This window comes from Furipterus horrens, unplaced genomic scaffold (genome assembly GCF_987537825.1).
Source record: "Furipterus horrens unplaced genomic scaffold, mFurHor1.1.pri manual_scaffold_1, whole genome shotgun sequence".
Lineage (NCBI taxonomy): Eukaryota > Metazoa > Chordata > Mammalia > Chiroptera > Furipteridae > Furipterus > Furipterus horrens.
The window spans coordinates 160,340,449-160,484,627 of NW_028327171.1; the positions used below are offsets into that span (position 1 = coordinate 160,340,449).

Here is a 144,179-nt window from a genome sequence, read left to right on the forward strand (position 1 = left end):
GAAAAGAAACATTGTTTTGATTATAAAACATATACCCATTTATTATAAGGTATAAAGAAAAATTATAAAGCCAAATATAAAGTCACTCCAAAGTCCCCTGGTTTTATAGGGAGGACAAGGTCAACTGCTTCCACTGTCATTTTTATGACCATCTTTCTAACACTGCTTGCGAGTGTGAACATGCGCATGTGCGCGCACACACTTTTGCTCCAAAACTGTGGATATTTTTCCATATCAGTAAATATAGACATATACTTTCCACTATGATGATTATGATCAATTCCCTAGGTATTTTCTGCTTTTATTGGTCATTATTATAATGCTGCAGCAAACATGTGCTCTTGCCCACTTCCAATCCATTATCCCCAAGGCTTCAAGAGTGATCTCGTTCAGATATAAATTCTATTCTATCACTTTGTGTGTTAAGAGGCCATCAGTGGCTTCCTATTACCCTTCAAATAAAACCACACTATTTTTCATGGCCTAAAAGGCCCTGTATGACGTGGATGTTGCCTGTCTCCCCACGATCATCTATCCTGTTCCGTCCTTACACACCATACCCAACCACTGCGTTTCTCAAACATGTAACATTATATTTTCCCTTGAGGTTTTACACATGTTCTTTTTACTGGCTGGGAAGCTTTTCATCCATATGGCTCTTACCTAGCTATCTTTTAATTGTTTTCCTCCCCCTAAATGATATTTGCTAGAAAGAGTTTCATAATAAAAGGGAATTCACATTTTCTATTTTATATAAATATTGCCAAATATTATCTAGCTATAAAAAATAAAGAAATCCTGCTTTCTTTGACAACATGAATGGAACTTGAAGTTGTTATGCTAAGTGAAATAAATCAGAGAGAGACAAATACTGTATGATCTCACTTATATGTGGAATTAAAAAAAAAAAAAAAAAGGACCTGAACTCATAGATGCAGAGAACAGATTGGCAGTCGACAGAAGTGGAGGTGAAATAAGTAAAGGTGGTCAAGAGGTACAAACTTCCAGTTACAAGATAAGTCCTTGGGTGTAATATGCAGTATGGTGACTATAATTAGCAGTACTGTAGTGTATATCTGAGCCCTGCTAAAAGAAGTGTTAGAAGTTCACATCACAGAAAAAAATTGTAACTGTGTGATGGTGATGTTTGTTAACTAAACTTATTGTGGTAATCATCTTGAAATATAAACACATATTAAATCACAATGTCATACACCTAAAACATGTTATATGTTAATTATATATCAACTTTTTAATGGAAAATAATGTATTGCCCAACTGTTCTATCAAAAGTATGTAGCACTTGAAATTCCCACCTATAACACTGTGGACATGTTTGATTTTCTCCCCACATTCTTGAAAATACTTGATACCAATCCATTAGAAAAATTATGACTAAAATTTAAATTTTAATTATACTAATGAGGCTGAACATCTTTTTATGGGGTGTTTTTTTTGGGGGGGGGGCTATTATTTTAATTACCAGTTCATTTCTTTGCCTTTTTCTGTTGGAATGCATATGTTGCTTTTAGATATATAATATGAAGGCATTTTGCATATCAAACTTATTTCTTATTAATGTTATATTTTATTCAATTTTTTTTGTTATTAAGCCTTATTTATAGTGATAATCTTTTTGTATAATTTTAATTCTGTATGTTTCAAATCTTTTAATTATGACTTTAAGATCATGATTAAATGATTAAATACAACTGCAATTTTACATAAATATTCCCTCTTAATTATACCAGTATTTTATGACTTCATATTTTATGTTAGATTTTATAACTATCTGAAATTTCATATGGCATAGAGTGATGTAGAGAGCTACGGAATAGTAGTTGTCCCATCAAACCTAAAAAATACAATGGCTCTCTTATTGATTTCTAAATCTGCATATTCTCGATTCTTCTACTGGTTTCTATTTTTCCCATTTTAAGGCAATATCAATTTGCTCAATGACACTTGAGTGCAACAAATCTCGTCTTTATGGAAATCCAAGGCATGGTCCCAGGTAACGTGGGCAACGGCTTGATCTTTCTCTTGGGCCATCAGCATCATTTGGTCCTTTTGCTGTTGTTGTAGATGTTCTGCCACCAAGTCACCCTTGCTTACTTCTGACTACAGGTTCTGCCACAGAAGACCTTGTCTCTCCTCTCAAAGATAAAAAAAATACTTGAATCTATTCTCCTGGACATTATCTAATCATTCACCTATCCGCACAGCTGTGGATAAGAGGGACACAGATTTGTGCTCCTCAAGGAAAATCCCAAACAATCACGTGCTTCTCAATTTTGGCTGAACTATGTTTCTCTCTCTTCTGATTAGGCATTTCCACTTCATGCACAATAAAAATCCCTTTTCTCCTCTTTGGGTAATCTAGCTTTTACTCCCCTTCAATAGTCCTAAAACAGGAGGTTTTACCACCTCTTTTCAGATGCGTAGCATACAGATGTGTAAGGCTAGCTCAGATGTTTACAATCATAATGTTGGTCTCTGCTTCCCCAAGTAAGGTAAGGAAAAGGAGTAGCTTTCTTCTTCTCTGGTGAGTCCGCAGAACAAAAATAATTTTAAAATTACTTTAACCACTCTTATTTATGCTTTAATATCTGTGGTAGTAACACCACCATTTTCTAAGTGGTCTTGGCTATTCTTACATGTTTATTTTTCTGGTCAATGTTAGAATTATTACATCAAGGGGAAAAAAATCCAGTAGGATCTCAATGACGGTTGTATTGAATTTATAGGTTTGGTGAGTATTGAGACTCAGCAACTTTACAAGTGAAATGGGAATGATATCGTACCATTGGCTGAGAAAATCAGATTGGAATTCTTGGACATTTTCAACTGAATTAAATATGAAACCAATTTTTAAAGGAGTATAAATTTCCAATGAAGTAAAATAAAATAAGGATGGATTAAAACCAAAATGATTATTAAGCTCAGGTAAATTACCTTATTTTTATCTTATGTCTGAAACCTGAGAGATAGGCAGATGAATAGAAGATAGAGAAATAGATGGATAGATTGAAATAAATTGACTTATATTTCCAAAGACCTAGAATGATTTCCTCATGTATATCCCACAGGCACTCCATAATTAGGAGTTCTAAAACTGACCTCATATTCTGTTCCTTCTCATCATTGTATTGATTCATTTAACAAATCTGTACTGAACACTTAATATCAGTTTTAGACACTTTGCTAAGTTCTGAGGCTACAACCATGAACAAGACACTCATTCCTTGCCAGGACCTTACATTAAGTAGAGAAAACAAAACTGATGTTATGTCAGGTTTGGGAAGATGAAAAGTTGTTAAGTTGTTGAACCACAGAGTAAACATCCTAAAAGAATATGTACTCAATATTCAGTTCTTAAGGGTCTTTTTGCCACCTGGCCTCTAGACTTTCTCAAAGGCCATCTTTATTCTGTTTCCAGCCTTCCACTGTCTTAATAGGCCTGTTGATTCATTCTCTCGCTGCCTCCTCTCTTCACTTCCATGCCCAGACATTTCACTTCCTATGCAAACAAAATCCTCTGTATTTATTTATTTCAGCATCAAGGTTTCAGGACTCACCTTCCTAATATAAAGTCTTATATAAAGCCAATTCTTTCTGTAAAAATTCTGATTTGTTTAAAATCATAACTTTTTCACCCTCTTTAATTATCACTATCTTCCTAGTCTCTTTGGTCCTAACCTACTAATTATTTATGACTCTTCCCTCATCACTTTCATTCAGTCACTCATTATTCTTCCTCCACAAAATCCTTCTTTTTATGCCCATGGCTCTAGAGCAGATTCTCCTGATTGTTGCCAAAATTATTGCAATGGCTTCTTGATCAGTTGTCCTTCTTTTGTTCCCTTCCCCATCCTTCATTTTATACACAATTGTCCTTCTAATCCAGACACCATCAGAGTACTTCTACTCTCTAATTTCACTCATCATTCAATAAATAGGTCTGGGAATTTTCAATATTCAAGGCAGAGATGAGTAAAACCCATTCCTGATTTCAAACAGGTAAAAATTTAATGGGGTAACATACTGAGGAACCTGTGGCTTTCCTTTATTAAAATGTAAACCACTGTGCCAAGCAATGAAGTTCTCCCTAATGCAGGAAGAGAGTCCCTTTCTAGTGCTATTTTCCATGACTTCCAACTCTGTCACAATGCCCTACTTCACTTACAGTGAAACTATCATTTGCTGAAAAACTCTTAACTTTAATCTATGCCCTTTCCATGCTGCCTAGCATTACCACTGTCCTTTTGATGACACTGCACAGTCCTTTCTGCAAAGCTTTTTTAGTGTAACACCTACAGGTCTTTCAGGATCCACCTTATTCCTCCCATCTTTCAGCAAGTGTTGCCAATGTCTCTCTCCCATTGGACTTATAGGAAACACCCACCCTGGCTTGAGGACAGGTACTTACATATCTATGCTCCGTTATGCAGTATTGCATCTCTAAAAGCTCCTTTCAAATAGGCACTCAATACATGCTGAAGTGAACTTAACAAACATAAGGTAAGAACATCATTTTTAGCTCCTAATCTGATCATTAACATGATAAGTGCTTTTGAGGGGAGAATTCAGGGACACACTCATTCTGTGAAAAGTTTATTAATTTCTCAGACACACACCAATCACCTAGTAGCCTTATAAGTTTTCTCCACTCAGCCACACATTAGCCCATGTCCTGTGTTGTACAGGTGTGAGTCTCTAAAGCAGGTTTTGTCTTCTACATTTTGGACACATCATGAGAAGACAGGTTTCTTTGGAAAAGATCATAATGCTGGGGAAAATGGAAGGCAGCAGGAAAAGCGGAAGAGCAAATACGAGATGGTTTCGCTCCATAGAAGAAGCCTCAGGCGTGAGTCCACGGGAGCGGAGCAGGGCTGCTGAGGGCAGGACACTGCAGACACCACTCATTCAGTCCACCAGGAGTGGGAGCCAACTCAACAACACGTATTACACATGTATTTCCTAATTCTGTCAATCACTGTTATTTCAGGAAGGGAAATGGAGAGTGTGAGAATCCCACATAATCAAAAGAAGAAAAAAGCAGATGAGTCTGTAGGGCCTAGTGCAGGTGAGCAGTTATCCACATAGTGTCTACACATGGGCTGGGCACTCTCCCCCACTGTACCGTAACTATGGCTACTTCCATAAAAGCAGTCCTATAGGAAGGACTGAAGCCAGGGCAGAGGCACAACGTATAATGATTATATACTGTATCATTCTTGGCAGGAAGGGTACACAAGTGGTCGCAGAGCAAAGGCACTCAGTGGTGGAAGGTGCAATGTCTCAGGAAGGTGGGGTTCCTAAATGTATAATCACTAAAAGTAATAAAAAACATATCAATTAAGATTCTAGACCATGTGCTTCTTTACAGGCATGGTTTTATTGAATCACCACAACTTAAGGAGTGAAGAGTGATGATGGTGCTCTCCCCTCTACAAAAATGAAGACACTGGTTTGACCAAGTCTACAAAGCCACTATATAATGAGCTGGAATCAGGTCTGAAAAGCACACTTCAGAGTCACAATCTTAATTCCAGTTTCTAATGTTTTGTGTGTTATGTGGGGTTAAATTAGGAAGTGGTAATTTTTTTTAATAATTATAACGGAACTGGCATAAAAAAAGAACTAGTCACCTGATACCCCAACTGCAGGAACAATTATTTATGCTGGTTAGAAATTTACTTGGGTATCTTTATTAATTAATTTGGAGGATCGCTGCAATGAACTTTAGGGAGAGTATAGTTTTATGCTCAGCCAAGTGGTCGGCTGGCCTTTATCTTGTTCGTATCTATAATTTGTGGCATGAGGTGTATGCAGTTAGAGACATTACAAGCGGTGCCCCAGTTACCAGCCTACCTAAGTCACAGAAGTTAAAACTCTGGGAGCCAGGGCTGGCAGGAGGTGATACATTCCCACAAGAAGCAAGTATGAAGGTTGAGAGTTCAGTAAGTGTTATGAGGACTCTACATCTCAACTACTAGTCTTTATCTAACTAGTGTGGGTGGAAGTGACTGAGAATCACTCATTGTATTCTCCAGAGAACACAAAACCACACTAGAGGCCTTAGACAGGCAATAGTCAACACAACCAGGAAACACAGCAGGCCATACTACAGCAGGGTTTCCACCTGAGGTCCACCTGCACATACAATTATAGTTATGTTACTATAATTGGCTTGCTTTGGAATTCTAATTGTTTTATTTCATGCATTTAAAGATATTTTGATAGGGTCCATAAATTCCATCAGGGTGCTAGATAGACCCATGGCACAAAAAAGCTTAAAGTACCTGACAATAGAGAGAAGAGTTTTCTAAATAGTGGAGCCAACTTGAAACACCAACTTGAAACCATTACCAATGACACGTTTTCCTCTTCATAAAAGTCATAATCCATAGTCTGATATCATTACCATAACACAAATACCATATATACACTCAGGGCTTACACCATTATACATGTGAAATTAGTAATTATTCTGATTGAAACATTCCTAACAATTTTTATCTTTTTTGATTAGGTTTATTGAATGTTTCAAAATAATTACCTAATTTTTCCATATAAGAATATTTTACAAAACAACGTAGACCAAATGGTCTGCTGGGTTTGCTTCTTTCTAGGAGACTGAAGCATGCGAACTCCAACATATGAAAAGAAAAAGGAAGTAAGCAGAGCTGATTTATCCTAATTTCTATCCAAAATGGTGCAAGATAGCAGAATATGGTTGAATCAAAACAAACAAAAAAATAATTCAAAGGTAATTCACATTTTCCTTGGAAATCCATTTTAATATTGTATGAATATGTCTGACAGTCTCAGACATATTTTTGACTCATGCTTTAAGATCAAAGTAAGCAATTACATTCAAAATCTGGCTTCACAATAACTTTAGATCATGAATGAAGCTAGAGACCCAAATAACAAAAATAAGCTCAAATTGGTCAATTTCTAGTCTAGTGTTTAAAATATTACATTTTCTTATACTGTCAGTTTGAACTGGGTACAAAATGAGAAAATGCATTTCAATTCAAAACACAAAATATTTTTATAAATTGGAAATAAATAAGAAATACTCAGGGTTATTCTTAAAGCTCCACCATTTGGAGGTCCTATGTGTCTTTCAAGCCCTTATAGACACCAGATCGATATTTTATAACATCAAAATTATGTTCTAAGTTTCAGTGTTTACAGAAATAGGTTTGCATCAGCTAAATAGGAAATATTTTTTAAATTTCACCAATAAGTATTTTTCAGCAATAACTGAGTTTATCAGCATTTTATGGATGTTTTCAGATGCTATTATCAAAAAATGTATAGTTATTTAAAACTAAAGCATGCAGTTTTAAAATATCATTTGAAAAAAATCTAAATATCACATTGTTGTTATAAGGATCAATTAGAGGAAATGGGCAATATTTTGTGTGATTTTAATGCTTATTTTATATTTTGTTTCCCTTACCTTTAAAAAACAATAAATATCCTGTCCATAGAAAGTAGAATAAGCAGAACTATGGAATCCCAACAAAACCTTCCCAGATGATCTCTGAGAGGAAGTAAGAGGTTAGTAGTGTCTCATGTTCCCACAGTCTTTGGCATCTATATTGACGTTGCCTGGGTAAAAACTGAAAAGGATGTAAGCAAAAGAATAACACAAATTCACTTACTACAATCTTAATAGATTTTTGAATCTTTGATTTTACTAATCTTAATCAGATCATTAATCAGGTTAATGATCTAGTAGAATAGTAAGGATCTAAGTACCTCTCATAAAGTTACAGCATGAGGGCAAATATGAAATATTAAGGCAACAGTGTAACACTGTCATAGATTATATGCCACAAAAAAAGCCTATGGAATTGATATAAAAAGTCCCTCTACATTTTGATCATTTTATTAAAAACAAATAGAATCATGCACTGAATACAGTCAGTAATGGTCTGCATGTGTGACAATGGTCCCATAAAATTATAATGGAGCTGGAAAATTCATATTGCCTAAAGACATTGTAGCTGTTATTAATATCACAGTGCATTGCATTCCACAAATACTTACCACTGTGTTACAACTGCCTACAGTATTCAGTACAGTAACATGCTGTATAGGCCTGTAGCCTAGGAGCAGCGGGCTACACCATATAGCCTAGGTGTGTAGTGGATTGTACCATCTAGATTTGTGTAAGTACATTCTAAGGTGTTTGCACAATGACGATAGAATTGCCTGATACATTTCTCAGAATGTATCCTGGCCATTAAGAGACTCATTACTGTAGATAATTCCAGTCAATCATTAAATGAATGGATGAATAATGTGTCACTAAGAGGGGCAATACCGGTGAAAATATTATAGTACAATTAATAATTCAATAATGTAATAAAAGTTATCCTGAAAAAAAATCAATATATTTCAAAATAATTTGAAGCTGCTACCTCAAAATATCATTTAATTTTAAGGTTATAGTAAACTAAAAATATATATAAATCAAAAAAGTTTTTAGTTTTATTAACAGGTCATGGGAAGCTACTTTTAATTAGTAACAAGTTTTTAATCATACTTCTTAAGTTATAAGGAAATGTAGTATAATTTAAATTCAGTCCTCAAATAATTCATTCTGAATCTAATTTTTTTTCGTATTTTGAGTTGATAATTCTAATGCTTCTATAGTAAGGACAGAAAAATGTTCAAAATATGCATATTTGAAGAAAATAATATAGTAATGTAAAAATCACACAAGGACACACCAAATCATTCTTTTTCTGAGGTTTAATTTTAACGAATGATGAATATAATAGCAATCCAAATCTTTGCTTATTTTCAATGCACAAACTATTTTTTGTAACTTGGAGGTGAAAGAGATTCTTTTCACCGGGGCAATGTTTTCACCATTTTTATGGTCTTTCTTTTTCCTTGAATCCTTTTTCTTTCAGCTTAACAAGTTACTTCTGGTTTGTTAAAGTGCAATTTTAGCACAATAATGTTTCAACTTGCAGGGAAGAACACCCTTATTGAGTTGATAAAATTCCACCAGTTGGATTAGATCCGTAAACCTTGTGTGGCCATCATCCAGGGTGTGGAACATCTCACCATCATCTTCCACCTGCAGGACGAAAGATAACAAACTGGTAAGAAGGGCAAACAACCCGGAAGGACAAACATGTTCTATCGCATACTGTGTCTTTATATGCCAAATTGACAAGTTTATATAACTAGAGGACAATGAAAAGAATGGCATGCCTACTTCTTTTTGTAACCTCACTTGAATTGAAAAGAAATATGATCTCATCCTAGGCTACGCAATGTTGCCGTACTTTCTTTACCTCTAGTTCTTGCAATGTTCTGTGATTAGAATAGTATGACTTCTGAATCAATATACAGTGAGAAATCTGCACTACTCAGTATATTAATGACCTCAATTACATACATTAATTTCCATTTCTAAAAGTTGTCTACCTACAGGCTCACTAAGTATATTAAAAATGAATATTCACATAATTTGTATGAGTTAATTGCTTCTGAAGCAATAAAATATTATGTTAATGGACTGACAGAGTTGTTGTTGTTTGTTTTTTTGTCTTGTCAGTGAGCTCTTCTGGCATTAAACAATTCATTCTTGCCAGGGACATCATTCACAAAATCAATGAAGTAGGGAAGAAACTTCATATAGACTTAGGATAATTCCAAAGAGTCCATTCAAAAGGAAACACCAGTAATTTAGAAATCTCATGTTAACACTTTCCTGAAAGTAGTATTATAAATTCTCTATCCATTCCACACTACCTGGTTCCAGTATACAGATCACATGCATACACACATATACATATGTACACATACACACACACACGCACGCACACCAACAGAAGCAACAAAAATCCCAAAGCTAGTTCTGCCACTCAGATGCAGAACCACAAAAAAATTTAAATGTACTCGGAACAGTTTAAACAATCTCCTGTTCTGCAGCACCTGTGCATCCATCCACAATGATTAAAAACCAAACCACAAAAGCAAAAACAAAACAAACAAACAAAAAAACACTTTGGGAAAACAGAGGAGAAAGCGCTCTAAAATAATGGTTTTTAAGAATTGCTAGTAGGATTCAGGAGAAAGAATCTTTAGTGGCCTTTTAACAATAAGTGGCATGGGGTCTATACAATATTGCTAAATCAAATCTCATAGGAAAAGAAAATTTAATTTTTATAATTCCTGTATTTCTTATATTAATTCAGACTCATAAAACCATTTATGCCAAACTTAACTCTAGTGAAAAAAGCTCCCAAGTTATATTTAATAAAAGAACCAAAGAAAATCAAAGCTTCCAAAAGCTTATACATTAAGATCATCTATAATATTCAAATGTAAAATCACAAATTACTTACTGGTATAATTTGAAAGTGCTTTATTTTTTGTGCATGACTCATTGACAGTACGAAAGTTTTGGGGTTACTCTGACTATCGCGTACCAAGAAAACTCTAAAAAAAGAGAAAGAATTTCAGTGTGTTTCTGCATTTACTTGCAGTTTTCAGAGAAATACAGCATATAACAAACACAGAAAGTATATACATAAGTGCAGTCAAAGTTTTCTCCCACTGTGCATCCAATGATGAGATTATCCAACATGGTAAACAATATGGTATAACATTACCTTCTACTATAAAACTGTCATTTGTGCTAATTTTAATAGCCCATTTGAAAGATTGTTTTCTCACAATAACCCATATAATGCTATGATGGCATCAATAATTAGTGCTGTCTTCTTTTTACTATTGCGAAATTGGGTATTTATATGTAACTGTTTTGTACGGAGAATGGGATGTTAGCATATAGTTATTTTAACTTCTGTATCATATTATGCCCTGAAAAAAATATATATATATATTTAAAGTGAAATCATTTTTAACCACCTCTTCTGGATCCCCTTTTTATTTTGTTTCTGGTTCCTACTGTTACATACACAACAGAAAGTGAGAAATAAATATGTTCTTTAAAAAAATCAGTGCTGAAATTATTTATTAAATGTTGGAGCAAAATATTTTAAGATAAAGAAGCACCCAAACAACATGTACTTTAACCTTGAAAAATGCAGCAGAAAAGCCTCTATAATGTCAGGCTAGAAAAACAAGACGTGGCCTAATGGCCTAAGAGGAAAGTGCTGCCAGGCGTGGATTCTTACTTACTGGCAATAGAATGAAAAACCAGCTTTGTATTAATTGTTGGCACACAAACTGCCCAGAGTCCCCAGTGGTGACTCCAGTACTAATCTTAGTGTTCCTGGGCACAGAGGCAGCCAGATTTGAGCCAGCACAGATGTCTGATGAGATTATCCATTTCATTTATGCTGTGTGAGATCCCGACATTACATCACTGGGAGATGGGACAAAAGGGAGTTTCAGTGGTAAATGGAGCTGTAATCGTCTCCAATTCCCGAGTAAATCACCACCGCCACCTAGTGGCCTGCCTCGCATCATCACATCTTTCCAAAGTAACACCAAAGGGAAAAAAATTTTAATTAAAAAAGTAAAGATACTATCATTCTTCATGCAATTATTTCATTCAATTTACAAAAACTGGGTTCAGAAAGAAGGGAAATTCTAATCCTCCAAAACATTTATCTATTCTTTGTGGTTTATTTCTTTTCTTGGTCTCATCAGATTGTGATTCTGCTGAATGTCCAAATTTATATCTAAAAAGACTGTGCTCCATGCAGGGAAGCATAGTAAAATCTTTTCTGATTTAGTGTCTAGTGAAATTCTGACTTTCTATTAATAATCTCCCAAGTGAAGATGCATTTTTATCCAAATGTCAATATTAAGTCCCCTTGAAACCTTGTCATCATCTTAAGCCAACCCTTGAAAGATGTAAGAGCCCATCATCCCTTATTTAAATTTCTCATCAAACCTCGAAACAACCTCGGTTATTGTATTGCATTTGGGAAGAGAATGTAGTCAGTATTATAGGAAGTGTCTGAAATACTTTGACAAAAAATTCTTTAGCTTATATATTGTTCAAAACACATTTTATAGTTCTCCTGTATCTTCCATGGTACCCAACTAAAAGACACCATGAGAAGCAGTCAGGAAGTACCCTTTGTATAGGTTTACACTACTTGAAGCTTTTAAAATCCAGAGAAAATAAAATTGGAATATAAACAGAAAGAAAAAAAGGGAACTATAAATATATAAGCAACATTTTACTCAACACAACCTGCATCAAACTTTAATACTAAAGATTAGTTAGGAGCAGAGCATCTTATTTAGTTTATCTGTTCATTTATGCACAAATACTAACCACACACAATAGAACAGGTATTATATAGATATTTCTAGGATACATTGGCAGCCATCCTTACACAACAAAATCACTTTAGTTTTAATAAGCCAAAGTCAAAACCCCTTGTGTTGTTGAATAAGTAATTACTGACGACAGCAGAAATCAAAACCACCACTATTCAAATTCAAACTTACCCATCCACAAGTCCTTGCTGAATAATCAATCGCTGAGCTTCATCTCTAGAAACTTTGTGGTGAAACCAAGGCTGAGAGCGGTGGATAGCTAAAGAAATAGAGTGAAGGAATACAAAGCTTTGCATAAAATGATTGCAGCTTACTCACGCGAACTTTCTACCATAAGCCCTCGGGGAACACAGCTAAATGCACATCCACTCAGCCCCGTGCAGACGCGGACATACCCATGCTGGCGGCAGAGCTCTGTGAAGAGGCAGTGGGGCTCCCATGAGTGGCCAGACGTAAACATCCTTTTTTCTGCACAAAGAAGGGAGAAACAGAGTTCAGTTTTCTGAGTCAAACAAATTCAAATTATAAATATTTTTAAAGAGCATGAACCGATTTGTACCCTCCATGCGAGTCCCTCTTCAACTGCAACTGAAAGGGCTTCCGTAGGATTGTCTATAACTCTGCTTCTCTGGCCTGAGAAGTCCATTGCTACCAGGGAATTCTCTGATATGCTTCTCTGCGAAAAAAAAAAAAAACAACCAAAAAGATAACAACACACTTTTTGTTTGTTTGTTTTTAACCATGAAAATAATTTGCAGTGTTCTTACAGTGCTTTGCTGGGAATACGTTTCCATTCTAGGATATGGCTAGCAGGAAATAAAAATGTTACAATACATATCCAATATAAAATGGTGCTATAAAATAGTCTGGTTAAATAAGTTACATGGTTATTAGTTAAGGTCACTGAATTAAGTGTCGAATAAAGGGATTAAAATCTTTCAAGGTAAGCATGCCTTTCTCCTAAAACAACCTTCCTGTTCTTATTTTCTAGTAAAACAGGAAAACATCAATTTAGAAAGGAATTTTTATCCTTTCCTATGGATAAAAAGATCTATTCCTTCTGAATTCAGCTCTCTATTATGCTTTGAGAATCATCAATTATCATTTAAATATCAAATCTAATTATGAAGCAGCTACTTATTAACATTCAAGATACACTAAAGCTGTAACAAATTGACTTACATCACTTCTTTTGAAAAAAATAGTACTCATTTTAGAACAGAACTGCAGTATATATTTTAAGTGTTGATCACCTCAACTTTCATCTAACTTAGAAAATCAAATTTAGTGAAATAATTCATATAACTGCACATTATTAAATTTTTCTTTGATTTAATATATGAATATTTTTTCATCTTGTGAGAATAAACATGGAAAAATGAGGGCTGCAAAAATGTCAATGACAAAGAAGAACTGATATAAAAGACATCTTTAAACATAATTTTAAATTAATAATTTTTGTCAATTACTTTTTTTGTTTGTATTTTCTGAACGTGAAAATAAAATATCCAAAACCTGGACTTAATTTGACTTTTTATTTGTTTAGAGCTCTACTTCACACAATGTTTTACAAAGTATGCCACCCCAAGTCATGCATCTTAAAAAAGTCAATTGTCAAAATCTCCAGTCAAGACTGCCACTCAGTTTTTTAAAATTAAAACTCTCCAAAAGAAAAGAATTTTCAAAAACATATGGACAATGTTTAAGTTATTCTCCAATCATTAATAGAGGAGCAAAACAAAAAATGGAAGTCTAATAGTAAATCAGGAGCCAATGCGTATCAGGAGACTCACAGCTTAAAATCATTTTGCTTCTCTCCACGAGAACTCAGCCATTTCTAGCTTGGCCTTCGAGACTGTGATCACATGTGTGTTTGAAACCTTGTCCACACACAAAGAATCGGGCGGCTCATTTATCACTACATCCCACACTGTGGACTTTATTAACATTTGTTACTTCTTCTTCAACTCATGGCTTCAGTAGACTACAATCTTATTTACTTCTAGATATTTGGCGTGAAATCTTTCATTTGTTACAGGAGACTTTATAACTGACAGCTGCTCTTTCCAGACAGACACTGTCTATGTAATCTCTATTTGCTGTCACACCTTACTTTGCCCTTCTCACCTGTGATCTTCGGTGCTGGGCTGGGGACCAGTTGGATATACTTTTGCTTTGCCAGCTTTAAGGAAGAGCCTCTACCTGCCCAGACTACAGAGTAACTAATCTCAATCATAATGATAGCCTTATTATAATATCTCTACTCACATGCCAAGATGGACTCTGTAATCTTAAGTTCCTAATAACATTAAAATACTGTTAGGAAATAAAATAATAAATGTAACCAGGTTTTTTCTTTTCTTGCCTACAATATGACAGGCCAGAATGTAAAACAAGATCTCATGCTCCATATTTACTTTACATAAGTAAGGAATCTACAATACAAATAAGTATTTTCACTTGCTACATTAACTGCACTACAAAGGAACACAGGAATATAGCAAATATTTTCTAATGAATGGCAGGTGGTGAATAAAAAATTAATAGTTTACCTTTGGTGGAAAAGAAACGAAAGTGAAGCAAAATCGGACTTGAACTCAAAAGGTCATTTTCAGTTCAATTTCTTTCACGTAGAAAAGCAACGCTGATAACATTCAGATTCAGTGTATTTTTCAAAGTATTTGTCCCTATTTCTAGTTCTTTCTTCTAGTGGGATAGACAGAGCAAGCCCTAAAAAAGAGTCTATGATATTGTTTTAAAGATTTTATTTATTTAATTTTAGAGAAAGGGGGAGGGAGGGAGAAAGAGAGGGAGAGGAACGTCATGTGTGGTTGCCTCTCTCGAGCCCAACTGGAGACCTGGCCCACAAGCCAGGCACATACATGCCTTGACCAGGAATTGAACTTGCAACCCTTTGGCTTGCAGGCTGGCGCTCAATACACTGAGCCACACCAGCCAGGGTAGGAGTCCATAATTGTAGGAGTCCATGATTTTAAAGGAATGTCTCTTTTTTAAGAAAAAAAGGCCTGGGAATAGTCTAGATTATCCAAGCCAAACATTGAGATCAGATCCAGCCACTCTTAGTGGACATAAAATGTTTTTCAGGCAGTTTAGCTGGGTGGCAACTAGCAGCCATTCACTGTATTTCTTAGCAAGAGCGTACAAAATTTCCTCAGATGTTGTTCTCTTAGGGGCTTCATACAAGGCAACCAGACATCAGAGATAATGCAAGTGCCCCTATATTTTACACTGTAGGACATCAGTTACTCCATCAAGGTCACACAGGCAGTGTGTGGTAAAAGCAGTGACAAACAGGCTCTATCTAGGGTTCTCTTATGTACCACAGAGTGGGGGTACAGGGAAGAAACACAGTATGAAAATGTCAAACTCAGGGTCAAAAGTGAGGAAGAATACAAATTTATGTAGACATGTTTTTCCCATCCCCTCACTCCATCCAGGACCACATTAACAGATCCTCCTTTAAATGAATCTACTATTTGTCTTAAAAAGGACCAACTATATTTGGCTTCCTAAAATATCTGTTGATGATTTTCATTTCAAGGCTGATAGAAGTGGATGTTATGTGCTATATATAACTATGATGTTTATTATGGCATGAAAATATATTTTTCTAATTTCTTCCTTAAATTGTATTTCTGAAGAAGATAATAATATTGTTCCTTTATACTAACTTTTCTATGTTGCTCTGAAAATAGTGCTTGGATGAAAACCAGCAGAGGCAGGTGAGGGGCATTGGTATCCATTATATAGGTCAATGATTCTTCCATGATAATCTAGAAAAGTAGGATTCGGTACAGACACCAAAGTAAATACAAATACTTCCCCAAACTTCAGTTTTCTTCACATAAATCAAGAAGGATGGGGCTAAAATCTTAAATGCTCTTTGATCATAACAACTGCCATATAGAACAGACAGGTTCTCACCACACAGACAACTAAAGCCCATCTCCTTGAACCCTTATTTTCAACCAGATTCACCCAAGGAGTGTCTTTTCCTTGGTGTTGAACAAGAAAAACCACACTAACCAAATGGTCACACACATATTGATCAACAACAGTTGGCTCACTTTCAATGGAAAACAGGCGAGAATAATATCACGCTTGTATGCTAGTGACAGTGATGAGACTACGAAGTTCTTTGTTTATGACAATTATTTCCTATGACTGAGAGGGCACTAAACAATAATTGCCTTCAAATGCATGGCTGCTATTAATATGCTCATCCTAATAACTTAGACTCTAAAAGAAATGTAGAAGGATTTAGTAAAGGATTAAGATAATAAAATTCATTACTCTTTCTATATATATAGATTGAAAGATAAAGATAAGCTGACAAATTATAAAAATACCTTAAAGTGATTGCTTTTATAAAAATTCATTACATTCCTGTTTCTTATTTTAGGTCTTAAAAGTAATATGATACAAAGATGAAAAGTTACTATTCCATAATTTACAGTTAAAGCAACATAACTACAGAATTGGAGTTCTTTTTCCATAATCAACACTATTGGAGATCAGGCTTCATAATCAACACTATTTCATGCCTCATTCCTAGAACCGAGCATCTCATCTGCTACATTACATGTGGAAAAATGCACCTTCCTTGGTCACAGGCGTGAGGAGTATATTTTTAACCTATGTGGAAGTGCGGCGTGTTCGCTCATTTGTAACACAGGCACATACATCTGAATTCCTAATGCATTCAATATTAAAGAGCACAAGCAGAATTAGCAGAATATAAAGTTTAATTTAAAAAATAAATTTCTTGTGTTAATGTACAAAAAATTAAAATTAGGTCCTAAAGAATAAAAAAAGATGTGTCTGCTAATAATTACCCGAGTTGTACTTGGTATAATCTGAGAAGTGGTGCTAGACTCAATATAATACATGACCTATATTTTAGCTGGCAGTTTTGGGGTTTCCTGGAGAGCAGTTTGCTTGTCAAAGAACTGGAAGTTTAAAATTTTTATTGTTAGATAGCCAGAATGCAAAAGCGCTTACCTGTGTATAATTCAGCTTTTAAAATTCCAAATCTTTAGAGTAGGCTATGACAATTCCAGAATTAATATTAAATTAAATAAACAAACCCACAATCAAAACCAGTAATTAAGAAAACATCTATAACCCCATGGAAAATATTCTACATATTATCTTATTAAGATTTAACCCTTAAGTGTTCTACTGAGACAGACTCATGTCATTCTTTCAAATATTTAAAGATTTTCTTTAACATATAGTTATCTATTTTAATTGAATATTTTATGTATACTCTACTGCTGTGATTTTATTACATAGGCTGCAATCATACAAACTCCAAGAATAAATAATTCAATATAACATTAAGGTAAGATGACGCCAAAGAGTCACTTTATTTGACCAAAAGGAAAGAATTTAAATGTATTATAATGTAATGCAATTGCAAATTAATATAATATAAATGTAAAATAAATATATAGGTTCCAAATTTGGTCCTTACCATAGGTGATACACTCTGAGAACTGCAGCCGCTTCTACCTTGATATGGATGCATGTAATTCTGGTACAGCTGCATGCCATACTGCAAAATAAAGGAATAAAAACAGTCTCGCCACTTTTACTACACAGATAATTTACAAAAATCAACACTTTCATTAATTATAATTATAGAAAATAAAAATTATAAGCATTCCTTAAAACTAGTAAGTTAAAGCAACAAAGTTTTTGAAAGATAAACTTTTAATGCCTTAAAATGACACATTTAAAAACAGAATTTTTTCATCTGGCCCCACTATTTAAGTTCTAACTCATCAGTACAAAGATCTGGAACTGAAATTTCTATACATTATTTTTAGCACCAAAAGCAATAAAATTGTTTGGATGAGTATATCACCTACTGATAAGAAAGCTCACTTTGGAAGAAGTGCCAGACTTTATGGTACAAAGACTCTGCAAACACATCCTAAGCAAAACCAGGTAAAATTTACCACAACTCTTCAAGGGCTGGTTGATGAATTACATTTTCTCTTTGGCTCTAAATTCAAGGAAATCAAAATGGCGGGGAATTAGGCTGAGTTTAGACAAAGGGCCACAAAATACAATGTAAATGGCAGTAGATAAGAATTGCAGCATATTTACTTTCAGGGGGTAGCATTATAAAACTTGGGCTTCCAGGCTATAAAGGCAAAATGGGTCTTCTAGACTGTAATACCAGATTATAAGTTTGAGAAACATTAAGAATGTCAACTGTCATGACCAAACTTATCTTGCAGGTTTCCCCATATGAAACTGGAAGATAACCCCCTTAGATTTAAGTTACTTTGGTTGGAAGGAAGAAATGAAGGAAGAAAGGAAGGAAGGAAGGAAGGAAGGAAGGAAGGAAGGAAGGAAGGAAGGAAAGAGAAAATAAAACAAAACATAACAAAAGAAACCTCAACATAATAAAGGCTATATATGAGAAACCTGTAGCCAACATCATACTCAATGGGCAAAAACTAGAAGCTTTCCCCTTAAGATCAAGAACAAGACAAGGATGTGTACTCTTTCCACTTCTATTCAACATAGTTTTGGAAGTTCTAGCCACTGCAATGAGACAAGAAAAAGAAATAAAAGGCATCCAAATTGAAAAGGAGGAAGTAAAACTGTCATTATTTGCAGACGACATGATAGTGTACATAGAAAACCCTATGGACCCCAGCAAAAAACTACTCAACCTAATAAGTGAATTTGGCAAAATAGCAGGGTACAAAGTCAATATTCAGAAATTGAAGGCATTTCTGTACACCATCAATGAAATATCAGAGATAGAAACTAGAAAAAGAATCCCATTTACTATAGCAACAATAAAAATAAAGTACCTAGGAACAAACTTAACCAAGGAAGTAAAAGACCTGTACTCAGAAAACTACATCGTCGGCAGCCGTCCGTCTCGAGAGACGATGGTGTAGCTTCTCAAGAGTCTATCTGCACCGCCGAGAATGGCTGTGCAGTCCGACTCGGGAGTGACATGGTATCTGTCTCCTCCCGTGTTGAATCGACATCATGCGATGACGCTGAAGCTACAGAGCCTGGGCAGGGTGATATGGAGGGTCTGCTGTTGCCCATGCAGCAGACCCCCCCTCTCTTCGCAGCTGAAGGGTCCAAGGGAAAGACGGAGTCGATACAGCTTGGCTTCAGGTGCGCCGCAGGAGTTGCCGGTGTTGACTACAACGTCAAACCGCCTTAGGGACTCCGGCTCCGGATTTTCTGTCGGGGTTTATGTAGAAAACTACATAACGCTGAAGAAAGAAATTAAGGAAGATACAAATAAATGGAAGCATAGACCATTTTCATGGATGGGAAGAATCAACATCATTAAAAGGTCCATACTACCCAAAGCAATTTACAGATTCAATGCAATCCTTATTAAAATACCAATGACATATTTCACAGACCTAGAACAAATACTTCAAAAATTTATATGGAACCAAAAGTGACCCCAAATAGCTTCAGTAATCTTGAGAAGGAAGAACAAAGTCAGAGGAATCACAATGCCTGATATCAAACTATACTACAAGGCCATGGTAATTAAAACAGTCTGGTACTGGCATAAGAACAGACATATAGATCAAAGGAACAGAATAGAGAGCCCAGAAATAAATCCAGGACTACACAGTTAATTAATATTTGACAAAAGGGGAAGGAGCATAAAATGGAGTGAAAAAAGCCTCTTCAACAAATGGCACTGGGAGAACTGGACAGGGACGTGCAAAAAAATGAAACTAGACCAACTTACACCACACACCAGAATAAACTCAAGATAGATCAAAGACTTAAATGTAAGCTGTGACACCATAAAAGTCCTAGAGGAAAACATAGGCAGGAAAATTTCAGATATCCCACGCAGCAATATTTTTGCCGATGTATCTCCTAAGGCAAGGGAAATAAAGGAAAGGATAAACAAGTGGGACTACATTAATGCGGAAAAAATGGGACAACTATAATAAAACAATAGCAACAACAAAAAGAAACAAATAGGACAGACGAGGTTTTTTGTTCAATTGTTTGTTTTGTTTTGTTAATACTATACAATTCTCTCCATTTCACGGAGCTATAGTGAACTTGTTAAAAGTAGGTCCTATATATAAAAAAGACACACCATGGAATCCAATCTTACCCTTAGGGTGAATACCACTTAAACATTCCAACAGAGCCGTTTCTCTACTGGAGACTATTTCCTTAAAAACAATTTCAGCAAAGTGGATATATTTGATAATTAGGCAGGAAATCAGAGTGGGGAGAGGAAAGTCACGATGATCAAGATTTTGCTTTCAACCTGAATATAAACTCACACTCATTTAAAATTCTGTGTTGACTTTTTTTATCCAATTATTTCCCAACTTCTAAAAATTATTTTTTAATTTAAGGTTTGACTGACATTAATGAGATGTAATAAAATTTATTATAAATCAACTCTAAGCCTACAATAATTTTAAAAAGACAGAGGAGCTTAATTCCCGGTCAACTTCATTTTGGAGAATATACAATAACCTCCAACCAATACTTTCACAAGATACATGCTGCTTGGCCACCTTTTATTTACCTACAGTGAAAAGCCTACTACCAACTAACAAGACTGTTTTCTTCAGAGATGCATTATTGTTCCTGGTACCTTCGGTGTTAGCTAATTGCTTCTGTGCTGTTGGAGACCTTGGGTGGGCATTTAACTCTGGCAGAAGGATAGAGCATGGGTCACTTTAACATCTCCCTGTCCCTATGGAGGGGCAAATAAGGGACCAAAATATGTTAGAGTGAAGCTAGCAGTTTTAATTGAAGGAAAGGAAAGCAGATATGTAACCAGGACACTGTACATGAGCAAATTCCTTTTCTATGTCTCAGATTTTCTGATTCTGTATGTAACTGGGATTTCTCCAAAGGGAACAGGAGTATCTCCATCTCATGTTACATGAAAATGAAAGGGAAATGAAAATAAAAGAGGCCAAGTTCTTGGCACAGGCTATCTCTAATAAGTAGTATACAATGAAAACTAGAGGGATATTTCCGGTCCAGCCAACATAACAGACTAGTTTCTCTCTGTTCCTTCCCACTAATGATGTTATTTCATTAAAACACTGATGAGAGAAAAAAAATGACTCCTAGCTGGGACCACTGTCTGTGTGGAGTTAGCACGTTTTCCCCATGTGTGTGTTGGTTTTCTCTGAGGACTCTGGTTTCCTCCCACATCCCGAACATGTGCACAAGGTGAGCTGGCGTGTCTCCACTGTCCCAATCAGAGTGAGCAGGTGTGCGCACGCCTGCAATGGAAGGGCGCCTTGTCCAGGAGCGGTCCTGCCTTGTGCCCTGGGCTGCCAGGTGGGCTCTGCCCCCTTCAACCCTGAACAGATTGGAAAATCATCATCTCATTTGTTTTTATACATCTTGCTTAAATATTTAAAACTCACATTTACTTCAATGTTTAATATTGAAAGTGTTTGGGTCTGTATTTATAAGTTTCGTGATATTTATGTGACCAGAAATACGCCATAGAAACTTAACGCTTGTTTTTATCAATCAGCTTATGGTACACAGGTTTCATCATGCATCGTTTCTAACGTCACAGTTTCCAAGAACCTATCAAGGACATTAAGTGAGGACTTACTGTGCGATGATAAACTCTGGAAATAACATGATAAACAACCGAAGGAGAGGATCTAAAGATGCCTCTAACACCAGGTGACGCCAGCGGCACCAGCCACAGGGATCGAACAGGAGCCCCGCTGACAACCTGCCAGGGAAGCCAGCTCAGTCCCCTGTTAGCATGTCTCAAATGTGTCTGCGCGGACAAGCCCAGAGTCCTGTAGCTGGATGTTCTAAAGTGTAAAACAGATCATAACACTTCCCTGTTTGAAACTCTTCACAGGTTTCTCACTGGCCCCAGAACAAAGGTCCTCACTGGTGCAGGCCTCCCTCTCTAGCCTCATCAGGAAAAGTTTTACCAGAATGAAAACAAACAGGGAACAGTAATGTCATAGCAGAATAATGGCCCCTTAGATGCCCACATTCTAGTCTCCAGAACCTATGACTATGTTAGGCTACATGGAAAAAGGGGAAATAGGTTGTATGTGGAATTATGAGTGCTAATCAGGTGACCTTTAAATAAGGTGATTATCCTGGACTATCCAAGTGGATCCAGTATAATCACAGGGGTCCTTATAAGTGGAAGGGAAACCCAGAAGAAAAAGAAACAGAGATACAGCAGTGTGAAAAGGACTAAGTACACATTGCTGGCAGTGAGGGTGGATGAAGGGGCCATGAGCCAGGGAATCTAGGTAGCTGCTAAGGCTGGAGACAGCAAGGAAATAGATTTCCCCCTAGACCCTCCAAAAGAAAATGCAGCCCTGCTGATGCCTTATTTTCAGGCCAATTAAGACCCATTTCAGACTTCTGAATGACAGAAGTGTAAGATAAATAACTATGTACTGTTTTAAGCCATGACTTTGTTGGTAACATGTTATAGCAGCTATAGAAAACTAATGTAATAGAGCATGTTTAAACTGGAAGTTTATGACATGAAAGGGGCTTTGAGAAAAGTTAGATGAAATAAAAAAGTAAGAAGGGGAGAATCTTTCAGAAAGTAAGCACTGTGTATATGAAAGGATCATAAAGTCTTAGACACACATTTGTTTTTAGATTTTAACATCTTTAAATTTGACTTAAAAATCTATGGCATCTTTTATTCACTGTGGACTAACCAACCTGTCATTCCCTGAAATGGGTGGGATCAAGAAATCATTAGCATCAACCTTGCAAAAGAGATGTCAGTGGCTAGAAAGACAACCCCACAGACCACAGCAGGGCACTCATCTGAGAGGTTCAGCCTTCCCACAGGTTTTGATAGCATACAACTGGATAGTCTGTGGGAAATGTTAATATCCTTGACTCTGAGTTAAAAATGATTTAGAAAAGCCAGAGTTAGGATATAAAAAAGCTTAAGGATAGCTCAACTGATTTATTTCACAGATATTTTCATATATTGTATATATGCATATACCTCTGTGTGCATATACACAATTGCTAAATGGTGAAGATGTAGGTCTACATAAATCTAAACTAAGTGAATATAAAAATTATTAATATGAAAGCATCGTATCATAATTTTATTGGCATAAGTCTTTTTTTTCTAGTTACATACAAAATAATGGAGTATCCTAGAGAAGTCAGTGATGTGTTAGATTTGCTGAAAAACTGATCTAAGGAAGTGAGCTTGCCACCTGCTACTGTGTTGGGTCATAAGTTTGAGCCAAGTTAGAAGGGAGGAAGACTTGGCTAACAAAGTTGGAAAGCATGTTCTCTACCAGTTTTCCAGAATTCTGATGGAAGGGGAGAGAAAATCAGAGACCTCAAGGTATTTTCTCTACCATATTCACAATAGTCAAAAGGTAGAAACAACACAAATATCCATCAACAGAAAAACAAACAAACTGTTTATTTAACACACATAGGTATACAGTAGAATATTATTCAGCCGTAACAAGAAACGAAGTACTACTGATGTATGCTACAATGTGAAAGGACCATAAAACATTATGCTAAGTGAAAGAAGTCAGACACAAAAAGTCACCTATTGTATGATTCTGCTTGTATGAAATAGATAAATTCACAGAGATAGAACAAAGATTAAAGATTGGTGGTTGCCAGGGGCTGAGGGAACTGCTTAATGGGTACAGTTTCCTTTAGAGGTGAAGAAAAAGTTTTTTTTTTCTTTTCATTTATTGATTTTGTGAGACAGAGAAACATGGACTTGTTGTTCCATTTATTTATGCATCCATTGGGTGCTTCTCATATGTGCCCTGACCAGAGATCGATTGCACAGATCTGGCATACTGCTCTAACCAACTGAGCTCCCGGGCCGGGGCAGGAAAATGTTTTAAAGCTAGACAGAGTTGGTGTTTACACAACATTTTGAATATACACAATGCCATTGAGTTGTTTACATTAATCTGGTTAATTTTATGTTGTGTAAATTTCACCTCAATTTAAAAATATTTAAAGAATAAAAACAAAACTATCTTCCAAACCTGGGATGACAACTAATCTGATTCTGACTAGTCTGCCCTTCCTCAAAAGGAGAAGGTTAATAATTTTCTAATTTTAAATTAGAAAAGTTGTGTTAAATTTACTAGCACATAGGTTTCAAATATAAATATTTTCTATACATTCTGGAAGAAATCAATTCTGAGTCTCTCTTCCCTATCTACTTACCTTTAGAACAGCATTATTCCTTTCAAAATGCTTACCCACAAATTATACTTATAAAAGTTGTAATTTCTATTTAACACAAAGGTAGATGATTTAATATTATATCTATAGTAAACTTTATATAATAATTTGAATTATATTTAAAATAGAAGCATTTCTACAACACTTAAATGAAATATAAAACAACTACACTAAAGATATATCTAGGAGGGCACATTTTAAAATATACTTCATAATGACTGGATTGATGGCAATATTTTTAAAACACACACTAAGTCATGTACAAAAGAAGTTTCAATCATTATAGTGGCTATATATGTAATATTCTAAGGCAAAATTAAAATCAGGACATTTCTAAAAACAGAATACTTACTTCACACAAAAATGACAAATGTATTAGCTTAGTCTACTCTGCAAATGTTTATCTTTTAGATAAAAATAAAATAAAATACACACATTGAGTGGTGGTGATTTTTCTTCTTACTCACATGCCCAGACTCATAGCAAATCCTTGCATTTTGAAATGCAGCTATTTTCAAACCTTGACGGTACTCTCAGCATTTAATAGAAACGCAAGACTGCAGTGAGATTACCTTAAGCAATCTAATCGCCGTCACCCAGCACGTCCTACTCTGCTCTTCTTCTGCACAGAGCATTTTCAGGTCTCGGGGCCCTCGCGCTTTGTTAGGCTAGAAGGCCACAGCACATTGTTTATCGTTAATGCATATCTTGAAGGTAACACCTGTTGAAATAAAAGCCACTAAAATTCTCCCATATATGTAAGAGAAAGCTGTCTCTTTTTAAATGAAACTAAAAGAAACTCAAGCTTACCTAAAAGGCTGAGGCTTGCTTTACTCATCTATCAAAATATTAAGCCTGTACCTTAAAGCAGAATCCATAGTTAGTTGGTGCTCCATGTTTTTTTTTGCCGGCCAGTGACACATAAATATCACTACTGCCAAATTCGCTGAAAAACTGCAAATGCCGGGGTTCCTTTAAAAAAAAAAAATGCGAGTGTTGACATAGGTACATATTTTGCAGTATCTACTTTGTACTTCTATTATATTACATAATTTATATCTTGGCAAAAATTATCCCAAATAATGTCACAGAAGCAAAAGGGAAGAAAAGCTAAGACACTATATCCTTAAATAACCAGGAGCTTGAAATGACATCATTTAATTTAAGAAGTGGCAACTTGTCTATAATTTAACTTCCAATATACAAAAAAAGTACACTTTCCTATTTTAAAATTATCCCCTTTAACCACCATTTCAAGGATTTTGAAGGAGAGAAGACAGAAAGAACGGCTTTTGAAAATGTTTTCCTTTCTGGGTTTCAAACAATGGTAGTTCTCTAAAGGGAAAAAAGGTTGGTTTAAGCTTCCACAGCAGTTAGAGAAGAAAAAGGAGGCAGAGACAATGATCCCTGCTTCATTCGGACATAACCATCCCTCACATCTGTGTGTTGCCTAACACACCACGGCAAGCAATGAGATAGGAGACATGACTAACTTCCGTTACTGAAAGGAGGAAGCCTGTTAGGATGAGTTTAGGGAAATTATTTGGCAGTGGGATGGGTCTGATTTTTAAGGCAAAGTGAAATCAAGAACAGTTATATATTCTCTAGGAAATCCATGAGATTTAGAACTGGTCATAGAAAATCACTGGGCCATATTAATCTGTGATAGGTTAATAACTTGGAGAAGTGTTCAGTTCTGGGGTTGAATATATAATCAGAACCAACCAAAATAAATTTTTTCTTTAAAACCTTGCTGCTAGTAGCATGGTCCCCAACCACACCAGCATTACCTGGGAGTTTATTAGAAATGCAAAATCTCAGGACCCACCCGAGACCCACTGAATCAAAATCTGCATTTTGCCAAGCTTTCAGGTGATTCACAGGCAATGAAATTTAGAAATGCTTTAAACAAAAAGAAAGCAAGCAAGAGAAAGGAAGGAAGGAGGGAAGGAAGGAAGGAAGGAAGGAAGGAAGGAAGGAAGGAAGGAAGGAAGGAAGGAAGGAGGGAAGGAAAAAAGAAAAGAGGGGAAAAAATAGAGCATTCAGTAATTTGATCAACCTATTCACATCCAAATACAAAGAAGTTTCAGTGATTTACCAGCAGGCTATGCTGTCCCTGGTGATTGGTACAGTGAGAATTTCTATGTATGTCACTTTCTCTGAGTGTCAGTGTTCTTAAGCATTCTGATCTAATGAATGACTATAGTTCCCAATCCCATGAAAATAACACAGAAAAGAAAATTGCTAAAATAGACCCAGCCTAGAGCCTGTGGAATGAGGGAGGATAAAGGAGAAAGATATTCTTACTGACATAGCCTTTAAAGCTGAATTCCTAGATAGAAACTGATTTGTTATTAAAAAAAAAGTCTGATTTCTATGAAGATGAAACAAGACCATCCTTGCCCACTGATACTATACAAGTCAATGTCAGTGAGTCATTCAAATGTGAGAAAAAGGCAGCTCAAGAAACACTGGAAGGCCATAGGGGCATATGAGTTTCCTCTTTTGGTTAATTTTTTTCCCATTCCTTTAGGCACATCAAGACTTATGGCATTATACAACTACAAGGCCGAGCTGGCATGGCTGGCAAAAGCTAAGCGTGCACATATATAACATCAGAGGGGCTGGAAGGAGGGCAATTAGATGTTTCTCTATAATACAAGCCACAGTCACATCGTCAAGGCTTAAAGTAGTGGTTGTCTAATTCTTACACAGCCTACATCTTTAGAAAGTAAAATACATTGAGACCCTTCTCACAGAAAAAGGACAAGATATGGTCTCCTTGCCAAGTAGAAATGTCAGTATTAGATACCAGATAATCTACATAATTTGTATCAGTCATCATTCTTGCAGTTATCTAATACCTCATATTTCTTTATTTAGGGGAACTTAAAATCATTTTCATGCATAGACTATGAAAGATGAGCTTATTAGGCAAAGGTTAAAGAGAATATTATGAACTGATGCACAGCATAGTCAGACACCATTGAAAAGGGCTAAGGTCCCGACTGCAAACAGAGATTTGATGCTTAGGATTTTGCCTAGCCAAGAGGAAGACCGTTGCAAGGATAAAAGCATGGATCCAGAAGAAGGAACAAGAGCTATGTTGTATAATGGGTGGGGAGAAAAGAAGGTGAAGGGCGAAGTTGAATTTAATGAGAAACCTGTTGCAGAAATAAGAATTCAGGTACTCAAGAGACAGTATCATATTCTCCAGTGGAAAAAAAAAAACCACTGTGAGATAAGCAAGATTACTAGATTTAAAAGCTACTTTTCTCTGATTTTAAAAGCAAAAAGATGATCCATTGCACATTGGTTCAAAAGATGCCTTCATGTGTAATTTCATACATTAGGAACATCAGGAAAAGAGCAAGTTCATTAAAGTGGTAAAAAAAAAAGAAAGTCTAAAGCCTTAATTACAGAAATGGGTAATTATTCATCCTAATGTTATTCATGATAAAAAATGTTAAAACTAATTTAAATGGTCACAAAAATTAGTTAAATGCATCTGTATGATAAAATACAAGCAGTCAAACAATATATATATTTCAAAATAAAAGATTTCTTAAGGGGATGAGTTCTAAATTAGTAAAGCCCCATTCCATGTACCACTTACTTACACATGTGGGCGTGTACACACACACACACATGCACATGAAGAGAAACAAAGAAAACTGTATGTGAACAAAAGGAAGAAGCTATGTAAAAAAAGTTGGATAAAATATGGAAAAGAGTCAAGTATCACTCCTTTCCAGCTCCTGTGAGGTCTTGTGAGGACCACTACCCAAATAATTGGTCCCCATCATCATTATTAACTATGTTCTGGGATGCTTCGCCCTCAGCACAGTATATCTAGACCTAAGATCATTAGTATCTTACATCTAAGACAATGACTTTTTAGCTAATCTCTTATTCCTGTCTGTTCTATTAAAACATTTTCTAATTCTTTCTTTCTCTAAGAACATTTTAAATATTTCCTCTTCTTTTATATCTATCAGTCACATAAACCCAGCCATTTGCCATTTAATCTGGCATCTATCCCTTTCTTCTTCATCTACTGCTCATCACAGGTTGGATCCCATAGCCTCCACTCTGAATTACCAAATTACCATCTAATTAGCATCTGTGCTGCTCACCCCTCTCTCCCTATCCTCTCTCTCTCTCTCTCCCTCCCTCCTGTTCTCTTTTTTTTTTCCTCTTAATTTTTTTAAGCTCAGTGTGGCCACACTAATACATATTTTAAAAATCCTCACCTCAGGACATTTCGTTTTTGTTTTTTATAATTGATTTTAGAGAGCAAAGGGGAGAGAGAGAGAAAGAGAGAGGGAGAGAAAGAAAAACGTCAATCAGCTGCCTCCCTCACATGCCCTCACTGGGATCTAACCCACAACCCTTTCTTGTGTATAGGATGATGCTCCAATCAACTGAGCTACCCATACTAATTTTACAACCTGATCATTTCTCTCTGTTGTAGAAAAATTTTCACTGCCTTCCTGTAGAGTTAAGTAATAGTTCTTCCAAATATATGTCCATGTCCTAACCCTTAATAAACCGTGACTATGACATAATTTGGAAAAAGGGTCTTTGCAGGTGTAATTAAATTAAGAGTCTCAAGATGAGATCATTTTAAATTATGTGGCTGGGACCTAAATCCAATGACAAGTATCCCTATAAGAGACACAGGAAGGCAGACACAGAGACTGAAGTTCGGCAGCAACAAGCAAAGGGGCACATGGAACCATGACTAGCCAAGGTAGCTAATCCTATTGAAAATTTAAAGGATCAAATAATGAGAATGTGAATTAAATGACAGATAAATATCTCTAGCATAAAATAAAAATAGGAGTTTGAAGACTGAATGTATATGTTGAGAATCAATCAAGTGTTATCAGAATATATTTCAATGTACCTAGAAATATGGCAGGAAAATTACTGAACACCAATGATTATAATAATATTGGGAAACAGCCAGAGAAAAATGACTGGTTACCCATAAAGAATCAAAAACACTGTCACTGACAATAGATGCATGAAAATACAGTTAAAACAACCTCTCATGAAAACTCTCAAACGTAGTTTTACTTGAAAGATATCACTGCATTGCATAAAATGTGAACACTTATAAAACATAGACCATATGGCATAGTCTACATCTACTAGACTGTATAAAAACACAGACTGCATAGTGCTGAGCACTGTGGGAATTACATGTATGAGTGATTATGTATGTGAGTATGGGCATCTGCTGAAGAGTTAGTTTTTAAACAGATTATAATAAATGCTTGAATCCAAAAGATTATTCAAGTCTTAAGATCAAATAATAAATTAATAAAAAAGTAAAACCCATTTTAATTTACATCTTATATATGATTTATAACACATCATTGATATTTTCAATAACCTTTGATGTCCCTTTAGTAGAAAAATATAAACCAGATCTTCTTAGAAGGAAGTAAATCTTTTTCCAGGACTTTTTTCCCTGTTCTTTTGCATGTAAGAAGCCATGGATTTCAGGATATGTGCTTGAACTCAGAAACATCTGGGAAAAAAAAAAATCAGACACTCCCATATGGTTTTTGAATCAATGATATTATAATTTTATATTAATCATGCTAAGATTTCAAATATGAATATGCAATATCGAACAGTATCAATACCACTTATATATTATTACAGAGATGACAATATATACAGAAGAAATCAGCCTTTCATTTCAAGTTCCAAATGAAAATATGTTCACAAAATATTCTACATTATAATTGTATACTTAGCCAAATACCAATTATAAGCTATCCGAATATGCATTTGAAAAGTTGGACTTCTATGGAGTTAAGTCCTGATATTTTTTATCTTTTTCTATGATTTTCCCTAAGAACTTATCAATTTCATCTTCATTATGGTATAGGACCACAATTATGACTTCAATTATTCAATTATTAAGGAAGTTAAGCCAAGCTCACTTCTGTGATGAGGGGAAAGCAAACAATGTCTTCATTGTCTCTAGGGTTCTCAGTTGTGAGTACATAAACCAGGTTGTGTCTTCCAAAGAGAACTACAACATTATCTTCCATTCCGCACGTTCTTCTGCAAAGTGATCTAGCCACTGAACCAGTGGAGTCTATTTCTTCACCTCCCTTGAATCTCAGCAAGGCTTATGACTACTTTGACCAACAGAATTGGCAGAAGTGACAGCCCATTCTAACTACAGTTGTTAACTAGCTTGATGGCTTCTACCACTGAACTCTCGGAAGCCAGCTGTCACATAAGAAATGTGACTACGTTGGGACAGCTATGCGGTGGATAGCCCTGGAGGATGAGACACCGTGTGGAGAGAGACGGAGAGCCCAAGCACTACCAGGCACATGGAGTGAAAGGTCAACTTAAAAGGGGATCTTCAACCCTCTGTGAATTAACGTGTCTCCAGTAAAATCTTTCAAATTCCTGACCCACAAATGTGTTGGCAAAATGTGAGTGGGTACTTAAGCCATTAAGATTTGGAAAAGTATGTTACACAGTAATAATTAACTGTCACGTGTTTGTCAGGAAAAAGAGAATGAAAAGAAATAGCGCTACCTGAGTGGCTCTGCCAAGCACCTTTAATAAGACAATGAAAGTGCACTGGCATCTCATTAAAAGAAGAAAATAAAGATGCCTATGAATAAACAAATGCAAAAAGGTAAAACTGAGAATGAGAGAAATTATTAGCTAAAACAATAACATTATAAAAGGCTACTCAGCGAAATGCTGCTAGTAGATATTTATGTTTTTTTAAGTAAATTACTACAAACAATTTCAGTTTAATGAGCCACAGATATCAGTTAATTGACATGCAAAACAGACAACTACATTTTTTAGTTTGAGTGCTTTCCAAGTTATTAAAGCAAACCAATTAAATTTTAAAAAGGGAGTCATAGAGGTCACACTAGAAAAAGAAAAAACGTTTAAAAAACTGGAAACATTGCCTCAGTGGAGAGAAGAGGTCAGGGCCACATGTGCGACTGTCTTGATTCCAAAGCTATGATTCTCTAGTTTTTATAATTTAGCATTAAAGTAATATAACTACAATATCAGGGAGTTTGGGGAAGGAGGCGGAAGGAAAACTCCAACCCGCCATCCTGTCACATCCCAGTGGTAAGACGCTGGGCTGCTGGGGGCTGCCGCCGCTGTCATTCACTCTAATAGTCTGATAGGGTGTCCTTGAAAACCAGGTCCCATATAAGTAGCTTTGAAAAAAAATCTCTTGAGACTAATATTTTTACTATATTTTGAAGAGTGAAAAATGAAATAACCTATTGAAAAGTTCACAGAAAACAAATCTGTCATACCCAATATCTGTATTAATATATTTACCAGTATATTTAAATATCAATATATTTAAAGTAGTATCTATATTAAAAATAGTAAATAAAGAACATTAAAAGTTTTCTACATTTAAGATCAGAGAATACTGAGTGTATTTGGGGATTTCCAGGGCTTAGATCAAACAGCAACCATTATAAAGATATTGCTCAGTATAAACCTGGTGACAACTCTAGAGCTTCTGGTTGGTATAAAATCTACTGATCTATCAAAAATAAAATAAAATAACTGAAGTCATTCTTTTACTGTAATGAAAATAACTTGGAAAATGATCACCTAAACTCACTGAGACTTTGGAAGAAATGAGCCCAATAAATGTAAAACCAAGGAGATTTTTAATTAAATAACCAGAACTCTTAATTCAGCCATGATATTTCACAATTCTACTCAAGTATTTCCATCTTAGATATTACAAATGTTAAAGTATGGAACAGATATATTTTACACCTTTTATCTCCTTTCATTTAATTGCTAAATATTTTATTACAGATAAGATTGAGGGCATTTCTTATAAAACTTAATACTAAATACCAATTAATAAAATATCTATTATTTACTGGAAATTTTAATTTTTCAAAAGGCTAACATAATCTTGAAACACATCAGAAAGCAAAACTGCAAGTTTCCTTTCATGATACACATTTCTAAACATTTATAATACTTTGACAATTGGCTGAAACTGGAAAGAATAATATTGTTAGGGGGCCCTTTTGATTTAAGGAATTCTCTATCCAGATTACGCTCTTTTCTTTTTGATCCTATTCTTTTCTATTCAGTTTTAACCCAAGCAAAAATTAACCATTCAAGGCATAACAATTTAAATTTGGGGCATTTATAAATATGGACCTTAATGTTTCCCTTTATTATTACTTACATATTTTAATGAAAGAATGTTTTACCTGCAAAATCTGTGTGGGGGATATTTCACCATTGGTTTCAGTTGCAAAAGACACCATATGCTCTGGAAAAAAATACTGACGAAAAGATACAGGTTACATTATCCCAAAAGCTGTGCTAGAAAAGATTCGATTATGATGATTGAAATCTAAAGCAAAAGTTCTTTCAATCAGCGTGTTGAAAATTCACTCGAAGTGCTTTTAAAAATGACAGTCCCTGGACTTTACCTTCAGGTATCTTAATGGAAAAGAAAGGTCTGAGCAGGACCCAGAGTAGCAAACATCCTCAGAGGATGCCCATGGAGAGATTCACTGACCTCACCTTACACAAAACTCTGCCCTCAGGTCAACAGTGTGCTTGCTCCTATTTCTCCTCCCTGAGTCTTGACACCCCTGTAGCAGGTGCTAAGAACTAGCAATTCCATTTTAGAAAGGCAGAGCTCATAGAAGTAAAGGGTATACTCAAGGGCACAGCCCACACTGTAGAGGAACCAGGACTTTGGGACTTAACTAGGGCCAGGGAGTGAAAAGACCAGTCTTTTCCACTCACTGTTTTTCCAAACTTGTTTAATCATAAAATTCACCCAGCAGTTGCTTGACATAGGAACTCCTAGGACTCATTCCTGAATGACTCTGTAGTTCTGGGTAGCTCTTGGATCCTGTATTTTTAACAAGCACTCTCCCCTTCCCCGGGTAATTTTTATGACCAGACAAGTTTTGGAAAATAGATCCTACGCTACTTCCTCCAGGACAGGTTTTTCCACAGTAGTTCTATCAACATTTGGTCTAATAATAACACTGCGTTGTGGGGGCATTGTCGGATGTTTAGCAGCATTCCCAGCCTCTCGTCACTAGCAGCCCTCCCACCCCCACTTATGACAACCACAAACATCACCAGACATTGTCAAATCACCACCCCAGTTGAGAAGCACCGTTCTAGGTCTACAAAATCAATGTACAGACTGCTTAAATTTTTAAAAAATAGATAAAACCCAAAATGAACACTAAACCATATGTCTATAACTATGACTTTTTAAATTCTTGCTTTTATAAAGATTCATAAAAAAAGTTTCCCTTCAAATTCTAATTCTATTTAATTTTTATTAGAACTCTTATTTTCTTTGGCAAAGATCATCTATTATGTTTCTATTAATAGGTTCAAATAAAAGAGAACATAAGAGGTGTTTTGGGCTTTGAAAATATTCTATTATGGTAACTATCATATATTTTCCATAAAGGATCATTTCAATCCAATTATCTAAAACTTAGTATCAAAAAATGCTACAGCTGCAGAAACAAAAACAATTTAAAATAATTATCTCAAAGGCTATTCTAAAGATCTAAAGATCTCTAGTCTTCATTAGAATGTGACATATGTTTATTTTCTTTTAAAGAGACTACAATGAAAGTAGTACTTATAAGATAATAAACTGGTCTTTACCTAATTTCTACCTTGGTCAGTATTGCTGCACTGGAAAGAAATAACTGGCCACAGCAAGACTCATGTCAATCTTAAATTTCTAGATTCAGTTACAACACCCCAAACAATCATCAATCTGTTTTTACTTTAGACATTTTCTATTTTGAATATCCTAAATTTTCTGAGAAGTGTTAAACTATAATATTTTGGAACCTGCTTGAGGATCTCTAATAATTCATTTCCTAAATCAAATGTATAGTTTTTTTTCTTTTCTTAAAAGCAAAAAGAAGCAAGAGTTCTTGAAAACTGTGTAACTGAACTCCAGTGACAATGCTGAGTAATCAATGCTAGGGTAACAAGATATGTGACTAATTATAAAGGATCAGAATTCTTACCCACAAGTTAACAAATAAGGAATTATATTTTATTTATATGGACACCTCACATGAGCTAAAATAAAATTTAATTCATTTATTTTTCATAACTATTAATGGGGATTTCACTTACCATTGGATTCTTAAAGAATTCATATTTGGCATAATTTTTTCTAAAGTACAGCTTATTTTCTTCTTCCATTCCCCAGTCAGATAGCACTTCAACCACCAGCTCGTGGTCTTCTATTATTCTTTCTGTAAAGAATGTTTCAGTAAGCATGTCAATGGATGAATGAATGGATGTATGGATGGGATAAAAAGGTAGGTAGACAACTATATATGAATATATATATATATAGTGATTATATATCCATGCAAATATATAAAATATGTATGTATATTCATTCAAGATAGAAAGTTTCAACTCAGTCTGAAACAGCGAGATTGATAACACTTCCTTCAATTTTGAATTAGTAATAACTGATTTTTATACCAAAGCAGACTGTAACCTGAAGAGAAAAATGACAAAATATCACAATGCACTTTTTTGCTAATTCCAAATCTCCTTTTATTGATATGTAAATTAAAGTTTGATAACAAATCTGTATTAAGAATATGGGAGTTATTCTTTTTCTCCAACTCATCATGGTGCCAACATTAAAGTATTTGCTTAAAGTTGAGCAATTTAGCCCATGAAGAGAAAAAATTTTTGACAGATTCAATATGTATTTAAGACCCATAATCCAGATAGTATTAAAAAATTAAAATAAATGATTTAAAAGGGAAATATTAATGCAAGTACATAAAATTTTTTAAGAAACCTAATTTCTTGTGGCACTTTATGCTTTCAAACCAACATTCAGGGAAATACATTTTGTATTAACAATAAAGATAATTAGGGTGGGAAGGCACTAAGGAGGCAAGTCACTTAAATGAAATAAGCAGACAGCTTCAAAGGGGTGAACATAACATGCAAAATATCTATTTAATAAGAAACTAATATTCTTAGCAGCAACATTCATAATAGCCCCAAACTAGAAACTACCCAAATGCTTATCAACATGAGAACAAATAAATAAATCTTATAAAAGCACACAGTGGAATATATATTCCACCAAGAAGCAGTTTTACAAATGAATTTCACTAACATAATATTAACTAAAAGAAGCCAAACACAGAGAGTACATACTACATGATTCCACTTATAGAAGGTTCAACACAGATAAAATAAACCCATGGCATTAGAAATCAAGGTAATGAGGATAGTGGGTAAGTGGGGGTATGCAGAAACCACTGAATATGGAAAATATCCTGTTGACCTGGTTATTGAATACTCAGACATATGCAATATCTGAAAATTCATCAAATTGTCCAATATGGTTTGTTCACATTTTTTAAGGTATGTCATACTGCAAAGAAAAGTTGAGCTAGCTGTGAAATTACTAATGCAAAACAAGAATACAGAAATCCTCAGCTTTTTCTAGGACCTTTTTGAAAAGTACCTGTGTCTCAGAAATTCAACACTCAGTAGTGATCTGTGACATGTAACACCCACACCCTTGAAAGTAATGTGATACTTAAATAGAAGCTTATTCTCTGAAAGAAAGTTCTTGTAGGAGTGCTCGATGAATGGGATGAGTTTGAGCTAAGTGTGCAACACCACTCTGGGTTCTGTTCCTAACTCTGACTGCTCTTTTTCTGTCTCATTGACTAGCTCCTTAGCTCAACTCTCTTCTTTCCCTTTCTCTAAACTAATGTATGCTCCCCTCTTTAGCCATCACATCTGTCAAGTTCCTTAAAGTGAAATCTGTGACTACAGCTGCTTTCAAAAATCAAAGTCAGTAAAGAGGCTCCTAAAAATATTAAACAATTTCAACAATTCCCCATCTGAGTATATAAACAAAAGAAGTGGCAGCAGGGACTGGAACATATATCTGTACACCAATGTTCATAGTACCATCATTCACAATAGCCAAAAGTTGGAACTATCCTAATGTCCATCAGCAAATGAATAGACAAATGAAAGCAATACAGACATACAATGGAAAAATCAGCCTTAAAAAGAATAAAGTTTTAATACATGCTACAACATGGATGAGTCTTAAAGACATTATGCTATGCAAAGTAAGAAAGATACAAAATAACAGATACTGTATGATTCCATTTACAAGAGGTACCTAGAATTAATAGAGACAAAATGTACAATGGCGGTTGTCAAGGACTGGGGGAAGGAAGCAATGAGGAGTTATTGTTTAATGAGTTGAGTACAGAGAGATAAAAATGTTTCTAGAGATGAATGTTGGTGGTTGCAAAACATTATGAATATTCATAATTCCAATGAACTGTACCCTTAAAATGGTAAATTTTATGTTATGCATATTTTACCAAAGTTAAAAAAAAAAAGAAACAAAGTCCTCTTCCTTTTACCCTCTCAGACTGCTTTGTCCTAAATTATCCTATCTCCATTACATCTCCTCCATATCTAACCAATATCCTCTACTCTTGTTATCCCCAGATTACTAGGGATTCTTCCTCTGAGCAGCTCTCATACAGTCAATAACCCCCTACCGTTCCTACTATAACAATTCCATTTTAAACTTTCACCTTTTCTTAACTAATCTCTAAACTTCTACTTTCTTTTTCTTTCAGTCCAAACTGAACACTAATATCACAACAAACCTCATAAGACATTTGTATCAATGTGATCCTTGCTCAAAAAGCTTGTTCACTTCCCAACTTGTTATGAGACAAATCCATCTACTCTGGCAGTTAAAACTCACTAATTTACCCATCCATTAAACAAATATTTATTAAAGGACTACCAAGTGTCAGACAATTATCTTGGTACTTAAAATTTTGTAGTAAAAAACAGTCAAAATTCACTGCCTCGTGGAGCTTTCATTCTAATGGAAAGATCTGGACAATAAATAAAATGTAGATCTTGAAGTGTGGCTATAAATATTACACAGAAAAATAGAATGGGGAAGAGGGAGAGAGGACGGCACAAGGGAATGAAGTCCATTTTCAATAGCTTGCCAAGGAAAGTCTCTTAGAGAAAGTAATATCTTTTCCCAGAGGAAAAGAGGACATGAGCCAAGCTGATATCCAGAGGAAGGACAAGAACAAAGCTCTTGAGGCAAGAGCAAGGATGATGTGTTTGAAATACAGCATGAGGTTAATGTGGCTAATGCTGAGTGAGCAAAAAGGAGAGTGCCAGAAGAGGTTAGAGAAGTAAGGTACTGCGGGGACTCGGGAAAGCCCTGCAGTTCATACCATGGATCTGGCTTTTCCTCTGAGTTAGATAAGAAGTCATTTTAAAGAGAAAGAATATCATGAACTGACATATTTTCATGGGATTACATGGGCTGGTGAGTGTAGAACTGATCTTAAGAGGCTTAAAGATGGAAGCAGAAAATTGTAATTAGCAAGGGGCTAGATGATGTGGCTTGGATTAGAGTATTATCAGTCCACATGTAAGAAGTAGGCAGAATCTAGGTATGTTCTGAAGATAGAGCCAACAGGATTTGCTGACAAGTTGGACATGGAATGAAAGAGAGAGGCTAGTTAAGGAAGACACTAAGAGTCTTTGTCTAAGTTCTTGGAAGAACTGTGTTGCCATTAATGAGTACGGAAGACCGTAAGAGAAGAAGGTGGGGGAGGTGGGTAGAACCAGGAATCACTAAGATATTGAGTGGGAAGTTGCATCCCTAACAATCTTTCTATCCTTACATCAGCCTACTTCTCACACAAACCCAGCTGGTATTTCAAGCTTAAGAAACATAGGTCCACATTAAACACAGCATATGCTAAGTACTATATCTATACTCTTTGCAAGTGTAGTGAGAAAAAATTTCAAGGTATTAAGAAAGACAGTTGTTTGTTTCTTTGTACCCATTACCACTCTCTACCACTAAGAAAACAGCATCGGTTCTACTCTCAAGATATGCTATACAGAGAGGAAAATAATGGCAGAGATGCATGTTCTTTCCTTTTGAGCTTCAAAGTAGACTTTATCAATCAGATATAACTTCTTGGGGAGAATCATGCTTCACCAATCCTCCATTACCTCATACAGGGATCCACCCTTGGTTGTCTATGAAAGGAGCTGGAATTAAGGGGTTAGTGGAGGAGAGGGTGGCATGAAGACTGAGATGGACCTTGATATAAGCAGATGATGTAGGTCCCAAGCAACCCTGTATCTTACACCCTTCCAGAACTAGAATGCCAGGGTGAGGAGTTGATGAAGATATAATGCCAGATAAGTTTCTGTGTGGCTCAAACCAGACTGTAGCCTTAGGAGACCTCTAGTCTTAAGTAGATGCTCTGAGTCTAGTATGGTAGAAAAGCAATAACTGAGTCTAACATTGAGGCAGGTGAGTCCATAGCATCCCAGCTCAGGGAAAGATCACTGCAGTGGTACCACGTGCCCCAGGAGAAGCGTAGAAGGGCCAAGAGAAAACCATTAACTTAAGAGACTTGATGGTATAATCAATAGCTTGAAAGGAACAAGAGTTTTCAGAACATGAAGAGTTGGACAAGAGTTAGACAAATACCTCTTCTGGAACTTAAATGCCCCACCAGAGTGTTTGAGGAGTGAGAGTTGGCCTGATCCTTCAACTGAGAATATTTTATACTTGTATGTAATTCCTTTATAGAACATGAATTTATTATTTACCACAACAAGACTGAGAACAATCCAAGAAGCAAACAAATAAAGTTTAAACTGCCATTGAGAAGGCAGGAGACTGATGGTCAAAAATTAATTCAGTTATAGAAATAAAGAAAGTTATATCTCTCTAAGTCTCAGTCTGAGACTTTTCTCATTACTGTATTTAATTCTTGTAATATCGGCGTCAGGCTGAATAATGGCCCTAATGATGGTTCCTAATTTCTTGAACCTGAAAATGTTACCTTATATAGCAAAGCCTTTGAAGATGTCATTAACTTAAAGATACTGAGATGAGGAAATTACCCTGAATTATCCAAGTAGGCCCTAAACCCAAACATAAGTATCCTTATAAGAGATAAACAGAGATATGACACAGAAAGAAGAGGAAAGAGCAATGTGACCACAGAGGCAGAGTCTTTGGTTATGTGGCCACAAGCCAAGGAATGATGACAACCACCAGCAGCTGAAAGAGATAAGGAATAGATTACCCTAATGCCCTCGGAAAGAGAGTGGCCCTGCCGACATCTTGATTTCAGCCCAATAAAATTAATTTTGGACTTCACCTCCAGAACTCTTAAAGATTACATTTATTTTTGTTTTTTTTTTAAGCCACCATGTTTTTTGGTGATTTGTTACAGAAGCCTTAGGAAACTAATATAATAATCTAATGAGCAAGTTATAGCTCTACTTTATAAAAATTAAACTGAAGTTTAGAATAGCAAATTCATAGGATTTAAATGGCAGTCACATGTCTGGCCTCAAGTCGATTCTCCTTGCACAGAATTGCCTCTGTCTTCACTACAGTTCCCACCAGGGAGGCATCCCCTGCTGCCTCTGCTGACCTATTTATCCTGCTCATTCTTTCTGTTAATTAGCTAAAATATGTCTCATTTTCCTGCAGTTTTCATGTTTCAATCACCTCAATTTTTTTGAAGTGTAGTCAATAAACATTTGCTAATTAGGTGCAAATAACCACATTTTGAGGGGAAGAGGAAATAAAATAATGGACAATATTTCCAATTATATCAATCTCAACCTTACATTAAAGTAATATAAATCATTTCAATCTGGATAGCATCAAAAAAGAAATAAGTCCTGGCCAATGTGGTTCAGCTGGTTGGAGCATTGTCCTGTAACCCAAAAGGTCACAGGTTTGTTCTCAGTCAGAGTACGTGCCTAGGTTGTGGGTTCAGTCCCTGGTTGGGATGCATGCAAGAAGCAACTAATCGATGTTTCTCTGCCACATCAATGTTTCTCTCCATCTCTTCTTCCTCCCTTTCCCTCTCTCTAAAACCAATAAGTATGTCCTCGTGTAAGAATTAAAAAAATAAATAAAAAGGGTAGAAAAACCAGGCATACTTGAACAGCTATGACAAATGTGTAACAAAAGAACTAGCAACATATATATGATCACCAAAGAAGCAGCACTCTAGTCAGGGCTTTGTTGACTATGTGCAAATAAAACCCAGCATATGAATCTAGAAAGAAAAAATAAAGGATATAATGTCTACAAAAAATTTCACATAACTATAATACCAGATGTTTAAATAATGCATGTACTAGCATCAGGAAAACATGCTGGTAATCTTAAGAAAAATTTCTTCAAAAAAAGCTAGCAAAAACTGGTATATGTGAGAAAGTAAAAAACATAGTTTTCATTCCTTCAAAGAAAATTTCTGATACTACTCTACTAAAAATTCAGATAATGTATAGAAAAGCAAATAAAGTCCAGAGGATCAAATAAATGCAGCTACTGATCCTTATCTCATACTCATCTGGTAATGGAGATAAAACTTTCTTATTACAGAATTGGTTTTTTAAATATCATATCATATTATATTAAAATAATCTTTTTAAGTTTATCCTCATTGCAATTTGGATGTACTGTCATATACCATCCTACTACCAAGTCTTATTATGTTAAAGGATTAATACTACAATAATCCAAATAACCCCAAGAGGCATAACTGGTGATCGGGTAAACGCACCTTACAGGAAACCAGTGGGTTTTTTATTATAAAAGGCAGATATCTAACTAAATACAGGCCTTAATAGGGAGAAAATTCACCATGAAGATGCAGGATGCCTAAATGGATTACTTTCAGAGGAAAGAAAAATGCTTAATGGGGAGACAAAAAGTTACCGAAGACCAGCTTCGTTTTCCCTAGGCCTAGGCACAATACATCATTACCAAGACCTAACAAAGGGAAGGAAAAAACAAAACAAAATACTACTCTAGATTCTTACAATACACTTTCTCTTTACTCTGCTTTAGCCCCATTCTAAAACGAAGCAGATTTTAACCAACTAAGTAATTCTAAGTAATTTGTTACACTTTTAAAATATGTAAACAAAACAAATAATCCTATTATCAGGGGTTCTTTGCTGCAATATCAGAAATCAATGATATTAGAAACTATCACCCAGAATGAACTCAGATACTTTTTGAGCTGCCATTTGAAAAGTGACCCCAGGTAGCTTTCACATAAATTCATCATGACATATATTCATCGTGATTATTTTAAAGATCTTATTTTTAAAGCTTCATAAATCCATCTAAAATACTATATTAAAATATATTATTATAACTTCAAAGATATATCCATCTTTTTAACTTTTTTAATTAAAAAAATAAAGTGTTTTTTAGGCATTGGAAAGTGAATTACAAAGATCAAAGACCACTCCAATGGAGGTAGAAAAATAGGAGAAAGGCCATCTTAAATCACTTCAGTACAGCAACCAAAAAGGAGGAAAAAGGAAAGAAAGTCTCCAAAAGAGTAAAAAAAAAAAAAAAAAACGTTTTTTAAAACAAAAACAAAAGCTTCATATTGCTTTCAATTTTATTTTTAATTTTTGTTTCTAACAGATCAGTGAAGTATTATGGTAAAAAGGTAAAATATTAACAAATAATGATAACTACATATAATTGTTTTCTATTTAATTTTCAGAAACTTTTCCATCAAAAGAAAAAAAGAAGAAGAAGGCAAGAAAAACGTTCCTTCTGAAACTGTTGATTTAACTTGAAAGTCCTTTAAAGAAACTCAATCCTCCCAGTATGGAAAGTGTTCACCTGTGACCTTCTGCCTGGATTTCTTCGCTGAATCTTCTGAAAGTACAGCGCAGGGCTCAAATAGAAACCTGAGTCCCTACTCTTCTTATCACTTGATAAGAGAAGAAACAAGAGTGGCTTTTACCTCTAATTCACCAAGAAAACAATTCTCTGTATACCTTTGTTACAGGAAACTCCAGGAGACAAACGGTCCTTGTGCTTCTCTGTGCTAGGCAGAAACTACGCACATTTTGTCAATCTTATTTTCAGATAAAAATGAACAGCCTCTGACCAAGCAAAACACAAACTGGAGAAGCAAAGAATAAAACAGGGCTCAATTTCTAAAAGGTTCCTAAACCTAAGAAAACTACTTAATACCAACAAGATCCCCCAGAAAATTGCCACCACTAAATTCAGCTTCCCAAGTGCAATAAGAGGAAAATCTTGATACTTCAGCTGATGGGTAGAAAGGCCTTGTGGATCATTCCTCAGCAAATCTAAACAGTCCTCATATTAACTCACACTCAATGATCACAACCTGTTTTCATAGAAAGCCTTATTTTTCCACAGTGTTTACATACATATTATCTCAACCTGACTGGTAAATAACTGAAGAGCTAAGGCTTCCACAAATTCTAAGTGACCTAATGCATGCTTTAAGGACTCATAAATTTCCATGTGGGCATGAGGTGTGATTGCTTTGGTTTCTTTTCCAAGTCTCTGCCTTCTATGCACAATACACTGTAATCCATCCTTTGAACTGTCTGATATAAATACCTTACAGCTTAGTACAGCTTAGTTCAAAAACCATTTATTTGTCCTAAATCCTGGGTTACAAAGATGCATGTGTACACAGAGCTCTAGCTCTCATGGAATTACTGTCTAGTTACAATAATATGATCACTATTAAGATAGCTGCAAAAGTGTGACAGTAGCACAGAAGATGGGTACTTGACCCAACTTGGGACTTCAGGAAGATATCTGAGTTTAGTCTCTAAAAATCTCACCAAAGTTTGTAAAATTGTGTTTATTCCTTTTTCTTGATTACAAAAAATTTGAAAAACACAGCTGATAATCCCAATCCATCTTTAAACATGTCCATCAGGAATAAGCACTTAAAATTTCAGTATATTCCCTTCTTGTCTTTTTTTTCTAGCAAATATATTTATAATATATAAATAGCTGTGTATATATTTTCTACAAAATTTAGAAAACATTTTTTACATGTAAACACATATATAAAATATATATACAGTTTCTAAATTTGGTTAAATATATGTACTTTTTTCCAATCATCATTAAATTCTTACATCAGCCCAAGCCCACATCAGTCATCAAAGGAAGAACTCCAAAAACATAAGCAAAAGCTGCGTAACTTACATCCTATGGGTATACAGTAATTTATAACATTCCATTATAGCACTAGGTTTTATCGTTCTAATTAATGTCATAACTAATTTTGCTTAAACAGCCTTATGATACCTATTTCTTGTCTAAAGTCACTTGTTTCCCACACCCACCTATAGCATGTACTTGTGGAAGTGTCACCTCCCAGGACACAATTCATCATTATCGCTCCTAGTGCTTCCCGCACCCCTCTGCTACTTTGGGAATTTGTAATTTCCTAGCGGATGTATGAGAAGGAGTGGTGCCAGCACGTACCCTGCCTGTCTCACCAGAGCAGCTTTGGATCAGCAAATGCATGTGCCCTGGGGCTGGGCACCTGGAGGAGGCAGATGTGTCCCTACCCGATCTCAGATGGAAAGGGCAACTGTGCTTCGGAAATCGGAGCAAGGGATGCCTCCAGCTGCTCTTCTCCCTCTCCTCTCTCTAGATGGTGGCACTAGGTTAGCTGACAGTAAGGCTAGACTACTGAGAGTTTTCATCTTACCTTGTCTTCATACAAATTTTTAGGACACACCTAATGATTACACTTTACTACCATTTTAACTAAAATTCCAAGTAAGCCTTGGAAGATATATAGTAATTAGCTAGGTAAAGATAGGCAAGAAAGGACTTCTTGAGAATCTCGACAGCATGAGCAAACGAACCAAGGAGTAGAAACCGTAGTGTATGCAGGTGACTACAGGCAGTTCTCTAATAAACAAACTAGAGGAGGGAGGGGCCGGACACAGGCTGGAGATAGAGGGGCTAGTCAGGGCACAGGTGCTACAATTCCTGCAAAGGACCTTGGGCTCTAATGCAAGGAGAACCAAACCTGCAGGAGATGAATAACTGGAAAAAACCAAGGGCAGGAGGAACACTTGTAAATGGAATAACAGGAGAGAGATGATGAGATCTCAGTTCAGGCTATAGGATAAGGATATTGAGAAGGAAAAACCGTCTGGACCAGGAGGCAGGCTTGGTTACGAGCATTCTTTGCTGGCTTCATATTTACTGCCTCCAAGCTGAGTGCACTATCAGGACACCACATCTCCATAAAGCTCAGGCCAGGACTCCAGCAGCCTCCACAGGGAAGGAACAGTGTCCCATGTCCCAAAGGCTTCACAGTTACTTCTGCTGGTGATGAGGGTAGTCACAATGCCGATGGCTCATAGATTCCAAACAGCACAGAAAGAACATATCAACTCCAGAAAACAGAAAACAGGGAGAATAAAAACCACCTGAGCTGCTTTTGTAAAAAATAAAAATAAAGACTGAAGGAGCAGCTTCAAAGCAGGTGCCTGTGAAGCCTTCCCTCACTGCTTCTGTCTTACAGAGATCACGTGGGGATAGCCATACACATAAAAGTGGTATCATTAAAAGCCTCCAGTCATTCATTGTGCTTATTAAAGCCACTCCACAATGAAATTCATAATGGAAATCTCAGCTGTCCCTAGCAGTGACACGAAAATACAATTAATTCCTCTTCCCGAGGAGTCTAGAGGTATGCGCTTGAGGTATTGTGTTAATTGCCACTGCTTCGTATCATGGCTTCAATCAGGAAATCAGGAATCAGAATGGGAGCAAGACAAGCATGGATCCCATTAAGTTCCTAAGGACTGAAAACTGGAGTTTTCCTCCCCACCACCTCTCAACAATGATTATAAAAGTAGAAAACTCCATCTGGGGAACTACAGTGACATCCAGTGGCTGTGAAGTATTAAAAGACACCAATTACAAAACTTCAGTTTATTATATGATAAGAATGGAAATACGTATTCATTGGTACACTGATATTAAACTCAATGCCTAAACAAATGTACATACAACTAGAAACTCATCACAACATGATCCCAAATCAGGCAAATCAGTGATTCACAACAAAATCAGCATGTTTAGCTGCCTTCAATAATTTACTTTACCTATTAAAATTCTCAGCAGTGCTTATTAATAATTATGGGCAGAGGATAAGATTGAGTGCCAGCCTGCAAACCAAAGGGTTGCCAGTTCAATTCCCAGTCAGGGCACATGTCTGGGTTGCAGCCCAGGTCCCCAGTTGGGGGTGTGCAAGAGGCAACCACACATTGATGTTTCTCTCTCTCTCTTTCTCCTTCCCTTCCTCTTGCCCTAAAAATAAATAAAATCTTTAAAAAATATATTGATATTGTATTCAAAGTTCCAAATAGCATATCACCATTCATGCTGTGTATAAATTCAAGAACAAGTCATTCCTAACGTGATCCTCTTACTCAGTCAAATAAAAGTAGCTGGTAAGACAGTGAACGAGGCTTGAGCACTTTGCTCCCAATAGTTTCAACACTACCTCTGTAAGAAAGACTTATCTGAAAATGTTCTGGAGGGTTCAAAATTTCAATTTATATTTATAGCATGCATGAGAGACACAGATGGAGAGTGTGACAGAGACAAATCACAGCAGAATGCCAGGAATATTTGCCTGACCTATTGGGAGAGGAGAAACCAACCTGCTTCCATGGAAAACACATACACTGTAGAATCTGATAGACCTTAGGTTTATGCAATGTTTGACCCTAGGCAAGGTGTTTCATCACTAGTCTTTGTATTCCTACATATAAAATGGAGATTTAAAACCGTATCTTGCAGAGTTGGTATGAAGCGAAGTACTAAGACCATCTGTCAAGATTAATGTAAAACCTTTCACTCCATACCTTGTGCATATAAGATGCACAATAGTAGCTATCACACATATACATTCATATTAAAAATACTAAGAAGACTGAAGTTTCCTTTGCCACAGAAAATACTTTGAAAATAGACTTCAGATTCCATAAACATACCATATTTTGAATGTCAAGTGCACCTCTTTCTGACTTTAGTAATTGGAGTGTGCTTTAATGGATCATAAGCAATATCTATTAACAATACAGAATGTCTCTGAAACTTCCCTAAGCTCATCTCAGACATTAAAGTGAACTAAAGTGCAGGACACCCTCAACTCTCATCTATCCCATAAGTCAAAATGTTCTTGCCTAAAAGGCTTCAGCACCTCACAAACACTAAACCTCAAATGTGCAGATCATAATGTGCAGATAGTACAATCGGGCACACATAACTAGCAGGAATGAGAAATGGGCAAAGACCAATCCAGGAAGCCACCTGTAGTTTGATGTAAAAGCAAAACAAAGTTGTTCAGCTTCCAAAACGTCAAAACTTGCATTCTGGCCTTCTGAGCAGCACCCTTGGAAAACTAAATCAGATCATACTGCTCTCTAACTCAAAAAAAAAAGACCTCCAATTCTTTTCCTCTCACTCAGTGTACAAGTCAAGTCCCCTACATGGCCTGTGAGACCTTTCATGAACTTGCTCCACAGCAGTCCCATGAAGTCCTCTCCCATTACTTCCCACCTTACACACCAGCCTCTTAGCTGCTTCCTGAACACAGTACATTGCCTTGTCCAGGCCTTTGCACATGCTGTTAACTCTGTCAAGAATAGTCTTCTTCCATTTATAACTGCAAGGGTTGCTGCTGTTGGCTTCACATCTCTACTCAAATGTCTCACTGTCAGAGAGGCTTTCTCTGGTCCCTCTATTTAAAGTGCAGCCGCCTCCCCCAGCACTCTGTCCCTCTTCTCTGTCATCCTTTCCTCTCCGGCACTTACATCACCTAAGGGACTACAGATTTTCATCATTTGTCTTTCTTTCCCTGCTAGAATGCAAACTCACAAGGGCAGAGCTTTTTGTCTATTTTGTTCATATGAGACCCCTAGGATCCACACACAGAATGGGCTTGGTACAAAACAGTCAATGAGTATTTGCTAAATTGTTGGAGGAAGACAATAGGGGAACCAAAGTTAGGTATAGTTCCTAGTTCTTGTGGAATCTGTAAAGTAAAAAACTATACAAAAACACTCAGGATGCTTTTTTAGTGCAAGATATACAAAAAGAAGTATAATTAGAGGTTATGTTAAAACAGATATATTAATCAACATCATTTCAGTGCTGTAAAATTATGAATACTATTGCTTCTTTCTTGATATCTTTGTTTCTCAGTTACTTACAATAACCTGAATTATTTTTGTATTGAAAATATTTTTTAAATAACAGATACTACTGCCTCTCTTTCAGGATCCTACTCATTGAAAATTCTTTATGACTAAAAGCAGGCAAGAGTATCTCCTGAACAATATACAGATCTGACTAGCTAGTCACCAAAGTTTCAAAAATCATTTATCCTTTGCTTCTTTATATCAACAGCACTCACGAAAGACTTACAGATGAAGATGTCAGCAGTCCATTCTGTTGACAAAGAGCATCTGCAGCTTCATATCATATTTAACGGGGGAAAAACCTACTCTAATTTATTCATTTGTTTTAATAAGCAAATAGAGAAAAAGTTACTTAATATCACTATTAGATTGAATTAATATTGCAAGAGTATTTATAACCTACACACACAAATTAAACATGTGTAAATAACACATCAGTTTTATATTTCATGCTGAAGAAGGCCAACAGTGGTTATTTGTTATACTGTTAGATAAAGAAATGGAAGCTCTAAACCAGTTACACATTAGAGTCTACAAGTTTTCTACTGTTTTAAAGTAAAACCAGAGTAAAAAACAAAGAGTACAAGGAAGCTCTAGAACTAAATGTCTTTCTTTTTTTTGAGAAAATACTATTTTCTTTTTATTTTGGTTTTTCAGTTACAGTTGTCCCCTTTTCCCCTAATTTCTCTCCCCCACCCATCCCACCCCTCTCCCGCAATCATATCCCTCCCCGTTGTCCATGTCCATGAGTCTTTTATGCAGGTTCTTTGACTAAACTAAATGTCTTTCTCATAAGCTTTGTTCTAAGGCATGGTTGATGAAGCCATGAGACACTATTCTCATACCTTTGGTTTTATTTCAGTAGTTTCCAGAAAATATAGTAATGAAAAAACTTATTTCTACATGAAGTCTAAAAGTTTAATTTAGTATGTAGTTCAAATTAATTCTCAATGTTCCATCTTAAGCCTCCACATTATATAGACTTGTGCATTTTATTCCTTAATATAACTTGCAGTGGTCTCAGCAAAAACTGCTGTTTGATTTACAGAGTAGATTTTTATTACCTCAAGCTGCTTCTTAAGGATATGTATATGTAAAAATAAGAAAGAGGAGATAAAATTGTTGCCAATCCTGTCTCACTCTAGCAGAAGAATGAAAATTCTTTATCTTATTAAAAGATTTAGAAAAAATAAAAACCTCTATAACTCACAATATAACAATGTATTTTCAATATAAAAAATTTTAAAAGGTCATTCCTTATGTTTATGACTTTAAAATGTGAAGGAGTTACTCATTTCTTCAAGAGAAATTTAGAGTACCCTGAAGAGAACCACTTTGGATATTCCCTATGTCTGCCCTATAATCAGCTCAAAAAACTAATCCAAATAACAGCTTATTTTAACTTCTCAAAAAATTTTAATTGTGTTACTAAACACCATTTTGAAATTTATCTTTCCATCACTGTGGACTCTGTGCTCTAGCTCTAAAATTCCCATAAATCATTATTTAAACAAAGAAGGTGGCAAATGTGTAATATGTTTATCCTTATTTCCATTTTGCTCTACTATTTTTTATCCTTACCTGGGGACATTTTTTCATTACTTTTAAAGAGAAAAGAAGAAAGATGGAAAAAGAGAGACATCCATGAAGAGAGAGACATCAATTGGTTGCCTTCTTGTACACACCCCAACTGGGGATCAAACCTGTAACCTGGGTATGTGCCCTGACTGGGAATCTAACCCACGACCTTTTGGTCTATGAGACCATGCTCCAACCAACTGAGCCACACTGGCCAAGGTTTGTTCTACTATTTTAATCTCTCAACCTCCAATACCAAAGATAAAAGAATAAAGAATTATTCACTATTTTCTTATATCTGAAGAAAAATTTTGCCATATAATCAAAACTGTAAGGGACAATAAAGCAATGATATGACTGTGATTCTGTATCCTTACCTAGACCTATGTGAGACAGGTGTTCAAAAAGGGTCCAGCTGTGGTCATCAATATAATGATTCTTCAGGATCAATAGCTGGCAAACATCTCGGGCAGTTATATCACTGGGTACCTCTAGAGCCCTGCTGGTTTCATCTTCACTGTGTATTTTAATTACCTGTGTACACAGAAATAAGAAAATGAGCCAAAATATTCTATTAAGAACATTATATTATAGTAAGTCATCAAACTTATTGGTTGAACTGATTACAAATTGCTTATAGAGTTTCCTCTATAACTAATTTACATATACATTAAGTGAATGTTACTTATCCCAAGATTTGTTCATAACATGTGTCAAAGTCACTTTGTCCAACAACTTCCACTCTCTTCCTCATCTAGAGTCCAATGACCATTTAATGTCATTGGCCACTATTAATAATGTAACATTATATATTAATTACATTAATTTTAAGAAGATGTTCTTTCCCTACCACTGTGATCTACTCAAAAGCTCTGTATCTCTTATCAATAGTTTAAATTTTCCATGCCATATTTAAATCCTGGAACTAATCCAAGTAACACAGGTGATTTATTCCCAGATATATTCAAAACAGGAAAACCAGTAAAGAGAACCAGACTTTTTGAAAGATTTCTCCATTTCAGATATGAAAGTTTTGCCAAAGCCTTGCTAGATGTTCACCAAATCCCTTTCCTTTCCCTCTAGCAATTAATTGTGGCCATGAGATTGTGCTGTAGTCAATAGAATGTAAGTCCATGCAATGTTTACACTTCCAAGCCCAGCCCATAAAAATCTCCCACAAACTGTCCTCTATTCCCTTTCGCCACCTCCCACTGAATGGAAGTAACTACAAGGACCTAGAAAAGAGGAAAGGCATGAAACAGAAAAAGACTTTGTCCCGGAATGACCACACCAAAGGTGCCCAACTAGGAAGACCCATATGATACTTTGACATGAACAAGAAATAAACTTATTATGTTAACTCACTGTGCACTTGTCCTCACCTATTAGAGCAGTTGTGTTTCCCTAAATTACATAGAATTTGAGGTTTATATACAACATTCCCCTCAACACTTACCAAGCTATGCTCAGTGCTAGAATTTCCAGTATTAAGATGTTATATTATATATTAAGTTAATTATAAGAAGATAAATAGCCATGACATTAGTACAGTAAACACACATACCCAAAAGTGGGAAATGGTAAGAAAATTCAATATAATACACTTGTTACAAAACAGAGACACATGAATATTTTTAGTAATTTAAACAAATGCAAATTAAAATGTATCAATTCTGTCCTATCCTTTTTTAAAATTACACTTAATCACAGTGCAATGAAATAGTTGCTGTCTTACAATGATAGCAGTAATATAAATTGGGAAACTATTGTGCACACCTATGAGAAATTATTTATCAAAAGCATCAAAGGTTCATTCCTTTGGCCCAGTAATTTCAATTAGATAAACTATTTCAATGAGTCTGTCCTAAATGTGGAAAATGGCTTAAGGTTTGATGTGGCCAGCAAAGTGCTGTATATAATTCTGTCAACCTAAATATTCAGAGAAAGAATGGCAAATGTGTTACTTTCACAGAATGGAGTTATTATATGGTCCTTACAAAGGTTATTCAAGAAAATGATACAAGAACTTAAAAATTTCTTAAGTAAAATAAAATTAGGACACCAAAGTATATGTTGCATAATACAGTGCAAACTTACTTGTTGGATTTGGCTATGCAGCACCTAACCCTCTTGTAACAGTATTCTGATTTTCTTTTAGAGCACCCTCCCACCCTCGCCATCAGTCTTTATGATTCCAGCAGCTCCAGCTTCTGCCAGCGATGGTGTGCTGGAGCTGCTGGAACTGGCTTGTAAGAACTGACTGTTCCACATTCAAGAACTTTGCAGGCCAGGCATCTTGAAAACAACCATGGTAGGAGTACATATATCAAACAAATTGACAAATGCTATAAAAAAGGCCTTTCTTTCTTTCTTTCTTTTTTATGAGCCAGTTTACTAGTGTACCACTGCCTTAGCTCCAGATGGAAGGCATTATACAGATTGACCCATCAGCACCCAGTTTCATCTTAGCAACAATGATTACTTCAGAAAGGGGCACATGCCTTAGAGCCAGTCATAGTCAATGTAGTATTTGTTCACATAATCATACAGGGGACTCTCTTTTCCAGGACAGATATAGGGTGAAGATGCTACTATTTGTGAAGAGAAGAATGTGGGAAAATGGAGTTAGTCATGGCAAGAAATAAAGAATATTGCTGAGCTCCTGGATGAAGGAGCATCTCAATTCTTTGTGTTTTTAGCATACGTAGGCCAGGAGGCTATAAGCTTCTAGTGGTAACACCCACTTATTTGTCTCCCTTATCCTTGCTATGAACCCCTCCAATTCATTCTCTACACTGCTAGCAGAATAAAATTTCTAATAGCCAAGCCAATCATGTCATTCTGCTACTAAAACTCTTCAATGGCTCCTCATTCCCATAACCCAAGCAGTTCATCTGTTAAGATCCCATGTAAGATACACATCTTTTGCTAAGTGTTTCACTATAAAGCTGTCACAGAAAGAGGTGGCTGTTACACTCAGCAGTACTGAAAACAATAATTATAGCCCTGGCCAGGTGGCTCAGTTGGTTGAGTATCATCCCATATACCAATAGGTTGTGAGTTTGATCCCTGGTTGGGGGCATGTACAGGAGACAACCAATCAATGTCTCTCTTACATCAATGCTTTCCTCTTTCCTTTCTCTTTCTCCACCCCCCCCACCTCACCCTCCTCTCTAAGAGTGATAAACATATTCTTGGGTGAGGATTTTTAAAAAAGAACAAGAATTACAAAGTAGGGCATACAGTACAGCATGCTACTAAATTATAAAATGAGGGTTAGAATAGCCCCAAAATATATCTGTGAAAAGTAATATTTAAGCCAAGACCTGTAGGAGGAGTGGGCAGTAGCTAGCTAGGCAAAGAGATGGTAAGAATATTTCAAGCTAAGGGAACAGAACCTGTGCAAAGTCCCTGGGGCAAGAAGAAAATTGGCAGATTCTAAATATTTAGAGCAGTCAGGGATGGCAGGAGCAGCACACAGGGAGGATGGCCCTAAGGAAACCGAGGGGTAGGTAGGATGGTGGTGAAGGGACGTAAAGGTCTAAGTTCAGAATTGACCTGAGAATCACAAAGCGTTAGAGATGCTAAACAAACACATCTATGCCAATGTGTTAGTTTGGCAAGGCAGGAAAAAAAAAAAGAACAAAGGAAGAAAACCCTAAGAAATTCTAAAATTCAACAGTGAATTAGAGGCGAGAAAGCCTGAAAGATAAAGTGAGATAGAAACAGAACCAGGGAAGTATGGCCTCATAGAAGAAAGTCTAAACTCCTCTGCGTGCACACTTCCCAGGATACCAGCCTATGGGACAGTTTGCTCTGGGATCCTAGTCAAATACGACAAAATACTGCAACCCGTTCTTTTTTAATTGCATGCGAGGTATCCTCTACTTGAAATCAATGCTCCAACCACCAACACACATGCTTTATTCGGCAAACTCCTATCTATCATTTGGCCCCAGTTTCCATGGCACTTCCTCTGGAAAGTCTTTCCTGAATGCCCATGGCTTTGCAATGTGCCTTGTAATGTGCTGTCATTTTGCATTTTCTATATGATGTCTTTCTCCTGAACTGTACTAGTAAGTCCTTATAAGAAAAACTACTGTTTGTCTACTATTTGTCATCACATCCTAGGGACGTAGCCCAAGGCAGGATATGGCTTAATTAGGATCTTAGGAACAAAATATTTTTGTACCCCTTGCAAAGCTTAGCAAGGGTTTTATACACAGTAGGTTCTCAATGCATATTTGTAAATTTTAATTTAAAAATATTTTGTCACAAAGTATATGACTGATTAAATTTTATGCTCAAGAAATTAAAATTCCTCTCAATGAGGAACAACTATACAATTCTTCATATTAATAATCCTAGGTAAGAACTGACTCAATATTGCTGGTTAGTGGGCAATTCTAAGTTTTAGTCCTTGAGGCAGCCATGAAGTTATATGAAAATACAGTCAAAATCAGATGTGATTGTTTGAACTTTCATTTCAGTTTATTTATTTTGTGGTTAATATATATGGTTCACTAGGACCCCAAGATCTGTTTGGAATCTCAGCGTCCCCCAGGGTAAGCTATTGTTAAGTGTGTGCCTTTGGTATTTGTCTCTGTGTCAGACAACTCTAAAGGACTCTCAGGGATGCTGTCCACTGAATATCCGTGCTGCTGTGATTACTGAGTGGATCGAGCACTGGAGGGTGCTCCTGCCAAAAGCAGTGTGAAGATGACCACTCCTGAGAGAACAGGAAGATCCAACCCTGAGGCTGCTCCATCGTGGAGGCAACGATGAGCTGCTGTTTCAGTTTCCTCAGAGACCAGCTGCACATCCCACACCAGGTAAAGGGGGGACTGGGAATGACCTGGTGGCAGCTACAAAGGTTCCCTGTACTTCCTGACTACCCCGTGTTTTCTTACAGTGAACTCCCATCACATGGGGTAACAGAAGCATGCCTCTTAGTTTTCATGCTCTATCTTTTATATCGGAGGGGCTAAGAAAATGCAAAATTGGAACCACTTTGAAGCTTAAGCCAAATTCATGAAGAGGGCAGGAACAGAGCAAGAGGTAAAGATGGGGGAAATGAAAAAAATACCTAACCAATCAGGAAAGTCATTTTCTTCAAACTATGTTGCTGTAATTTTGAAAGAAATAAGTTGCCAAGAATCAAGACATAAATTTAGAAGAGCTGGCCAACGTAAATTTCTGGAATAGCTACATGTATTCATTTTTTAAATAAAGAACACCTGCTGAGAGAAAAACGTAATACTTTTGTTGGAGCTCCATTTCAAACCCTTATTTTATTAATTCTATTTACTTGTGACATTTGTCCAAAATACACATTCACCTATGAATAATAAAATTATATTTTGGTTGAAATTCCATGACAGAAAATCCTTGTCATCTCTTTGATCTATTTAGTAATTATGAAAAATCCCTTACACTACCAATGGAATGCTTTATTAAAAGTCTCATTTTACATCTATATATTTCTCCTTAAAATGCGATTTCTGCCAAAAGTATTACTACACTAAAACTTCCTATGTAAGAAAAATAGTCAAGTCATCAGAAAAGCTACATGACTAGTATGGATTAAATCTAAGTTAACCCCGGCCAGTGTGGCTCAATTGGTTGCGCATCATCCCACAAACTGGAAGGTTACCAGTTCAATTCCCAGTCAGGGCACATGCCTGGGTTGCAGGTTCAGTCCCCAACTGGGGTGTGTAGCCCATCAATGGCAGCCGATCAATGTTTCTCACCCTCTCATTCTCCCTCCCTTTCTCTCTAGAATCAAAAACAAAAATAAATAAATAAATAAATAAATAAATAAATATATATATATATATATATATATTTAAAAACTAAGTTAAAAACCTTTGTGATCATGTAAAAACCAAATAGTAGAGATGTTCTTAAGAATCATTAATGTAAACAAGGAATAAACTAACAGTAACAAAGGGGGAGATGGGAGGAAGAGAAGGGGGTAAGAAGAGGAAGGGTCTAGTCAAAGAACATGTATAAATGACCCACGGACATGGACAACTGGGTGGGGACTGAATGTGGGAGAAAGGGGGCAGGGTGCAGGGAAGCAAGAGGGGGGAAAAAGTGGGAAAACTGTAATGGAAAAAAAAAATTTTACTGGGGGAAAAAATGAAAGTATAAAGAATAGAAATGCAAGTTCAGTGAATATTAGAAGGACAAGGATTTTCCTTCACACTGTATATTTTTCTCCCTATCTAATCCCTCCAGAGTTTGTCATTCTAGAGAAGTAAGTAATGACATAGGTTTTTTGCATAAAACTAGTAAGACCAGTTGTTAATAAGAGTTTTGTTTTTTTTTAACTAAGACTTTGACTGGAATGTCATGCCTGAAGGAGACATGCTTGGGCTTTGGTTGTTACCAAAAAGCCCTGAGGAACTGGGATTGACTTTCGAAGGTAATAAAAATCCACGAGATAAAAGGCCTGGTACCTTGGATGGATGTGCGGTCCACAGCAATCTTTCCAGGGAAGGAATGAAGGTTGTTTTCCTGAAAGATGGCTAGAAGGGACCTTAAGGCACAATGGAAAACCAGAAGGACTTGGAAAAGACAGGTGTTTACAGGCAAGGTGGAATGCCAGGTATGTGGTTCTGCTTCTGGGCCTTGAAGGGCGGACTGAAGGTCACCCTAAATGTTCCTTGCGTAAGTTCCAGCAAAGCAGAACTAAAGATCATAAGTGATCATTTTCTGCTCTTGTTGTGTTTATGCAAATGAACAGGATAAATTAAAAATAGACTTAATGCAGTCCCTTTAATGACAAGGAGGGTAATTGTAGGGAGAAAAATCGTGATTCAAGGAAAATCACAATGCTCAGTGGTGGACTGTAAAGTAGTGCAGCTAACCATCTTTAAGGTTTCTTTTCATTTAAAATTTGTTTTCATTTGAAAGTTAAACTATGTCTGTGGCATTATCAAGGATGTTTAATTTACAGGCAAGAAGAATGTCAAGTGCCTTGCAACTGGATGTCTTTACGATAAGACAGTCCTACAGATTTAGAGACTTGTATGTGGTTATGTTACATAAATTAACATGTGTTTTCTGTTTTCAAAGGGCATAAGCCTAGGATCTCATTGCCTGAGTGATTGTATGTATGTATAGGCCTCACTTAATCCTGTCTGCATCACTGCCTCCTGAGACTCAATGGTTTGGCTGAACTAAGTGGCTGGGTTGGTGAAGAATGGAGTGGTCTGTGGGCTTCACTTTAAAACTGGTTTCTCTTTTCTGTGCTAAAGGCTTGGACAGAAAGAGCCCAGAGGCCTGAGAGGGGGGAAACCTAAAATATTTCCCTCAGTCAAAACTAAGTATAATGGGCAAAAGGGTTTTGGACAGGTGAGATGTACCTGGCACACCTTCCTCCAAAGAAGTCCTTCTTTTCCCTAATGTGGGACATTGAATAATTAGTAACTGCCTTTTGTCATCTAGTGGTTATGGATTGAATGATGTCCTTTAACTCTGTTGCCAACTCTATTGCCTCCAGAATACAACAAGGATGCCAGCCTGTTAGACCAAGCACACCGTTGTCCGGGGACAGCCAACCGACATGGAGTCTGCACGATCCTTCCCCATGTGGGAAGGCTACCCTCCCCTCCACACCCCCACTCTTATTAGGGATTTCTGGACCCATGGGTAGGTAGGATGACGACCATGTCCAGCTTGAAGCAGCTAGAGGAGCTCGAGACCTTCGCCCATTGTCCTTTATAGGATTATAAAGGGTCTTAAGTCTGAGAGGGAGGGATTGTTATTTTTTATTGTTAAAATAATTAATTATTTTCTAAAAAAGAAGAAGAAGAATATATTAAAGGGTGAGGCAGGAGAGCTTGTATGTACAACCCATGGGCATGGACTAGGGGAGGGATTGTTGGGGGAGGGGGGGTGCTGGGTGGAGGGGAGCAAAGGGGAAAAAACTGGAACTATTGTAACAGTATAATCAATAAAATATACTTAAAAAAAAAGAATCATTAAAATATTGGCTTCCTGTTTCCTTTACATACTGAGAGGTAAAACATAGAGACTGGAAGATCATATCATCATGCTATTTAATAAAGAGATAACACATATTTCCAGTTCAGTGGCCAAAATTCCTAGCTTACTTTATAAAGTAAAAAATAGGATGAGAAAAATATTAATCAGATCAATGTATCTACAAAATCATTTGAAATTGTACACCAGCAGAAGAAGTCCTGCCTGGACCCTAAAGAAGAACCAGAACTCCTTTGTTTCACCAGGGGACGAACACTTGACTAGCAAGAGAGACACGCTGATAAGGTCTGTCTATCACATCCCACCAGCGTAAACAGAGAGCACCCAAGGACAGCCAGCAGTGTAGACACATCCTGTGTTCAGAAAGTCCTTCCATGTCACTGCAATTCTGACAATCAGAGCAACCTTGGCCTTTGGAGTGGTTTACAGATTCAAAAACTGCTCTGGGAGCTGGCATGGAGCAATAAAAATGTAACACAGAGACAGAGTAATCCCTGCAGGGGTTATGCAGAGCTCTGTTTTGGCTGACAGCCTCATCGAGGCAGTTTATACACTTTATACCTCAACTCTCCTAGACTACCCTCCATAAAAAGTAAGTGGAGGCAAGAGATTTAAAAAAATTAACATAACCCATTTTTAAAACAGTAGACACAACAATGTTCAAATATAGAGACAGCAAGACATGGTTAACTTTTCAGGAAAAGGCATAAGGCCTCTAAAGTATTGAGACTAAAAGACACAAAAGAATATTTAAAGAATAAGGCAAAGGCTATTTCTGAAAGAAGAAAAAAAAAACCAATATAAAGAGATCAAGTTTGAAAGTCAATTCAGTATGTATTGCTTTGCTCCCAAAGCACACCAAGGGTTTATCTCTGCAGTCACCAGGAATTCTGACTCTCGGAACAGATTATATGGAATGCCTTAGGGAAGCACTGGCGAGGGCTAAAGAGTCAGCCTGTCCCCTCCTCCCTGCAGACCCAGGAATGTGGTGGCAAGGGACAGCCCCGTTCTTTTCTAACCTGGTTCACACAAGAGCGTTTGAAAGAAACTCAGGGTTGTGATCTGGTCATTTGGCAATGCCATCAAGCAGAAAGGGGCATTGAAACCCTTGGTAAGGAATTAGCTACCGAAGAGCTTTCCCTCATTTATCCCTTTGTTTCTCCAAGGGAGGGAGGAGAGAAGAGGGATAATCATTAACTAGGCTGAAAAAAATAACGAAACAAAAACTTATAGACAGACCACTGTATAGTCTCATTACGAGGGAAGGAGAGGGTAGTAAAGGGCAAAAGGGGTCAAATATATGGTGACAGAAGAATATTTGACTTTGGGTGGTGAGCACACAATGCTATACAGACGATGCATGACAGAATTAATCATACACTTGAAACCTATATAATTTTGTTAATCAATGTCACCCTCAATAAATTTAATTTTAAAAGAACAATGATTAAACATAAATTTATGAGCAAGAAACCATATGATAAAAAGGGAAGCAAAAGAAAGAAGGAAGGAAGGAAGGAAGGAAGAGAAAGAAAGAAAGAGAAAAATGAAAAAGAAGAATGAAAGGAAGAAAGAGAAAGAAAGAGGTAGAGAGAGAGAGAGAAGGCAGGCAGGCAGGCAGGAAGGAAGGGAAGGGAAGGAAAGAAGGAGGAAAGGTGTTTTGCAGCATGGAGTATGGTTATCTTTTAGCTAATATGGTTATATTTTAGGATCACAAATTTAGCTTTTAAATTAGCTACATTTAAAGACCATGTTTAATTCTTACTAATATTTAATTTAGACACCATATTTAATACCAAGCTCTTGTGATGAACAGTACATAACTTTTAAACAGAAAAATTCATTTATTATATTTATTGTTATTTATTATATTGGATATTGCTTATATATAATAGAAGGTAAAAAACAAGGCCCATAGACATTTGCTCTCAACTATGTCCCAAAGTAAAGTTTATTTCTACAACTTTTTAAAAGTTTACCATTGAAGTACAGTAGAATTATAAAGTTATCTTTTAATGTTTAAGGTTTTTTTCTCTATCATTTTTAACAGATATGTGATGTACCTAAGTAATGTGAAATATTTTTATATCAAGGTCAGAGTAGCCCTGGGTTTTTACATTTTTCTAAATAAGGAACACAGTGTCCTAAGATAAGAGGAGTCATCTCAGATATTTTGAATTAAGCAAGTAATATGTTGTCTTGAAGAGAATGGAAAATAATACATTCATTATTACTTATTCCAAATCTCTAACAAAATGTTATATATTTTTAAAGAGATTCTTCCAAAAGACACTAATAGCTCAAAAAAAGCTGTTGCTTTCTACTACCATCCTGTATTATTTTGTTAGCTGTCAAATACTTACCTAGAGCATAGTTTAGAGAAATCAGGTAATAGGAAATCTTAAAATTCTATCAAAAGAGATATTCAACAGTACATTTTACTTGAATGAGAACAGTAAATGCTCAATTAGTTATGACATTAACTCAAAACAGATATTATTATCAATATAAATACTACAGGAATTAATTGACACAAACAGGTCCATTCCATACTCCTGTGACCCCTTCCAACTGTATTCCCTGGGATCTCTTTGTTATTCTCAATCTCTGACCATACTTTTTTCCATAAGTTTCTTGAAATAGACATGCCCTTTCCTTTCACAGGACATTTGCACATATTGTTTCTGCTGCCTAGAATACTATCTCTCCACATTCTACATTCACCCCCTCCCATTAACCATTGTTTCTGATGGGAAGCTTTCAGTGATTCTCCCATTTAGGTCCAGGCCCTTTGTTCCATGTATATAATTACTACACACCAGCCTTCACGACTCAGAGGGCTGCATGTGCAGAGACGATGTCAACATTTGTTTCCTGTTATGTCCCCAGCAGTTAGCACAGCACCAGGCACACAATGAACAAACTCTTTTAGTGATGAGTGAAAGCATTATGGACAGACCTGTAGGAGACAATATTAGCAATTCCCAGAATAGCAGCTTTGAAACCTCACAGGGTCTGAAAACCTCTAAAGAAGAAGAGAAACACATGGGCCAAAAACAAAAAACACAGGCCAGGTTTCATGAAATACATGAATTAAACAAAGGTGGATCAGGTAACTTCCACAGTCCATTTCAAGTCTAGGATTCCGTAGAAATTTGAAAAAAAGAAGGAAGGAGGGTATCTGAGTGGGACAAACATTATGAGAAAAGATACTGAGAACTGAAGAAGCAAAAATATGTATAGAACAGTGGACAGAATATTTTGCCGAGATCAGAGGAACAAAGTTATGAGGACCAGGTGAGGAATCACAGGTGCCTGTGGAAGGAAAATCTTCGCCCAGCAAAGCTGAACACAGCTTTCCATCACTGCAGACGAGAGGAGCCACTACAATAAGGGGTTATTTTTAAGATACATAAATAACAGGGTAGGTACCTTTTTCAATGGATGAAAACATAGAATTAAGTTTTAAAAACAGTTTTACAAGAATGTGATTACAAAGAGGTAAAAAAAAAAGGGATAAACAATCACATGATGATTTAGTCATTTAGGAACAGGTTCAGCTACAAGTAAGAGCAAAGATACCCTTCAAAATGGAGGGGTTTTTGTTTGTTTGTTTGTTTGTTTTTTTCTCCTCACATTAAATCAGAGACACACAACTCGGGGTTTTTGGCCAGGCAATTTCATCAAGTCACCACTAACCCAGGCTCTTTCCATTAGTCTACAATCGTCAAGGTCACAGGATGGATCACCCCCATCCCTCTTCTATAAAAATGGAATTGTGTACATTTGCACATTACTACATTTCAACAGGAAAATCATAAGGCATGACTGGATGAAGAGATGAACTAATTCAGAGTTAAAGGACCTGTGTTACTGGGTTCCCCATAGATCTTCCAGGAGCTCTGGATATGAACTCAAAGGCGAGGATGATATGAACTGGTTTCCCAGCCAGCATCACGCCAGGCCAAAGAGGCCCAGCACGGCTCACTACTGGGAACGCCCCACACTTGGCAGGGCCGAGGATTTAGCTCTGCCACACCTGGCAGCCTGGATCACTGACACTGCCGAATCATGCCACATCTAGGCTTCCAACCCAGAGAAGAGAGACAGTCTGTAGGCAAAGGGAGGCCCAGAAAGTCTCCTTAAAGCCCCTCTGCCCTACTCTATCCCCTCTGCTCTGTTCTTTACCTTTCTGCTCCCCTTGCCTCAGGCCAAGAGCCTTGCACACTCCCCTTCCTTGGGCTTCCTTTTCCCTTAAAGGGCAGAAAGACCCTAACTCAAGTCGGGGAGCAATGTTACAAAGAGAAACTGGAAGCTCTTTCAGTCTGCTCTGTTGGAGTTTTTAAAAAGGCAAAAAAAAAAAGCTCCAATTTCATTATAAAAGAAGGCAAACTTTAAAAGTATCCTAACCCATGAATGCACAAATACACACACATATACACATGTATATTTAAATGTTGTTCTAGGACCTAAATCCAATATGAATAATAAACGGGATCAAATCACAAATCCCACACTAGTGTTTCCAATGACTTCAGCAAAGGGGCGTTCTCTGAAACCTCAGTACTTTTAACACTCATGCCATTCCTGCAAAGATGCCAGTGCTAATTCATCTTTGGAGTAAAAAAAAAAAAAAAAAAAAAAAAACCTTCACAAGTGCTAATGCTTATTCGTATTTAAAGCAAAAAAAAAGGCCATTGGTCAAGTTTATGTTGGATACAGTGATTACTCCAGTATCTCATTTCAGTTTTTAAGCAATAACTTATTCCCAGAATAACCACCAGACATGTCTAAGCAAAAAAGTTAAAAACCGTTTCACACAGTGAGAAAGAAGGACAAGTTGAGGAGGGAGGAAGAAGTGTTTAGAGGCAGAAAGGGAAAACACGAGGTAAGGAGGGAGAGTTATTAGAACCCAGGACATATCAGACTTTATTCCATTTCTTGAGCTGCTGGCATCAGCTGAAGCACATTTAGGAACTACCTTATTTCACTGATTCTTAAAAGCATCTTTTCTCACATTTAACTTCACTGAAACTTGGATGTAATGTACCATCAATGGTATGTCATAGTTTAATGGGAAGCATATAAAATAATGGTGCATCTTATCATTTAAGGTGCCCCAGAATTAATGAAATAAGCTGTGTTCAGTCTTCCTGGGACATTTGAGGTAAACTTATAATAGCCAACAAAATACCACTTTCTAGACCTAACATTCCCATGATGTGACAGCACTAGAAACAAATGATTTATATCCATCTTTGTGATTTTACCTTTGCTTCATTTTTCTAAATATTTATTTTATATCACTGAAAACACATGTAGACCATATTCCTACAAAAGAAATGGAATCAATACTGTTAGAATCATAAAATACTAAGGGCTAGAAGAGGTCCTGGAGAATATTCACTAAAATCCTTCCACTTTACAAATGAAGAAGCTGAGGCTGGAGAGGTTGTGACTAGCCTGGGGATCGCTGGCTGGTTGCCGGCAGAGCCAGCCCTGGAACCCTGTCCCTGGGCTCCTACCTGATCCTGGTCCTTCCACTCTGCGTCCCCAACTTCCACGCTGCTTTAAGCTGACGTTTCTACATAACTTCTTGGAGACAAGTATTGCATAACTAGATACCTGGACATAAAAATGCGTTTATGTCCCAAAGACCTACCTTTCTGAATGTCAAAAAAAAAGTTGTTTTCCTTTGTGTTTTCACTTTTCTTAGCATAATTTGCCAGAAAAATTGCATATACTGAAAGAGCCAGTAGAGGGAGCCTAGATTTGTCAGTGGAAGCAAGGAGAAAAAGAAATACAGAGTTTTACAACTTATAACATTATTGACCCTATGGGGTTCATGCTTAATATAATTACAAGCTTTGTAGTAAAGTTTAAATATATTTTAAATATTCTTAATTCTTTGATTCTTAAGATGAATCATGTCTAGATCTTAAACTTCAAGAAGGGGAATTTTTGGTATCTACTCTGTTGTGTCCGTGGGGGGGGGGGGGGGGGTGTATAGTCACTCACCAGGAATCTAAAGTGGAGGGTGGAGGTTCTCTCTGGCAGTTAGAATGGTAACATCAAATTTTTTCTTTAAATCTTGACAGAACTACCCACACTAATTTGACTTCTGAAACTAAGAATTAGTATTCCTGACATTTTCACAAGCACAAATAGATGTACGTGTCCAAATATGCACATCCGATAGGAAGCTATAGGAACTTACTGACAATGCCATTTTCTCAAAATGATTTTTTAATTTCTCTTTGGAACTGTCTTAAGAGCATTTTTAATATCCTACAGGGGTAGAAAATATTTATCCTCTCAGAGGGTTTAATATCTGAAATTACCAAAGGTCTCGCTTTCCTTTTCTGCCAAAGAGAGATTCTTATTTCCTCAATTTGGCTTAGGGTGCTGGGACACGGCCAGGAGAGCCAGCCCAAAGGCCGGCCCAAGCCAAGAGTCCGAGACTGTTAATCAGCCAGCTATTTTTAAATTGCCTTCATTCCCAGACGTGGACCAGACACTGTAGTTTACACAATGATATGGGGCATGGACCCTGTTCTCAGGCAGGTGCAGTCCAGGTGCTCACAGCAATGATGCACACTGGAGTCTGCCCTATGAGCAGATCCTAGACCACCAGCTTATCAGTTATGAGCCTTAGATTCTTCATATTGTAAAATAGACCAAATGCTAGCACTCAGTTGATATTAGAGATCATTAGTATAAATTTTTGAAAGCAAATGAGGCATTTCTAAGGAAGTTTCAAGACACTCTTACAGTCCTATCTCTGACATACAGTTTAGTCACTATGTCTCTGAGGCAAAATTGAGTGCACAGCAAATGAAAATCACTAGAAAAGCAAAAGGAGATTGGCAGAAAGGCGAGACTTGTCCGATGAGTAGGTATGGATGAGAGGAGAGAGCTCCGCAGCACGCGTGTGCCCACGGGATTCTGAGAGGCTGCTGCCCATGCCAGTGCTGGAGGAACCGGCCCGCTGCTGAGCCCTGCCTCGGGTACTTATTAATGGTGAGCTTTGGGTAAGACAACTGACTTCTCTAAGCCTCACTTTCGTCCTCCCAAACTGGATTTATCTGTCCACCATGCAGGGTTCTTATGAGGACTAGGAGAACATGTCAACAGTGCTGAACACATGATAGCCATTGTTATATTTATTAGTGTGCATGGAAGGCAGTGAGTACACCTAACTGTCTCCAGCAGCAAGATGGGGCTGGGTAAGAGTGACAAAAAGGCTGGGTGCACCATCTGAGTGGGCCTTAAGTGCAAGGATTTTCACCATAAAACATGAAACCCAAAAATGATATGAATGCAACAGAGAGACAAATGTAGAGAAGAAGGTGTCAGTAGCAGGTGAGTACCAAAAGAAACCAATTTTGTTTTGTCAAAAATTGTGTTTATTGAAGTAAGTGTAATCTATACCAACACTATACCTTCCCTGTGCTGGGCACTTGCGTCCAGTGATGCTGAAAAGCGGCCCAGCCTGCCGTCCTGTCGCTCATGTTGCAGGACCATCACCTTCATCTCCTGAAACAATGTCCAAACACTAGGCACAACTTGACTTCTTTCAAATATACGGCCCATGAGGCCCTGCCACATACTCCCTAGGACAGTGGAAGGAGAAATACTCTAACCACCTATTTATTATCACCTAACCAGCACTTATCAGCATATAGGAGTTGGATTAATTTTCTTAATTCAAGTTAGAGTCCATCTGAAGTTATAAGAAGGAAACAAAGGGAACAAGTATTTGAAAGACAATCATCTTTCTCTGCTTGACTAAATTATATCAAGGACAAATACATTTTGTTTAAGTCATCTGCTGCATGGAAATTTTTGGATAACCACCTTAAAAGGACAGGGCACAAAAAATTTTAATTCACAGAAATAGAGATATTTTTTAAGTGTTTATGAAATTAGTAATACATGCCATTTTACAGGTGTGGGGGCAAGGAATTCACATTTGTTAAGCTTCTATGTGGCAAGTATTCAATACTTCTAAATATTTACCCTATTTATCCTCACAATTGTTCTATATGGAAGCCTCATTATCTCCGAGAAAGAAAAACTGATTCTCAGAAAGGTTTAAAAGAGACACTTAAAGTCATACCACTGGTCAGTGACAGAGCTGAGCTCACACTCATGACCTCCTGCCTCAAAAACACATGATATCTACTACACTTCTCAGAAAAAGAAACATTTTGTGAAAACACAAAAACCATTCATCTATGTGCCACCCTTCTTGGGTAAATATGAAAGTCAGTTACCCTGAATAAAAACTTAAAAGGGCAACAGAAAGGTCAAGGTTTGGCAAGAACAGGAACTCAGGGTAAACAGCAATAACAATACTCACTACCACATCACGGCGACCCTGCAAGCAAGCCACCCATCTGAACTCAGGGCGCCGTCTGTGAACTTCCATTTACCTCCCCTACAAGGGAAACCTGCTCTCTCCCCATTCAGCACATCTTCTACTATCAGCATATGAGGAATAGAAACAGACTTGTTCAAAAATCATAACCATATTTTGTACCTGGCATGACAATAATAAAAATCCAAGGGACACATATTATATATCCTGAATGTCTAATATGTCTAAGGCACTTGTAGTGGAGATGGCTAGTTTCCCCCCTGGAGCCATCCTGCCCCTCTCCCTTCCTAATGAATCTTGACTCTGAGGAGCACAGTGTGTGGAGCTCAAGGTCTACATTTCCTGGCCTCCCTTGTGTCCAGGGATGACCATGTGAAACAATCCTGGCCAGTAAGATGTAAGCAGAAGCTCCTGGTTATTTCAGAGTGGCTCATTAACATCTGACAGAACTGGCCGGCATGCCCTGGGTCCTTCCCATTTTATATGCCAGTAATGTGAACAGGATGACTGCAGATGTGCATTTATCTTTCCATAAAAGGAAAGGGGACCCTCACTCAGGAAGATATAATAGAAAGCAAGAAGGCACTTAGTTGCCTGAGGACATTGTGAGGCTGCTCCATTACTTCAGACTGATTCTTCTTGTACATGTAAAATAAAAGAAAATTAAATCTCTCCCCTCTTTAATATTCTTCTTTTGATATTTATGATGACATGAAATTAAATTCAGCCTGTAACTGACAAAGCACTTTGTTTAAAGAACCTTTCCCTTAAATCTTAAAAATCTAGTTGTAAGACAAAAAGAGACAAATTTTTTAAATGGAATAGCATAAGATATGCAAAAAATACACAAGATACACAGAGAAGACTTAAAGTCAAATTTGAAAAGCCAGAAAGCATAAGATACACACCCACGGATAGCTAATAAGACTCAAATATCATACAAGGTAAGAATAAAATTGAAGTCATATGGCAGTAATTACTGAATTGAGAAATGAGTAACAAAGCTATATCCACTGATACTGAATCAAGAGACCATTAAGACAGACGAGAAAGAGTATTAGGAGACTTCAAGATGGTACTACAGCCTGAGCTGGGACACAGGCAATAAACAACCTTTGGAAAAGCAAACAGGAGCCTGGAGTTATCTATAGGTCTCTGAGCACAAGACTGGAAGCAGAAGAATAGAGGGACAAACAGTGAATGGTGTTATGAGCACAAGGAAAAAAAACAATGTGCTGGAGTAGAGGCTTCACATGAAGCTGGGAAACCGCGGTGTGTCCAGGCCCTGAAGCACAGTGAACGCTACATACATTTGGACTGATTCTGTATGTATTTTAAAGGTTCTGGACAAAATAGTGATATGATCTGTTTCACTCTTTACAAAATCAATATTTTTTAAAAATCATAGCAATGACTTTTATTGTATGAAGAAGGAAATGAATATAATATAAACTATTCTCTTGTATAGATGTGGAATTGAATCTTCTGATAAGTGACATTATTTCATATTATACTCAGGAATTTCATATTTTTAAAAGGCTATAAATCTTAAGAAAAATATATTCTAAACATTACTCCTTTAGTTCTGAGATTTCCAAAGACTTCAAAATCATGTTTGTTTATCAACATCTCTGTAACTATAGTATAAATAAAGAAATAAAGAATGCAGAAGTGCTTGTAAGCATAATTGGTGAAACAACATTAGTCTGACAGAGGCATGAAATCACAGAATCAGAATATGAACACCTGGCCTTATGACCTTACAGCCTTTCTTTTAAAAAATGTGGATTTTTATATTGCACTTAATTTATATGTTACAATGCTAGAGTCTTTTGTTAACTCCTTGGGACCTTAAAATGTTCTCCTGATGCAATGTGCAATCTAGAGCTCGGGGTATAAATTGCCCTCTTCTCTTCTCTTCTCTTCTCTTCTCTTCTCTTCTCTTCTCTTCTCTGTCTCCCTCTCCACCCCCACAATCACTTACATTACTTCATTGCTTACAATTGCTTTATGAATAAAATGTTTTCTATACTACAACATATGGGAGTTAGTGGAGGTACAAAGAAAGACGAAAGAATTTGGCTAAGCTAATTCTGGACTAGAAGTTGAACATACCATAAGGCAATCTCATTAACATATTAACTTCAGGAAGTAACACGTATCTAGGAGAAACACACTGAAAGTCACAAGACCTAGATTCTATTTCTAGCTTTGCCATTGACCTTGTGGCTGACCTTGCATAAGTCACTCAACACCCATGAAATTCAGTCTTCTCATCTTAAAAAAAAAAAAAAAAAAAAAGCATAACCTAGTAGTTATCTAAGAAAAATGCTATAAGGTAAAGGATTTATTTAAAACCATTGGTGAGGAAGTGATAATTTATGAGGGATATAATAAAAAAACATCTTCACTAGAATCAAGGAAATTAGTTCTGAATTCAACTACAGGGGGCCAAAAATCTATGTTCAATTTGAATCTACCAAAATACTCTGTTCCTCAAAGATCAAAGTGTACTTGAACTGCTACAAAAAGACCCATACAATGTTAAGGGCCATATTGAAAAATCAAGTTCCTAGCTCCTCTCTGGAGACTCTTTTGCCACATACAAGAGCTGATTAGAAATTTACTCCCTATTGCTGCTAAGCATTTTCAGAAATGCCCTCAGCTTTTCAAATGATTAGAATTCCAGTTAGCAAATAATTTTGCTAGAACTACTCATTAAGGATGAGCAAACTTTATGCCAAACCTGTGGGAAAAGTACCTGCCTTTTTTTGCGAAAATAAGATGCTCCCCTCAGAATACTGAGAAATGCTTGTACTGATTTGTAAGAGCATCATATTATGGTGCATACAGAAAATGACAAGTTAATTACAAGTGTGGAATAATTTTCTATGTTGGAAAAAAAAAGTAATGGTGTAACTAGAGCAGATGGATGTTCTTTAGTCAGAAAAATATCCAATTCTTAAAATCAGAGACACTAACATTTTCCATTTTCATAACAGTTTTATAGACATTGGGTCCTTTGGGGGTTAAAATGTCAGATGAAAGAAATAGCATTACGTACTTTCTGCAAATGATAATGTGCTAAATTACATGAACATTTAATGCATGTACTCAATGGAAGGCATTAACATAGATTTGGACTTAGGGAATTTTGACTTACATAATTATTATAAGAGAACTCTAGCAAGAAGCTTATTATATATAAACAGATCAAGAGAAATCACAATGATGTGTCCAGTGGCAGCTTAGAACTAACATCAATTATAATCACAGCTTTCCAGAATACCCTTGGTTTGCTACCTACTAGTCAGAGTCAAGTTGTACTCATACCGATTTCCACTAGACTAACTGCTCAAAGTCCTTAAAAATGATAGCATCTTTTTTTAATGTTTTATATCTAAGAAAATAAAAAATGGTTTAAATATTTTACTCTATGAAAATATAAAATATATTATTTGATTCACAGAATTAGATGCAAATAAGACTTAACAGAGCAGTTACTGAAAATCTCTAAGATATTATCTTAAAAGTGAGGAAAGAATGTCTCTCAGAGCTTAAGTGACTTGCCCAAGGTCACACAGCTAATAAAGTCCAGGTGGTCCGCTTGCCACCACACCAACACAGTGTCCAAAAAGATCATGTGATGAATATTTCATGGTCAATCTAAACTGCAGTATTAACTAGGTAAAGAAGAAAAACATAATAACAGATTTGATACATGTTAATATGACTCTTCACATTCCCATTGCTTCAGGGAACCTACATGGTCAATATCAATGCTCTGCTAAGTCATAATGAAAATAAAGATTCAAGCTCAAGAAAAATGTTTTTAATTAAATTTGCTTAAAATGAGAGAAAGGAATCAAGAAAGGTTAAGAACAAATGCTGGCAAAATTACCATATACTATTCCAGTTCCAAGTAAAATGTCCCTAGTGAATAAATGGTAGATAAGAAAATAAGTTGAAAAGCTAAAAATTAAAAACAATAAAGAAGAGACACTTCTGTTTTTAAAATCCACCTTAACTGTTAGCATTGTCATTTTCAAATAAGTTAAGCCATGGCCTTTAACTTAATGGAATACACTAATAGTTAACTGTTAGTTAACTATTAAAAGTCAAGTATGAAAAGAAACATTGCAGTTTCTAGTGGCACTAAAATCATTCAGAGAGAATGTTGCCAAAAATGTGTTTTGGTGCTTTCTTTTTCTATGCAAGAGATTTGATTCTTTAAAGAATTTGATAAAATATTCTTATTTGGTATATTTTCAAGAGAAGTTTAATATATTCAGTTTTACTTAAATAATATATTACACAGTGTATTTATTACCTTATAAAATACACTGCTACAAGTAAGACATGAAGATATTCTTTACAAAAAAGCTGACAGATAAACTATTTTCATTGCATTAATAATTAACAGAAAGCGCTCTCATTGGGAAATCTAATTGAAAGTTTTTCTTAAACAAATAGGGAGAAACTCAACAGAAATTGGTAGAAACGAGAGAATAATAAACTGGTGCCACATGTGTAAACAGTGAAACAATGGAGATGGATGTGCTATCAATTATAGTAAAACAAATAAACTGCTCCTCAGTAAACAAATATGAAACACAACAGCTAGCCGATTTCCTAGTGCACTAAAGGCAAAGAGGCCTAAAGTTACAGTAAAAGGGGAAAAAGGAGCAAAAGCTTCAATAGAGTCCCTAAACCACAATGCCCTGAAATTGAGACCACGCTGCTTTTACATGGAGCTTTTACTACAGAGATGTTCTAGTGCAGCACGTTTTCCCCTTTAGTTTAATTTCAATAATATATTATTTAACTACCTGCACCCTCAATGAAACATAGTTTCTCTCAACATGTAGCTAAAGTTTCCACCATATTAATAAACACAAAGTAACAGGGGGCAAAAACAGCAAGAAAAAAAAAGACTAAAGCAGCCACATACCCTATTCTGTAGAACTATTGGTGTTATTGCAGGCAGAGTGACTCTTCTCGCACTCAAATTCATGCCTGCTCTTCTTAGAATGATCCCCTCTCCTCGATCAGGGACAAAATAAAAGAAATCTTTTACAGTTACTCCTTAGGAATCTCAGGGCTCGGTGCAAAGAAACAACTCGGAAAGCGATAAATGTCACCCTGCTTATGTGATTCCAGTCTACCCAAAGCCAATTAAGGATGGCTGTGGGACAGGACAAGGCAGCAACCAATCAAAGCCCAGAAAACTCTGCTTTGTCCTTGGAAACACATTCTGATACTTTTGTTTATGATATTTAAAGAACCAGATTAACAGGCATCTAGTTCACTTAACTTTTTTTTCCAAAACAGTGGAATTCAATGCCATCTTTGTTGACTAAGCACTTTTGTCTTTACTTTACTAAAACATTCCAACATATGGCAGATAAGAACTGTTTACATTGGTCTATTTAAAGTATCTAAACAGGCAGATGAACTAAATTTACTTATGCTACTCATAAAATTGATAAATGAGTCAATTGGAATGTATTATAGAGGCACAAAAAATAATCCTAAAGTTAGAATTGTTCCAGAAGTGTTAATTTATATGGTATAATAAAAGATTCTTAACATACAGATATGCAATTTCATCTCTTAAATGGCTAAAATTTTGTACTTTTGTATTTCATCTCTCACAGTTAAAATTTTTATATTTTGCATTTCATCTCCTAAACAACTAAAATTTTTGTATTGATGTTACATATTTAAACATTCCTATTTATTACTTAAACAATCAACCTAAAAAAAATGTAATATAAAAGGGGCATTAAACTATATGAATCTAAAATGCTTACATTTTTAAAAAGCACAGATCTTTGTAACCTAGCATATTTCATTCAATTTAAAGCACTTAAACAATAATCACTACTCAAAGCAATATCAAAATTTTAATGACAATTTTGATTTTTTTTTTTTTACAAGAACTAAAAATTGTATTCTAAGTTTAGGGAGTTGGAGGAGGGTCACAATTGAAACAATGCTCACTAACAAACAACATTTCCATGAAGTCTAAATAAAAGGTAAAAGAAACACTAAAAAATGATAAAAAGATATTGCAATATTAAAGCTAGTCTGACTTTCATAATTAAAAAATCTCTCTTGAAGCCCTGGCTGCTGTGACTCAGTGGACTGAGCGTCGGCCTGTGAGCCAAGTGTCGCTGGTTCGATTCCCAGTCAGGGCACATGACTAGGGCACGAGTGAGAGGCAACCACACAGTGATGATTCTCGCCCTCTCTTCCTCCTTTCCCCTCTCTCTAAAAATAAATAAATAAACAAAGAATCTCTCTTGAACTGACAAATAAGCACCTACTAAGTGCTCTTCAACCATGACACATGGAAGGACTCACTGATTTCAGCATAAGGGGAACTTCTCGTAATTTTCACGTTACAACATGACTGTTGTAGTCACACAGTAAAATGGAAGATTCTCAATAACTCAGAAACAAACCTTCCACTTTATAATCTAGACAGCTATTAGGTAGGATTCACTATAGTGCTTTACACCTGAGTGTGTTTGATATGCATGGCGATCTCATATTCCAAAAGGAAGGAAGGATGGGAGGGAGGGAAGGAGAGAGGGAGGGAGGGAGGAAGGGAGGGAGGGAGGAAGGAAGGAAGGAAGGGAGAAAGAAAGAGGAACACTACACTCTTTACAAACTCTAGGATTTCCTACTTTGAATTTCAAAACCTACAATTCCTCACAATAGTAGCTAGGGGTTAGGAAATTCACTTAATAGAAAAAGTCAAAGACATACAGTGAAAATGAACTTTCAGAAAGGAAAACTAAGAAAACAATACCACCCTGACCAGTTGGCTCAGTTGCTTGAGTGTCAATCTGCAAAGCAAAAGGTTGCCAACTCGATTCCTGGTCAAGGCACATGCCTATGCTGCAGGTTGGGTCCCCAACTGGGGCATTTATGAGATCTATGTTTCCCTCTCACATTGATATTTCTCTCCCTTTCTCCTTCCCTTCCCCTCTCTCTAAAATAAAGAAAGAAATAAAATCCTAAAAAAAGAAAAAGAAAACAATCTCACTTCAACTGCTTGAAAAATAAATAAAATATCTAGTAATAAATTTAACTAAGGAGGTACTTGTACTTGAAAATTTGTAAGACACTGAAGAAAGAAATTAAGATGATATAAAGAAATGGAAGCATATACCAGGTTCATGGGTAGGGAGAATTAACATTGTTAAAATTTCCATACTACCCAAAGCAATCTGTAGATTAAATGCAATTCCTATCAAAATACCAAAGGTGTTATTTCACAAAACTAGAACAAATAATCCAAAAATGTATGTGAAACCACAAAAGAGACTGAATAGCCACAGCAACCTTGAGAAAAAAGAACAAAGTTGGAGAAGTCATGCTACCTTGACTAAAAAGATATAGTAATCAAAACAGCATAATACTGGCATAAAAACAGACATATAGCATATAACTCAATGGAACAGAATAGAGAGCACAGAAATAAACCCATGCATTTTTGGTCAATTAACATTTGACAAAGGAGGTAAGAACATACAATGGGATAAAGACAGTCTCTTCAATAAATATGTTTGGAAAACTGAACACATGTGAAAAAATGAAACTAGACCACCTTCTTACACTACATACAATAAACTCAAAATGAATTAAAGACTTAAATGGAGAACTTGAAACCATAAAACTCCTAGAAGAAAATACAGGCAGTAAAATCCCAGGCATTTCCCTTAGTGATATCTTTTTCTGACATATCTCTTCAGACAAGGGAAAAAAGCAAAAAAGTAAATAAATAAACAAATGGAACTACATCAAACTAAAAAGTTTATGCACAGCAAAGAAAACCATCAACAAAATGAAAGGACTACCCACTGAATGGGAGTACATACTCACGAATAATACATCTGATAAGGGGTTAATATCCAAAATTTATAAAGAACTCATACAACTCAACACCAAAAAACAAACAATTCAATTAAAAAATGGGCAAAACACCTGAATAGACATTTCTTCAAAGACATACAGATGGCCAATAGACATATGAAAAGATGTTCAATGTCACTAATCACCAGAGAAATGCATATTTAAATCACAATGAGATATTGCTACAGAATGGCTAGCATCACTAAGTCAGCAAACAATAAGTGTTAGCGAGGATCTGTAGAAAAGAGAACTCTCATGCACTATTGGTGGGAATGCAGCCTGGTACAGCCACTATTGAAAACAGAATGGAAGTTCTTCAACAAAATTAAAAATGGCACTGCCTTATGACCCAGCAATTCCACTTCTGGGAATTTAGCTGAAGAAACCCCAAACACTAACTCAAAAGTATATATGCACCCCTGTGTTCACAGCAGCGTTATTTACAATCACCAAGCTATGGAAGCAATGCAACCCAAGTGCTCATCAATAAACAATTGGATAAAAAGTATATAATGGAATATTTCTTGTCCACAATAAAAAATGAAATTTCATCATTTGCAACAGCATGGATGGATCTAGAGGGTATTATGCTAAGTGAAAAAAGTCAGTCAAAGACGATTACCATATGATTTCACTTATATGTATAATCTTAAGAACAATGTTAACAAACAAACAAAACAGAAACAGATTTATAAATACACAGAACAGATTGATAGCTGTCAGAGGGGAGAAGGGTTTGGGGATTGGAAAAAAACTGAAGCGATTGAGAAGTACAGGTTGGTAGTTACAAAACAGCCATGAGGATGTAAAGTACAGCATAGGAAATAGAGTCAGTAATAATGTAATAACTACGTATGGTGCCAGATATGACCTAACAATATCAGGAGGAGCACTTTGTGAAGTACATGATTGTCTAGGCACTATGTTGTACACTATATTGAAATTAATACAAATTAATTTTGAATGTAAACTATGATTAAAAAAATGTGAAATAAGTAAAAAGAAAAAGTCACAAATAGATCTAGTTTGGAGGTATTTCATTTGGTCCTTATCAAGTTAGATTTATTATGGTTTTTAAAAATGAGATGCAAATTAAAACTACAATGAGGTACCATCTGACACCTGTCAGAATGGCTACCATCAATACATCAACAAACAACAAGTGCTGGCGAGGATGTGGAGAAAAGGGAACCCTAATGCACTGATGGTGATAATGCAGACTAGTGCAGCCACTATGGAAAACAGTATGGAATTACCTCAAAAAATTAAAATGAAACTGCCTTTTGACCCAGTGATCCCACTTCTGGGAATATACACTAAGAATCCCAAAACATCGATCAGAAAGAATATATGTACCCCTATGTTCAGAGCAGCACTATTTACAATAGCCAAGATTTGGAAACAACCCAAGTGCCCATCAGTAGATGAGTGTATAAAAAAGCTTTGGTGTATTTACACAATGAAATACTAACCAGCTGTAAAAGAAAAAGCTCTTACCCTCTGTAACAGCACAGATGGACCTGGAGATTATTATTCTATGCAAAATAAGCCAGTCAGAGAAAGACAAATAACATATGATCTCACTTATATGTGGAATCTAATGAACAAAATAAACTGATGAACAAAACAGAACCAGAGGCATGGATACATGGAACAGACTGACAGCTCTAAGATGAGAGGGTGTTGGGCGTGAGGAGGTGTAGACTAGATAAAAGAAGATGAAGAATTAGCCAAAGAATATATATATATATATGCACAGTCCATGCACACAGACAATAGTGTGGAGAAGGCCAGTGAGGGGGCAGGGGTGTGGGAAAGGGATCGGGGGAAGGTAGGCAAAGAGTGGAGGAATTGGAGACATCTGTAATAGCGTCAACAATATAAATAAATAAATAGATAAGTAAATAAGTAAGTAAATAAGTAAAAACTTCCAACAAAAATCTACTAACATAGGGAGGGGAGTCACCATTTGTGAACTAAAGATTCTGGTTTAACCTTTTTGGCAGACTAACAATAATAAAGCCCACAGCAACTACATATTTTTAAGATTATTACCTATATTTACTTTTTCTTTCTTCTTTTCTTCATTAGTTTTTGAATATTACAAAGAAGTGTGATCTCTGATCTCAAAAAATGTGGTTCCATCATGATCAACGCAATTCATCTCACTAAATCAGGAAGCAAAGTACCCACAGTGCACCAGGCACTGAGTTAGGCAGTAAAAACAAATTGATGAATAAGGTATGGTCACTGCCTCGTAGTGAAATAGAGATATTTGTTTATATTTTTCCTTAATCACACTCAGGAGTGGGCTATATAAGTCTTAATAGTGATTAAATGACAAATAGCAGAGATGTACTAAGGTAGGAGAAACTACACGTCACGGGTGGGATCACAGAGGGCTTCATGAAATAAATGGCATTTGTTTGAAATGTGATAAGGGGAAAAGAATAAGCAGAATTTGATAACTGATGTGGGTATAACATGAGGTTCTCAAAGCTGACTCCAAGGTGTGCATCTAGGTAATGGAAATGAAAGATGCTGTTTTAAATCATACTATGAAGCTTTTTAAACACTAAACTGAATCTTTCAAGTCAAAACAATGTCCATAGTTATGTCTGTATTTATTAGGCAGCATGCCTGCTCTATAAAGGCTTGAAAAATATTTGACAGCAACTAACTGATGACTTGTGATATGTCATCTCTTTGGAACACTGGAAAATTGAAGTTCATTAAGTTTTCAGTGAAAACCACAAAGAGCAAAATGTGGCATTCTGTGACTCTTTGTAACCAAAAAGGTATGTCTTTGAAAAATGAAACTTACATATACTTTTCATAGTCAACAGGCTGAAAGACTGAGATGACATCTAAACTTAATATGGTCTCATTTTCCAGTAATCCTCCTCCGGTGTTCATATCAACCCTACTTTATCTTACTTCCTAGTTATTGCAGATACTGATTCAAAATTTGACTTTTTTATCATTACTATAAATGGTTTTCACACTTACTAACCTTGTCACCTGAGCCTTAATTTCCTCAGCTGCTGCAAAAAGAGAATAAAAAGCTATGGCCAACAATTCTGGAACCACTGTGAGAATCAAGGAAATCAAGTCTGTATGTGGCCTAAGAAAGCCCCAGGCAGGTACTAAAAAAGCACTCCATGAACTCCTGCTGCAACACTATGGGCCTAAAAAATGCATTTTCCTTAGACTGTCACAAGACTTTATTTCCAAAAATGAAAATTTAACATAACAGCATTTTGAACTTAATATAGCATGGTCAATAATGAAGTACTATAAAACAGTGCTGTTCATTATTTTGTTTTATTTTGTTCAATATTTTGAGAGAACGAGTGTGAATTTTGCCACTCAAAAGTGCATATCACCCTGGCTGCTGTGGCTCAGTGGATTGAGCGTCGGCCTGCGAGCCTGGTGTCGCTGGTTCAATTCCCAGTCAGGGCACATTACTAGGTTGCATGTCAGGTCCCCAGTTGGGGACGCGAGTGAGAGGCAACCACACAGTGATGTTTCTCTCCCTCTCTTTCTCCTTTCCCCTCTCTCTAAAAATAAAACAAACAAACAATTTTTTAAAAAGTGCATATCAAGGTTTCAATGTAAATTCAAGATTAACAAAAAGAACTATAATGGTGATTATTAACAATATTTATGTGAGCAACTGATATGAACCAGATACTGAGCTAGTTTTCATTTAATCTTCACAGGTCTGAGGTAGGCACTAGCTATTTAACAGATAATGAAACTAAGGTCAAAAGAGCAAACAGCTAAGAAATAGTCTCAGACAGAAGTACATATTGAACAAGAACTTGTCCAGATTCAAAATATATATGCCAATAAGCCAAAGTGAACACCGCATCTGGCCATCTCCAAGACACTCTATTATTCCACCCAAAAATATTCACCCCCACATTGTTCTACATAATTTGAAATATCAGCATAAACTGTCATCCTCAGCAGCTCTTCTTTCTGATGTACCTAAGTGTTTTACTAACTCACTTAATAAATATGCATTGAGGGCCTTACTATGTGTAAAATACTATGCTATTTGCTATAAGGAACTCAAAAATGATCAATTTCTGATTCCTGTTTACCAAAGAAGCTGACACATGGGGACACATTAGCCACAGTAGTGTACAAGTTGGGATATGGGCAGAAGAAGAAGGCTGCATGAGCACAGCCAACTTCTAAGTTCCGAGCCTGCCTTTCAAACCACTTCCCCACTCAACACTAACAAAAGCTTGCTGGAGCTCCCAAACGCAGATTCTGTATTCCTACCTCTGTTTGAAATGTTCACTCACTAAAACCCACAAATCTTTCAAAGCCCAACACAAGCCACATCTCTTCTGATAGTTTCAATGACCATGGATCCGTCAAGCATCTCTCCTTTTTTCACAAGTTACCTTAGATTTGAAAAGTAGAATAAGACAGACAGCTAGCACATTAATTGCCTATTATGAGATACTTTATGTGTTATTTCATTTTATTCTAACACACCTGTCAAGCAGGTACTATTTAATCCCATTTAATAGATTCAAGCCATATCCATCTTTTCTACATTGTCTCTTTACCCTTTATCATATACTAGTTTAGTCAAGCTTCAGCTACTGTTTCTTATGTGTATGCACTTTATATCATTTGAAATGTAGGGTAGGGACATGTCTAACTTCTCTTTAACCATAACACTGTAAACCCAGTGGCTTTATATATAGAAAAAAAAACATGCTATAAGGCAGAAAAATGCTTTTTGACTACTAAGCCCTACAAAATTTCTTTAGCCAACCAATCAACCAATATCCTGCCACACACAAAACACACCTGCTCTCCCTCTTTACTTTCCCCCTGTATATTGTGGTATTGTGCTACCCACTGGGGGTAGCTCACTGTCTGTCCACGTCCATTATCTCCCTCAAAGGCTCAGATCAAAATTCACCCCTCCAAGAAGTCATTTCTCTATCTAAATTATATCATTCCTTGTTTTGCACTTTTGTAGAACTTAATCTTTTCCATTTTTCATGTCTTGCTCTGTACTTAGTAATACATTGCTTTGATAACTAATAAATCCTTTCACCGGCCCTATTTTTTGGCCTAACAAAAAATATAATCCTCAAGGTTTGGACCCAGGCTCTAATTTCCTCTGCTGCTCCCAGAATACCAAGCAGAGTGCTCTCCCTGTACACAGTACGTATTATGTTCACGCACAATCAATGTGGAAAGATTAGTCACTCCGGTTACACAGCGAACAAGCCTCCTTTTTTGTCTTAACAATTGTTAGCCTTATGATTTATTCTGAACAAAGGCACATAGTATTCTTCACAGAAACATTTGGATATTCTCTTGCTATCTGACATAGTTCCGTTAGGTGGTTAGTAGTGTGAACATTAAACTTAACTGTTATCCTGAGAACACCAGTTTCATTAAAATCTTAAAAGATTTTGTTGTAGTAACTAACAGCCTAATTCTTTAGACTTAAATTAACTACCTCTAATTTTACCTGCTCAACTTAGTTCTACTCAGACCCTTCAGTTCCCTAGCTATGTGGCATGGTGTCGTTCTTCATACTTGCTGAGCCTGATCTAATCTACTTCTATCCTATTTTTCCCCTCCATATTGACAGCTATTTCTGTCTGGCAGGATTTCTCATTGACATGAACTCTTAACAGAAAATTTCTTCTTTCAAAGAAATCATTAAATGACCTATAAGTTCAAGTGATAGTAAATATCAGCAATCCACAGTTTATTCATATTTAAAAAGTGCCTGTTTTTCTACACCTAAAAAAAGTTTTCTAGGAGCATTACCACTATCTACCAAAGAATTACTATCAGCAGGACAGCAGACGGACAGTTGAAAAAATAATTATGACAATGTGTTAACCTTACAAAATAAGTCATAATTTTTTTAAATATAGGCTATAAAACATAAACATCTTGTCTAAACTTTTCAGATTTTATATGCTTTAAAGATTTTCTTAAGAAAAAAAGTCATTAAAATTTTAGAGAGATTAGATCAGGAGACCAATCAGAAAACAAGCACCTATCTTTCTTCATATCCCCCAAACATTAAAATGACAACAAGAAAAAGAAGGAAGAAGAACAGAAGAAGAAAAAAAAAAAATGTGTTCTTGCTAAGAAAGATGACTTTTATTTCCCCCCAAAAAACTGCGCTGGGATATAAGAAAGTTACCTTTAGTAAACCATTAATTTAAAATTATTTTTTCTAGAAGTTAAAAGTTATTGGGACTAAATTGATAAGAATGTTTGAAATTACAGCCAGAATTTATATATCAGAGAAATGAGATGAAAACAGATCCAAGAAATTACAGTTAGAGTATACCTCGAGAGAATATAAGCTCATTATAAATATTTGGTAAATATTTACTTAAAAGAAAAGTAATGCAAAAGTGAAGGCAACCCAGAATTTCCAAGACCAAAAAAAGAAAAAGAAAATATCTCTAGATCTCTAAATAAGTAATTGCACATTAATAATAGACTACCAAGGTCATTAAATATTTGAAGAAAACAAACAACATGAAAAAGGATATAAATATGAACCCCCTCAAAAAATATGAAAGCTATTTCAGAGAAAAAATATTAGAAGTTTGTAGAAGTCTAACTGAATTCCTCAGAGGGGGGTCAAGATTTAAGGTGCTATAGTATAGAAAAATAGAAGGCTCTGCTATGTAACAGTAGCAATTAAAGAATCACACCAATCTTGGATATTATAAAGAGTATGAAAATATGAGAATAGAAGATATTATTTTAATAAACAAAGTTAATAACTAAGAAGTAGTGTGGGAGTTGAGTGTCTCATATAATGTGAAGAAAAAATTCAAAGAAATGGAAAAAAACAAAACAAAACAGAAAAAACCCACATAGGAATAATCCCAAAAGATCAACACATACAGAATATCAATTAAAGAAAGAGTAAAAAAAAAAGTGAAAATTAATAAGAGGTAGAAGAGAAGTTCCATGAGCTGATGAAAGTTACAGGCCTTTAAATTAAAATTAATTTGAATGAACAAACAGTGGGTAATGTGACAACTTCAAAGAAAAAGAAAAGAAAGTTCTTAACACTTCCTAAAAGAGGAATTAATCTTTACCTGCAAGGTATGAGAATTAGACTGGTTTTAGAATATTATCTGATTTCTCATTAATATCCCTCATGAACATAAATACACAAAAATAATAATAAACACCACAGGAGGTCAGAAATCGATCTCTGCAGGGAACATCATAACTCTGTAGCAGTTATAATAAGAAAAACTTCATACCTTCCTGTTTCCATTAGCTTAGAAGAAATAAAGACAAAAAATTCAAACGCAAAAGAGGAAAATTCTTTTCACTAAAGTACGTGAACCATGACTGTCTCCTCACACCCTCCCATAAATATGTTGCCCCAAAAATCCCACCCCTGTTAAAGATGAATAATAAAACTGAACCATCGTGGATGAAATCTATGCAAACATAGTATGAATGAAAAGAAAGCAGAAAAGGTCCAGGAAAAACAAGTGGCAGAAGAGGGGTATTGCAATAAAAGTACTGACAAAGATAAGATAAAATTAGGATCACTTCCAGTCAAGATGGTGGCATAGGTAAACACAGCTCAATTCTTTGCACGACCACATCAAAATTACAAATAAATCATTCAACAACCTTCACTCAGAACTGGCAGAAACCAAGTTGAATGTAGGTCTCACAACTACAGAATTAAATAAACCACATCCATCCAGACTGGTAGGAAGGGTGGAGACGTGGAACAGGCTGGACCCACACCCATGTTTGGCAGATGATAATTCAGGCGGGATATCTTGGCAGTGAAGAGTCCCAGCCCCACACCAAGTCCCACAGCCTAGGGTCAGTGCCAGGAAGATAAGTTCCCATAGGTTCTGGATGCAAAAACCAGCAGGGATTGAGTTGGTGGAAGAAACTTCTGGAGTCCCAAGCAGTTCCTCTAAAAGAACCCACACATGAACCTACTCAGACTCACTCCCTCAGAGCTCCAGCACCAGGGCAGCAGCTTGAAAGGTGGCAGTAGCATACAGAGAGGAACTGAAGTGTCTGACATCACGGCAAGAACTGGGGGGACAGCTTTCTCACAGACAGAAAGACAGGCAGAGTCACAGAGCAGGCAGGCGGGTGCCATATCTGAGACTCCATGAACCTGGCTAACACTGTTTGCCCCTCTCTGGAGATCTCCTGGGGCTCTGTTCCCCCTGACTTACAGTTGTTAACAGTAGCTCTTTCATGTGAATTCCTGGTCTTGGTTCAAGCTTCACAACTTCCTTAATCCTTTCAAACAACCAACAGCTGGCCCCAGAGAGCCCTCAGCCCCAGTACCTCTTACTAAGTGGCCCCAGCCACACGCAGCATTAGCAGCATCCAGCCTAACTTCACGGTTTGGCTTTGCCTGGGAGTCTCCAAGCCCAGCACAAGTAGCAGCCATCTCAGATTGCTTCATAGCTCAGGCAGGGTGGCCTCAGGCAAAACACAGGTGCGGGCTGACCTTGGCCTGCACCACTTGGGTAACCCTAGGACATGTGCACCCAGAGGACAGCTACAGACCATGTCAGAGCACCACCACCCTGCCCCTGCACAGCCGATCCTCCAGAGAGGACTGAGGTTGGGGATCAGTGGGTCCAGCCAGTCCTTGCAGCTGACTGGCCTGGGTAATCCCTCCCACTGGCCTGCCAATAGCAACTAATGCTCAACTACAAGAGGAGGGTGTACTCAGCCCACATGAAGGGCACACCTTGAACACCCCACCAAAAATAACACTTCCTTTTCTTTTGCTAATAATTCCCTACCACACCCTTCTTTCTATAAAAACCTTCCATTTTGAACAACCCCTTGGATTAACCTTCTAGATGCTACATGGAATGATCATTTAATAAAGCTCATTAGGTATTCAAATTTACTTGATGGAATTTTGTTAACATAACCCAACATGATACACTAAAAAGGACTCCAACACAAGAAAAATAAAGAGAAATTTCTAAAAATTAACTAACTTATAAACATAATAGAAGAAATAATCAAGGAATAGTTGAATAATCTTAGTGTGAGAAAAGCCTTCTTAAATCAAAGACAGAAGCCATAAAAAATATTAACTCATAAATATCAGGATGTTTATAGTATAAAAGACTCATATATAAAATTCAAATAAAAGGCACAGATTGAGAAAAATACATGCAACATATTTAAGAAAAAATCTAATATCCAGAATACACAGTTCCTAAAAATTAAGCGAAGAAAATAAATAACATCTCCAGAGAAAAATGAACAAAGTGCAGATATGAATACACAATTCACACACATAATCATATTATACCACTGAATATAGATGTTAGAAAAGATATTCACTCCCACTAGTAATAAGAGAAATGCATATTAAAACAAGGCATTTCACTACTGGACAAAAATTTTAAATACTGAAAATGTCAAATGCTGGCACAAGTGTTAGGAAGACAGTGATACTCTCAATACTGATGCAAGTAGAATAACTGGAAACCAACTTTGGAAGGACATTTGGCAGCATTTATAAAAATTCTCAGAGGCCACACCCTTTGATATAACTACTGCTTTCCTGCTTCCATACTCTACAAACTAACTAGTATAAATATTTAAACGTCATCTGGAAGAATGTTTACTGCACCATTGTTTACAAGAGGAAAAATCTGAGAACAGTTGATATGTTGAAAATGTATGCAGACTATAGAATGCTAGGTAGCAATTGACAGAACTAAGATATGGATTAACAATAAAGACTGCCACACATACTGTAGAATTTATTTTTAATTACAAAACAGTAAATTAGTATGACTCAATTTGTGTAAAATCAAATAAAATATCTATACTTTTATATATAAATCATAAGTATAAGTAAGCCCATAGGAAAAAAACTAGAAGAATCCTGCCAAATTTTTAATTATATTGATTTCCACATAAGAAAGTGAGATTGAGAAAAGATGTGATCATGATGTGGTTACTTTAAGGTATTTATTTTTATAAATAATGTAATAGTCATATAAAAACTAAAATGTGAAAAACTGTAAGATTACTCAAGTTAAAGGTCAACTACTTAATGCAAGTAGAGTGCCATGAGTTATGACTGCTTAAATATTGACAATTATCCCTTAAGAATTCTTACTGTATTCTTTGTCTGTGAGCAATTATCTCTTGTATTTGCACTTATTACATTCTATGATACGTTATCCATTCTTTACTATATATTGTATTTAAAAGGTCCACATTCCTTATACGATGAGCAAATATTTGAATTGTCTATGAAGCCATCTCATGCCACTTAGTACCCAGGAATCCTTTCTAAACAACTCTGGTCAAATGGTCATTCAAATGCCCTCGAAACCTCCTGTAGCTGGAGGTTTTGATATCTTTGCATCCCTGAGCCCACTAGGTTCCCAGCAGGCTCTTACTATTAGCTAAAGGCTGGTGTGCTCTAGATGGTAGGGTGGTACTTTTGTCTGTGGCTCTCCTATCTGTGCCACTCCCTTCAAGCAAGTGAAATAGACTACATTTTAAGAGGAAACAGGAAACACCAGCCACAAAGTATATTTCCAAGTAAATTAGAAAATGTTCCCTTCTTTCCTCTAGAGCCTATCCCTCCAACCATGGTTGTTCCTCGTGGCAGGCTGAAAATGCTTCTCCCCAAAGTGTCCATGTCCTAATCCATGGAAGTTATGAATATATTATCATACAAGCTGCAAGATTCGAGTTTTGGTCCAAAGTACTCGACCAACTCTTGGACTATCTGCAAAATAAATTATTTGTACAAAATGGTCTTTGAGTATTTTTCCACTTGTAAAGGGAAAAATTAATATAAATTTAGAACACATTTATGTCCTGAAAGAAACTAATATGTATTTTTCCAACTAGGAGTAAGTTCCTACAATTTTAAAGTCCTTTTCATGAAATTTAAGTACTTTTCTCTTAAATATTATCGATGTTGCAAAAATATATAGGAATACACTGACTTTCCACAAATCAATGTCACCCTACTAAGGACACACAATTTTGGCTGCTCTTCTCCCAAATATTAACAATCGCACAAAACAAACTCCTACGGAATGTCTAGCCCTACTCCTCATCTTCACATACATCAAGAAACTTCTAGTGCCTTTATAAAAGTTGTACACTTCTTTACAGGAAATACTGTAACTTTAAGAATAAGAGCTTGCAGTATCTCCAACTTCATCAGTGGAAAAGAAGTAGAAGACAGAATACATTTTAAAATAGACCTCGGCTCTCAGCAGATTTATTACTGTCAATCTCAAGTAACAAGTTGGTTTATTTTTTCACAGCAAACAAGTTAGATGACACAGAAATTTCATTAAAATGCATACAATATTTTCAGTCACCAGCAGTTATTACATTTGGTTTTCAGTTTTCTTCATACACACTCTTGAAAGGAAAAGGACTGAAAGCTGAGTATCTTTTTCCCAAGTATCTAAAATATTCCTATGTCATTAGCAAGTGCTTATAATTATTCATAAAAAATAGGAAGTGATCATGCAGACAATATTAAAAAACCTCTAATCAAAATAGTCACCAAAGCACAATTCTAGTCACCAGTCACGTCCATTTAAAAAAATAATAAAAAACCTCCAAATTCACTTTTCTCCATGTAAAACATTACTATGCAGTATGACTAGTGCATGCCTTCTTTCATTTATTCATTCAACCATATTTACTGAGAACAGATTACACATGAAGCATTGTTAGACCTTAGTAGATCACAGATGTATATGACATAGTTCCTATCTAAAGTCACTGCAGAGTAGCATGTTAGATGCTAGAAGAGATGCACAAATCATATGCTTTGTGCCATCCAGAGAACAAGTTACAGAGATTGATGGAGGCTTTGAAAAGGAAGAAGCCATGGGCCTTAAAAGGGAAGGATTTCATTGGTGTGAATGGGAGGTAGGGAGAATTCCAGGCATGGAAAGGGAACATGAAATAAATTTGGAAACAGAGTAATATATTTTGATTAGATTGAATAAATATGTAGAGAATAGCAGGATGCAATTTTGGAATATTTCACTGTAGCCAATCTTTTGGATAACTTGAAAATTAAGTTGAAAAATTTGATGTTAATTTTGTAGGCAATGGGGATCCGGTGAAGATCGCTAAGCAGTTCTGTAATTAAAGCTGTCCTTCTGGAGATATTAATCTGGCAGCCATTCATCAGATGAATCCATATGGAAATACTGTAGATCCCACTGTTTTCTTTCACAGACTTCTACCTTATAACACACTGTTAAGTGTCTCCCTGTTATTTAACATTTTTTTCTCCCACTTCCACATAGGTTTTGACTCCTCTTGTGCTGATCTCTGAATGTCATACAGCAGGCAACAGTATCCAACGAAGCCTTCACTGCTACCTTGAAGAAGACCAGAGGCATGTCCAATAACCTTCATGCTAAAAACAGCCGAGACATCACTTTAAGAGCCAGAAGTCTATATTTAGATCCAAGTGCCTTGATCAAAACGATAAGCTTAGAGGAGCAAGACATCTGAAGGAGAAAGAATAATTACCGTATTGGGTACTGGCCTCCTGGGGATTATAATTTCCACTTTATAATAATGCAACTGATGATCAGAGATTTTAGAGTTTAACTAACTTGCTCAAAACCACAATGCTGACATAATGCTTAGCAAAATTTGGACCCAGAAGGGAAAAACAGAAGAGGAAAAATTATGAAACATATACTATTCTCTTAGCTGAATAGAAGACTGTAGGTTTGAGATTAAATGAGTCTACTAAGTACAGAGCAGGAATAGTGAAGGTTTTAAGACAATATTTTAAACATATTTCAGTGAAATATTATAATTCTAATAGTAAGAGAAAAATTGCAAATCTTTCAAAGAGAATATTAAGAACCAATAAACAAATCAAAACAAAAAGTCTTACAAATACATAGGAATCAGACTGGCAACAAACTTTTTATCTATAAAACTGGATGCTGAAAGACAATGGATTAATAGCTTTAAAGTTCTGAAAGTAAATTTATTTTGAACCCGGAATTATATACCTAGACAAATTATTTTTAAAACAGGGGGTCAAGACATCCTTAAAAATAGAGCTTTGGAAGTCCTGCTTTTAAGATGGAGGCAAAGGTAAGCACAGCTCACCTCCTGGCACAACCACAGCAAAAATTACAACTGGACTATAAAACAAATATCACCCAGAATTGTCAGAAACTTGGGCTGTCTAGAAGTCCAACAACCAAGGAATTAAAGAGGCCACATTCATCCAGACAGGTAGGAGGGCAGAGATGTAGAAAGATGCAGAGACATGGAATGGGTAGACCCACACCCATGTATGGTGGATAAAAATTGAGAGGAATACCTTGGGAGTGAGGTAATCTCAGCCCCACACCAGACGACACAGCCCCAGGGTTCCAGCACCAGGAAGATAAGTGCCCATAACTTCTGGCTGTAAAAACCAGTACAGATTGGGGCAGCAGAAGAATTCTCAGGAGTCTCCTCTTAAAAGCCCCACAACAAACTCAAGACTTACGGAGACTCATTCCCTCTGGGTTTCAGCACCAGGGAAACAGTTGGAAGGGCACGAGTGGCACAGGGGGAGAAATTGAAGTGTCTGGCATCAGGGTGAGTGCTGAGACACAGCTTCTTCATGGACAAAACTCGAGAGGCCAGGCAGCCACATTGTCCCCTCTCTGAGCCCTCCCCCACACAGAGCCCTCCCCCAACCCAAGTTGCCAGTTTGGGTTGCCCAAACTGGCGATTACCTAAGCCTCTGCCCCATCCAACTTACCAGTGTACTTTTCCATAGTAGGCCATGCTACTAAGACAGGCAGTCAAAACAGCTCTACGTAATACACAAAAACAAATACAGGGAGGCTGCCAAAATGAGGAGACAAAAAAAACATGGGCCAATGAAAGAACAGAACAAAACTCCAAAAAAAGAACTAAACAAAATGGAGATAAGTAATCCATCAGATTCAGAGTTCAAAACACTGGTTATTAGGATACTTAAGGAACTCACTGGGTACCTAAACAGCATAAAAAAGACCCAGGCAGAAATGAAGTTTACACCAAGTGAAATAAAAAACTTTTTTTACTGGGAACCAACAGTGGAGTAGATGAAGCCAAGAATCAAATCAATGACTTGGAACATAAGGAAGAAAAAACATTCAATCAGAATGGTAAGGGAAAAAAAGAATCCAAAAAAAAAAAAAAAAAAAATGAGGACTGGCTAATGAGCCTTTGGAACATGTTCAAACATACCAACATTCAAATCTTAGGGATGCCGGAAAGAGAAGAGAGAGAGCAAGAATTTGAAAACTTTCCTAATTTGGTGAAGGAAATAGACATGCAAATCCAGGAAGCTCAAAGAGTCCCAAACAAGATGGACCCAAGAGGAGCACACCAAGACACATCATAATTAAAATGCCAAGGGTTAAAGAGAGAATCTTAAAAGCAGCAAGAGAAAAGTAGATAGTTACCTACAAAGGAGTTCCCATAAGACTGTTAGCTAATCTCTCAAAAGAAACTTTGCAGACTAGAAGGGACTGGCAAGAAGTATTCAAAGAGATGAAAAGCAAGGACCTACAACCTAGATTACTCTATCCAGCAAAGCTTTCATTTAGAACGGAAGAGCAGAAAAAGTGCTTCCCAGATAAGGCAAAGCTAAATGAATCCATCATCACCAAGCCATTATTACATGAAATGTTAAAGGGAGTTATTTAAGGAAAAAAAGATCAAAATTATGAACATTAAAATGGCAATAGATTCACAACTATCAACAATTGAATCTAAAAAATAAACTAAGCGAACAATCAGAACAGGAAAAAGAATCATAGGTATGGAGTTCATCTGGAGGGTTATCAGCTGGGAGGGAGAAAGGGGAGAATGAGGGGAAAGGTACAGGGATTCAGAAGTACAAATTGGTAGGTACGAAATAGACAGGGGGATGTTAATAACAGTATAGGAAATGGAGTAGCCAAAGAACTTATATGCATGACCCATGGACATGAACTAAAGTGGGGGCGGGGGTTGCTGGAGAAAGTGGCAGTTTCTGGGTGAAGGGGGGTGAAGAGAGAAAAATTGGGACAACTGTAATAGCATAATTAATAAAATACATTTTTAAAATAGAACTATTTTCTCTATTAATTGTAAAGGAGCACACTATGTGTTTCAGGAATGGTGCTAGGCATTCATTATTTCAGATGAACTACTCTGGTCAAGAGTTTTTCTCTATAAAAAGTTGTCTTTTACTTATTTTTTTTTTTTAATTTCAGCTTATTGGCATGTTGTATTCCCCAAACACTCTCATCTCCAATGTTGTTGGGTTTTTTTTTTAACTTTTTTTTTCTTAATGCTCACCTGAGGATACCTTTTTTAAAATTATTTATTTGTTTGTTTATTTATTTATTTTTAGAGAGAGGGGAAAAGAGAGGGAGAGAAACATCACTGTGTGGTTGCCTCTCACTTGCGCCCCCAACTGGGGACCTGACGTGCAACCTAGTCATGTGCCCTGACTGGGAATCGAACCACTGACACTTGGCTCACAGGCCGACGCTCAATCCACTGAGCCACAGCAGCCAGGGCTCACCAATGTTTTTATAGATAAGTATTTTTAATACTGCAATTGACATAATAATGTATTATTGCTTGTACCTATCAACAGTCATACCACAAAAGAACAAATAAAAGAAAGGAGGGAGTCAGTTAGGCAGTCAGTAAGTTGAAACTGTAGTAAATAATTCAAGGCAAAGATATTTACTCACTTTTATTTTCCCCAGTTCAGAGCCTGCTAAGCTTACCAATCATAAACTGACATTTAGGACTGTCTTCCAAAGCCAAGTTTTATTCTAGATATTAGGACCAACTGTAAAGAAAACTGCACCTGCCATAAAAATTTCCTCACAGAAGTAAAAACACCACATCAGAGAGGGGGTGTCGTGGAATCACTGCAGACAACACTACAGGGGTCTTTCCAAAGATGGTGTTAGTCATGGCAACTTCTGATACAAGACTGAGAGAGTCCCACAGAGGGTCCCTGCACTTCTCAGGACTTCATGCCCACTCATTCCAATCTTTGCACGTTAGCATCACAGAGGTCACCAAAATATTTCTTAAGTCAAATGTGTCAACTGCGAACACACAAATATATTTCCAGTCTTCACAATCTCTCTACAGTTAAGAGGACTTAAACCTAGAACAACCTTTTAAAAATATTGTACCACATGAAAACATGCATTTAGTATTTAAATGATTCATTTAATAGTTTTGTAAGGATAAGAAAACTTCCAACAGTGCCCAGCCAAGGGTAGGCAAGAAATGCAGAAATGATGCCAATGTACCTAATCTTAACAGCAGCATCCTTATGTTCCCTCATTAGACTCTCCTGAGCAGATTGAGTAGAATTACTGAATTAAATAACGGCCAAAGAATTTCTCTACTCAATTCCACAGACCATCTGGTCTCCTATGCTGTTTCTGCCAGTGGTCACAGCAGAAACTTCAAGAAAGCAAATGTGGACATCATTATAAAGCTGTATGTAGGTGGAGAGAGAAAAATATCCTTAACTGTAATTGTGGGAGAATATGCATTTTTCTACCACAAATTCAAATATTTATGAGGTGTGACAATGTGATAATGATACTGATTTAACAAATACAGCAGACTATATTAGAAGCAGCAAATAAGAGAAACCTTCAAAAGTGACTGTCTCAGAAGTTATTCAGGTAGATTTCATCATGTGGCACTTCATTCCAAATTGTTTAAAAAATAAACCTATATTTTTATTTTCAGCCATCTTTACCCATTTGATTTTATTAACAAAGAAGACACCTTTATTTTCTGGCATAAAGGGGAATAAGTAGTAAGCTATTTTAGTAACATGTTGCTAAAATCAATGCAGTAGTTTTGAATGTTCAGCTTGCTGCAGGGAAAGTTATTTTGAGAACCTCCTAGACTTCTATTAAAATTCCCAATTCAGATAAATCATTCCAAAAATTTATTTTATATAATATTTATATAATGATACACAATAGTTGACAACAAAATTAAAGTAGAGTTACACCTTTTACATAGTACATAGAGGTCTCTCCTGGAGTCAGTGTATACATTTACAGATATCTTATAGGAGCTGAAATATAAGACTGTTTTCAACTGGGGATTTATGGTTATTGTGCTTTGCTTTCATGATGTTGTCCTACAAGGATGTATTTAGTTGAAATTACAACTAAAATAATACCATGCCTTTGGGAAAAAATACTTAGTTAAAATATTCTACTTCACAATTCCACAGAAAATGTCACAAAAATGTTTTAGACATCCTATATCCTTATTCTAACAATGTGCCTCTCCACAACAGTTTTTTATATTCCACATAGAGAATACCTAAATGTTCAAATCAAGAAAAAAAAAAGTCTCATTAACTGCTTCATATACTTCCTAGTTTGAGTGCTCATGTCATTCTTCAGAATTGACTCTAAACAAATTTTTGCTCTTCCTCAAACTCAGATAGTCACAAGGCATTAAGATCAATGGGAAGGTTTATTAAAAGATTGCTATCACTCTCTAAAAACAAGTCAATTTTTCCAAAATTACTGAGTAGTAACACCATCCCTAAAATCAATGTCATCTCCCAGTGACTCGTCGGCGGCGGCGGCGGCGGCAGCCGTCCGTCTCGAGAGACGATGGTGTAGCTTCTTAAGAGTCTATCTGCACCGCCGAGAATGGCTGTGCAGTCCGACTCAGGAGTGACACGGTATCTGTCTCCTCCCGTGTTGAATCGACATCTTATGATGACGCTGGAGTGTCCTCTCCAGTGAAGCTGAAGCTACAGAGCCTGGGCAGGGTGATATGGAGGGTCTGCTGTTGCCCATGCAGCTGAAGGGTCCAAGGGAAAGACGGAGTCAATACAGCTTGGCTTCAGGTGCGCCGCAGGAGTTGCCGGTGTTGACTACAACGTCAAACCGCCTTAGGGACTCCGGCTCCGGATTTTCTGTCGGGGTTTACTCCCTTAGCCTTTCCCCTGAAGAGGTATGCCGCAAGGCAGCGGAGGTTTTTTGGAGTCAGAGTTTTCCTTCTCTGATGTGCCCTGACTGGAAGATCGAACCAGCGACACTTAGCTCGCAGGCCGACGCTCAATCCACTGAGCCAAACCAGTCGTCAGGTAGGATAATCCCAGTGACTACTTTGAAAGAAACTGAACTCATTCTGATGTATCAATTAGTAAATAAAAAGAAATATTTTCATGATGTTAAGCCACACCCAAATGAAACTGAAGTCAATACATCGTTTGGGAGGGAGTAAAAACAACAAAACTATTATTTAGATTATGATCTAGTGCAAATTGACATTTAATCTATATTCTATATACAACACATAGCACCCTGACCCTGGATGAATCCCACAAGATTAATTAAACATGTCTCTTCTACAGCATTGTTTCATCTGATTCTATTACTGAAACTACTTTGATAGTGCTTTATAGAAGTAGTTGCATTTTTTGAAATTTTTTACAAACAAGACAATCATATTCATTATATGAAAATATTAACTCCATTATTCCGCTACTATAATATTCTATTAAGATCAGTCATGGTGATCTAATCTATTCTGATGGTGACTGATCTAATCCATATTTGCAAAACTGTCACTTGATTTATTTTGAAAACAGCTACATCACATGTGTAATAATAACATGGCAGTACTTGGCTATAATCCTAATCAGTTATGCAGTTAGTTAAACCCAGTAAAATTACTTGGCCTAATAAATTTCTATCAACCCTAAGAAATTGCTTTCAGTTTTAATATTAAGCCAATTGAAACAATACATGGAAATTTTTGTATATTTCAATGAGAATTGTCAAACCTAGCAATGAATGAGATAAACTGACACAAAAACACTCTTCCACATCAGACTTCTGTAGAGAATGGTAGATTTTCTAAGATTAGGGATGGGAAAAGTACAAAGGCAGATTTCACTAGCATTTGCTTCTATTGACAGAATCTCACTACGGTGGCCTTCCAGCCCAATCCATTAAGTATGGGTTTTTGACCAAGTATTGCATTGAAAGTGTCTACTGAGTACCAAAAATCATGCGATGTTTCAAGAATTTTTTTAAAAAATTATTGTTTCCTCCTTCTCCTTGCCTCCTCCCTCCACACAACAATAACACCTCAAGAAGAGCCTTGGGCCCAGGGCATCTTCAATAAAAGAGGAAAAGGGGAAAAGCTATTCTGCCCTGTCCACCTGGATCCTACAATTCCATCCTTTATTTTGCTAATTCTCAGAGAACTAGAGAACTGTTACAGGAAGGACTGAAAACTTCCAATCCTATGGGTAGTTGGTCTAGAGGCTAAAGTTTCCAAAGGTCTCAGACCAGTTTATTTCCCTATCATTTTCTCTAGTCCTCTGAACCTATTCCCTAAGCACACTACCTTCTTGAAAGCAGTATCTACTGTTCTGGGCAGCTGGGCACACATGCTTAGTAAATTTGGTCCAGAGCCTTTGCGTCATAGGCTACTACTGATCTCAGTGAGGCCTTTGGGACCCAACACTGAACAAGCCAATTCTGACTTGGAGGCCCTGCTTCTTGGGCACCACCAGGCTGAGATCCAAACAGGTGGCTGGCATCAGCCACTGGGTACACTGTGTTCATGGAGCCTTCGTCTTTGCAGTCTGACATTCATGTGCATGGCAACTTGCTAGCAATCTGAGAAATTAAAGAAAGAGTGGGACCTGCATTTAGTGACACTGTATAAAGATTAACTCAAGTTCTCCTCTTGCTTCAACTCTGCTTGATAAAGAATTATAGCTAAGTACTGGCAAATGATTTAACGCATTTGGGTCTCAGTCTCAGCAATTGTGAAATAAAAAAAAAATCATTAATAGAGCCCCTTTTTCCTAAAAGCTTATGATTCTAGGTCAACATACAGTATTTGATGAAAAATATTTTCAATTATGTTATGATGCATTAAAAAAGTATGAAGGATAGGGTACCCAAGACATCAGTAGGAATTATTTCTAAGCAATGGGATTGTGATTTTAGATTTTCTTCAGTAGTTTTAATTTTATCTTTTACTTGTATATAGTTTCTAATTTTCCATAATATTTAATAGTTTAAATAAATTATTGAAATGTAAATATAATTTTTAATTAAGAATACAAATATAATTATTTCACAAATACGTCGTCGTCGTCGTCGTCATCGTCGGCAGCCGTCCGTCTCGAGAGACAATGGTGTAGCTTCTTAAGAGTCTATCTGCACCACCGAGAATGGCTGTGCAGTCCGACTCTGGAGAGACACGGTATCTGTCTCCTCCCGTGTTGAATCGACATCTTGCGATGACGCTGGAGTGTCCTCTCCAGTGAAGCTGAAGCTACAGAGCCTGGGCACGGTGATATTGAGGGTCTGCTGTTGCCCATGCAGCAGACCCCCCCTCTCTTCGCAGCTGAAGGGTCCAAGGGAAAGACGGAGTCAATACAGCTTGGCTTCAGGTGCGCCGCAGGAGTTGCCGGTGTTGACTACAGCGTCAAACCGCCTTAGGGACTCCGGCTCCGGATTTTCTGTCGGGGTTTACTCCCTTAGCCTTTCCCCTGAAGAGGTATGCCGCAAGGCAGCGGAGGTTTTTTGGAGTCAGAGTTTTCCTTCTCTGATGTGCCCTGACTGGAAGATCGAACCAGCGACACTTAGCTCGCAGGCCGACGCTCAATCCACTGAGCCAAACCAGTCAGGGTATTCACAAATACAGTAGTTATGAAATTATGAATGAACTACACCTCTCAACAACAATCTATGAACCCACACACAAAAAACAGAAATGTCTTCAAAAGAGTAAAAATGACTAGAATCCTATATTCGACAAAACTAATGCTGAATTGTAAGCCTAATTATAAAGGCATTTCAGAACTGAAGCCTCAAAAAAATTACTCCTCCCTCCCCCAGCTCTTTATACCATCACGAAAAGGGAAAAAAAATAAATCATAAGACTCAGGAAACAGGGTACAGGAAAGAGAAAAAGGAATTGCCAGAATGAAGGCAAAGCAAAGCCCCAAAGCAACAACAGCTCTGTGGTAACCAGAAAGCAACCTTTCCAGACAAGAGTAGAATAGAAACAGGAAAATAGAAAATTCCAGGAAGAGTGTCTGGGATGGGGAAGCAACTAATGGACTACCTACCCAGCTGACCACACAGAAGGCTGTACTGAGAGTGTCTTACCAGATTCTTGAAAGGAGTAAATAAATGTGGTCATAAGATCAAAGAATATGAAGCAAATGTTAAAAAATGAGGCAATTACTAATTTCATGAAAAATGAAAAGTTCTCACAACAAAAGAAATGTGATTAAAATATACTGTGTAGCAGTGAAAGATATTTACATAGTCAAGAGACTTGCCAAAAAAATTGTGATGTGACCATGTTGTCAGTATGGGAGGAGAGGGGAGGCTACCAAAGAACTAATTATCTTCTGTTACCATAGAAAGTCAATAGATAACATCTAAGATACCTTGTGTTTATAGACTAACAAATAAAAAGTATGTTGTGCTGACTCATAAGACCACAGTTTATATATACTGATTAAAACTACTACATTAAATAACAGAGAAAAAAAGATCAAATCCTTTGGCAGAAGTTGTCCCTGGGATAGGAAGACAAGAGGCTTTGTTTTATTTTTATAAGACTTACTTTTTGCTTTTTTTAAGTAAAATGCAGAAACTATTTTGATACAAAATTAGCCCATGTGTCCACATGACTAATCTCACATTTAATGTTCATGATACCATGTGATGTAAATGGGGTTGGTATCATCACCTCTATAACTGATGAAGAAACATGCGATGTGTACGTTAACTTCTAAAAAAACTGTCTAGCTAATCAGAGCCATAGGCAGAACCAAATTCCTTACCTCTTAGTCCAGGATACTGTCTACTGTATTCTTCTTGTCAAGTGCAGATCTTGGACATGATATTTACCAGGATATTTCAAATAATCTCATTATCTAAAACAGGTGAAAGGGAACTTTGAACTCGCTTATAATTGGACAATGTCCAAGGTGTTAAAGTAGCCATATCCAAGAGCAGGAAGAAGCAATCAATTTCTTCTTAAATTTCTTTATTAAGTGATTCTACCACTATATATTTTTTACCATCAATATTTTGCAAACATTTTAACTTATCTTCTAGACATTTTTCTGTCAACTTTTACAACAAAAGGTAATTTACAAAAGTAAAAACTGGGTTTAGAGAAGAAAAAGGAAGAGAGTACCCGTACTATTTTCAAGATCATTCTCATATTAAACCTCAAAATCCGTTTCTGCCAGGCTCAGCCAAAGGTTCTTCAGGAAAATGTTTTTAATCCTCAAGTGCCAAGTATATCAGACAATTAATAGATCCATATCTGTTTCATTCACCAGAGTCCAGCTCAGTATTTATAAATACAGGAAACAAAACATACATTTACTAAATAAATCAATAAAAGAATAGAACAAGCCCAGATGATCAGTAGCTTGAGAGCATGCAAAAGGTTTTATAATAAATCAATGTGTATGTATGTAGTCAAAGGGACATTTTCAGTTTGATAAGCCTACTCATTTTTTCATCCAATAAACATTTTTTAAACCCGAATGTGCCAGGGGTTATGTTTTAAAGGTCCATGGATAACTAAAACGTAATCTCTAATCTCAAGAGCCTGATGATACAGTGGTTTAAAGAGGTAGATCTAAAATCCATACGAGCAGAAATGGTATAGATACTATGAAAACAAACGCATAAGATACAGTGGAGCCCAAGGAGAATGTGATCCATTTTTCTTGAGGATAACAAGACATGCCCTTTAGGAAAGGCGATAATTCATTCTGGGATGGCAAGCTATGCCTGGAAGGGAAAATAAAATGTGGAGTGAGATGAGACAGCAGGCAAGGGAGAGGCTGTCAGAAATCAGATCACAGAAGTCCTTGTAAGCAATAGTAAAGAGCTTAGACACTATTCTATAGATAGCAGACAGTCATTCAAGAATTAACATAGAAGAAATGTCATGTTCAGATTTAGGTTTTTAACACTAACAGAAAAAGAAGAGAAAGGTATGATCAGGGACACCACTGATATTCAAAGATTCCTGCCATAGTGCAGAATAAGAACATGACCCTAATTAGAATATGCTTTAGTGTAAAAGGTAAACAAAAGCCACATTCTGTATTTGGTACCTATGTATCAACTTCCAACTTGGAATATACTGTAGGTATTCCATTCCATGCATGATTACAAATAAATTTTTCCCAAACAAAAGGGATTAAGCAGTGATAGAAGGGACATAACAACAGCCAATTTTTATAAGGTCTGTAGCATTAAGTCAAGTTTCAGTATAGCAAACAAAGCTAAGTTCCATCTTTTGAAATGCTAAGTTTCTAAAGAATCTGCACCCAGGTGGATATCCAAAGAATCCTGAACCTAAATATAAGAAGGTAATTAATATCTAAGTCATTAAAATGTCAGTATTCTTAAAAAAAAAAAAGAAGAAGACTAAGAATTACCAAGAGTCTTAATAAAAAGTTTTCTTCCATAGTTTAAGTTTCTCTTAAAATTACTCTTTGGAATTCTTTCATAGCTGTGTTTTCCTTCTTGATTACTTGAGGAATAATTTATAGTACATTTGGTCTAGAAAATAAAAATAGCAAATAGTTTAGAATAGAGCAAAAAAACTGATAAATACACAAAGATAACATTTTGTGGAATAATATGTTCTTCAACTTGGAACTTCGTGGCAACTTGTTTTTACACTTTCAAATCAGGCTCAAGGAAACATAAAACACAAAAATTACCTTGAACTTCTAAGTATAATTTTTGTCTCATCCTTGAGAAAAAGCTGGAATTGTCACAGTGCAAAATGCTCTAAGAACTACAGCTCACTAGTTAGAAAAAAAAAAAAGCAGAAAATAACATTTCCAATATCTAGTCTTTAATCCTTGAAATAACCTACATAACTTTCATTTATTTAATCTTACTCTAAGGAATAAAAATGTCAGATATTCCCCTTATTATTAATGAATTAACCATACCACATCTATGCCTTTAAACGGCTCCACAGTTTCATGATATTGTAACAAGAGAGTCAGGCAGTATCACCAGAACATTAGGGAAAGTGAAAAGTAAAGATAAAAGAAAAAACCAAAGGCAAAAAATCACTTTAAAATTTCACATACACTTGCATTAAACACAAAGGCTAGAAATATGAGAAATACGTAAGCATTCATAGGATTTCAAAATAATCTTCAGTGCATTCCATCCTCTGTCTAGCACAGATATATAGAGAGGTCATAATTTTAATCTTTATTCATTTACACAATTAATATTGCTAAGTATTTCAAAATTATGTGAAAATGGACAGAGAAAAATTAGATGCAGTTCCTCCTATCAAGTACTTACGATCTAGTAGAAATGCCTATAATTTGTTTTAGTTATAGAGAGAATGGGTAAAGTAGGTTTTTAGTTGTTTGTATGGAAAATAACATGATAACTAATAAATAATAATTCAAGAATAAACTCTTTTACATACACGGAACTGTAAACCTACTTTTGCCCCACACTGTATAACAATAAAGGTGCTACTTACCTTTCTAAATTTAAAATTAAACTTAATGATTTAATTAACTATATCAACTAACAATTCCCTGGACATAAATGAAATTAGGGTGATTTTAAGAGAACTAAGACAATTGATAAAGAAGGAGGGGAAGGAGAGAAGGAAGGAAGGAAGGAGAGAAGTTAAAAAAAGGAAAAGGGAAAAAAAAGAAAAGAAAAATTAAAGAATATTACTGTCATCTTTAGAACTGGGAAAGTATAGAAAAGTGGGAACACTTCATCCTATTGTCTACCAAGTTTAATGACTGACATTTTGAAAGAAGGAAGCTATTGAGAAAGATGGGAAGAAAAGCAAGTATACCAGTCCCTAGGACACTGAGAAGAAAGAGAAGAAGGAAAACACCAGGACCTGACCTGAACTAAGAAGTTTAATCAATAAGAAGTCCCTGCTACTCCTTCCTTGCTTTTCCTCATCACCAAGTAGAGCACACGCTCCAACTGCAAGTAGCCTTCAAAACATTGTCTCCTTCATCCTCGGGCATAAGAAGACATCTGTCACCCCTGGTACTAAGAGCAAGGTAAAGGGCTCATTCCCACTACTCATAGGAAGAGTCAAACCCAGTTTCTCTGCCAAAATCAAATAAAGGGAGAGGCTGGACTGCTGGGGTCACTGTAACCAAGCTGGAATTTGAAGAATACTGTCCCATAGAAAACTGGTAAATCTAGTGATTATTTAAAAGCCGGTGATTTTCAACCTTTTTTTACCTCATGGCATACATAAATTAATTACTAAAATTCTATGGTACATCAAAACATATATTTTTTGCTGATCTGACAAAAAAATAGGTATACTTTTAATTAACTTACATAAAAAATAATAATAGTAATTACCTACCCTTTTTGTTCCAAGTGACTTTTTAAAAAATAGATGCCTATACTTGTATATAAGGATTTCTGGTACCAAGAATTAACCAACCAGATGCAACCTGATTATGCAACATGACAAAAAAGATGCAACTCTATTATACAGCCTATGTGTTTATGGTTCAAGACGGCATTCACAGTGAATGGCTATTGTTGTGTTGGCTGTTGTCATAATTTTATTAATATTTGATAATCTAAGGAAAAAGAGGTACTGGCTAAATAGTCAGGTATTGCATGCTTTAAAAATTCTTGTGGCACACTGGTTAAAAGTCACTGCATTAGGCTTGTTATGTTCAATTGAATTCTGAATACCATTGCTTCTAGGGGAAGATGCATTCAAAGTTTCCAAATTTACCACAGAACTTTTGGAATTCAAACTGCATAGATGTTAAGATTGCCTATATAAAAAATGAGCATTTGTTATTGGTCTGCATACTTATTTCTTCTAGTATTATATTTGAATATCTGAATATTAAGTGAAACAGACATTCATGCTAGAATGTAACTTTTTATTATAGTAGTTAAAATAGTACAATGTGGCTGGAATGGGTATTTCTGGAACACTTTTCAGGGGTCCTTTTTGAAGTTGCAAAAGTTCTTTCTGTCATGGTAGTAGTTCCTTAAATGCCTCTAAGCAATATCCGTATGTCTTTACTTACAAGTTGTAAAGTGCAAAATTAATGATCTTATAGAATCCTCCAGAGGCAAGGGCAACAAGGGTAGATTTCAGTTCTGACTGGGACCATAACTGTCTGGATGACCTGGAATGCGCAAGTCACTGCATTTCTCTGAAATGCAGCTTTTTCTACAAAAGGGATCGGTTAAATAAGATGTTCTTCAAGGTTCCTTCCAGTTGCCACCGTCTATTCTTCTCTCAGGTGCCTTGCATGGGTTCTGGGTATTCTATTGCTGTATAACAAACTGGCTGAAAACAGTGATTTAAAAACAACAACCCTTCATTGTATCTCATAATTATGGGCATCAGGAGGGCAGGGCTTGCCTAAACAATTCTTCAGTTCTACGTGGTGTCAATGAAGGTCACAGGTATCCGGCTGGTGCATGGGCTGGTCTGCAGGTTGGAGTGAAGACTGTCTCATTCTCATGTCTACCATCTTGGCAGGGATAGCTGAAAAGCTGGGCTTAGCTGAAACTATCGATAGAAGAGCCTATATATGGCCTCCCCAGCATGGTGGCCTTAGTATAGTCAGACAAGGGGGCTCAGATAAGGAAGCTGAGGTTTCCCAAAGAGAGTACTCCAAGAAGTAGGATATGGAAGCTTCCAGTCTCTCAAAGCCTTAGACCACAAACTATCACAGTGTCACTTCCACTGTATTATATTGGTCAAATAACCTGATCCCTCCAAGTTCTAAAGGACGAGATACAGACTCCCACCTATAGTAATCTTCAATCCCCCATGGCCTGTATCTAGAAATTGACACCAGTAGTAACGCTCACTACTCCCCCTGTCCAATCTTTCACAGTAGAAACGAAAGAGATAAAAAGGAAGGGACAGCCCCTGTCTTCAGAAAAGGTTAACAATTTGATTTTTTTAAATGTCAAACGGAAGCACTTCTTTCCTGCTTAACTAACTCAAGTTGATTTATTCTAGTATTTTAATAGAGCATTTATTGATAAAAGCATGTATGAAAAAATGCCACATAAAATGCACATATCAAGATATAAACAAGGTATCTATATGTGCACCAAGTCTGGAAGGAAAGAGAAAAACACTATTAAGATACAGGATTCATTTCCAATTTTTTAAATGATATAATATGGTTGAAATTACATATATCTTTAATTCTGAAGCAAAACACTATGAAACTGTATTCAACAAGTAATCTAGTCTTATAGTTAACTAATCCTTTGGCATATTAGACTCTTACAACTAAGAATAAAAACCCAACCTATAAGAGTTGGTAGCTAGAACCATTGTTCATAATGTAATATGGAAATGTGAATAAAAATTAGAATTATTTAAATACAGGATTAAAATATTTTTCTTGAAATATTTAACTTATAAAAGTTTCTAATCACATGGTTCTTTCTTAAATAGATCATTTATTTCAAAGAATGATACTTCTCTAATAGTCTAAATGAAAGGAATGATCAGGGCAACCTAGAATAATTCATACTGTAACAATCAGGCCACAGATTCTTTGGGTCACTGAAAGCATGCCCCCTCTGCTGCCTGTATCTGGAACTTAACCACAGCCACAGACAAAAAGACATCTCAACAGCACCCTCCTGTGTGATCCACTTCAACAACCACTGCAGTCATGGAGCCCCAACAATTTCCATTGCCTCTGAGGTTCTTTTTCAAACAACAAATACATTTTATTGCTTTATCTTTTGCTTTATAGCTTTTAATTATATATTTTTTCCATTACCATTTATCCGCCTTATACCCTCTACCACCTCCACCCACCCACCCCCCAATCACCACACTTGTCCACGTCCATGAGTCCTTTTTCCTTTTTGGCTTGATCACACCACCTCCCACCTACCTCCTAACCCAAAGCTGTCAGCAAGGTAATGCAATTTAAAGTTCAAGCAAAAGCTAATTAGCTTTGAAACAAAGCAAAAATATTTAGGGAAGTTTGATCCCTTAGAAAAAAATATTATAGAACCAGAAATATATAAAAAGTATACGGGTATTCAAGTAAGGTCACCTCCCGAAACCAAAATGGATTGCCCAATCTTTCTCTGTAAAGGAAATGTCCTTCCAGCTCCTGTTTCAATCAGATCATACCATGGTTTCTTCAAAAGTGTCTTACAGATAACCTGTATCAGAATGATAAGAATCTCCTGGCAAGTGCTCGTTAAGAAGTTCTAATAATTCAGCCCCACTCCAGACCTATGGAATCAAACTACCCAGGGATGAGGAGCAACAATTGGAGTACAGCAAATACTCCAGGTAAGTGACAGGCCTACTGAGGGTTGAGAATTGCCACCCTAAAGCATTATAAATAAAACAATGTTTTGAAGATGGAAGGATAATCATACTGATAAGTAAAGAATTGCTAATTTCTTCTTTGTAATGGAATTTAATTTGATCTCTAAATATTTGAATCATTTAGGATCCCATGCTTTAAAAATATTCATTCTCTACACTGATATTATAGCCCCATAATTACTGCAATGATGCATGTTGGACTTGCTAAGGGTGACCATAAGTGGCAGGACTGGTTACCTACCAGATAACCTGCAATCCCTGAGGTGAGCTGGGTCCTGTCCAAGAGCAAAACCAGGATGAGAAATACATTCCTCTTCACTTCATATACTCTGCCCAATTGTCCTCTAGGCCACAGGGCAGGGTTTCTACGAACTCAATTAAATGACAGGCAAGGATCTGTCAATGAAAATTAATTTGACATCCCAGAGTACAACTAAACTCTTTAAGTCAGAATACATTCTCATTTGAGAATGATCCAATTACCCTGGTAGTTTCTAAAAATCATTCAAAATCCTACAAACTAAAAAATAATAATAATGATTTCTGACACTTTCTGAAACAATACTATAAAAAATTGTTTTAGTTTCCTAAAAGTAATACACAAATATCATAGGAAACATACTGGAGGTCAGGGGAGATAAGAATATATGAGTTTCAAATGCACTTTAAAGGAAACTCTTTGTATTATGTCGCATTCCACATTTCACCATATAAAAATCAGCGTACTGAAATAAATCTGTTGATAATGAAATACAAAGGATGTATTTTGTGTGTAGTTTTTAAATATAACTCCACCTATCAATTCTGTGTTAAGTACTCCGGGCTGGAATGGAAATCGGAAAATCTGGCTTCAAGTCCTGGCTCTGTCATGCAATACTGGATGATTTAACCTTTGATCTTTTTAACCCCATCTCTTTCCAGCTATAAAACTGAAATAAAACTAACTCATATACTTACTACAGATAGTCAAAGGATAAAAATGATAACATATTGGAAAGTACCTTGAAAATCGTATCATCACTAATAAAAAGGCAAGATGTATGCACCCTTAGAAACCAACATAAAAGAAATCACACTGCTTTATAACTGCATAGACCTCACAATCCAGGATATATTCTTGACAGTTTTAAAGAATCATTTTTCTCACAGAAATAAAATATATTCATATATGTAAAATTTGTGTGATTACTATAATTTGATATATCTAGAACTAAACTATCCAAGCTAATGCTGAGTGAAAGAAACCTTTGGATAAATCTAATAGTGGTTCAGTTCCATCAGGCACACAGGTTATACCATGAAACAATGATGTCTCAGCAATGCTTACCTCCAGAATTCTACCCTTTGATAGTATTTATAGTATAGATCAGGTCTATAAAAAAACATTCTTTTTTGTTTTTAAAAATTTTTTTAACTTAAAAAAAACAAGGAAAGAATGGAGGAAGAAAGGAAGAAAGGAAGAAAGGATTGTTATCAGGAATCTGTCAATCTCACTAACACAGGGCAGTTAATATAATAGGCAGTCTCAATTTGGATCCTGTCTCTGTCACTTCCTATCTGTGTAATTTTGATCAAATAATATAATCCTTCTTAAACCTAAATGTCCTCCTTTATAAGATGGATATCATGATAGTGTCTACCTCACTGAGATACTGGGAAAAGTAGATGTTATAAAATTTATCTTCTTAGCAGAGCACCTGTTGCACTGAAAGAAGTGAATAAATATTACTGCTGATAGTAATAATTGCTATGTTATTGCCCTTAAGTAAGCCTCTATCTATACTGATAGGTCAAAGGACTATCTACAACTGAAGATACCTTGACCTCTAAAGACTAACAGAGAAATATCTCATGACACTTTTGATAGACAAGATAAAACAGGACTAGAATGATAACACAACCGTATATACACCAAACACAATGACTAATACAAAGCAGACGCTCAATAAATATTGGTTTGAATGGATTAGCAATGTGTTGAGAAAACTTATAAAGTGCTGGCCAATTCATTAGCATCCCTCTTGAAGGTAGGTTAAAGTGGCAAGCTTTGTCTTGCACTCTTGAATGAAGACACTATTGCCATCTAGACCTATGTGAAAATAAAGCAAAACTGAGAGAGACAATTACTGTAATAAAAGAAGACAAGTCAATAATATCCTGACATGCTGGAATAATGAACCAAAATTAAGATTTCAATAGGAAAAGGCAAAATACAAAAAAATTTGTAAATAAGTTTTTTCTCTAACAATTATATATAACCTTGGTTTACATGTAGTACATGAGAAAGCATTTATATGCCAATTTTATTAATCACAAGCAAAATAAGCTCACTATCATTGAAAACGTGCAAGGAGACTATATGGATGATAATCTATCAGATATTTCAGAGATCTGAGCCATATGTTTATTCGACAAGTATTTACAGAGGACCTACAACATGCCAGGCACAACGATAGGGTCTGGAAATGCACTGATGCCCAAGGCAAATTTGGTTCCTGCTGCCCCAGAGAGCTTTCTGGATGGTGGAACACTGATGACAAAACAAACAGATAGTGCAATATCACTGACCGAGTAGATAATTTCTAAGCAGGGCACCTAATACAGATGTGGTGGGGGAAGAGAAAACTCGGCGGAGTCTTCAAGGAGACGTATATGAAGTTAGCTATTTAAAGATCAAGGAGAAAAGAGATGCAGGAATATAGCACATCTTATGTACAGACTTGATCCGCACAGGGTAAGATAAGAGAAAGAAATGTGCTGGAAATTAAAAGAAATTTAGTGTGGTCAACGCAGAGTGTAAGAGACATGATCAGAGAGGTGGTCCAGCTATGCAATACTCCAAGAGCCTTATTTAAATCAATATCCAAAGATGATGGAGGAATCCTTGGAATAGTTTAAGAGAAGAATGACATAAATCTGATCTGCTCTTAAAAACTATCACTTCATTATAAAAAAGAGAACTTGATACATGATCAAAGAAATATTAAGAAGCTTTGGGAAACGAAGGGGTGATTAATTAATGGTACTTTTATGGTAGATACTCATTTGGAAAAAATTAAATTCCTATTTTATATAAAAGTAAATCATGCTGTGTTAAATATCCAAGTTTGAGAAGTAAAATATTAAAATTATTAGGTAAAAATATATTAAAGGCATAGCAGGAAGAAAAAATTTCTTAAGATATGCAAAAGTACAAAACTATATTTAACTAAATTAAAACAAAAATATTCTGTATCATAAGAGATACATAAACAAAATTGAGCCAAGTCACAATTACTAAGAAAAGATCATTATGTTTATAATTACAAAAAGATTAGTATCCTTATTATACAAAAACCCTTAAACATTAATAAAATGACAATAAAAAATGTAGATAACTAACAAAGTAGAAATATGAATGGCCAAAAGCAAATGAAAATATGCTCAACCTTACAAGTAGTCAAGCTAATGCAAATTAACACAGTAACTCAATTGCATTAACATTCGCTACATTGGCAAAAACTTTAAAATCTGAAAATATCAGCTGTTGAAGAAAAAGTGTGAAAATGGTGGCACATATAGTGCTAGTGGGTACAACCACTTTGGAGAACAATTTGGCAATATCTAGTAAAATTGAACATGCACCTGCTCTATAGCCATGCAATTCCACTTGCCCAGAGGCACAAGAATATACACCACAATGTGATTTTTAATAACGGAAAGTGAGAAGATTCTCAATAATCTTCAATGAGGAAGGGATACATTAACTGTGATGTATGCATACAATGAATTAAAATAAACTAATCTAATGTATTAGCATGAATTAAACAAAATGTTGAATGAAACAGCAAGTTGCAGAGAGACAAATACAATATTTTTTACATAAATCATTAAAACACAGTACAGTGCTACACACTGCAAAAGTATAAAAACACGGAAGGAAAGGATGCACACCAACCTTAGAAAATTGGTTCCCTCATAGCAGGGGTAAAAAGAGAAAAAAACAGGATTGAGATCAAAGAAACCAAGAGAAGAACTAGCATGTATAAACAACCTCCTATTTCTTCAAAATATGTACATGTTTGGAACTATTTCATGGTTAAAAGCATATTATTAAATGTTACAATGTGAGTGAACTTCTAAAACATGCTAAGTGAAAGAAACCAGACACAAAAGAACACATATCATATAATTCTATTTATATGAAATATCCAGAACAGGTAAACACATAGAGACAGGAAGCAGATTAACGGTTGCCAGGAGCTGGGTGCAGGGGAAGATAGGGAGTGACAGCTTAATGGATACAGGGTTCCCATTTGCAGTGATGGAATTAGATAAAGATGATGTTTACATAACACAGAAAATGTACTATTATAAATACCACCGAACTGTATACTTTAAACTGATTAATTTTATATTTCATTTTCTGAAATGTTGATGTTAATGTATAGGAATGCAATGGATTTTTGTACATTGATTTTGTATCCTGTAACTTTACTGTATTTGTCTATTATTTCTAATACTTTTTTTGGTGGAGTCCTTATAGAGTTATCTATATAAAGAATCATGGATGGATCTTAAGAATATCATGCTAAGCAAAATAAATCAGATATTAAAAACCAAGAACCACAGAATTTCACTCACATATGGTATACAAAACTGAAAGCAACAAATGGACAAACAAGAAAAACAAAAACTCACAGACATACACAACAGTATGGTGGTTTCTGGAGGGGAAGGGGTATGGGGTAATAAAGGGTAAAGAGGGTTAAATATATGGTAACAGAAGATTTGACTTTGGATAGTGGACAAATAATGCAATATACAGATGATATATCATAGGCTTGTACACTTGGAACCTATATAATTTTATTAACCAATGTGACCTAATAAATGTAATTAAAACCAAAAACTGGTTAATTTTGTTACATGAATTTTAGCTCCTCAATAAAAAATAATAGGACACTTCTAGGTATAGAGCAAGACTAAAAATAAAGCCATCAGTGGGGAGACTCTCAATAATAATTATGGGACAGATGACTTGGCCTGAACTACTGCAACAGCAAAGAGGTTGTAATGGGTGGATAAATTCAAGAGTTGTTTTTCCAAGAAGACTGTAACCAATTGGATGGGGAAAGAGATGAATAGAGGGGAGCCAAAGATGAATTAAGATTTCTGATTTTCTGGTATAAGAAGAGTGTGTGTCATTCTCAATGAAAGGAAACATTGGAGAAGGAGCAAATTAAAGAGGGAAAGAATTAATCTGCTTTGGAATATGCCAAGTTTGAGATGTCCATGGACTATATAAGCGAAGATATCTAACAGGCAGCCCGGGGTAAAGATCTAGTCTAGACTTGTACGTATACTACAATTGAGGCTATGGGAGGAGAGGAGATCACTCTGGCAGTAATTAAAACAAAAACCCTAAGGAACACCAACACTGAGATCCTACAACAGAGACCTATAAGAAAGGGTTTCAAGAAGAAAAGAGTAGTCAAAAATGTCTAAAACTGCTGAGATATCCAAATAGAACTGAAGTAGGTCTTCAGGAATAAGGTGGTCTTCAGGGACTTTCATGAGAGAGATGTCCTGCCAACCTACAGGACAGTAGGAGAAAAAAAAAAAAAACAACGCTTCAAATGTCTGACAACTCAGTATCTTCAATATTAATAATATAGGCACCAATAAAATAAGAGAAGCTTTAGAGAGAATGAACTTTGGCTAGAGAAGAACTGAGAAGGAAAAAAAGAGATGTTGACCCAATGTCTTGAGGATTACAAAGAGACTCTTCCCACCGAACTGCAAACAATACTAGTGGTTCTCAAATTTTTCCACCAGAACTACTAAAAATGCAAAAGAAAGTAATTATATAGCCCTTTTTATCTCAGGGTAGGCCATAACCCTAAGTATTTAATTTGTTCTTAAATACACACATATACTGCATATTCTACTCATAAAAACAGAAGTGTTTATTTTAATATAAAAATGTTTTCCCCCTATTTTCAATTAAAAGTTTTGTTGCAGAAAGGTGTTTCATGTTCATCATGCAACTTCCCGTATGTCCCTCCCCGAATCCTCGCACCCCCATGTACACACCCACTTCGTACACTCCCCCTTGGAGAAATATGCAGGAGATGCTTCACTACACAGGAGTGATATCCTCTGGAAATTGCTACAGAAAGCATCTGCCAGAGCATGAGCCCCATGAACTGCTTCGTGACGAGTCAACATTTCTTCCTTTCACTTGTCTTAAAACTATCTTCTTCAACCTTCAAAATATGTTTCAGGTACCATGGAATTTAGTGGCTACATCCATGTTGAGGAGACTTGAACTATGATACTTCTTCATCTTTCTTGACTCAAGAGCCATGATGTATCAAGCATTCTGCAAGGAAGTTGACCCAAGGCCTTCAAACATTTTAGCCACTTTCCTCTAAACCTCTCACAAGGTGCAGACTTGTTTTTGTAAAGGGGCCCTTATGCCTTTGGAACAAAGGCAGGTTCAGCCTAAATGAGGTCATTAAAACAAAACATCAAGTTCCCAGTGCCCTAAGATTCCAAGCCAATGACCTACAGAGTGTTCCAGCTGATCTTAATTTCCCTGGCACAGCACAGTAAGAGTACTGTAATATAATGCAAAATGTCTCTACAGAGAAACCAGATACTGGCCTGAGTCTTGCCAAAACACAGTTGAATAATACCAAAGCACCCTTTCATCTGAATACTGGGCTTCACATGCATATGTCACCCTTCCCAAGAATGAAAGGAGTCTTCCACTGTGAATGTGGGTTCACTGAAAAGCTTTCACTGGACTCAGCCCCATAAAGTATACATGCTTCTTGACTGAAAATGTGTTATAAGGCGACCAGAAAGGCAAAGCACAGAACTTGTTCTGCGCAAGGGTAACCCAAATGTAGAAGGTGCTAATAGTGGCAAACCAATACTCAAATGTTTATCCTAACTAGGATCTCTATTGACATCTAACAACATCAGACCCCTCTTAGAAACTAAACTAAAATTAACTTTTCTAAGTTTCCTTGCAAACTATCATTTATATTACACTATCAGTTCCCAAATATTCCCTCATTCCTTTCTTTCACAACCAGTTACCTCCCTGGTCCTTCCCCATTCATTTCTTCATTCACTTATTCTTTCATTTAGCAAAATATACTGAGGGTCTATTAAGTGCCAGGCATTGCACTACCCATTGATTCAGTGGTATACATAAAACAGATTCCCTGTCCCCACAGGGTTTATGTTCTAGTGGGAAAATTCAGAGAAGGAACACATATATGTGTCAAAATATAATGTGCTACAGAGAAAAATTAATCTGGGTAAGGGAGAAAAGAGTGCAGAGGTGGTTGAAGGCAATGTCAATCTTTAAATTCCATCTGAGCTAGAACCTCTATCAGATAAAGTCCAACTTTACTTTTCCATTCAAAAAGAGATTTCAATAGGCATTCTGAGAAAAATAAACTTTAAAACACTGCAAATTAATTATTATTTATATCTTATAAGAGAAATAACAGAAAGCAGTCAAATAATACAGACTAAGAGTTCTGAAGAGTATGAAAAAGTGTTAGAAAAGGCATGGAATTCCTTTGTGTGAGCATAATTTCCATCTTGACTTTCAGCTTTTAGATGTAATTAAATAAAAATCAAGTATAAAGGTAGACATAGTTCCATTAATTATAATTGCATCATGATAAAAATTTCTTAGGTTTTAAATAAAAGCAAATGGTATATGCTTTTTAAAAAATTAGTCTAGTAACTAGCATATTTTTTGTTAAAGAAAGCAGGAAATATTAAAAGTGTTTTATGATGAAATCCGATGGGAACTGGCTGGCATTGGAATAAATATTTCATAATACGCTTTGATTAATAGGTTTCCACCACAATATTAAATAACACACAAAATCTGAATGAAATCGTGTATACATTACCTCCTTGACTTTATGCAATTTATCTAAAAAATGTAGTCTCAGACGGAATTTCTGTTACATTTGAAAGAATCAGTTTACTGACTGTTGTGAATGCTGTGGCACACCATCCAAACCTTCGGGATGGAAGCTCTTTTTCTCCCATCTGTTCGGGTGTCAGCCACTAAGAACCCCTGGGTAAGTCCTCCCTGCCGGCCATCGCACTAGGCCCTTCCTGGGCAGCCCAGCTCCTCTGCCCTAATTCTGAATAGTTATGTAGGGCCATCCCAGCTCCAGAGCTCCTATGGGATTGGCTAAGGTCTCTGAGGTGGCTGTACTGTGTCTATTCCCACTGGCATTGTTCCCAAGAGCGCTCCCCAGTACACTTTTTACAGGCAAACCTATGCTTCAAGTTGGCTTCCCGAGAATCCTCACCACAGCAGTAACCTATATCACTTTAGATGTTTGTTGGTGTATTTTCTTTCGGTTATTGATGCATCCTAAGTATTAAGTAAAGTGGAAAATACATTTAAACACATGACAAAAGGCCATTTTCAGCATTCAATATTTCTCACTGATGCACTGTTTGCTTTGTTCTTATGAAGCTCTTCCTCAAGGGTTATTTATATATTCTGTGACAAAAGGAGATGAAAGAACTGAAGCCAATAATTGAAAACTGAAAAATTATAAAAAACTGTTATTTCTCCCATCACACTATCATTTATCTAAATTCAGAATAGTTCAATTCTAGCCAAAATTCTTATTTCTAACCATATCTCCCTTCAACAGAAGTATGTGTGAGGCATGCTTCTGATTTGTGGTGCTTTGATTTATTATTAAAGGAAGCTTTCCCTGTATGTGATGCCCTGGAGGTTTACATGTCCCAGGGTAATGAATCAGCTGAGAAGTTATTGTGAACACAGGTGGGCTCTCATGAAGATAAGCTTTAGGAAAAAGTACATATGGAAGATTAGGATTTAGAAACTGATTTTCTCATATCTATGAGTTTGTACACCTCTTGGAAAGTCTTTTTGTATATTCAAAAGTATATATCTCCCCATTTCCACATTATGAGCATTGGCTTAAATCATTCACCTATGACATTAATAGTTAATAATTAAAACATTTGCTAACATCTACTCTTTGCTCTGAGAGACTTATTATAAATTCAGTTGGTATTTCTACTTAACTTTTCTTAAATGTGTGAATTTTTGTAAACACACAGTAAGCTGGAAGAAAGCAAAACAGTCCACCAACCACTTTTCACTTATAATTCCATTAAATAAGAATAATGTATACAATAAAAAATATATCATTAATTTTATTGCACATGATCGAAATTCCCTGTGTGTGTAATGAAAGCAAAAGGTATATACTACTAAAATCCAATTGGTCTAGGATTCTAGTATGTAACTTTATCTTTGTTAACAGGATTTGTTAATAAATTAGCTACATATATATTTTTCAGTTTGACAAAAAGGAGAAAAATAATTGATCATGATAAGAAGATGTCAAAATACAATTTGTTAAAATTTATCTTAACTATCTTCAACAACCAAGTTATTCATTCTTTTACCAAAAGAACCCCAGAACAACTAATCTAGAATACTCCATTTAGAGGGAAAAACAATAAATAATAAAACCCAATAGACAAAAAAAGACAATTTAGATTATGTAAGTGCAGCGAAGGAAATACAATAGAAAATGCGACAGGGGGAGGGGAAGATATGTAGAGGGATGTTTTAAGTAGACTAGTGAAAAAATGCCTGTTTGATTAAGATGATTTTGTGCTGAGACCTGAAGACTAAAGAAGCATCAGCTATGTAAAGAGTCAGGAAAAGAGGTTCCAGGCATAGGAAAGAGTCAACCCAAAGGCTCTGAGGTTAAAAAAAAAAAAAAAAAAAAAAAGCCTGCCAAGTTCCCAAACAGGTAGGACTGCCCTTCCACCACGGCTGGAGTATAACGAACAAAGAGTAGAATGCAAATGAGTTTTAAAAGGTAGATGGAAGACAAACCATGTACAGTACTGCAGGCCAAGGTAATATTTTGGATTTGCTTTTAAGCTATCATAAATTTTCACCCAGGGAGTGACATGATGTGGTCTACATTTCTAAAAGTTCACTGTAGCCAGTGAATGGAGAATAGACCAAAATAGGCTAAAATAAGAAGCAAGGAGACCATTTATGAGGCTCTTGTACAAGAGAAGACAGTGACCTAAATTGGGATGGGAGCAGTGGAAATGGAGAGAAGTTTATGGATTCCAGTATATTGTGATGACAGATGGAGCCGTACTCGACAAAGATCAGAAAGAGGTTTCTAGATTTCTGCTTTGAGCAACCAATGGATGACTTGAGGGTGGAGAAGATTCAAGTACATACTAGACCTACATCAGCCTCAAATGTTCACATCTAATCACACATCTTTATTTCTAAGTTTAAATACAGCTGTAACTACCCAACCTGCCATTTTCCAGATACACTTTTTCACTCTTTAGTATTTGGATCTTGACTTTGATGCACAATTTGTAGTTTAACCTGTCCTGTCCCCATCATTTCCACAAAGGTGGTGCCTATGTTCCTTGCCCCATGGCACCCCAAATGGACTCTTTATCAAAGGAGATGTGGTGACCATGTGGGAAGATCTGAAAAAAGGCTGAGATAAAAACTTCTGAGGCCAATGGAACCAGAGAAACTTCCCAAGACTTCTGTACCTACAAGGAGTCATTAGTTCTTCAAGAATCATCAGAATCACCGGCTCTAGAAACAGGATGAAATCATATTGCTCAAAGGCCCAGAAAGTGTGGGCAGTAGCCTCTTATCATATCACTCATCAGCTGCAGGACCATATTAAAAATTATTTTCTGCCCTCTTGTTCTTTGAGATTTTTTTTTCTGGGTCACTAGCTGTCCATTGTTTCCTCTCCACCTCTATATTCCATACCTACTGAACCTGCACTACCTGTTAACAAAATTTGTTTCCCCAAGGTCTTCTGAGTGAGCAGTGGTCCCAGACCCTATGTCCCTTTGACCACAGCTGACGGAGTAAGAGCCGAACACACTGGGCTAAAAGCTCTGTCCAGACTCTTGACTCCAGTCAGTTACCAAGTGCTGCGCCACTAATAGGAAACATTTATTCCAACAGATGTAACCATTTGAGTCACATGTACTGACACACAATCAAGACAAGCCAGACTGCAAAATAATGTCATAAAATGAAATAGATTTACAAGAAGCAGAGACTATGCGCTGTGCTTGTGGGGCAACAAGAGAAAGAGAATAAAGCAAGTGGCTGTGGTGATTTTCACCGACTTTCTAATTCCCAATTCCAGTCTCTCATGGGATCAGTGAACTTTTGGCCTTCAGGTCCTATCACCTAACCTTTCAGGCTAGTTCATGTGAGGTCCTGTTTCCTCCAAACAATCAATACGTGGATAAAATACCAACTAAAGTCCATTTGTCATATTCCTACCTTTTATCAACTCAATTAAATTGTGCACAATTTTAAGAAGTCAGATTGCCCCAGAGGCTGAAAGCAGAAGAGGATAAGAGCACTCCTGGTTTTGTACATACGTTAAAGAGAAAAACATTAAAAAGTCAAATTTCTATGGTCTTCACCAGGATGCTATTATTCAGTGGGTTCTGCAAGAGTTCCAAGTATCTATATTTTTAACAGACATCCCTGCGCATTCTGAGAAAGGTTGATCCAGGGACTACACTTTGAGAAATGTTCTAAAGCCTGCTCCAATATTGCTACAAAGATCTGTGTACTTTCAAATTCCTCTACAAGAAAAACGATATTCATCAAGTGCCAACACTCAAAAGTAGCAATTGCTGTTGGAAAGACACATTTGTTTGAAACCCTAATAGAAGCAAGTATTGTTTCTATTATTCTTTATGCATATACATGGTATTTGCATTTCATTTCACATTAAATAGGATTTTGTAAAATGGCTTGAGGGGTGCCTAAATATAATTTATGACGTTGTTTCATATGAAAATAAATTTAAATTTCCAAAGTGCTTACTTAAAGACTTTTGAAATATAGCCAGTTTGTAATTTAAGGATTTCATGTACCATTCCAACTAAGAAAATTTGATTATGAATGGTTTTAAATGATATGAAGAAATTAGGATTGTTGTTAAGGAACAATGGCATTTTAGGTATTTATGAAAATTTTTTCAGAGATTCATACGAAACTAGGTAAGGATACAATTGACAGCATGTACAGGGTTTCCTTTAAAATATTTCAACAAAGACAATAAAAAAAGTTAAAAGGAATAGATGAAGTAAATGATATAGAATGTTGATAACTACTGAATCTGGAAAATGGGAATATGGGGGTAGAGCTGGTTAACAGAGCAGCCACACAGAATTCCTATAGGACTGCACATACAGTTTCAGCACTGTACACAATGGGACAATTACTGATATCCCAAAGGTCTGACATCAGAGGCCCTTTAACTTGGGGACAGAGATGAACTAATCTTTTCATAGTCCTTGACAGATGAGAGGAAAATAATTCAAAGGCAAAGCATATGGAAAAGTCATTTTTTAATTATTGAGGATATTTTTCACTTTTCTGAAATAATAAAAAAGCTTAATTCAATACAGAATAGACAAGACACAGTGTGATAAGAGGCAAAGCACACTGAGACATAATCACCTTTTTGGTTTCCCTTTATTTAAACTGTGGAAGCACAGGCAAATCACTTCTCTGGTTTTTGCACTTTCTTTTTCATAGCATAAAATGTGGATGAGAGAGACCCACTTACTAGTGTGCTTGTGAGATAATATCCTGTGGACTGTAGACTGCAAACAAAAGCCAGTTATTAGTAATACTAATAAATCTTATTTAGTGATATAACCAATTATTTGATAGATCTTTCCTATCACTGTTAGGCTGAAGATGGAGAAGAAAGCTAGAGGAAAAAAACACAAAGACACAGTTATATTTGTGGAAAAAAAAAAAAGAGGATTCTAGGTCTTTAGATAATAAAATATTAACAAATGGTATTTGTCACCCCTGCTCTTGTACAATATTATGGGCAGAATTATAACTAACAACAGTGATATAAGTTTATTACTCATACTATTTTTACATTTCTTAATTTCTTTGGAAATTGTGCCTTCCTAAAAAAAATAAAATAAGAAAAGATTATCAAGTCACGAAGAAATCCAGATTTCAGTTCCGGGCTGTGCCACTATCAGCCACATAGCATTTCTTAGCCTCCATTTACTCATCGGTAAAAGGGCATTTGACCAGATGAACTCAAAGAGCTCTTCCAGCTTGAACATTCCATGACACCGTTTTTCATAGGTGTCTTTTTAGCTTTAAAATCTTCAGAGAGTTTATTTTGAATAAGTAATACTACCTAGTCCTGGGAAGCAATTAACCAGAGTTACTATACATACTGAGTCCAAGCACAAAAATTATCTAGGGGCTGACAAACTCAAGACGAGAACTGATTCTGCAGCAAGGGTTAAAGACCCCATTTTCCAGATTCAGGGGCTATCAACATTTTGCCTCATTCTTTCCCTTTCTCCAAATAATAAGTATGCAGAGACAAGTCACTGGTAAATTTCAATCAGGAAAAAAGAGAGATAAAGATCTAAATCCATAAAGTAAGTAACTTTTAATATAAAATTTAAAGTGCAAGTAACTTTTCTGGACCAAGAATCTAGAAGGAGATATGCTCTGAATCTGCTTTATCAGTGAACACAAAGAAATATGCCAGGGAATATATCTAGCTAGTATTATAAAAATACTAGCAGGGAGGGCAAGTAAAGAATCCAGATTGTATCTCATTCTAGCTCCTATTTTTAAATGAAAATACTAGAAGCCAACGGTATTATATACTTTGGGACATTCTATTTACAAAAAGTGATAAAGCATATCCTATTTGTGGCTTCACTGCACTTTACCACTCACGTACTAAGTAGGAAACTCAAATTGTAAAAAAATATTTATGGCCTGTAAAATGATTTCTGACAGTGGTTTCGAAAGGCCACATAAAATTTAACATTTCTAGTCTGGATTCCTTCAAACTTTCTGGTCATTTACTTGTACATAACAAGCAATTCTTCACTTTTTTTATGGGGAGAAAGGAATTGCTAACATGACTGGAATGATTAAACAAACCAAACAAAAGCAAGAATATAAAGAAAAGAGACATCATCTCCTAGAATGTTCCAACCATAAATAATATTAAATAGTACCTATCGCATATTGTCATTTACATCATTTCAACCAATGGTCAGAGATAATTGGGCCAGAAATACCATCTTGTAAAAGGGTAATCTGTGTCACCAAGATACTGACCTCGGGGAAATTACTGACATAGAGTGATGTGTTTCCAAAACCTCACTCACTTCAAAGAAGTGAACATATACAAAGGAATAAAAACAAAGGCTAAGTTCTAAATGCAAAGTCTAGGTGGGGAAAAGAAAACATTAAAAAATATATGAAAAGAAACCATCTTGTTCTCAATTTTGTGACAGCCTTCTCTTCTTAGATACCCCAACCCTTGGTCTGAAGGAAAAGATAAGCAGGAAGTGCCCTTTTCGGTGTGAACGTCCCTCAGGGACTAGTCTCCAGGACTCAGGCCACAACTCTGCTCATGAAACTGCACGGCAGCCTGTGTGGGTGCAGTGCTCGCTGAGAAGGTCGCTGTGAAAACAGGGAACAAGGCCTAAGCAGGAAAACAGGTCAGAGTCAATAGTAACACAGCACCCTTTTCCCATTTCGCCAATTTGCTGAACCTGATCTGAAGAAATGCATTCCCCAAGATAAGATGTCTTGCTCTAGGATGATGACTATCCACACTTAGGGCACACCCTGACTTAACCCTGACATCGATACCCACTCTCTTTCTGTTTTTATTCCATTAACATAAGCATATAATACTTATTCTCTCTCTCTCTCTTCAAAAGAAACCTGTCCCATGAATGCATCTCTTAGACACATGCATTCTCAATATCCATTCACAAAATCAATGTGAGAGTAAGCTCAAACCAATCCCTCTAGTCTTTCTTCTGTTCAACTCCTAACTCCTAACACAATCCCAAATCAAAGGCCCACCGTGGTAAACACCCTTTGGATGGCCTCTTTGCTCAGCTCAGTGCCCCAGAGCCTAGGTGCAAGGCACGTAACAGGCCCTCCGTAAACTGAGAACTCTGTTCAACTCCATCAGACATTCCCTTTTCCCTTCCTGGGTCACATGAACAATCTAGAAACAATTTTTTTCACCACCATGACACACAGTCAAATCTATCATCCATACTCCCATCTTATATACCCCAAAAACAAGCTCTCACAAGGGCCCAGACATTTCAAAATGGCATTTTTCCCCCCTCAGGTTCTGACTTTAAACCTCACCCTGACAACAAAGCTCTAAGGAAAGTTTCTTGTCTGTTTCTCCATCCAAAGTCACAGTCCCACTTAAGGACTAACTCAGAACATACCTCTGCTCTTGGAATATGTACTCCTACTTTCTCCAATCCTTATCCAAAAAGTACATGAAGCAATTAAATTTCACCTCACCCCACCCCCACAAAAAAATATGTCTTGTTATACAAGACTTCCATCAAAACACAACATTCCATGGAATGCTTCCATACTGTCCCTATTACTGTTATATGTTATCAGGAATTCATCTATTTCCTAGGTTATTTCCTCCATTCCTAAAATTATAAACACACGTTATTGAACTCATCACAGGTAGTAAAAGTGCAGAAAAAAGAGAACGGGACCAAGAGATGGGCAAAAATGATCAACCATTATTTTTTTTAATAATTTTTATTTCTTGATTTTAGAGAAAGAGAGAGAGACAGTAAATGAGAGGGAAAGAGAGAGAAACATCATTTTGTTATTCCACTTATTTATGCATTCACTGGTTGCTTCTTGTATGTGGCCTGACCTAGGATCACACCTGCAACTTTAGTGTATCCTTGGCTTATAGGGATAATGCTTTAGCCAACTGGCCTCTCCAGCCAAGGCTATGATCAACTGTTTTCTCCTCTGTTCACGATCCCTCTGCTCACCGCAAGCATCTGACTGCTTAAATTAATTGCTTCTACCGTGCAAGAACAGGTACATTTTGCCTAGTGAAGCTTCTCTTTGTTTTGTTGATATAAAACTAATAAGAGAAAGAATATTAACATAAGATTATTCTAGAATACACTCATTTTTTGTTTGTTTTGCAAAATGTATAATCATGATAGATCTCCACATAGTTGCTTCATCCTTAAAATCTAATTTGCTTCAGTCAGTCCCATACTAGAAACTCCTAAAGAAAGGAAATCAAAAAAATAAAGTCCATTTTGTAATCATCACAAGTCATCTGCCTCCTGTGGCCAGAAGCCTCTTCAGTGAGAGGAATTAACTAAAATAAAGAATATGTCAAGTCCTGAACTCCAATTACCTTTGCCACAGATTCACTATATGACTTCCCTGTAGTAAATGAGGTTGGTTTAGGCTGAAAACATGAAAAATTAAAGATACTAAAGGAACCAGCCAGTCTCCTTCTCATCCCAATACTACTGCCCCACCTTCTAATTCCTGACTTAAAAATTAGTATTTTCACCTACCCTGTGAACAATATCTCCCTTACTCTGCACTTTACAGATATTTTCTCATTAAAACTATCCCAAAAGCCCGATAGGAAAGTTTTAACATTCCCATTATACAACTGTGAAAACTGAGGCCTCAAGGGAAAATAATGCCAAAGAACTGTGAGTCAATAGAATTATTTAAAATAGGCCATGTTGATCCTCTGTTAATATTGGAAGTTATTGACTATTTTAAAGACTTATGGATTTAGAATCCCTAATGTTTTTTAATTAGAAAAATTTTTAAAACATACCTGTTTTTTCCTTGAATTTGCTTTGGGAAACAGGCCTGTTGACAACACAGATGTAAATGAAGAACAGCAGAGCTCAGGAAAAGGGTTTGGAATAGATGGCATTTCCAGAACATCAAGATCTTTCTTTTCTCTCCTACACCGAGAGAACATAGGATGTAATTTACATAAAACAGAAGGTAAAATATAATTGCTGTCAGAATTTAAAAGTTAAAGCCAACACGCACCACTCTGTGACAACGGTGTGTGAAGTACTTATCTGTGGGTTAAAATAAAATATGTTAATTGGTATAAATCAATCATCTATAGTATCCTACCCTTGTGGGGGAAGGGGCAGGGGTGGCTTTTAAAAAGTCACCAGGCAATCCGATATCCAGCATTTATATCATTTTCCTGATCCCAAAATATATACCATATATTTATTGATGCAAAAATCACCCTGAGACATTAAAGTCTATTTAAATTTAGTGAATTCATCCCTATGCTGTTATGGTCTATTAATTATAGCTGTGGTTCATCTCACTTCAAATTTCATTCACAATGTTGCCCAGACACAGTCTGTTGATTTTTCAAATACTTACAGATACTAAATCACAAGGTGGTGTTTTGAGGAGGTAAGTGAATAGAACTTGCTAGTGTAAATGTACTCTAGTCCACTGAAAGTACTTTTAACTTGAGTGAAGTTGAAGCACTTTAAAATCTGAAAAAAGTACTAATTAAATGTATGCATGTAAAGGACTAGAGATTTCTGTATTGTTGCCGCCTTTTTTCTCCTAAAGTAAATGCGAATTGTGAACTCTAAAGGCACTTAGTACTGAATGCTATGGAGATTGGGAAACCTTTTAAAACCTCTATTCTTCGCTGCTGAACAGCGAGACTGCTCAAATTTCAATCCGTGCTTTGCTTTTCCAGGCTCGCTGTAAGCCTATGTAGGAGGTAAACTCATTTATGCTACGAATTTTACAACGTATAAAATTTAAAAGGTTTCTCTGTTTTTAACTGCAGGGCTACGACGAATTCAGGGACATGGGTGGTCAATCTGAAGCTCGGCCTCCTAGTTCGCGCGGACGGGCAGGGGCGAGAGACCCGGAGCTCTCAATGAACCGGCGATGCTATTTATAAGGCTCCGCGAGATCGCGACGTCCTGCTGATCCCACAGAAGCCAGCTCAAAGGGAATTGTCTTCAGAGACTTTCACAAACTTGGCCCAGCTACGGGCACATGGCTCACCCCCTAGGACCGCCTCCTCGCCCCCTCGCCGGCTGCCAACCCAGGACACTCCCCCGCGCCCCCGGAGGGCTGCCTACCTGTCTGCAGCACAGCCGCGGGTCCCGTCCGGAGGGCGCAGGAGCGCTCGCGCGTGCAGCCAGGGGGCTGGCGCCAGGTCGCGGGCGTCGCCCCTCCCCTGGGCAGCGCCGCACACCTGGGCGGCCAGCGGCGAGCTCCGGGCTGCCGCCCGACCCGCGGCGCTCTGCCCACCTTGAAGGGAAGTGGTCATTGTGGCTGGTCGGGGGACTCGGGCGTCATGGGAGACCCGGCGCCCAGGAGAAGGTGGTTGGGTGCCGGGAGGCGAGGTGCCGGTTCGGCTGCCCGAGGGTGCTGCAGGTGCGGTGGCCTCGCTGCCTGCGCTCCGGGCCCCGGCGGCTCAGACGCTCCGCTGAGCAGTCGGCGAGGCTGCGGGGGAGGGGAGGGGGCGGAGGAGGAGGAGGAGGAGGAGGGTGGGGAGAGGGGAGGAGCGGCCGGTGGGTGGGGGCCGCGGGGGGCGGGCGGTGGGGCGACGCGCTGAAGGGGCGGGAGCGAGCGGGAGGGGGCGGGGAGGGCGCCCAGTGCCGGCCGGCTCTAGCGGGCTCGGAGCGCCCAACATGGGCGCTGGTGTATATACCGATCCTGCCACGCCTGGGCTTCCGCTGCCGGCGCCCAAGCCGCCTCCCCAGGTGGGCGCTGGAGCGTGAGGCTGAGCGTAGGGTCCGGGCGGGCCCCGCGCAGCTTGAGGAGGGGACCCAGCTGTGCAGTTGATTCCGCCCGGCTTGCCTGGCGGACCCCAGGCGAGGCAGCGGTCTGGGCAATGCTGACCCCCCATACCGTTCCATTCTTCACGTTCTGCAATCTGAGATCACCTAAGCAGTGGCTGGGCCGCCATGACAGGCCCCACGGTGCCAGGAGGCCAGGGGGCCAGGGGGCTAGTTTTGCCCCAGTCCTTATCCCACGTGTCTCTTCTTCTTTCTACCCCGCAGGGCTGGGGAGCGCGGATGGGGGTGGTGGGCAATAAGTACAATCATTATAGAAAACTACTGAGGTGTTTGAAATTTTTTTAGGGCAGGAGTAAATCTGAAGATGTTTTAGGAATTAGATAAAAAGATTAATTTTCTTCTACTCAGAACAGCCTTGCTCTATTCCCTCTCACAACAGCTTCATAAATTAGATGTTTAGCCCGTTTTACAGATAAGGAAATTGGAGCTCAAAGTCATGGAGTACCTGGTGCAACACAGCACCAAGTTATTGGTGCAAACTTCCAAATCAGAAGATTCCGTATCAAAAGCTAGACAATGAAATGGTAATTGTATTATGCTCACCCACTGAAATGCAGCAACCCAATTCTTAAGCTTTGGGTGATAATTCTGTTTCTGCTCTACCAGTGAGAGCCCCCGTCCCAGTACACCCCTGAGGATTTCCAAGTGTTTTTGTTTTTTACACGTTCTATGGTCGTTGACCAAATTAGGTAACATCTGTCCCTTGCATCTGTTTGACCTGGTTTTCTTAAACTCTACAACCTCTGTCCAGGGAAAGGCAAACACACTGTCTTCTGAGGAAACTGCAAACCCTCCTCCTCCGCATCCATGCATTCTCCCTGCCCCCCTACCCCCCAGCCCCCAAAACACACCATGGCACCAGTCACTGCTGAGACATCCAGGGGTCGCTAACTCCCAGCCTTTGAGGAAACTAGGAAACTCCATAGAAGCAGAATTTCTTTGTTTTCCTGGTGTCAAAATTAACACCTAATAAAAGAGCAGTACAGCCCTGGGTGTGGTCTGGAGGACGCTTTGTATAATGTAATGGTCAAGATAGAACAAAACGGTAGTTCTCTTGAGGGACAGCATTATAATACTAATCTTGGCGATAGGTAACATGTGTTGATGCTGTGTGCCAGGCAAAGACCTCATTCACATCCAATTCCCTGAATTATATGTGTGGGTTTTAAAAGACTTTAATGTAAAAGCATACAGATGTATTGAGGTCATTCCAGCAAAATAGAAGTTATGTATTGCAAAAAACTTGAACAAAAGATCAAGAAAGAAACTTTCATCATCATCATCATTATCCCCATTTTCACGCAAAACTCTTGCAGACAGCCATTTCCCCTCTCTAGAAATGATACTGTTGGAGAATTCCAACAAGAGAGAGGATCGATAGCTGAAGTTTGTTTCTTCCCTACTCCCAAAGTCCCCCCACCCACCCCCCCACACACAGGGCAGTCTGGCCTTTTTTGTTAGAGAAGAGGATGGGTGAAAGCTGTGCATCTTTGGAATCACTTGAAATAGTTTCCCCCAATAGTGTATCCTTCTCCACTTCCCAGCTTAAGTTTTTAACCTCAGGAAAGAGTATTCATTGGTTGGAATGAGATCTCAGTTGTGTCTCCCCTCTCTGGACATGTTCCCATTTAGTAAAAATCCAGGGAATATCTGTTCACAGGCTTTATGCTCCACCTCTAATCCCCATGGGTAAAAATTATAATACCTGCAGTCATCAGGAGCCAAAAAGAAAAGAACAAGTCTCTGAGGAATGAGAACCTAAATATTTTTGTCTTGTATATTAGCATTAAATATTTAATTTACTCCCAGATACCTTGAAGTTCTGTACCAAAAAACTACTAGAATTAGATCATGCACATTTTTTTATGCAAGCCAACAAAAGAACTACTTTTTGAGGTTTTACAAAAAGAAATGATTCTAAATAAAGAACTATGCAATATAAATGGTGCAGAATACTATCAGGCCTAGTACAGCCTAAGAGAATGCAGACATTTTTCTATCAAAGAGGAAATTTGAAAAGGAGATTTTCCTTTCCATAACTGACACAATAAGGCACATATCTTGGTACCAAACAGGAGGTTCTCCCACCGTTGCTGTTGTTCCTTTTACCTCGAACCTCTAAAATTGCAAAGGAAGCAGTTGTCTCCTGGCTCCTCCCCTTTTCTGTACTTTGCAACTCTCTTTCCTGTATCTCCCTGGGGATCCTAGACTCTCTACCCTTCAAGTAAAAATGTGTTCTCCTTGCTTTACTCTCTTTTTTTCTTATCAAATCAAGTTTCTTAACCCTTTATAACTGGGAAGGATAATACACATTGAGAAAAGAAGTTCACTAGCAAAATTGCATAATGACTTAACCACAAGGCAAACACTGATGTCAGGTCATGAAATGCATTATTGTCAATCTTCCAACAGCCCCTCCCACCAACCCAGATTTTCATAATAATCAGCTCATAGTTTAACAATAACTATCCATCCCTAAGCACAATAGAGTCAGTTGTCTGGTGCTGACCTTTATATATTTAAATGGAATCACACATACAGTATGACCCTTTTGTGCTTGACTTGGTTTCCTTACCATATTATTTGATATTCTTCCTTGCTTTTACAAGTAGCTGTAGTTCTTTCATTCTTCTGTTGTATGTAAATACCACAATTTATTTATCCATTTCACTACTGATAAACACCTGGGCTGCTTCCAGCTTTTAACTATTATTTATCTGCTACCATGAATATTTTGTACACTTACTTTTCTTGTTGCATAAGTACATGCATTTCCAGATGATACGTGTGCAGGAGTGGCATTGTGAGGTCATGGTGTATGCATGTTCAGCTTTAGTAGATACTGCCAGTTTCTTAATTTACTTGTACCAACTTTAGCCACCACCAGCAAGGCATAAGTTTTCCCGAGTTCTTCACCTCTTAACAATTAGAATATTATTAGCATTTCACAACCAACATTCTGGTGAGTGCATAGAAGTATCTCATGGTGGAATTTGACTCTTCTTTATGAATAATGAGGTTGAGCACTTTTGTTACAGAAACAGGGGAGTTCAAAAACAAACCCTAGAGTTTGCAGCTGGGAGATAGGGAAAAGGAAGCAGCTTTCAGGATGCCCTTGCATGCCTGGGGCTAGTGACTGGAAACATTGTTGCACAAAGACCCGCTTTACTTCCAAGGCTCAGGAAGATGGGCGGGGTCTTGGACTGTGGGCTGGTACAGAAGGAGCCTACAGAAGTAGGGTTCTATGAATGGACAGAACTGCTTGCAACACCCACTGCATCAAGAGGGCGCAGTCAGGGATAGATAAGCAGCTGTGGACATTTTAGCTGGCTCTCTGGCCCTGGCTCTCGTGGGCTCCTTCCATGTGGCTTGGAGGAGAAGGGGTCTCCAGGCTGCTTTAAGAAGAAACTCTTGCCATGCGGTTTTAAGAAGAAGAGGAGATCCACGCGGTTTGCAGGAAGAAGGCAGTTTACAAGGAGGCTGAGAATCCAGGCGATCCTGCATTGAGAGCTGGAGGGCACCAAGCGCAGAAAGCACCTCCCCAATCAGAATTGAGTGATTGGCAGCTACTGGTAAAGCTGAACTGTGCCTAGGAAGTAAGGAAACGGTGTTTCTGACTTTTCTAGGACTGGCCAGGTCTGGGAGGGGGAGGCAGAACTATGTGCAAATAAACAATTATTTTTCTTTTCACCAAACTCTGGTATTGAGAGTTATAATTCTGGCGGCGGGCAATCGGGCCCCTAACTAAACAGCCCGTGGGTTTGTTTTCAACTGGAGCAGCCCAGGGGTTCTGTAACACTTTGGCTTCTCTTTTTCCTATACTGTTCTTAAATCCTCCTGTCTATTTTGTAGTAAGGTTTCCTCATATTCCTTGTTCAGTAAGAATTTTTATCACGATGTTGAATACTATTAAACAACCTTTCTGACCTACTATGTTGATCATATGATTTTTCTTTCTTCATTCTATTAATGTAATGAAGTATGTTGATTTTTTAAATTGTAAACTAAACTACATTAGAGTAAACACTACTCATTTTTTATATTTTTTTGATGCTTGCTGATATTTTGTTTATAATTTTTATACATATGTACATAAATTAGATTGACCTGGAATTTTCCTTTCTCATAATATTTTTATGAGTTGTTGATGTATAGATCATCTCATTAGTGGTAAGGAGTGTTCTTTTTTTTTAATTAAAGAGTATACATAACATTGGTGTTATTTGTTCCTTCATAGCTAATTCAATTTATTTGTAGAGCCATATGACTTGGTGGTTTTCTTTGTGTAAGAGTTTTTAATAAATGACTTAATCTTAAACAGTAAAGAGGACTAATCTGAATTCTTATTTGTCCTAGTGTTCATTTTGACAAGTAGTATTTTCTAGAAATGTATCTTATTGAAATTGTTAACTATTTCAATGGAAAATTATTCATACTTTTCTCTTAACATTTTAATACTCAAAAGATTTATTGTGTTGTCCTTATACGTACCTGGATATTTGTGCCACCTCTCTTTTTTCTTGAGTATATTCACCAGAATTTATCAGTTTTAAAGTTTTTCAAGAATGACCTTATTATGTTTATTTTATCTTGTTTATTTCTATTCTTATGTTTTCTGTTTCCCTCCTTCTCTCCTTCTACTTATGGTGCTGTTCTCCTTTTTTTTTAAATTTTTTTATTTCCCTAAATTTTTGACATGGAAACTGATAGCTCATTAATATTTAGTTCTTTGTATTTTCTAGTATTTACATTTAAAGACATATATTTCCTTCCAAGTTTGATCTTAGCCATATCCCTCAAGCTTTAATAAGCTAAATTTGCATTATTATTCAGTTCAAAATATTTTATATTTTCTATTGAAATAGAGATCTTTGTCTTTTTCCTTTGTTCTTTTTTAAAATATGTGTTTTAATTACTTTGTTGTCACGAATATACTTTATGTAATTCCAGTCTTTGAAATTTGTTGAAACTAGCTTTATGGCCTGGCGTATGGTCAATATTAATATTACGTGTTGAAAAGAAGGTATTTTCTGCAGTTGTTAGATTCATTGTTATATATAATATGTCAATTGGATCACATGTGTCAACCATGTTGTTTAAATACTCTGTATTTGCACTGATTATTTATTTGTTTATTGTATTATTTTCTAAGAGATGTTATATTACAATCTCCCACTATGATTGTGGAGTTTTAAATCTATTTTTACTCTGTATTTTAATTTTACTTTACATGTTTTAATGCTATACTCTTAGAGGTTAATTTTAGCATATTATTGTACAAATTTAGAATTATTAGGTCTTCTTAATAAATTGAAGATTTTAACATTTTAAGGTGTCCTCCTTTATCTCTAGTAACTTTTCTGCCTTCAAGTCTTTGTCTGATATTAATAAACTTGAGCTGATGCTCAAGTATATCTTTTCTTCATACTTTCAGTGTCAGTATTTTTTATCTCCATGTTTTAGAAGTGTCTTTTGTAAATAACATATGATTAGAGGGCTTTTTCTCATGGTTTTTATCCCAGCATACAATTATTGCTTTTAAATGAAGCACTTAAAAACATTTTGAGTTAACTCTCTGTCACATTAAGCTCTATCTCTTTGTCTAACCGTTTCGGTGTTCCTCCCTTCCCCCTTTTAATCTTTTGTATTACACCATCTTCCCACCTCTGCTTACCCATTTGTCCCATCAGATCCACTTTCCATCCTTCTCCACCCTGCCCCTGGCCCAAGGAAGGTCAACTTTATGAATGATATCAGAGTGCTGCCTTGCTGTCTGACTTGATTTTGTTCCGTTGAAGACACCAGCTGAAGAGACTAAACAGTGGGAAGAATGTGAATTCAGGACATTTACTTTTCTCTTTTCCCTACTTCCAGGTTGCATGGTTTCTCCCCTGCAGTGCAATGCACTGCATGTGTAGGTCTTACTTGACCCTCTTCTTGTCATGCTTAGGGAATTATAGGCTCAGGGAACTGCACAAATTTTCATACTCTGGCTACTACTATTGATGAGAGTGACTAACTCATTTGTCTGACCCAGGAGGCTTGTGTATTATGCCAGTATCCTTGGAACTACAGCAGGATAATTTTTCAAATTGTAAACTGAGTAAAATATCAAACCAGTCACAGATCTTGACACACTGAAGTTCTGCATTATTTCCTATTGTTGTATTTTGTTTAGTTTTGTTTAAAGCTTCTCACATCTTGATAAAGAGCTCCTTTATTAAACTCTTCAAATTACCTAGCTTGAGTGTGCCATCTGTTTCCTGCTTAATTAACATAGAAGTAATGCACATTTTACTATTCTTTTACTGATTATATCAGATCACAAAATATATCCTTTTTTAAATACATTTTATTGATTATGCTATTACAGTTGTCCCAATTTTCCCCCACTGCCCCACTCCACCTGGAACCTGCCATTCCCCCACCAATCCTCTTCCCCCTTAGTTCATGTCTGTGGGTCATGCATATAAATTCTTTGGCCACTCCATTTCCTATACTGTTCTTAACATCCCCCTGTCTATTTTGTACCTATCAATTTGTAATTCTTAATCCCTGCACCTTTTCTCCCATTCTCTACCTTTCCCCTCCCAACTGATAACCCTCCAAATGATTTCCATATCTATGATTCTATTCCTATTTGCTTGTTTGCTTAGTTTGTTATTTGGATTCAATTGTTGATAGTTGTGAATTTATTTGCCATTTTAATGTTCATAGTTTTGATTAAATAACTCCCTTTAACATTTTATGTAATAATGGCTTGGTAATGATGAACTCCTTTAGCTTTACCTTGTCTGGGAAGCACTTTATCTGCCCTTCCATTCTAAATGATAGCTTTGCTGGATAGAGTAATCTAGGTTGTAGGTCTTTGCTTTTCATCCCTTTGAATACTTCTTGCCAGTCCCTTCTAGCCTGCAAAGTTTCTTTTGTGAAATCAGCTGACAGTCTTAAGGTAATTTAGATAACTATCTGCTTTTCTCTTGCTACTTTTAAGATTTTCTCTTTATCTTTAACCTTTGGCATTTTAATTATTATGTGTCTCGGTGTGGTCCTCTTTGTGTCCATCTTGTTTGGGACTCTCTGAGCTTCATGGACTTGTATGGCTATTTCCTTCACCAAATTAGGAAAGTTTTCTTTCGTTATTTTTTTTGGTAAATTTTCAGTTTCTTGCTCCATCTCTTCTCCTTCCTGCACCCCTATCACTTGAATGTTGGTATGTTTGAACATGTCCCAGAGGCTCATAAGCCTATTTTCTTTTTTATAGATTGTTTTTTCTTCTTGCTATTCTGATTGACTTTTTTTTCTTTATTATGTTCCAAATCACTGATTTGATTCTTGGCTTCATCAACTCCACTGTTGGTTCCCTATAAATTTTTCTTTAGTTCACTTAGTGTAAACTACTTTTCTGCCTGGGTCTTTTTTATGGTGTCGAGGTACCCAAAGAGTTCCTTGAGCATCATATTAATTCTGACCTGATGGATTGCTTATCTCTATTTCGTTTAGTTCTTTTTCTGCAGTTTTGTTCTGTTCTTTCATTTGCGCCATATTTCTTTGTCTCCTCAATTTGGCAGCTCCCTGTGTTTGTTTCTGTGTATTAGTTAAAGCTGCGTTGACCTCCTGTCCCAGTAGCATGGCCTATGTATCAAAGTGCACCAGTAAGTTGGATGGGGCAGAGCCTTAGATAATCACCTGGGTAGGGCAACCTATGTTGCCGCTCTGTGGCTCTGTTTGAGAGAGGGCTATGAGGAGGCAATGCCACTCCTTGGCCTCTGGAGTTTTGTCTAGGAAGAAGCTGTCTCCTGGAACTCGCCTTGATGCCAGACACCTCAGTTTCTCCCTGTATGACACTGGTGCCCTTCTAGCTATTGCCCTGGTGCTGAAGCCCAGAGGGAGTGAGTCTACATAAGTCCTACTCTATTGAGGGGCCCTTTAAGAGGAGACCCCTAAGAATCCCACAGTTTCTTCCACCGCCACAACCCCACTGGTTTTTACAGCCATAAGTTATTGGGACTTATCTTCCTGGTGCCGGGACCCTGAGCTGGGTGGTCTGGTGTGGGGCTGGGAACCCTCACTCCCAAGTTATAGCTCCTGAGTTATCCCTCCCGATTTTTATCCACCACACATGGGTGTGGGAATGCCCATTCTTCATCTCTGCTCCTCTCTGTATTTCTGTGCCTCTCTGCATCTTTGCGCCTTTATGTGCGTCTCTGCATCTCTGTCCCTCCTACCCATCTGGATGAATGTGGCTCCTTTAATTCCTTCATTATCAGACTTCCAAATAGCTCCATTTTCTGACGATTCTGGGTAATATTTGTTTTATAGTCTAATTTTAAGTTTTGCTGTAGTTGTGCAAGAAGGCGAGCTATGTTTACCTATACCTCCATCTTGACCAGAAGTCACAACATACTCCTTGACATAAAAATACATTTACTTTATTATCTTTTCAGACAATGCTAGGCTCTTAGAACACTTTGTCTCTATTTACCCTCCTCTCAACTTCTATGCAACTGTTGTGTCTAAAAATCTGTCTGTGTTCATGTGTATTATATCTTTATAAGGTATAATTAATATTGTTTCACACAATAAATACTCATAAGGTTTTACATATTCATATATTTACCTTTTTGTTGGTCATCATTCTTTCTGAAGTCATCAAATTTTAAACTGTAATTATATTTTTTCTACTGATGAGTCTGCTGGCAATTATCTTTTTGTTTGTCTGAAAATATCTTTATTTCAATTTTATTTTTCAATATATAACAACATCATTAAGATAGTCACATGCCATGCAATTCATCATTTAAAAAGTATAATTCAGTGGATTTTAATATACATGTACATTTGTGCAACCAACATTAAAAGCAATTTTTAAATATTTTCATCACCCTAAACAGAAACCCATACCCATTGGCAATAACTCTTCATTTTATCCCAACCCATGCAGCTCTAGGTGACCACAAATCTACTTTCCATCTCTATAGATATATTTATTCTGGACATTTCATATAAAAGGAATCCTATAATATGCTGCTCTTTATGACTGTATACATTCACTTAACCTAACTTTTTAAGGTTTGTACATGTTGCATTTTTTTAGTATATATTAGTATTTAATTCCTTTTTTATTGAGGAATAGAGTTTTATTGTATGTTTATACATTTTATTTATTCATTTATCAGTTGATGGACATTGCTGTTTTTTCACTTTTTGGTTATTGTGAATAGTGTCACAGTGAACATTTTTGTCCAAGTTTTTATGTGGACATATGTTTTCATTCCTCTTTGAAATTGTAGAGCCATATGGGAACTTTATTTTTAATCATTTGAGGAACTACCAGAATATTTTCCGAAGTGTTTGCACCACTTTACTTTCCTACCAGCAGTGTATAAGAGTTCCAATTTCTGCACATTTTGACTAATGCTTATTATCTGTCCTTTTTAAAAATCTTTAAAATGGTTTTTCAATTACAGTTGTCCCATTATCCCCCAATTTCTCCCCCCCACCCAGCCCACCCCTTATCCCACAGTCATTCCTCATCCCATTGTCCATGTCCATGTGTCATTTATACACGTTCTCTGACTAGACCCTTCCCTTACTTATCCCCCTTCTCTTTCTTTCACCCCCTTCCCTGGTAACCGTTAGTCTGTTTCTTGTTTACTTGCCTCTGGTTCAATTTTGCATGTTTGTGTTGTTCATTAGTTTCCTGTATTAGGTGATATCATGTGGTATTTGTCTTTCATTGCCTGGCATATTTTGCTAAGCATAATTCTCTGTAGTTCCATCCATGTTGTCGCAAATGGCAGGAATTCCTTCTTTCTTTCTGCTACATAGTATTCCATTGTGTAAGCGTACTACAGTTTTTTAATCCAGTCATCTACAGATGGGCACTTAGGCTGTTTCCAGCACTTAGCTATTGTAAACAGTGCTGCTATGAACATTGGAGTACATAGGTTCTTTTGAATTGGGGTTTCAGGATTCTTCGGGTATAATCCTAGCAGTGGAATCGCTGGTTCAAAAGACAGCTCCATTTTTAGTTTTTAGAGGTAATTCCATACTGTTTTCCATAATGGCTACACCAGACTTCATTCCCACCAGCAATGCACCATGGTTCCCATTTCTCCGCAACCTCACCAGCACTTGTTTGTTGATTTGTTGATGATGGCCATTCTGACTGGTGTGAGGTGGTATCTCATTGTGGTTTTAATTTGCATCTCTCTGATGGCTAGTGATATTGAGCATTCTTTCATGTGTCTATGGACCCTTTGTGTATCCTTCCTGGAGAAGTGTTTGTTCAGGTCCATTGCCCATTTTTTAATTGGGCTGCCTGTCCTCTTGGTGTTGAGATGTGTAAGTTCTTTATATATTTTGGAGATAAATTCCTTGTCTGAGGTATCATTAGCAAATATATTTTCCCATACGGTTGGTTTTCTTTTCATCTTGCTAATGTTTTCTTTTGCTGAGCAGAAACTCTTTAGTTTGATGTAGTCCCATTTGTTTATTCTTTCCTTTATTTCCCTTGCCTTAGGAGATATGTCAGTGAAAATATTGCTACATGGAATATCTGAAATTTTCCTGCCTATGTTTTCCTCTAGGACTTTTATGGTGTCTCAGCTTACATTTAAGTGTTTGATCCATCTTGAGTTTATTCTCCTGTGTGGTGTAAGTTGGTGGTCTAGTTTCATTTTTTTTGAATGTTCCTGTCCAGTTCTTCCAGCACCATTTGTTGAAGAGGCTCTTCTCACTCCATTTTATGTTTCTTCCCCCTTCATCAAGTATTAGTTGACCATTTAGACCTGGGTTTATTTCTGGGCTCTCTATTCTGTTTCAATGATCTGTAGGTTTGTTCTTATTCCAGTATCAGACTGTTTTGATTACAGAGGCTTTGTAATATAGTTTAATGTCTGGTATTGTGATTCCTCCTGCTGTGTTCTTCTGTCTCAAGATTGCTTTGGCTATTCAGAGTCTTTTCTGGCCCCATATAAATTTTTGAAGTATTTGTTCTAGGTCTGTGAAATATGTCATTGGTATTTTAATAGACATTGCATTGAATCTGTAAATTGCTTTGGGTGGTATGGCCATTTTAATGATGTTGATTCTTCCTATCCATGAACATGATATTTGCTTCCAATTATTTGTATCTTCCTTAATTTCTTTCTTCAGTGTTATGTAGTTTTCTGAGTACAGGTCTTTTATCTCTTTGGTTAAGTTTATTCCCAGGTACTTCATTTTTCTTGTTGCTATAGTAAATGGTTTTGTTTTGTTTTGTTTTTTTACTTTCTATCTCTGACATTTTATTGTTGCTGTACAGAAATGCCTTCAATTTCTGTATATTGACTTTGTATCTTGCTATTTTGCCAAAATCACTTATTATGTCAAGTAGTTTTTAGTGGAGTCTATAGAGTTTTCTATGTACACTATCATGTCATCTGCAGATAATGACAGTTTTACTTCCTCTTTTCCAATTTGGATGCCTTTTATGTCTTTTTCTTGTCTGATTGCTGTGGCTAGAACTTCCAAGGCTATTTTGAATAAGAGTGGAGAGAGTGGACATACTTATCTTGTTCCTGATCTCAGGGCGAATGCTTTCAGTTTTTGCCCATTGAGTATGATGTTGGCTACAGGTTTCTCATATATAGCCCTAATTATGTTGAAGTATGCTCCCTCTATTTCCATTTTGCTGCGTGTTTTCATAATAAATGGGTGTTGTACTTTATCAAATGCTTTTTCTGCATCTATTGATATGATCATGTGATCTTTGTCTTTCATTTTGTTTATGTGTTGTATTATATTTATTGGTTTGTGAATATTAAACCATCCTTGCATCCCTGAGATGAATCCCACTTGATCGTGGTGTATGATCTTTTTAATATGTTGCTGGATCCAGTTTCTCAATATTTTGTTGAGGATTTGAGCATCTATGTTCATCAGCGATATTGGCCTGTAGTTTTCTTTCTTTGTGTCTTGACCTGGTTTTGGAATTAGAATAATACTGGCTTCATAAGAAGGGTTTGGGAGTTTTGCCTCTTCTTTGATTTTTTGGAAGAGTTTGAGAAGGGTAGTCATTAGTTCTTCCCTAAATGTTTTGTAAAATTCACCTGTGTAGCCATCTGGTCCAGGGCTTTTGTGTGCCGAGAGTTTTTTGATTATGGTACTGTTTCAATTTCACTCTTTATTATCAGTCTGCTCAGGCTTTCTACTTCTTCTTGATTCAGTTTTGGAAGATTATGTGTTTCTAGAAATTTGTCCATTTCATCTAGGTTGTCAAGTTTCTTGCCATACAGTTGTTTGTAGTAATTTCTTACAATCCTTTGTATTTCTGTGATATCGGTTGTGATTTCTCCTCTTTCATTTATGATTTTGTTTATTTGGGTCTTCTCTCTTTTTTTCTTGATGAGCCTGCCTCAAAGCTTGTTGATTTTGTTTATCTTTTCAAAGAACCAGCTCCTACTTTTGTTGATCTTTTGAATTGTTCATTTAGTCTCTATGTCATTTAATTCTGCTCTTATCTTGATGATTCCCTTCCTTCTACTTTCCCTGGGCTTTGTTTGTTGTTGTTGTCCTAGTTCTTGTAGTTGTAGGGTTAGATTTTTTATTTGGGATTCTTCTATCCTTTTCAGGTAGACCTGTATTGCTATGAACTTCCCTCTTAGGACTGCTTTTGCTGTGTCCCATAGGTTTTGAGCTGTTGTGTGTTCATTATCATTAGTTTCCAGAAACTTCTTGATTTCTTCTTTGATCTCATTGTTTACCCATTCATTATTTAATATCATGTTATTTATTCTCCATGAGTTTGGATGTCTTCATTTTTTTTTTTTTTTCCTTGAGGTTGATTTCTAGTTTCAAGGCATTGTGGTCTGAGAAGATGCTTGATATAATTTCAATTTTCTTGAATTTGTTGAGGCTTGTTTTGTGTAGTACCATATGGTCTATCTTTGAAAATGTCCCATGTGCATTTGAAAAGAATGTATATTTTGCTTCTTTGGGGTGAAGAGTTCTATATATATATATATCAGTTAAGAACATTTGATCTAGTGTGGTGTTCAATGCCTCAGTATCCTTGGTGTTTCTTTGCTTTGAAGATCTGTCTATTGTTGATAATGGAGTGCTCAAGTCCCCCACCATGAGTGTGTTGCTGTTGATACCTTTCTTGTAGTCTTCTAGTATTTTCCTTATATATTTGGGTGCTCCTATGTTGGGTGCATGTAGGTTTACCAGGGTTATATCTTCTTGATGGATTGTCTCTGTCAGTATTATGAATGCCCCTTTTTGTCTCTTTTTATGGCCTTTGCTGTGAAATACGTTTTGTCTGATATAAGTATCGCTACCCCAGCTTTTTTTTTATGTCCATTTGCTTGGAATACTTTTTTCTATCCCTTCACTTTCAGTCTGTGTAAATCTTTTGTTTTGAGGTGTGTCTCTAGTAGACAGCATATATGTGAGTCATGTTTTCATATCCATTCTGCTACCCTATGTATTTTGATTGGAGCATTTAATCCATTTACATTTAAATTTATTATTGACAGATATTTATTCATTTCCCTTTGTATCTGTGTTCCTCTCCCTCTCTTTTTTTCTTCTTCTCCTTAAAGCATTCCCTTTAGCATCTCTTGCAATGCTGTTTTGGTGGAGATGTATTCTTTTAGTCTTTCTTGTCTGGGAAACTATTTCACCTTCCATTTTGAAGGAGAGCCTTGCTGGGTAGAGTATTCTTGATTGTAGGCCTTTGTTTTTCATTGCTTGAAATATTTTTTGCCATTCCCTTCTGACTTGTAGTGTTTCTGTTGAGAAATCAGTTTTGATAGCCTTATCGGAGCTCCCTTGTATGTTATTTGCTGTTTTTCTCTTGCTGCTTTTTGGATTCTCACTTTGTCTTTGGATGGATGTTTCCATTTTAATTATGATGTGCCTTGGAGTGCGTTTTTAGGTTTATCTTCATTGGGACCCTCTGTGCTTCCTGGACTTGCATGACTTTTTCTCTCATCAAGTTAGGAAAATTTTCTGTCATTACTTTTTAAATCAGGTTTTCTATCCCATGCTCTTCTTCTTCACCTTCTTGTATCCCTATGATTGGAATATTTTTTTCATTTCATGCTCTCCAGCAGTTCTCTTACCCCCTCCTCATTCTTTTTCAGTCTTTTTTCATTTTGTTGTATTGTCTCAGAATTTTTTTTCTACATTGTCCTCTAACTCACTGATCTTATCCTCTGCTTCATTTAGCTTGCTTTTGATTGATTCTACCGTGTTCTTCAGTTCAGAAATTGTATTCTTCATTTCTTCCTGGTTCTTATTGATAGTTTCTACGTCCTTTTTTTATGCTGGTGTAGTTCTCCATAAGTTCCTTGTAGCTTCCCTGGAGTTCTCTGTAGTTTCCTTGGAGTTCTTTGTAATTCCCCTGGAGTTTGTTGTAGTTTTCTTTGAATTTGTCAAGTTCATTGAGCTTCCTTATAACCATTCTTTTGAATTCCATTTCTGATATTTGGCTATGTCTGTTCCATCTATCTCTCTTTCTGGGAAGTCTTCTTTTCCTTTCATTGGGAGGTTTTTTCTGTGTCTCCCCATGTTCGGTGCTTCTTGTTTGTTTTTGTTCCTTAGATTTGTCTGCTTTGATTTCCCACCTTCATGGTATGAAATTCTGTATAGGAGACCCATGGGATTCTGGGTGCAGTCTCTTTGACCTCCTGAGCCTGATGCTTTGGGGATGCCCTTTATGCCATTTGTTTAGACTGGTTATATTTCAGTTACTCTTTGGTGGATCCTTCCCTTTGGCTAGTTGAGTGAGAGTCACTCTGCCAACCTTGTCTTGAGTTTTTTGTGGAGATGCTGTTAAAACATAAACACACAACCCCGGCAAGAAACCCACACCCTCTAAAATATCCCCCACCCACAATCCCACTATCAGCAGCAAATGGGCCAGTATTAATATAAATGTAAAGAGGTTAAGACTATTATACTATAGAAGAAACAAATAAGAGTTATTTTAAATGAAGGAAAGATGATTTTTGAGAGTGAATATTATAGAATAATAATAGTAGCAAGTAGGTCAACGCTATGCGAGACCATAAGTAATATTTACATTGTACGTTGAAAAAGGTAGGGAAGGATGCATAATGAAGTGAGAAAGTGAAAGTATAGTATTAGGTTTATATAGAAGTTATATTCTATATGTTTAGTGTGAGAGGGAGGATAAACAACACAGACAAACAAAAAAGTTAAAGAAGAAGAATAGGAGGGAGAGAAGGTAGGAAACAGATTAAAGAGAGTTTTTACCCACTACAACCTTTGGGCGCTGTCTTCTTTTTCTGGATCCGCCCAAGGTAAAAATTCCTTGGGTTTCAAATCTTTTCTGGCTGGTTGGCTGTGAGGCGATCTAGCTCGATTCTGGGGTTGCTAGTCTCTCACTCATGGGCCTGCCGCTGCTCTGCTGTGAGCTGCACTTAGTTGAGTTCCCTCCCCCCCTGGTTCTGCGGCACCCTCAGCCCTCCTCAGGCTTGTCTAGCAACACTGTTCTGCAGGTGGGCCAGTGCGCACATGCCAATAGTCTCTGCCCAGCCTCAAGTCCTGTCTCCATTCCTCCAAAAAAGTCTCTGTGTCGCCTCCAAGCTGCAGACTGGCCTGTGTCCCTGCATGCATGTGTGCATGCACCACCTGCCTGCCTGTGGTCCCTACCAAGTCTGAAGTTCCACCACAGCTTTCCCATATGGGCCCTTCTCCCCGGCTCAGCTCTGTCTTTGTGTTCAGTGGAGCCTTGATGCAAGTGCCCCTGGGTGCAGGGTTGCCAGCCCAGGGGGTCCCCACCAAGACTCAATTCACACAGTTTCTCACAGTCCAGGCTGTTCTCTGTCTTCCCACGCCTCCGGCTGTTTCAGGCAAACCTTCTCACTGACTCCCTCCGGGACTTTGTTGGTCGGTGCGCCCATGGCAGGGGGAAACCTCCAAGCAGATCCCAGCTAATGAGCTGGTCAGCAGCTGCCCCTTTCAGGTGCAGTGTGGCAGAGGCACCGGCTGGGAGACCCAGCGACTCAGCCTGGAGAGCACCAGCCAAGCTTTCTGCCCTCCTTCACGCTGCTCCCACACACCCTTCCCTGTTCGCACTGTCTGAAATCTGCACTCACTCACTCCTCTCCATATTTGCAGCCCAAGACCTTTGGCGATGGGAGTGAGCAGACAACACCACTACCTACTCTGCCACCATCTTTTCCCTCTTATCTGTCTTTTCAATATAGCCGTTCCAGAGGGTTCCTTGTGAAATCTCATGGTTTTCATTTGCATTTTCCAGATGACTAGTGATATTGCACATCTTTTCATGTGCCTATGGGCCATTTGTATATCTTCTTTGGAGCTATGTCTGTTCAGATCCTTCCCCCATTTTTTAGTTGGCTCATTTTCCTATTTATTATTGACTGACAAGTTCTTTACATATTCTAGATACAATCCATTATAAGATTTATGACTTAGAATGGGAGTTGTATTTTTACCTTTTTAATGATGTCTTTGAATCACAGAGTTTTAATTTTGATAATATTTTATTTTTTTCTTTTGACACTTATACTTTTGGTGTCACAGCTAAGAAGGCCAAGATCATAAAGATATAATACTCCTAGAGATCCAAGATGGCGGAGGAGTAAGTGGAAGCTACACTAACCTCCTCCCAGGACCAGTCTGGATTTACAACTTAATTTTGGAGAAATCATCTGGAATAACCAACGGAACACTAACTGGAAAGAAGTCTTATAACCACGGAGAGACAGAAAAGGCCGCTACATCACAACGTGACCGGTAGGGAGTGCGGAGACGCGGAAGGGCTGGCTGGGCTCACACGGGTGGCTGCTGAAGGGACTGAGAAACAGCTCAGCAGCCGGGGATTCCCCCTGAGAAGGGCAGGGTCTAAACCCCCAGCTGGGCTTCCCAGCCTACAGCGACAGAGTGGAAAGTAAAATAGTATCAGCTGTGAAAAGCGAAAAGCCACAGGCTTTCTTGCTAGCCGGAGAGAAACAGCAGGAGAAGAAGAGCTCTTAAGTGGATCACATACGAAAATATTTTGGCCACCACTTACCCTGGGCTCAAGCAGAGGGAAGGCAGAGAGGACTGGAGACACTTGGGGAGAATTTGGCACGGTGGCTTTGAGGGGAGAACTGGAGGAGCAGCTGACTGGGTCCCAGTGCTGACTCATCCCCAGTACTGCGGGTAGACCATTCCCCTCCAAGTGGCGTCAGCCTGAGGGGAAGCAAAAGCCCTGCCTACAGGAATTAAGCTGCCACACCCACAGTTCTTAAGCCTGACAGCTAATCACAGATTGAATAGATTAACAATCAAAGAAGACAGACAACAGCAGTAGATCCCTGGAAGTCTCCAACAGGCTGCCTAGGGCCAGACTGGTACATGATCTGACGCCACCAGAGGCAGATCCAGGAAGTGCAGATCATTCCAAGAAGCACCAACAAACAATAGGAGTCAAAAAAATGGGGAGACAGAGAAACAACCTCCCATCAAAAGGAAAGGTAGAATCCCCAGAAAGAGTGCTAAATGAAATAGAGGGTAGCAACATATCAGATACAGAATTTAAAACATGGATTATGGAGAAGCTGAATGAGCTCAGCGGAAACTTCAAAGAACTCCAGAAAAACTACAAGGAACTCACAGAAAATTACGTGAGCATGAAAAAGGACATAGAAGCTATCAATAAGAGCCAGGAGGAAATGAAAAATACGATCTCTGAATTGAAGAACACAGTAGAAGGAATTAAAAGCAGGCTAGAGGAAGCAGAAGATCGGATCAGCGAGCTGGAGGACAACCTACACAAAAACTCCCAGACAATGCAACAAAATGAAAAAAGACTGAACAAGACTGAAGAGGTTCTAAGACAGCTGCAGGACAACATGAAACGTAATAATATCCGTATCATAGGAATTCCAGAAGGAGAAGAAGAAGAGCAAGGGATAGAAAACCTCTTTGAAAAACTAATGACAGAAAACTTTCCTAACATGACGAGAGAAAGAGTCACACAAATCCAGGAGGCACAGAGGGTCCCAATGAAGATGAACCCCAACAGGCCCACCTCAAGACACATCATAATTAAAATGGCAACATTCAAAGACAAAGAGAGGATCCTAAAAGCAGCAAGAGAAAAACAACTAATAACATACAAGGGTACTCCAATAAGGCTATCATCAGATTTCTCAGCAGAAACACTACAAGCCAGAAGGGAATGGCAAAAAGTATTCCAAGCAATGAAAAACAAAGGCCTACAACCTAGAATACTATACCCAGCAAAGCTCTCATTCAAAATGGAGGGTGAAATAAGGAGCTTCCAAGACAAAAGAAGGCTAAAAGAATACATCTCCACCAAACCAGCAATGCAAGAGATGCTAAAAGGTCTGCTCTAAAAAGATAAAGAAACAGAGAGAGACAGAGAAGAACACGAGTACAAAGGGGGAAAATGACAATGAATAAGTACTTATCGGTAATAACCTTAAACGTAAATGGATTAAATGCTCCAATTAAAAGACATAGGGTAGCTGAATGGATTAGAAAGAATGACCCACATATATGCTGTCTACAAGAGACCCACCTTAGAACAAAAGATCTACACAGACTGAAAGTAAAGGGATGGAAAAATGTATTCCAAGCAAATGGACATGAAAAAAAAGCCGGGGTAGCAATACTTATATCAGACAAAACAGATTTCACAGCAAAGTCCATAAAAAGAGACAAAGAAGGGCATTTCATAATACTTAAGGGAAAAATCCATCAAGAAGATATAACCCTTATAAATATATATGCACCAAACTTAGGAGCACCCAAATATGTAAGGAAACTTTTGAAAGACTCCAAGAAAGATATAGACAACAACACACTCATAGTAGGGGACTTTAACACCCCATTGTCAACAATGGACAGATCTTCGAAGCAAAGAAACACCAAAGATATGGAGGCACTGAACAACACTCTAGATCAAATGGACTTAGTCGATATATATAGAAGTTTTCACCCCAAAGAAGCAAAATATACATACTTCTCAAGGGCACATGGAACATTTTCAAAGATAGACCACATGGTAGGACACAAAACAAGCCTTAACAAATTCAAGAAAATTGAAATTATATCAAGCATCTTCTCAGATCACAATGGCTTAAAATTGGAAATCAACCTCAAGGAAAAAACTCAAAAACATTCAAACTCATGGAGAATGAATAACATGCTATTAAATAATGAATGGGTTAACAATGACATCAAGGAAGAAATCAAAAAGTTTCTGGAAACTAATGATAATGAACACACAACAACCCAAAACCTATGGGATACAGCGAAAGCAGTCCTAAGAGGAAAGTTCATAGCAATACAGGCCTACCTAAAAAAGCTAGAGGAATATCTAATAAAAAATTTAACCCTACAGCTACAAGATCTAGAGGAAGAACAACAAGCAAAGCCCAGATCAAGTAGAAGGAAGGAAATCATCAAGATCAGAGTAGAATTAAATGACATAGAGTCTAAACTAACAATTCAAAAGATCAACAAAAGTAGGAGCTGGTTCTTTGAAAAAATAAACAAAATTGACAAGCCTTTAAGCAGGCTCATCAAGAAAAAAAGAGAGAGGACCCAAATAAATAAAATCAGAAATGAAAGAGGAGAAATCACAACTGATACCACAGAAATACAAAGGATTATAAGAAATTATTATGAACAACTGTATGGCAAGAAATTTGACAACCTAGAGGAAATGGACAGATTCCTGGAAACCTATAGTCTGCCCAAACTGAATCAAGAAGAAGCAGAAAGTCTGAATAGACCAATAACAGCTAGTGAAATTGAAGCAGTAATCAAAAAACTCCCAGCACACAAAAGCCCTGGACCGGATGGCTTCACAAGTGAATTCTACAAAACATTTAGGAAAGAACTAACTCCTATCCTTCTCAGACTATTCCAAAAGATACAAGAAGAGGGAAGACTGCCAAACTCATTCTATGAAGCCAGTATAACCCTAATTCCAAAACCAGGTCAAGACACAACAAAGAAAGAAAACTACAGGCCAATATCGCTGATGAACATAGATGCTAAAATCCTCAACAAAATATTGGCAAACCGGATCCAGCAACACATTAGAAAGATCATACACCACGATCAAGTAGGATTCATCCCAGGGATGCAAGGATGGTTTAACATTCGTAAATCAATAAACGTAATACACCACATAAACAAAATGAAAGACAAAAACCACATGATAATATCAATAGATGCAGAAAAAGCATTTGATAAAGTACAACACCCATTTATGATAAAAACTCTCAGCAAAATGGGAATAGAGGGAGCATACCTCAACATAATAAAGGCCATATATGAGAAACCTGAAGCCAACATCATACTCAATGGGCAAAAACTGAGAGCATTCCCCCTGAGATCAGGAACAAGACAAGGATGTCCGCTCTCCCCACTCCTATTCAACATAGTCTTGGAAGTTCTAGCCACCGCAATCAGACAAGAAAGAGAAATAAAAGGCATCCAAATTGGAAAAGAGGAAGTAAAACTGTCATTATTTGCAGATGACATGATAGTGTACATAGAAAACCCTATAGACTCCACAAAAAAACTACTCGACCTAATAAGTGAATTCGGCAAAATAGCAGGATACAAAGTCAATATTAAGAAATCAAAGGCATTTTTATACACCAACAATAAAAACTCAGAGATAGAAACTGAAAGAAAAATTCAATTTACCATAGCAACAAGAAAAATAAAATACCTAGGAATAAACTTAACCAAGGAGGTAAAAGACCTGTACTCAGAAAACTACATAACATTGAAGAAAGAAATTAAAGAAGATACAAATAAATGGAAGCATATACCATGCTCATGGATGGGAATAATCAACATCACTAAAATGTCCATACTACCCAAAGCAATTTATAGATTCAATGCAATCCCTATTAAAATACCAGCAACATATTTCACAGACCTAGAACAAATACTTCAAAAATTTATATGGAACCAAAAAAGAGCCCGAATAGCCACAGCAATTTTGAGGAAGAAGAACACAGTAGGAGGAATCACAATACCTGATATCAAACTATACTACAAGGCCACGGTAATCAAAACAGTCTGGTACTGGCATAAAAACAGACATATAGATCAATGGAACAGAATAGAGAGCCCAGAAATAAACCCAGGTTCATATGGTCAACTAATATTTGACAAAGGGGGAAAGAACATCAAATGGAGTGAAAAGAGCCTCTTCAACAAATGGTGTTGGGAGAACTGGACAGGGACATGCAAAAAAATGAAACTAGACCACCAACTTACACCATACACCAGAATAAACTCAAAATGGATCAAAGACTTAAATGTAAGCCGTGATACCATAAAAGTCCTAGAGGAAAAAATAGGCAGGAAAATTTCAGATATCCCACATAGCAACATTTTCACTGATATATCTCCTAAGGCAAGGGAAATAAAGGAAAGAATAAACAAATGGGACTACATCAAACTAAAAAGTTTCTGCTCAGCTAAAGAAAACATCAGCAAGATGAAAAGGAAACCAACCATATGGGAAAATATATTCACCAATGACATCTCAGACAAGGGATTGATCTCCAAAATATATAAAGAACTCATACGACTCAACACCAAGAAGACAGACAACCCAATTAAAAAATGGGCAAAGGACCTGAACAAACACTTCTCCAAAGAAGACATACAGAGGGCCCATAGACATATGAAAATATGCTCAACATCACTAGCCATCAGAGAGATGCAAATAAAAACCACAATGAGATACCACCTCACACCAGTCAGAATGGCCATAATCAACAAATCAACAAACAACTTGTGCTGGAGAGGATGCGGAGAAACGGGAACCCTGGTGCATTGCTGGTGGGAATGCAGACTGGTGCAGCCACTATGGAAAACAGTTTGGAATTTCCTCAAAAAACTAAAAATGGAACTGCCTTTTGAACCAGCAATTCCATTACTGGGATTATATCCGAAAAATCCTGAAACACCAATTCAAAAGAACCTATGCACTCCAATGTTCATAGCAGCACTATTTACAATAGCCAAGTGCTGGAAACAACCTAAATGCCCATCTGTAGATGAGTGGATCAAAAAACTGTGGTACATTTACACAATGGAGTTCTATGTAGCAGAAAGAAAGAAGGAACTTCTACCATTTGCAACAACATGGATGGAACTAGAGAGAATTATGCTTAGCGAAATAAGCCAGGCAACGAAAGAAAAATACGTTATGCTGTCACCTATTACAGGAAACTAATGAACAACACAAACAAATGAGCAAAATTGAACCAGAGGTATGTAAACAAGGAGTAGACTAACAGTAACAAGGGGGGAGGGGGGAGGGAGAAAAGGGGGTAAGAAGGGGAAGTGTAAAATCAAAGAACATGTATAAATGACCCACAGACATGGGCAACTGAGTGGGGACTGAATGTGGGGGAAGGGAGGGGCAGGATACAGGGAAGCAAGAGGGGAAAAAAAAAAAAAAGAGAGACAACTGTAATGGAAAAACAAACAAAAAAATTTTTTTTAGTGGGGGAAAATGAAAATATGAAGAATGGAAATGCCAGTTCAGTGAATATTAGGACAAAGATTTTCCTTCACGTTGTATATTTTTCTCCCTATTTGATCTCTCCAGAGTTTGGCATTCTAAACAAGTAAGTAATGACTTAAGTTTCTTTGCATAGACCTAATAAGACCAGTTGTTAATAGAGGTTCCTTTTTCTGAACAAGCCTTTGACTGGAATGTCAAGCCTAAAGGAGACATGCTTGGGCTCAGGTTGTTACCAAAAAGCCCTAAGGAACTGGGAATGACTTTCAAAGGTAATAAAAGACCGCGAAATAAAAGGCCTGCTGCCATGGTTGGTTGTGCGGTCCACAGCAATCTCTCCAGGGAAGGAACGAAGGTTGTTTTCCTGAAAGATGGCTAGAAGGGACCTTAAGGCACAATGGAAAACCAGAAAGACTTGGAAAGGACAGGTGTGTACAGGCAAGGATGAATGCCAGGTATGTGGCCCAGCTTCTGTGCACTGAAGAGCAGACTGAGGGCCACCCTAAATGTTCCTTGGGTAAGTTCCAGCAAAACAGAACTAAAGATCATAAGTGATCATTTGCTGCTCTTGTTATGCTTATGCAAATGAACAGGATAAATTAAAAATGGACTTAATGTAGTCCCTTTAAAGACAAGGAGAGTAATCTTAGGGAGAAAAATCAGTATTCAAGGAAAATCACAATGATCAGTGGCAGACTGTAAAGTAGGGCAGCTAACCGTCTTAAAAGTTTCTTCTCATTTAAAAAATGGTTT

General features: G+C 36.9%; 1 protein-coding gene across 2 annotated transcripts; it reads right to left on the reverse strand.

Annotated features, from left to right (window-relative positions):
* Nucleotides 1–8,759: 8,759 nt before the first annotated feature.
* On the reverse strand, nucleotides 8,760–120,507 carry GRB14 (growth factor receptor bound protein 14). Of its 2 annotated transcripts, XM_090267752.1 has the most exons (14): nucleotides 120,152–120,507; nucleotides 118,849–118,981; nucleotides 49,686–49,842; nucleotides 34,738–34,859; nucleotides 32,814–32,888; nucleotides 29,957–30,094; nucleotides 25,417–25,527; nucleotides 25,128–25,223; nucleotides 17,798–17,878; nucleotides 12,860–12,976; nucleotides 12,696–12,768; nucleotides 12,472–12,559; nucleotides 10,386–10,479; nucleotides 8,760–9,109 (listed from the first exon to the last, which is right to left on the reverse strand). In XM_090267752.1, the coding sequence occupies exons 1-14, from the start codon at nucleotides 120,340–120,342 to the stop codon at nucleotides 8,963–8,965; spliced, it is 1,623 nt and encodes a 540-aa protein (XP_090123878.1). In that variant the 5' UTR covers nucleotides 120,343–120,507; the 3' UTR covers nucleotides 8,760–8,962. The 2 variants fall into 2 exon arrangements, with proteins under 2 accessions (XP_090123878.1, XP_090123884.1); XM_090267758.1 differs by lacking the exons at nucleotides 118,849–118,981; nucleotides 120,152–120,507 and adding an exon at nucleotides 70,650–70,829.
* Between the last annotated feature and the right edge of the window lie 23,672 nt (nucleotides 120,508–144,179).

Bases quoted from the DNA above. Each gene is read 5' to 3' on its own strand.
- GRB14 (XM_090267752.1), bottom strand. From the start codon at position 120,342: ATGACCACTTCCCTTCAAGGTGGGCAGAGCGCCGCGGGTCGGGCGGCA. The intron at 49,843-118,848 runs GTATGTTTTAAA...CTGTGTACACAG, and splicing joins CAAATTCAAGGAAAAAACAG to GTAATTAAAATACACAGTGA. The intron at 12,560-12,695 runs GTATGTCCGCGT...CTATTTCTTTAG, and splicing joins GAGCTCTGCCGCCAGCATGG to CTATCCACCGCTCTCAGCCT.